Genomic DNA, 133766 nt, shown 5'->3' on the forward strand with positions numbered 1-133766 from the left:
GGGCTTCTTATGGACGGTCCAGATCAGACCGTTGCTATCCTATGGAGGCCTATAGAGATCAACCGCGAACTCTGTTTGCGAACAGAGCTTCCGCGTCCGCGCTGTGATGGATGGCGGCCCACTGATTGATGTCAGGACGAAAATCCATTCCGTACATTGGAATCTACTCAAAAAAACATTTTGGAAGGGATATTTTTGGAGTGAAATTGGAGTGGCCCATACGATATTTTATTCCGCCGTCCATCCTACGTTTAACGGCTAGGATCTTACAATAACTTGCATGGTGGTAAAACGACACCTAGGCGAGGGTCTACCCCAACCTCTCGTCACAATGGACGGTCCAGATCTGTCTTTTGAACAATGCCTAGGCCCCACAAACGCCAGCCGCGAGCTCTGTTTTCGCGCTGGCGAAAATTTGAATTGGAGAGGATGACGTCCCTGTGTTGCCATGCAGTGTTAGTGCAAAAAGTGTACTATATACACTGTATGATGATTATGAGAAATCCACACCATCCATCTTGTTCTTCTCATGATTTAAGGCGTTGAGACCGAAGATGAGGAGTATCCGAAGATCAGGTGGGTCCCAGATCAATAAATTGTGGGCTGATCTGTCCGTTGGGCCCCTTCCACAGCGATCCAATGGATGAAAATTTACGTGTACGGTTAATTTATGACCCTCAGGCCATGTATAAAGTTTTGAGCTGATCGGATGGCGAGAACCCCGTGATCTTGCATTTTGGACGTCTTTTGGGCCACTTAAGCTTCAGTTTCTCGATTTTCGCGGACTCCTAGTGTATAATTCCGTTGCTCTTGGTCTTCTAGAGTCCGTTCCTTGCCTTGGTGCTTCTGGAGCGTCAAATCCATGCATTTACCACCCTTTTTCAGTCCAGGCTCTTAAACACACCCTGCATTACAAACATGATTAAATCAGCCATTAAACGGTATTATGTTTGTAGATCCAAGTAATAACTGGGGTCTAATATGCAATATTTGACCCTCAACACAACCCCCAACCAGCATCTTGTTAGTCCCGAGCAAGGTATGCGAAAAAATAAATTGAGAATTACAGGACAATTTCTACAAACCCAAGAGATTTATGAAAAACAATTCAGATACTCGAATTAAAAAAACTAAGATTCATGAATGTTGGCATTACTTTCTCCTAAAATCAAGCTCACGGTAAACTTCATATTCAAGCTTAAATACTAATCCATTAATTAAAACAATTCTAAATATTGAATTCCATGGATGTATAGTCTAATCTCGACTTGACACCATTTAAATTTCACTCCTCTATTTCAGGATATCATTGGTAACCACAAGAGAATTCATGATAACCAATACCTAAACCAAAGCTTGATCCATTCTTCCAGCTTTTGATGATTTTCACACTATGTCAACTTGCTTAAAAGTACAGCTAAGGAGGAGAATCGAATCTACACCTATAGGGAGCAAACCTATGGTAAAGACCGGTTGCCAAAAAGTTTATGAATGTTAACCTTGGGGAATCAAACCTTCACCTGTAGGGAGCAAACCTATGGTGAAAACCATTCGCCCAATCTTTTCAATTTCTCAAGTTGGTTCCTTTCAAGCTTAGTGATTACCAAATTAATCCTTCAATATCGAATGAAACCTTAATGTGTAAGCGAGATGTAACATGTAAAATTAGGATTCAATCAGTGTTTAAAACTTCTAATCATGGATTAATAGTTCTAACTTAACTGTGAAATCTAACAATAGTTGAATCCAAGAGTCGTCAATTCCAACATCACTTATCTTGTAATTCTAAGTCTAAGATGGCCGTTAAAATCGCTTCGAATTCATACGAAATTCTGAAAAATTAAAAAATTTCACAACTTTTGCTCAAGACCAAGAAACACTGATTAGGAAACCTAATCTCCCACCCCCAACCAAAAATCTACACTGTCCTCAATGTAAAAGATATGAGCGTGCAATGCACTTAGGACACGAAAAGTGAATATGAAGTGATGGGAAGATAGTACCTGGCTGATGAATCGAGAGATACTTTCCAAGAGATCGCAGCATGGGCGTCGGTCAGCACGAGAGAGAAAGTAACACAAAAATGACAAAAATAAAACCCTACCTGTACCACTTTCGCAGGTGCTCTCGATTGCATTTAGCATATGCAACAAGCCTTTAAACCCCTAGGTTACCCCTAGTGGACGAGTTGTAGTCTCGTGAGGGTTTGCAGTAATGTTACCCACAAACATTGAACTAACTAATGATAAAAACGAAATGAAATGAAGAGCTGGGTTGCCTCCCAGGAGCGCTAAGTTTACCGTCTTCAGCCATACAAATAAAGCAACTACTCTAGTCCTAAGAAAGCAAGGAAAAACTACTGAGTCAAGCTGCAAGGTTCCTCTTTCGGCCAGTATCTTGATAAGTTTCTCAGTAAGTTCCTCAACAGGATCATCCAAAAGCCCTTTTTGCAATAGGCTTGGACGCCTTGGAGCATGACCTTCCATAGAAACTTATGTACCTCATTAAAATTTTGTTGTTGATTCGCTTGAGGTATCCAAAGTATATGTGATTCACCTGTGTCAGAAAAAGTTGCAAAGTTACTATCCCATGGTGAATCAGAGACTACAGGTAGATTAAATTGAGAAAAATTTTCAGGAAGTAGTGTAGTCTCAACACATTCCGAAGTAGCAAACTTCAGTTCAATTTTCAGCTCCTCCTCCCCTAATGGTAAATATTCAGGGTCTATGGAAGAAGGGGCTTCAGAGTAAGGGTTCACTCGGTCAGTGATGACTACCGAGATGTCGTCTTGCAAGGCATTCACTATGTCTCTTATCATGGGATCATTTGAATCTGCAAAGTATGCCAAACAATCATCAAAAGAGTTGGGACATTCAGCTGAGGGTGACTCATTTTCCACATTAAAGCTTGTGATGATCTGCCCAAGGAATCCATTGTCCTTAAAGGTAAATGGAGGTGTGCTCTCTTGCTCCAGCCCTACACAGATGGATTGAAAATCAATAGGGGAAGCATCGATGTGATCACTTTGTTCATTGAAACTACTCAATCGAGGTGTTGAATTGTCAAACGTGTACAGCTCAGATGGTGGCCTCAACTTAGTGGTTTCAATTTCCAAGGTCGTAACGAGCAACTCGACCTTCTCCTGAATCACATCATCATTTAATTCAAAAGAGTGGTCCAAACATGTTTCACAAGAGTTAGAAGGGTCGATTGTAAGGGGCTCAGCCTCCACCTTAAAATCAGACATGTCAGGTGAGGGGAGTGGCTCATTATGACCGACCACTTCATGTACATCTTGATCATTGACCTGGACCAAACTTGAGATTGATTCTAGGGGACTTTGGGCTGTATATTCATGATCATCATCCCAATAAGCATCATTGTCTAATTCCGTGCAGTACACACTTGGGATGGGGTCGCTCTCCTCACATTCTACACCTAAGTTCGGTTGAGGTTTGAAAAAACTAACCTCTACGTCATCATTGAGATCCTGTGTGTCATGTGAGGAAAGTGTGTCATCATCACTGTATTTGAAAGATACCCACGCATCTTGACCATTCCTTTGAACAGTCATCGAGATCAACTCATCGGAAAATTGAACCATATGTTCATTGATAGAATCCAACTCCTCATTTGTAATTCCAGAGTTCTTCCAAAGCGAGTTAGGATCACTTTTCTCGCATTGTATTTCTGGAATGAATTGTGGTTGAGATAACCGAGCCTCCTCTATCTTATCAAGGCGCGAATTAAGCGCTTCCAACAATTTTCTCATTTCCGTGAGATAGGCCAGGCTATGCTGAGCTAAATCCTCTTGGATTGTTTCTGGTTGGATATCAATGGTAGGATATCCAAGAGGATAATCATTATAACATATAATTGGTTCATCTTCCAAATTTTGATGTTTCCCCTGGTAGTAATACTGATCATACATGGGAGAATATGATGGTTGATAATAATCCTCGTTTCCATAATTATGATCATATACGGCCCTATTAACAGATGGAACATAACGTTTTAGTCGGTTCTCAATGTCTGTTCTTGATGGAGAAAAATCTTGAGGTATACGTTGAATTCCACAACCCTCAGGCATTCCCCAATATCTCTTATCCATCTCGGCATATGCACGTACCCACGCTTCCATGGTAGAACCCTAACTCTGAGTCTAATTCTAAGAAAAATTGAAGAAAAGATCCTACAGAAGTATGAAAAGTAAGAGGAGAAGAAGTTGTTACCGGACTAGAGATTCTTATATTAAGATCCTGCAAAAGAAAACAACAGAAATTAGTTTCTAAATTTAAAAATTCTAAAATAATGTTAGTTTTTAAACAAAAAGTCTACAAATAGAAATTTCTAAAAATAAATTAGGAAACAAAGTTAGATTCTAAAAGAGTTAGAATTAGAAAGTTAATAAAAATAGAAAGTTAGTTCCTAAAAAGGAAAGTTCCAGAATTAGAAAATTTCTAAAAATAAAGGGAAGATGAGTTAGTTTCTAAAATTAGCAAGAAACTCTAAAAAAAGAAATAACTAACCAAATTTCTAAAAACAAAAGAGGAAAGTTTCTAAAAATAAACTATTTCTAAAAAATAAAAAATAAAATAATAAAATTAAAAAAATTAAAAAAAATAGGAAAATACTAGAATTAGAAAATTTCTAAAATTCAAACCCTAATTCTAAAAATAGAAAAAGTAGAGGAATCAGAAAAGGATTACCAATTTAGAAGTTTATGTCAGGATCCTACAAAACAGGAAACAAGTTAGTTCTAAAAATCAAATAGAAATAAGAATCTAAAACTAAAGTTAGTAAAATCCTAATCTCAAACTAATTCTAAAACTAATTAATCCCAGAAAACGTAACCGTCAGTCCCCGGCAACGGCGCCAAAAACTTGTTCACTCCCCAAGTATAGGGTTGTGATGTAGTAATAAACTCGGTAAGACCGAGGTCGAATCCACAGGGACTGATACCTGTACGTTATCTGAAACTAGGTAGAAATAGAACTAGCCTAAGATGTAATCAAAATCAAATGTAAATTTAAGGAATAATTGTGGAATAATTATCTAAAACTTTAAGGAATTCAGAGGAAGGAAACTAGGGATTCAGAGGATCCACTTGTAGAGATCAGGGAGAAATTATGCCTGCTTCAGAAATCATGGAATTGAACTAGACTTCCTTTGATATAGTTTTCAAGAGGTGAATGGTATATGAATTAGGATGGATTCCATCATCTAACCATGCCCAGGAGACAAAGCAAACAACAGGATTAAACTAATTACCAACCAATCAATGTATGAGGATCGGGAAGTATCGTCATCCTACCATGCCCATGGAGCAATGATGAACAACAGGGCTTCCCGACTTCATAAACATAAAAGGGGAAAGAAATATTGAGCCATTGCAAACCCTTTGTAATTTCAGTTTCAACAGACCATTAAAGACTAAGAAAAATATTCTTTATAATAATCACTAAATCAAATTCAGTTTATGAAATTTAAAGGCACAAAGTAGAATCTCCCATCTTCCTACAAGCTTCACCTCCTAGCCCGAGCTAAGAGGTCTAGCCTAGCATGATCCTGCTAGAACCAAATAAAAAATATGAAAGGAAAGAAATAAAAAGAAAAAGAAAAAGGAAAAAAAAACTCCAGAAACCGGCTTCAAAATTCGCCTCCACGGCTGCACTTCCTGTCCCAGATGATGGCTCCCTTTCTCTCTTCTCTGTCCTTTTATAACCCGATGTAGGTCGGCTGGGCTGTTTGCGCAGCAAGCAAGTCGGTTGTTTCGTAGTTGGAGACGTTTTACGCAACAGAGAAAACCAATAATTTTTCAGTTTTGTTTGCACATGCAACCATGATCGAAGTTGGACAGGAAATCCACTCCGTCCACTGAGCTCACCTAGAAAAACCGGTCGTATATGGATGGTTTTGGATCGGATCTTTAGTGGTACGGAATATCTCTCTCACTGCCGTCTATCTTGCGTTTGAACGGATGAAAATATATCTCTGCTGCCTCTTGAAAATTCGTCACCTAAGTTAGGATGATGGGGAGCGTGGGCTTCTTATGGACGGTCCAGATCAGACCGTTGCTATCCTATGGAGGCCTATAGAGATCAACCGCGAACTCTGTTTGCGAACAGAGCTTCCGCGTCCGCGCTGTGATGGATGGCGGCCCACTGATTGATGTCAGGACGAAAATCCATTCCGTACATTGGAATCTACTCAAAAAAACATTTTGGAAGGGATATTTTTGGAGTGAAATTGGAGTGGCCCATACGATATTTTATTCCGCCGTCCATCCTACGTTTAACGGCTAGGATCTTACAATAACTTGCATGGTGGTAAAACGACACCTAGGCGAGGGTCTACCCCAACCTCTCGTCACAATGGACGGTCCAGATCTGTCTTTTGAACAATGCCTGGGCCCCACAAACGCCAGCCGCAAGCTCTGTTTTCGCGCTGGCGAAAATTTGAATTGGAGAGGATGACGTCCCTGTGTTGCCATGCAGTGTTAGTGCAAAAAGTGTACTATATACACTGTATGATGATTATGAGAAATCCACACCATCCATCTTGTTCTTCTCATGATTTAAGGCGTTGAGACCGAAGATGAGGAGTATCCAGAGATCAGGTGGGTCCCAGATCAGTAAATTGTGGGCTGATCTGTCCGTTGGGCCCCTTCCACAGCGATCCAATGGATGAAAATTTACGTGTACGGTTAATTTATGACCCTCAGGCCATGTATAAAGTTTTGAGCTGATCGGATGGCGAGAACCCCGTGATCTTGCATTTTGGACGTCTTTTGGGCCACTTAAGCTTCAGTTTCTCGATTTTCGCGGACTCCTAGTGTATAATTCCGTTGCTCTTGGTCTTCTAGAGTCCGTTCCTTGCCTTGGTGCTTCTGGAGCGTCAAATCCATGCATTTACCACCCTTTTTCAGTCCAGGCTCTTAAACACACCCAGATCCAAGTAATAACTGGGGTCTAATATGCAATATTTGACCCTCAACAACATGCCACAAATGTAGTACATCATCAGTACCACTAAAACAGCAGCAGCGTACCATCAATATCACCTGGAGTAAAATCAGGATTAATTCTCCAATCACCAGGTGGGCCACACCGACGGAGCGGATTGCCTGTCACCCCGGGCGCAGAGGTATTCCTGTGCCCGGGACTATGTGGGGCCCATAGAGATAGGCGTGACATATCTACTCCGTCCATCTGTTTTGAAAGACCACATTAGGACAGGATCCTGAAATCAAGTAGATACAAAACTCATGTGAGCCATGCCAGACGAAACAGTGGGGATTGAACGCCTGGAATGGCAGAAGCTTTGTATCAGGATTATATTTGTTACTACAGTTTATCTGAGTGGTGGTAACCCTGTGAACGGTTTGGATGGCACGTAAATCATGGTCAGCTCCAGGAGGGTTTCAACCGTGACGTTTCTGTTACCATTGTTTAGTTGGTGTGGTATACCTGAGTTTTGGATCTACATGATTTTTCTAATCCTATCCTATTGTGATCTTTAAAAACAAATGGACGGAGTGGATTTTTCGAACATCTCTGTGGGCCCGTAAAGAAACGCGGGCACAGATATCTCTGTACCCCGCGTACACAGATGGCCCACCTACTGATCAGATCAGCTGATTCTACAGAAGGGCGATCTTGACGGTGACGCCTATCTTTTCCTTTTTACGGATTTCCTACACAAGTGGCATGATGCCAGATGGTACCGTACCAGAAATTGCGGTGCCGCCGCCTGCAAATGATCAGTTCCCTCTTTTACAAATCCCCCACACGTGTACGCTCATGATCTTCATGCGCTGGCACATGTCCACGTAGGACACATTTCAGACGTGGACATTCATCAGATGCAATCAAACCATGAACATGCCTGGCCCGAAATCAATCCGGTCCGTCCATCTGCACGAATACGAGTAGAGTGAATACATGTTACAGAGCCTTGATTGATTTCTTTGACCCGAAATTTCTTTCGTATATGTGTGGTCCACCAAAAAAGGACCCCAACGTGATGCCCGGATCTACGCGGTGGGATCTGCCTGATAAGCGGCCTAAATCCACCGTAGGTAGATACCTGACTATGGGGTCCACCGTGATGTATATGCATTACATCCACGCCGTCCATCCGTTTAGAAAGCTCATTATAGTGAATGATTCCAAAAATGAACCAGATCCAAATCTCATATGGGCCACACTAAAGGAAACATTGGTGATTGAATACCCACCATTACAAACTTCCTGGGGACTGCCGAAATGTTTATTTTGCATCCAAACAGTTGATAAGGTGAAAAAGACCTGGATGTAGGGACCATATAAATATCAGCTGGATCCAAAACCGTTGTGGCACACAAGAATTTTTAATGGTCAATCAACACTGTTTCCTGTGGTGTGGTCCACCTGAGATTTTGATCTGCTTCATCTTTGGAATCGTTCCATAAAATGAGCTTTCAAAACGGATAAACGGCATGGATGCAAGGCACATACATTACGGTGGGCCCCACCAAGCTAAGGACTTCTGATACTCATATCACATTTCACACCACCATCTGCTCACAGAATCGTATACGTGTGGACCAAGTTCTTCCAACCCACACGAAATTGAGAAAAAAGAAATAAAAGCGAAAAAGCCGACAACGACACGTCGTAAAAACCAAAGATCATACGCCACCATCACCATCATGCATGCATTCATGCCCATCGAAACGTTGCATGTGAAATCTCTCTCACTCTCTCTCTCTCTCTGCACAAAAGAAAGCTGAGATTTACAACAGTAGAAACAAAAAAGACCCTTAAAAAAAAAAGCACCAGGATATCGACATTTCACTCCCACATTTTTTTGATAGATACACCCATTCTGTACCTTTTGATTTACAGAAAGCAAAAGGAAAGGACGTATCGATCAAGAAAAAAAAAGAGTGAGCTTAGATAATGGCTTCAAAGTTACAGCTAAAACCACATCACATGCCATCTCATCATCAGCATGCATCATGCATGGACATCATCAAGTCGGTGAGAACCACGTGACAGGCTACGCTCCCACGCGCTGCTCCGTCTCCACCACTCTCTCTTCTTCTGACACCAGCGGCGCACGACAGAGCGGGCAGTTTAAGTTCTGGTGATCGAACCACCCTTCCAAGCAAACCTTGTGAAAAACATGGCAGCATGCTAACCTGCGCACCTGGTCCCCATCCCTCAACCCACACAAGCACACCACACAATCAGACGGCCCAGCATCACCATCCCCATCATCACTTCCCCCTTTCCTAAACGTGTACACGCGGCTGACTTTAAGCTGCTCCGTCAGCACGATCAGACCAGCTAATCCTGAGCCCACGGCGCCAAATAGCCGGTCCCCGCCAACGATCACATCCCCTCTCGAGCCGCGGAGTCTGGAAAAGCCAATCGATTGGAAGAGGCAAAAGATGAGGGATTTGAGATAACATACGCAGTGAGCGGCGAGAGCTACGAGAAGTATGGGGATCGAGTCAGAAGACACGTTGCTCAGATCGCCAGGTAGACCCATCTGGGATTTTTCTTTTCTTTTCTTTTCCTTTTCTTCTCTTTTGAAATGGGATGAGAAAAGAGAGTGTTTGTGGGGATTTTAAAGGGATTTTAGAGAGAGAGAGAGAGAGAGAGAGAGAGAGAGAGAGAGAGAGATTCGAGTCATGTGAGCCGTTGTTTTTATTAGAAGGGTGGGGTATGGCGTGGACGATGGAAAACGTAACAGGACAAGGTTGCTTGTGTAAGAGTGGGGATGGCAACGTGGCAGACGTGGACACGTGGCATGGCCCAGATAAATCCAAGCCGCTCTTCAGGTCGGCTCCACCGCTTGGATGCATTCTCCCAGAAATTAGGACGGGTGGGAGAAACCGATCGAGGGTCCATATTTAACATGCTTGTCCCTTTTACGGATCTGATCAGCCCAGTTTTTTATACGTGGAATCTAGACGGTGTGATCGGGATGATGAACGGTTTAGATCCATCCCACGTGAAAAAGTATTCTCGATCGAGTACGTTTTATCCGTTCGTTGGGTGGGCTTTCTAGGGCTTTCTGTTGGAGTCTTCGTCGGAAGAAAAGCGAGGTGGATTTGTCGTGGTGGGGGCTATGGTTTTATGTGACGCAAGATAGGATTCCAGAGGAGTGCGGATCCTCTTTGTCCTGAGGCAGGAACTCCCAGACTCCAATGAAAACGTTTTCATTGGTCAAAGTCACTCTAAGTGCCACATCATCAAATTTTTCAATATATTAAAAAAAGTACATTCAATGGGAACCATCGCGTAGACGTCAAACGGAAGCGGTTTACGTGCTGTGTAACTCAGTAGGGTAAGCGTAATGAGTAAAGTCTGTGGAGCCCACCGTCATTGCCATTCGTGCATTGTATTAACTCCATCCATCTCTTTTATCATCTAATTTTAGAGTTTTACAGAAAAAATTAATCATATCCAAAGATTAAGTGGACCACAGCACCTGAGAATTGAATTCTACCGTTGAAAAGTTTTTGGGGTCCACAGAAGTTTTATATCAAGATGATATTTGTTTTATCCATTCATCCATGTCTTTGTGATCTTATGAACAGTTTGGATGAAAAATAAACATGATCGAAGGCTTAGAAACACTTTAATAGTGAAAATCAATACTACCACTCTTTCCTTTGGTATGACCTACTTGAGCTTTTGATATACTTCAGTTTTAGGCTTAACTTTTAAAATGATCTGAAAAAATGGATGGGCAGCGTCGATGAACTACATGAATTCACAGTGGGCCCAGTAGAATTTACTCAGTATAATAAGACTGAGTACGCAATTCGATTTCACGTAACTAACGGGAACATGCTGCCAAAGCCTTTTGCACCAAGATCCTGCGCAAGGATTCCGAATGGGCCGCTGCACCGTTTGTGATAAATCCAACTCGTTTATCCATTTTTAGATATTATTTTAGAACATCATACCAAAACTAATGCATATACAAAACTCAAATGGGCCACACGAGAGGAAATAATGGGGATTTAGTGACCACCGTTGAAATATTTACATGGCCACAAAAGTTTTGCATCAGTCTAATATTTTAGTGTTCTCTTCATCCTAGTAAAAATGACCTTATAAGCAGTTTGGATGGCATATAAACATCAAGAGGCCCGGGAATGTTTCAACGATAAGAATTTCTTTCTCCAGTGTTTAATCTTATATGGTGTAGTTGAGTTTTTGATCATCCTAATTTTTAGTTACATGTCTTAAAATGAGCTCTAAAAATGGATGAATGGATTGGAATTCTTATAAACATCACGGTGGACCCCACCATACATCCCAGCGATGAAACTTCATGCAAAAGGCTTTCCCTAGTGAATCCGCGTCCACGATTTCCATTGGAATCGTATTGGCTACTCCCCTGCCACTTGGTGCTATGTGGGTCCACCATGATGTATGTGTTCCATCCATGCCATCCATCTATTTTTCTAGATCATTTTATGATCTGAGACCAAAAATGAGGTATAACCCAATCTCAAGTGGACCACATTACATGAAACAGTGTTGAATGAACGTTTACCATTACAAAATTTTTGGGGACAATAAAAGTTTTTAATCAAGCTGATCTTTGTTTTTTCCCTTCATTAGGGTCTTTATGACCAAACCAACAGATTGGATGTCAAATAAACAGTACAGTGGACCTTAGGAGGACTTTAATGATGGATATCCAATCACCATTGTTTTCCTATGGTGTGGTCCATATGAGATTTATATCCCTCTCATTTTTGGGATCAACCCCTAAAATTATATGTAAAAATAGATTAACAGAATGGATGAAACACATGCATCATGGTGGGGAAGTGATGTCACCCATTTATATGGGTCCCACTATAATGTATGTTTTATATCCACACCATCCATCCATTTGGAGAGATCATTTTAGGGCATGAGCCAAAGAATGAATCAGATCCAAAACTCGAGTGGACCCCACCACAGAAAACAGTGGAGAGAGTTACGCCCACCATTTATTACGACTGAATCCAATCCAAACCTCGTCACTCTGTCTACTAAACCCGTCACTTTGTATTGCAACCCCGTCACTTTGTCTACTAAACCCCGTCACTTTGTACTGCAACATCGTCACTTTGTCTAGTGAACCCCATCACTGTGGTGGCGTCCACTCGAGTTTTGGATCTGATTCATTCTTTGGCTCATGCCCTAAAATGATCTCTCCAAATGGATGGACGGTGTGGATACAAAACATACATCATAGTGGGACCCATATAAATGGGTGACATCACTTCGGTAGCGAGTCTCACTACTCAATGTGGCGCTGAATCCCAAATGGAAATGAAAGCAGATTGGCTACTCCCCCTACCACCAGCCCGGTGGTGGTGGTGGTCGGTGCTCTGTGGGTCCCACCATGATGTATGTGTTTCATCCATTCTGTTAATCTATTTTTACATATAATTTTAGGGGTTGATTCAACGTTCATTCAACACTGTTTCATGTAATGTGGTCCACTTGAGATTGGGTTATATCTCATTTTTGGTCTCAAACCATAAAATGATCTAGAAAAATAAATGGACGGCATAGATGAAACACATGCATCATGGTGGGCCCACATAGAACCAAGTGGCAGGGGAGTAGCCAATACGTTTCTAATGGAAACCGTGGACGCAGATTCGCTGGGGAAATCCTTTTGCATGAAGTTCCATTACAAGGATTTATGGTAGGGTCCACCGTGATGTTTATAAGAATTCCAATCCATTCATCCATTTTTAGAGCTCATTTTAAGAGATGTAACCAAAAATTAGGATGATCAAAAACTCAACTAGGCCATACAAGATGAAATAGTGGAGAAAGAAATTCCTACCGTTGAAACCTTCTTGGGCCTCTTGATGTTTATATGTCATCCAAACTATTTATAAGGTCATTTTTACTAGGATGAAGTGAAAACACCAAAATATTAGACCGATGCAAAACTTTTGTGGCCATATAAATATTTCAACGGTGGACACTAAATCCCCACTATTTCCTCTCGTGTGGCCCATTTGAGTTTTATATATACATTAGTTTTGTTATGATGTCTTAAAATGATATCTAAAAATGGATGGATGGGTTGGATTTATCACAAACGTCGCAGTGGCCCATCCGGAATCCTTGCTCAGGATCTTACTGCAAAAGGCTTTGGCAGAAAATTCGGGTCCCTTTTAGACACGTGAAATCGGATTGCGTACTGAGTAAATTTTACTAGGCCCACTATGAATTCATGTGGTTTATCCACGCCGTCCATCCATTTTTTCATATCATTTTAGGAGTTGAGCCCAAAACTGAAGTATATCAAAAGCTCAAGTAAACCATACCAAAGGAAAGAGTGGAAGTATTGATTTTCACCATTAAAGTGTTTCTAAGCCCCCAATGATGTTTATTTTTCATCCAAACTATTCATAAGATCACAAAGACATGGGTGAATGGAAAAAACAAATATCATCTTGATATAAAACTTCCGTGGACCCCAAAGACTTTTCAACGGTAGAATTCAATTCACACTGTTTCAGGTGGTGTGGTCCACTTGATCTTTGGATATGAGTTGTAAAACCCTAAAATTAGATGATAAAAGAGATGGATGGAATTGATACAATGCAAAAATGACAACGACGGTGGACTCCATAGACTTTACTCATTATGCTTACCATACTGAGTTACTTAGTACGCAAACCGCTTCCGTTTAACGTCTCCTTTATAGTTCTTATTAAATGTACTTTTTTTAATATATTTAAAAAATCGATGACGTGGCACTTATAGTGATGTTGACCAATGAAAACGCTGGAGTCAGGGAGTTCTTGCCTCCAGGACACAGAGGATCGGCACTCATTCTGGAGTATGATGTGAGTTTGATACGTGTTAACGAATGGTGGCCGTTAATGTGGCCTACACGTGGCACACGATTGCGTTGATCCAGAGCTTCCCGTTTTTTTTTTTAACACACGCACATACACCCCCACACACTCACGCCATAGTGGAACTTCACCACCTATGGATACTCGAACCCTTGACCGGGTGTTGAAACTAGAGGTGGACATTGGTCCGGATCGGATCGAATTGTGGCCAACTCGATCAGAACCGTAATTTCAATGCCTTGAACCAAATTCAATCCGATCTGTGACCAGATCTAGGTCACCCGACTTGGGCCGATCCGACGGATGGTTGACCTGACCTGAACCGAGTCTGACTTGGTCAGGAAAACCGAGTCGGATTGGGTGCGATTCGGATTGTATGATTTAATCCAATTGATTCATGTGGTGTGGTCCACTTCAATCTTTAATCTACCCTATTTTTTTTGTTCAAGGCCTAAAATGATATTTCAAAATCGATGAACGGCTTAGATAAAACATATACATCAAGGTGGGCCCCACATGGCTCTGAAAGAACATCTATCTACCGTAAACATGTTTTTACCAAGCCGTTGACGTGCACTGCACGGCAGTGACTTGCTTCTTGCGCAAGCACAGCTACACAGCATGACATTTGTAGGTATCGACGTTAACGTGTTCTGTGGGTCTGATCATGGGGTATGTGTTATATCCAAACCGTTCATTCATTTGGTGAGCTCGTCTTAAGGCTTGAGACGAAAAATAAGATAGATCTAACTATCAAGTGGACCACACAAATTGTTTAATGGTGAAAATCATTCGCTGTTGTTATTTGTGGTGTGGTCCAAATGATCTTTGGATATTATTCATTTTTTTTATGGTATACTGTAATGATCTCTAAAAATATATGAACAGTGTAGATATGATAAATATATCACTGTGGGGCCCAGATAACTCTGCTCTTCTTTGAACCGTTCGTACAACTCGGAGCTCGAGGAGTGCCCGGAGCTCGAGGAGTGCTGGAAACTGGCTACTCCCCCTGCCCCCAGCCATTGGCTGGTGGTCGATGCTCTATGGGCCCCACCATGATGTATGTGCTTCATCCATGCCCTCCATCTATTTTTATACATTATTTTATGTGATGTAAAAAAAAAATGAGGTATATCAAAATCTCAAGTAGACCACATTTTTGGAAATAGTGTTTAATAAACGTTGACCATTAAAAACGTTTTGGAGGCCATAAAAGTTTTTGATCAAGCTGATATTTATTGTTTCCCTTAACCTAGTTCCTTATAACCTAATCAACAGATTATATGTCAAATAAATAATACATTGGGCCTTAAGAGGATTATAATGGTGGATATCCAATCATTATTGTTTTCCTGTGGTGTGGTCCACCTGAGATTTGTATCCCTATCGTTTTTTTTCTAAAGCCCTAAAATGATCTGTAAAATGGATGAACGGAATGGATGACACACATACATCATGGTGGGGCCCATAGAGCACCAACCAAGGGGAGTAGGCAAACCATCTCCGCCAGTCTTCGCACACGACACGTACCTACAACAGCTATATAGCTGGTGTGTGGTACACCAACAAATCTGCCTCTGCTTGGTACTGAGTAAACTCTGTTGGGCCCACCGTGAAAATGCATGTGTTTATCCGCTCCAGACAGGGTCGGATCGGATCGGAACGGATCCAATCGGATCGGATCGGTTCGGGTAAGCATGGATCCATATCCGACCCGAAAAACCTTCGGATCTGAAGTGTCCTACTCGAGCCACACCGATCCAGGCCGTCGGATCGGGTCGGATCCACCAGATCGGGTCAAGATTGCCCAACTCTAGTTGAAACTCCTGAGAGTCTACCACCCGAGCAAGAGTAAGGATCCATCCGGAACGTCCATTTGTGTTCACTAAATCACCATAGTTGGATTGTATGACATCAATTTGATATTCAATAATTTTAACGGTTGGGATCTCCTTATCAGCAGTTAGATTTTGGCTTATCCTTATGCTCGATCCATAAGGTGGGCCACTATAATACACGGTTGGTATCTATTTCCGTTACGGACGTAGAAGACTGAACAGGGAACTCTTTTATTGCTTTAGAGGATACTAATTATAGCGCTTGTACTTCAAGCGCGAAACACGAACGCATGAAAAGTGCATATATTTAATATATATTAGATATCTGGAACGTCCAATTGATGTAATTCACATCCTATACTTGTAATCCCAAAAAGCCATTTGTTGGATATATCAGGTACAAAAAATAGACGGTTTGAAAAATATCACATTCAAATCGCATTTAAAATCATAACATGATTTATGCAGCATAATATTAAGGATTATAAATATTTGATGCTTTTTACACATATTGAACGGTCTGGATCTTTCCTAAATGCTACACGTCAGCATGTAAGACGCATTTGTCATTGGCGATTGACGATGAGGTGTTTTCAATAAAGCAAAGTTGCGGATGATACGATGGACGAGTAGAGAGCAGTGACATACGCACGCAGAAGGCTGAACCGGGAACTCTAATTGCTTGAAAGGAATTCTAATTCTAGCGCATGTATTGTCAAGCGCGAAAGACGCATGCAACACACGTGCGTACGTGTAAAATATAATAGATATCTGGTACATCCAATGTATGGAACTCACATTGTATATTATAAACCCAAAAACTTAACTTTTTATATCTTTCAGGTAGACCATACACATTAAAAAAATTGGACGGTTAAGAAATTATCACAATAGTCGACATTCAACTGGCATGTAATCCTCAAAATATGAGATATACAGTAAAATGTTGTATCTAATAAATATTTTCTTATATATTCATCTATTTAACGGTCTGGATCCTCTATGAACGTGACACGTAAGTACGTGAGATGCATTTGTTTATGTCGCACGACGATGAGATGTATTCAGCGTAAGTAAGTTGGTGTAACGTAAAGTTGCAGGTGGTCCGGATTGCGTTTTTGCTTCTGTCGTGACTCAGAATCGCAGCATGTTTATCCTCATTGGAGCCATATGCTGAGATCGCCCGATGATCTGAACTGTCCGTCCTGTATATTCTATGATACATGGGCATCTTTGGAAACTCACGGTATTCCATATTGTTCTTAAAGAAACTCGGTTGAAAAGGACACCAGTTATAAAAATGAAAAGACGCGAGTAGTTGATAGAAATTCAGAAGTAAGTTAATGGCCGATTAGGAGTTGATAGTCATTCAAAAGTTCAGCTAAGCAATCAATATTTATTCAACAGGCCGATTAAGCTGTAGATAGTCATATAAGAGGCCGATCAAACAACCACTTGTGAACTTATTTATTCAAAAGGTTGACCAAGTGGCTGATAATTATCTAAAAACTTGATTAAGTGGCCGATAATTATTTAGGAGCTCAACTAAGCAGTCAAATAGAATATAATCGAGTGTTTATTAGAACAGGTGGCAAGAAAGTGTTCAAAACATTATGTAATGGTGAAATGATCACAGCAATTATTAAAATATGAAAAACATCTAAAGAATTTGTAATACTAAAAATAACCATCAAAATGTGAGAAGCATTCCGATGATGTGATGCAGCTAAAACTATAAATAACAAAGGAATTTAATAAATCAAATAGTCTTATACCAATTCAATAAAAGTTAATACATTTTTTAATTATTTTTCATTTACATTAGAGAGTATAATCTTTACTCTGTTTTTGCCCTTATATTTCTTATTATAATTCTTTACTTTTGCCGGATAAAGTAAATAGGTGGCTATGGTTATTCCAAACTGGAAATCGAGCACGAATAGAATCTAAGTGTCAATGATTAGAACCTTAAAATGATTAATTTTAAACGTTTAACTATAGAAATGGAAGGTCATGATCATCACTGAAGCGCAACTGTGACATCATGGCTTACTGAAGACGGTTCCGAAAAGATGGACCATTCAAATCATAGGGCCACCTCAGCACGTGGGCCTCTGTGGAGCGGCGTATGATCTCTTTCCTACATCGCGACTGATGCAAAAGAACCCGGTAAAAACTGTGGGCTCCACCACGAAATGTTCTCTGCGGTTTCTCGACCGGTTTAAGAGTTACGAACTTACGATAACCTTTTTTTTTTTTTTAAACACGCGCACACACCCCACACACTTACGATAACCTTATCCCAGTGCAAAAATCCTATGTGGAGCCCACTTGAACGTGCATATGATCACGGTGTACCATTGGATATGTGGCATCCACCATCAATTTCGAAAAATCACCCCGATTGGATGATCAAAACCATCCAATAAGACCAGTAAAATGGACCGTAGAAATTTTTAACTCTTGCTGTTCATCTTGCAAGCCCCTCGATCTGAATGGTTTTGATTCAAAGCAGGGTAACTTTTAAGCCACACGCAATCCACAGTGGACCCTATCTATCCAACGGTCGGTGTAATTATAAGTTAGCTTATTTGGGCCCCACATATGAACTTGCACCACAAATATTCATACAGAATCATGTTTTGTTTCCGGCTCCAATCATTCCATTTCATTAATTTCTTCATTTAGACGATGCTTGCCTAGTGTCAACCTTTAAAAAAGTGTCGCTAATCCAGGCATATGGCAGCTCATTTCCACGCTATCACATGTGCAAGCATGGCATATGTGTGTGAGATCCAAGCCGTCCATCAGGTCGATCTCATAGTATAAAGATACCTGACCGAAAAGGCTCACTCATCACATGGGCTACAATGTTACGGACGAATGGACGGCTTATAAATAACCTACCTGACCAATCGATCGGCTTGATTTTTTGGCAAGGGACCGGTTGGATCACGTGCGGTGGTGCGGAGATGGATGTCTTACACGTGTGGTGGTAGCAACCGGCATCACCAGAGATGACAGTAAAAAATTAAAATTAAAACAATATATTAACGACTCTATCACCATCAATCCAACGGTAAAGCAAAGTGGGGCCCAGATTTGATTGGCTCTTTGTGAAGGAAGCGGATTGGCTGGTGTACCTCACACCAGCTACATAGCTGATGTATTGACGTCAGTAAGTTCCGTAGGTTTGATTATGAGGTATGTGTTATATCCAGACCGTCCATCTATTTGGTGAGCTCGTCTTAAGCTTTGAGATGGAAAATAAGACAGATATAACTATCAAGTGAACCACACTGCAAAAAGCAGTGGGGTATGGAACATCTACCATTGGAACCCTTTTTGGGGTCACAGAAGTTTTGGATCAATATGTAATTAGGTTTTCCTCTTCATTCAAGTCTTTGTGGCCTTATGAACAGATTGGATGAAAAATAGATGTTATGGTGGGCCCTACGAATTGTTTTACAGTGAAAATCATTATCTCCGCTGTTATTTGTGGTGTGGTCCAGATGATCTTTGGATATGGTTCATTTTTTGGATAATGGTCTAAAATGATCTCTAAAAATAGATGAACGGTGCAGGTATGATAAACACATCACTGTGGGGCCATGTAACTTTGATCTCCTTTGAACCGTTCGTACAACTGGAGCTCGAGGAGCATCAGTGCTCGTCTTTGCAGAATTGGATTGGCTACTCCCCCCGCCACCTGCACGGTGACTGGTGCTTGGTGCTCTGTGGGACCCACCATGAGGTATGTGTTTTATGGCCCTCAAAAAGTTCTTAATGGTCGATGTTCATTCAACATTGTTTCCTATAATGCGGTCCACTTGAGATTGGGATATAACTAATTTTTGGCCTCATACCATAAAATGATCTATAAAAATAGATAGACGGCATGGATGAAACACAAACATCACGGTGGGGCCTACAAACAACGGTGGCAGTGGAGTAGCCAATCTGTTTCCCGTCTTCGCACGACACGTACCTACAGCAGCTATATGGCTGGTGTACAATCCGCTTCCCTTCGCGGAGGAAGTGTTTTCTAGTTGAACGATTGGGGCCCACTCATTCTTCAAATGAAATTAAAGGGCAATCTGGGTATTTAAAAAGTATTTCCGTTATCTGTACAGATACATACACGTCTCTATCTATAACAATGTACGAAAGAGAGCTAAAATACTACAATAATTCACCATTATTTTAAAAATACTGATGATTCATTTCCTCATATTCATGATCACGTACGGCTATCCATATCCATTCAAATCGTGGATATAGATAGTGAGCCTAGGAAATTTTTAACGGTGGGCGTTCACCACTGTATCCTGTGGTGTGGTCCACCAGAGTTGGATCTGCCTCATTTTTAGGATCGTACCTTAAAATGAGATGGGAGAATGGATGGACGTGGTGGATAAAACACACGCATCATGGTAGGATCCAAGGAGCTTTTCCAGCACCTTCATTGCTACTCGATGGGTCACTACCGAATCAGAGTCCTCAAATTGTGGGCCACACTTAGATGGCGAACGTCTCTAAAATCACTGGCACTGCAATCAAACACTTCTAACATTGCTACACGAGTTGCCAGACAGACACGCGCGTATCTTTGAGACGTATAGGTTGCTTTTTGGGTAGTGCCCATCATTACTGAGCCATGGCTCATACTTCAGGCGGTTGGAAGTGTCCAATTTTCTGGGCCATGGTCCATCATGATGGCCGCTAATACACCAGAAACTTTACCAGCAGCAAAGTACCAAAACTTGTTGCAGCGTGACATCTTTCTCACCAACGTGACATCTATGTGGGACATCAGTACCATGGAAACGATGGGCCCCACCATGAAGATCACTTGAAATAAGTAGGATGCTGATCCTGTCATTTGATAGGCCATTTCTTTGAAACAATGGACAACGGACAGTCTAAATCAACACCTACGTATGGCCCACCAAGAGATCGAATCACCCTGATTTTCGGCAATGATAATATTTATGGTGGGGGAAAATCTTTTTAACGGTGCTGATTTTTCATATTGGCAGGAAAGATGGCACGTTACCACGATTTACGGCACCATTGCGTGGAGATCAACGGTTCTAATTAAAAGGAGACTTTGCGTAATCTGCGGCTTAAATCTGCTCTCCTTGCGAATACCAAGTGCACTCGCGCAAGTACACTTTTCAAGTGCACTTACCACTGCACGTGCGAAGTACAGAATCCAAACCGTTAGGCTGCTGGGCCCCATGGATCATATTCTCCATAAGAAAAAGTAAGCTGTCCTCTCATCTTCTAATGGGACATAAAAACGTGACAAACACGGACCGTCGGTCAATTATTCTGCACACACGTGGCCCACAAGATGAGTACGTTGGTCCAATCATCGCACCGCGGGTTGTCAAAACCTAGAGTCCCACCTGATGATCGGCTTCGATCTACCACCTTGGCACGTGGGACCCACTTCCTAGTTGCACTCCTAGGTGTGCACCTAGCAAGGGCTCTCTTATGCGGAGGTGGATGTCATCGAGATCTCCGGTATCCACCGACCACCCTTTTTAGTCGTTTTTTACCCTCCGCTGTCTTTGCACTGATCAGCCACCAACGGTTGCGTTTGAACTTTCATATACAGCCATTTCTTTTACATCAACATGTATATCAGATCCGTCCAAAAGGTGGGACACATCATGGTAATTACCAATTTGAAAATCAGAAAAATCCACCCATTGAATGGGACACAATGTCAAGAATCAGTTGATAGCCGATGCTATGACTCAATGTATTGGTGTGGCCTATTCAATTAGCGTGTCAGCCTAATTTTTATACCACGTCAGCATCATTGTGTGTCCCACTTTCTTACTCAAGCTTAAGGCCTGTTTGGATGCATAAAATTAGCTAACTTATGAAATTGAAAGTTCCTTAATTTATATTTTCATGAAATTGTAATTTCATTAATTAGCCAATTCGTTGTTTGGGGTTTAGGTTGTCAAATTCATGATTTTTAAAAAATGGGTTTGTCTCCAAACATTTTAAAATGAACATGTTATGACTTATCATTGATTTGAACAGTTCATTCATTCATACAGCCAGGAGTAAGCTATCGTGCAAGAGTCACACAGATTCGAGTGATCCTAGTTCTTTGAAAGGGGCCAACTTATTACAACCATACGTTTGTTTACAAGCTATAAATTGTACGGTTAAGATCTTCATATTTAAGAAAAAATAAAGTGAGATTCATCTACTAGTTGTTTCAAGATAGCGATTAGGCTTATTTTGTTTTTTTAAGACAATCTTAATTATTCATTTTCATAGCTTAATCTAATTGTATGAATGAATGGTTCAGATTGACATCTGGCCACCGCTTGTGGTGTTTAGAAGGTACTGGGACATTGCTAACATGCCTACAATTACAAAGATGGGAATGTTTGCAAAATCCTTTTAAATTTATTATTGTTGGGCTAATTAAATTTACATTTTAGAAACATAAAACAAGTCCGATGAAATCAAATAGGATTATAAACCATGCAATTAATGGCTGTCCATCTTAAAAGTAACTTTCAACACATGATCTCAACCATCCAATTATTTGCTAAGAAGATGGATGATCTATATATTGATTTTTAGACCATCCATGACATGGGTCTACTGTTGATTTTTCATACATTAGAAAATCATCCGTCACATAATAATCTTAATCATTCAATCAATTGATAATAAATGGATGGTCGATATATATTGTTGGGGAAAAAATATGACAAGTCCAAAGACTCGGTTATGTAATGGACCACCTTTATTAAAGTCGATCGAAAAATTCGAGCCTATAGTTTGGATCAAGCATGATAAAGCCGAAGGAGAGACTTGTTCGGATCTGTAGGAGATAAATCCCGACCGAAGTTGAGAGTCGAGAGCCTTAGGCTGGTAAAGGACGCATCAAGCTGACTCGGTTAATGAGGTAGCAACGTCTAAAAATACCTGTTAAAGGTTCTAAATCAGAAAGCTGCCTGACCGACTATAAAAACAATTCATGTATGGTTGGATGTAGTATCGACTGTCGGATTGAAAGAAAACATCGGCCCTAAACCGACGCAGTTTTGTCCGATACTAGACTAAAAGTCTCCTATGTGAGCCAGCCGAGACTATGGATCTATTGAGGCCAAGTCAAGCAAAGGAGAGGCGGCGTAATCTTAAACGTCATCCCGAGAATTTTGTAGAAGGATCCCCAATCCCGAAAATCTCAGAATCGGGGAGTATCCATAAACGAAATACCAACTAAATCAAATCTCCAAAAGGTTAGGAAAGAATCCCTATACTGCGGGATCCTCTTCCTCTTATAAATAGAAGAGATTCCAATGATGAAAGGTACGCAAAACATTCTCTCCAAAACCTCCTCAATATTATAAGACCCAAATTCCTAGCCTGACTTTGGCATCAGAGAGTCCCCTACTCTAGAAAGGGTCTCCTTTGTCTTCTCCCCGTGTAGGTACTCGAAGGTATCCCAAGGGACGACCAAATATTCGCATCAACATATATTATTCCTAATAAATCTCTTATTTGTGATAAAGACCCTCCATCATGTTGTACCCACCTTTTATTGTCCATACCTTTCAAAAATCACTTTGGATTGAATAATCCTAACCATCATTCAGTCAATGGCAAGGAAATGGATGGTCCATGTTCAACACACTAAAAAATACTCTGATATGATGATGCTCTATACTGATAATACTATTAATGTCATTGATTAATTGTGTAAATATTTATATCTAGGCATACGTGACCCTTCACTTCAAATGATCAAAATACCCAATGGACGGTCCATATCAATCATTGGATGAGGTGCTTTATAAGTTCACATGCACACAAATGCATTGGAGCATTGCTCATGTATAGTACATCGTACCATCTTCATATGTCATCATCATGTAGAGAATTTTATAGTACCATCCATCTTTCCCGTCAACCTGCAACTTGCATAGAGCATCAATGCCATGAAAAGGGTAAGAAAAGTCCATGGAGATCATGTCCTCCACATGTGGCATGTTTGTGGGAAACATGGCAAGGTACCACAGGTTGTGGTACTATTGCCTGCAGGTGATGAGTGATGAGTTCTCTTCTGAATATATTTATGCAAGAAGAACCTTCTAGTCTGTCATTGGACGCGGTTTGTGGGGGCCATCATGATGTATGTTTTTATCCATCCCGTCCATCCTTCTTTCCAGATCATTTTAGTCCATGATCCAAAAAATGAGGCAGATCCAAGTCTCAGGTGGACCACACCACAGTAAAAAAGTGTTGACTGAATGTCCATCATTAAAATTTTCCTAGGGCCCACTGTAATGTTTATTTTCCATCCAACCGGTTGATAAAGTCACAAAAACCTGGATAAAGGGAAAACAGAAATATCAGCTTGATCCAAAACTTCTGTAGGCCCCAAAAGGATTTTCAACCGTAAACATTCAATACCTACTGTTTCCTTTAGTGTGGTCCACTTGAGATTTGGGTCTACCTCATTTTTTGTCTCATTCCATAAAATGAGCTGTAAACATGGATGGACGGCGTAGATAAAACAGATACATCCTGGTGGGCCCCACATAGCTTTAACATCGGCTAGCTGGCTGGCGTTTGGGTCACTAGCCAAACCGCGTCCTCTGTCATTACGTTCCTATCAATGGGTCACCATCATCTATTGGAAGCTTATTCCGGTGGGCCACCCTTTGAAGGGACTTTTAAGCCGTTGATTTTGAATATTTATTTATAATAATCAGTTCAATCTCGGATAATTAGGTACATTCATGTGGTCCTCCTTTAGAGAGAGTGTGGGTGAATGTGGTTGTTGGGAGTGGGCCACAAGATTTGGGTCACACATTAAAGTATGATATCAGTATCACATTAGCATACTGGGTGCGATGCATGGTAGGTCCCACAGACTCTGCCCCAAATGCCTAGTGGGGAATGATCACATGCGAGTATGTGGGGCCCACCTTGATGTGTGACTACCATCTAACCTGTCAATTAGATGAATAGCTATATACCAAAATCCAGCCAGATCCATGAACTCAGATGGGCCACATCAAAGGTAACAATGTGGGGGACAACCGGGAGGGGGGCGCACACTGCACACTGTACGTAGAAACTTCCAGATGTGATGTGAGGTCCACCTTGTTGTGTATACGTCATCAAATCCATTCATCAGGTGGGTCCCACCCGGACGAAGGGACAGATCATAACTTGGGCCATTTAAAGTTAATAGATTGGTTTTAGGATCGATTGCACGTCGCAACTCATAACGGACGGTAACAGCCTTGTAATGGGCTATAGCAAGACAAATAAGTTTTTTTTTTTTTTTAAAAAAAAAAAAGCTACAGGGGCTGTTGCGAGGTTGACGGACTCTCGTTGGGGCCATATATAAATAAGAGGTTTTTTTTCAGGCCTTTGTGCGCAGTCACTAATATGGGACGTTATTTTGCTAAAAAAATGGAGCACTTGATCTTAGTAGGGCGCAATATAGCACAGTCCAGCTTTAAATCCTGCGTGTAAGAAAGGAGAGCGCTCCAGCTGAAAAGGAATGCCAGCGATGGGAATCAAGTACTTTAAAGCCTACGCTTGCAGCTGCACAAGCGCCCTATCGCATTAACCATTACAACAATCATTATCATTATAGAATACTATGATGTGATCTTTCCCCATTCTTACTATGATACAGACAAAATGTGCAACCATATCATGGAAGTCTAGATTGAAAAATGATTGTAATGGGCCGGCCTAGAGGTTGGCTCTATGTGAATTTTCTTGGCATTGGACTTGTGCACTGACAGCTTAGGATCACACATACCACCCATCTTGCTAAGGGCGTGTTTGGCCGGGCGCTGGATGTGGGATAGGTGGGATTAGGAGGGATGGGATCGGCAATATCCTGAGATCGGCATGACGAGCCAAATAAATCCGGTGCACTTGTCCAGGGATATGAGCAATCCCATGGATCTTAAGACAATCCACTGACATCACCATCATTACCTTAACAGTGATCCTATCCATTGGTTGAATGGATTGGAAGGTAAAATCCCAGGATAAGTGGGGCGTGCCAAACAGACCCGGTGAACTTCCGAGGGATATAAGCAATCCCATGGATCATGAGACAATCCACTGGCACCATCATCATTACCTTAAAATTGATCCCATCCCACCAAATCCCATGGGATCGGTCCGGCCAAACACGGCCTAAAGGTTGCAACTGCATCCCCATCAACATGTTGTGCGCTTAGTGTTATTAGATGTATTAAATTTGTTTGCAACTGAGTTTGCCGATGTCATTGACAGCTCACTGAATTTATTCAAGAAAATTTCACTTTTTAGCATTTGCTCATTGGATAGTTTTTTGTTCCAAATCAATTTAATTGGAGTTGACTTCATCTCATTTATGAGTTGTCGATGGCACTTACTATGATTGAAGCTCCCATCGACTAATTTATATAATTTTGCAAAATTGTGAGTTTTGTTTTCTAATTCAGTTTTAATTCTTTTTAAAGGTTTGTAATCAAATATTAAGGTATGGAAAATGTCTTAAAGCTGTTTTAGAGCAAAGGAGAAGAAAAACTAAACTTTTGTAAAGGGTAATTGAGGTTACTTGGATCGGTGAGATCTTCCATCTCTTGTAACCTTGTTTATCATAATGGATTTATTGTCGCTTTGTGCCGTAATTTTTTTCTCATGAGAGTTTTTTCATGTAAAATCTCATGTTCTCTTTATACTTAATTTGTTTAATTTCTTATTGTTTGATTATAACTTAGGCTGCTTTCACACGTCCTCCCAACACCTAGGATATCTGATCCGCAGCAAAAGTAATCACCAGCCATGTAAAGGAAATGTTCATGTTTAATTCTGTTTCATTCCATTTGGATCACTCAAAAGACAATAATAGATTTCAGTCAAGGATTTGGAAACCCCAAAAAATCATAGATGAAAAGTTGAGGTTTAGTATATATTAGATTTAAAATAAGGTTTTAACACTGAGGTCATAAGTCCCTACTTATGGCTTGGTAGTAGACCTTGTCGGTTTCAACAGTAGTGAGGTCATGGATTCAAGTACCCATGTGGTGTGTGTGTGAGCGTGTGTGTAAAAAATTAAAAAATAAAGACTTAAAATAATGTTAGAATTTATCCATGTATAAATAAGGTTCAATTAAAATATTCACCGGCAGCAAGTATATATGTGGTTGAATTGTTCAAACAATCACTTTCTGTGAAAGCTCAAGCCATGGGAGGATGGCATATCAATGTATATCATGGGACTTTAACCGTCTCTACTAAAAAATTTCACCTTCTACTTAGTTCTATGAATGGGTGGTGACCACTAATCTATTTCTAAATTTTTTCAAAATAAAAAACATAAAATAAATAAAATAAAATAAAATAAAATAAAGAAGAAGAAGAAGAAGAAGGAATAAAATGATCTTCTTTTTTGTTCTTTTTCCTTTTTTTTTTTTTTAAAAAAAAGTGTTTAATTCAGTTTCTTAAAAAAAAAAAAAAACAAATCTTTGCCCATCTTCCATAAATATATGGAGTTTTAAAGGCTTAATCAATCATATAAGTTTCTTCGTCAAAAATAGAGTTTGAAATGGAGTTTTGCTAAGCATGATCTGTCCAAAAAAAAAAACAAAAAAAATTGAATTTGGGATGTTTCCCATCCGTCCATGTTAGCAAAATATGTTAATTTGATAAAGAAATCCACCCTGCAAAACAAGCAAGATTGACCGATGGAGCATTTATGGCATAAAAGAAAAAGAAAATTAACAAAAGCAAATGCAAGTGTCCACACAGGGTCTTAGACAAACCAAACAAATTGTCCTATGTTAGTTAAGAATCTGTGTCTATCCAAACAGGGCTTTAGCCATCTTCAAATGCTCAAGAAAGAGCCAATGCCATAAGGGGTCATTTAGATGCCTGTAAATGGAGTCAACCATAAACAATTTACAGGTAAATGATTTAAAGTCCATGTTTGGATGCTGAAAATATCAGTAAATGATTCACAGGCTGTAAATCATTAACAACTTTCAGCCTCATTTGATTTACAACAAAAAAGTTGTAATTTCATTTACAAGATTTCTTATAAATAAAAAGATTGGCTCTCCATTTACAGGATTTAAACAATTTACAGCTTATTAAAACACAAATGATCATTTACAGCTTATAGTCAAACAGGACATGCTGTAAATGTTACACCTGAAAATCATTTACCATTTAAACCATTTACTAGCATCCAAAAGACCTTTAAAATATTCATTTGGTTTGAAACTGTATAATCCCTTGGCATATGCTAACCTAAACCTAACTAGCCCAACCCAAACTTTAGGTTACAATGAGTTCGGTTCGCTTGAGGTCAATTGAGCTTGGTTTGGAAATCCCAAACCTCCCATATTGCATTGGTGATATAAGATAATTAATCACTTTCTCCAAAAGCTTGAACTGATAGAGCATGGCGAATTAAGTCATTTATCTCATAGCTCAGGCCCCACATTGTATGAGTTAGGACCTTGGTCGAACCCTCCTCGTGGGCTCCACTTTACATGAGTTCCGCTTCACACAAATGGAGCCCGCCACCCGCCTCACACAAGCCGCCCACCCTGACTATGCCCCTGCATCCCACAGGAACCCTATTCGAACCAGGTGTGAAAATGCCTCTGCATTAATCGGCGTACCATATCTATATTTGTGAATGTGCAACTCAAGGACTATGAAGACTACAAGATTCTCTTAAAAGTTGTTTTGACATTCAACAAAGATCATCAAAACCACATTAATCAAACTATGATGGGCAGCCCTAATTCAGAAATAAATCATACTTCAAAGATTGTTGTCAAAAGGCAATAAAGAACAGCCACGGAACTGCCCAAGCAAACCAACAAAAGACCCACTTTGAAAAAATTAAAAAGAAGATAATATAAAACCTAACCAACTAAGCTGAATTTCAACTATGTACATAGAAATAGAATATTGAAGCTAAAATCATACATCAACAATGCCACTGGTATGGTTGACTAACTATTTTTTTTCTCTTTGAACAATGCTCCATCCACTTTGAGACGAACAATTTCAATGGGCCGGAAAGGTTTGTAAGTAGCATGAGATGGGTTAACGGCAAGATGAGGAAATGAAAACATTAGGGTGTATTTGGTAGGCAAAATTTCAACATATTGAATTGCATTTTGTGAGAAATAAAATCCATTCAGTGTTTGGAATTGGTGGACAGGATTGAATTACGCCAGGCATTTGACAGTCCAGCAAGAGATATGGCGTGATTTTTGATGGCTTTCAAAGTCCACTACATGTATGTGACTCATGTTGATGTGGATTTTTATCCATGTTGTGGTTCCACATGTGCCCTTTATACATGACACTTGAGTTGCATATGAATATAAGTAACAAGCATCACATATGAAATTTGGTTGTTAATTACTATTCCAGCATCCAACAAACACTAGTTTCACATGATATAGTAGTTTTCTCACATGAAAAATTCAATCCCAAACTGTAGATTTGATAGTCAAAATGTTGATCGAGTGCCTTAAATCCTAGTACTGAGAAAACCTAATTCGGTTTGACCAAGTCCCGTCAGTTCGACTGAATTAGTGGTGAATTCTCTAGTTGTAGGCTGTCCACTTTTACACGTTTTCAATTCGACTAGATATGTGTCAGTCCATTCGGTTCGATCTGACTGACGAAGTGCATAAATCTGAGTAAGTCGGATGTTTTGTTTCTAAATGTGTATGGAGTGTATAAATACCCTCTTAATTACGATTAAGGTTAGCATGATAGGATCTTAACATGATTGCTTAAGGGTTTTGAGAGGAAGGGTAGGATTTCTACTGTAAGTTGTTCCATCTCTTATAACTTTCTTTTAATTATAGTGGATTGATCAGCGCTTTGTGCCATGGTTTTTTTCTTGCAAATATTTTTCACATAAAATCTTATTCGTTAAGTGTTTGTTTGGATTTTTCATTCTCCATTGCTTGTTTGATTTGATCTGAAATTGCTTCAGCGCCCAATATAAAATACCATGATATTTATAAAGGAGTAATTATTGTGTTAATACCATACAATGCAATGCAATGAATCCTTCCAAACATGCCCTAATCATTTCAGCACTTTTTTCCAACAAGAGATTCTAAATTTATGTACTTGACAAGCTATCTTCACTTTTGGGTCATGTATTTCAACATCAAGCTATGAATTTGGACAATTTTTCAAATCCATCAAATGAAAACACAACATGGGATCCATTCTGCGCATTGAGCCTGTGGTTTCATGTCGATATAAAGCAAACAGGAACAACCAATAAAGAGAACTTATCCAATCAAGATTACCAAGTGTTTACATGAACATCTAATCCATCCATCAGGTTAAGCTAACCTAATTCTTGAGTTAGGGCATCCATGTAGTAAGTCGATTGCATATTGAGTAAACTTTTTGTGGCCCACCATGATGTATGTATCTTATCTATGCTCACCATACATTTTACCAAGTCATTTTAAGGCATGAGCTTAGAATTGAACCATATTAAAAGCACAGGTGGACCACACCATAGGAAACAGAGGAAATTGAATGCAAAGTCATTTTAGGGCATGAGCTTAGAATTGAACTATTTCGAAAGCTCAAGTGGACCACACCATAGGAAACAAAGGGAATTAAATGCCAACAATTAGAGTCTTCTTGGGGGCCACAAAAGTCTTGGATCAAGCTGATATTTTATGTTTTCTCTTCATTTATGTCTGTGTGACTTTATAAAGAGGTTGGATGACAAATACATTTCACTAAGAGCATTAAGAAGGTTTCATCGGTGAACTTCACCATTATCTCCACTGTTTCCTGTGGTGTGGTTTACTTGAGCTTTGGATATGGTTGAGTTTTGGGTGTCTTAAAATTATCTGAAAAAATGGATGGACGGCTGTCGATAAGACACATAATCGACAGTGGGCCCCACAGAGTTTACTAAAGCATACTAAGTTACTCAGTACGCAATCCGCTTGGGTCGATGTAGTGGTGTCGTTTCGATGGATGGATTGGACCTTGGACATATGGTGCCATGCTTGCACGTGTGACATGTACATGACCTTTATTGCCCATACGTGTGGACTTAGCAAGGCTCAGAAATTAAATTTAAAAAATGAATTAGATGATACTCGGCCGCATAAAAACTATACCCTATGTAGCCAAGTAAAATCCCAATGATAAATTTATTGGACAACCATAGCCTGGACTCTCTGGATGCCTCTTTATGAAAATAGGACCATTGGTTTTTCTTATCCACACTATCCATCCATTTTACCAGTGCATTTTAGATTATGATTCTAAAATTTAAGCATATCCAAAGTTCAAGTGGACCACACCACAGGAAATAGTGTGAATTGAATGTCTACCGTTGAAATTTTCTTGGGGGCCACAGAAATTTTCGATCAAATTAATATTTGTGCTTTCCCTTCATCCATGTCTGTGTGACCCTATGAAGATGTTGGATGACAATAAACATAACAATGGCCCTAGGAAAGGTTTCAACAGTGGACGCCATTATCCCCACTGTGTCCTCTGGTGAGGTCATATGCTTCAATTTTAGTTTCATTCCCTAAAATGAACTGGAAAAACGGATGGACGGTGTGGATAAGACAAATACATCCACGGAGTTTAGTCAGTAAGCAATCCCGCTTCCACTTTATATGATAGAATTGCGTAAATTTGTCAGCTCAACAGTTTTATTGTGCGTTTTTGGAGCTCATGGATTGATGATCCAAACCGTTTTTATCATAGGCCTCACCATGGATGGATGGCGGAAATTATGACATACTAAAAACTAAAACATCCTGACCGTTTGATATTCCTAACTACATATACACGGTGGATATATACAATTATAGCCATGTCAAAAATTCATGATGGGGTCCATGAGACGGATAGCCCGAAGCCCATTGACACCATTGTTCCATCAATTGTAGGGCCTATTACAGTGGACAGATTGAATAATTAGGGTTATCGTGGTGCATTGTTGGATGAAACATCACTAGGGCCACTGTAGATCTGTGGAGCCGATTCAAAGACCTCAAACCTTCGATGATGGCACCATGGGTCTGAGATCCAATCCTCCCATTAGAAGGCCCCACCATATTGAACCAGATTTTCTTTTTTGAAAAAAAAAGTTCAAGGGCAGACTTACTTAACCTGATGAATGGATTATATGTTGCACGAATGTGCCTTGCCGGCACGTGTGGTGCACGCGTGCTGTGCCAAGCTCTTTATTTCGTAAGCATGCTTTTTTTCAGATAACTAGCAACTGTGAGGAATCTTAAAATTCAACCTTGTATGGCCCACACATGAATTTTCTGAATTTTTTTTATTTTTATTTTGGCAGAATGATGTGCATTATTTCCAACATTAGAAGTGAAAGCTGAGATATTACTCGTGTGTTTCATATTTGCACACGTACCCACGTGGGATGTGTACGGCTCAACACGCATGGAATTAGCAAACCTTCAAAGAGAAATAGAAACTACCTCTCACAAAATCACAAAAATAAATTATTAAAATGCATCAGCTAGAAATAAATAGGGTTTTGCAGATGCTCAAAGCCCAAAATCAAGCTAACCTCCAACTGGGCATGCACTTGCCACCGTTGATTATATGATGTATCAAAAGAGAAACTGATGAGCCAACTTCTAATTTATTAAAAACAATTTTTATTTTTTTAAAAAAAAAAAAACTTTTTTCTTATTACAATAAGGCGTTTGGGTGTAGCAATTGCCAAAAGGGGAAAAACACAACTCAAAAGGTATCCACAGACCATCTCCTCATTCTCTTTAGTATAACAAAGAATCCATCTTTCCATGGGCAATTTAGGGGAAATTAGAGGAAGAAGCAAGCAAAGATGACAAAGGTTACATTATACAGGATAAACGAAAATCAGCAGGTTTTTGCCTTTGCCCATGCTTCGACGATTATATCATCTGCTTGTCCCGGTTGTTTTCACCATGGAAGTTAGACTCAACCTGAAAAGAAGTAATGGCCAAACAAAAGAGTATATACATCGAAGAGAGATATAACCCAAAAGGCTATTCTTGTTAAGAGAATTTCACGTGCTGAAATGTGGCATGACACATGCAAGGACATCTTTCTGGGAGCCCCACCAAGATCACACCCTCTCAAATGCTGATGAGATTGGAATGTCAGTCAAATCGTATTTCAACTGTCCATTTCGCTATGCATGTGTGAGCCATTTATTGTACAGCAGGTGCAACCCACCTGATGAAAAGGCTGGCCTGATTTTATGCCACGGTGTGCTATGAAGTGGCCCCAGGATCTCACACGTGTATACAATACTAGCACAAGGTTTAAAATGGAAGTGCTACATAATGCATCATTCACAAGCGATATTGATATTGTTATGCATTGACCCGCACCAAGCTGTTTTGGGCCAATATACCCATATCGTTCACGGGGCGATACAGGTACATATCAGGCGGTATGTACCAGTTTCGGATGATACTTTAAACCTTGAACTCGCATGGTATGCATTGCAGTCATCTTCACATGGATGTCTTTAGCAAGGCTCTGCATAATACATAAGAAAAATGAGGGATAGTACTTATCAGGCTTTCAGTTTGTCCAAGTGGGAACTCTTGCTGTATTTTCTTTCTGACAGTAATTAAACCTTCTACTGGTTACATGAGAACCCTTGCTATATTTTCTTTCTCAACTATTTATCTGTTGGCCACAAGGTATTCTGTGACGGTAACAGTGTCCGTCACGGCCACCACCATTACCATTACGATACGGGCCGTAAAGGCCGTTACAGTCTTCTTCTTCTTCTTCTATTCTTGAAAGGAAAAATAAAAATAAAAAATGTACCAGCCCCATTACGGGTCGTTTTTTTCTATTACGGCCGTTACAACCCCATAAGGCATAACGGTTGCCACCATTACCTTTACGTAACGGTCGCTATGGCACACCATGTTTGGCCACCCATTTGAAAGGTTTAGGATTTTAACATCTTGGAGATTTTTCCTGCATTGGATTATACCAGTGAGGCCCATAACATCAATGGTTTGAATCTCAGAACAAGGCCAACTTTTACAAACTGAAAGCCGGTACGAGTACTGATGGATTTCTCAGAACAAGCAATGTATAATACCTTATATGAACTATACCCCAATACCGAGTGAGTCATGATTTTACCTGATAAGTGGCTTCCGCTGAGAGACAGAAGCAGGTGGGCCATTAGGTAATGGAACAGGCAGCTCAGGAGGCTTTGTTCAAAAGAGAAACAGACTGTTAGTTCCTTTTCAATATGTACAGTGCCAATGGTTTGAGCATAAAATACTAACTGATGGAAGGAGAATAAAGGCTATGATCATATTCTTTCTTTTAGGATGTAAGGCTATAATCATAATCCAGTCCATCTTTCTTCCAGTCTGAAGCCCCCATCCAAACCACAGGCCCAAGTCCATACAAATGGGACCACGGTTCGATGGGTCCCAGTTTTTGAACAATGCCCTAAAATTCTCCATGATGAGACAATTCTAACCCTTTGATTGGGGCCTGAGAATGGACGGTAAAGGAAAAACATGGCAATGGTCAACATCCAATGAAAAGGGGCCTCTGGGAGATATTGGAGCATTTATCCATCCCAAGGATCCTTACATATTCTTGGATCAATGCAAGTCCTTGTAACAGCATAAAGCAATTAAAGATAACATGATCAGTAAAAGAAAACAAATAAAAATAAATAAATAAAATAAAATTGGTCCTTGGTAAAGAGAGATTATCTATATGAAGATCACAAGGTTTAGAAGCCAAGACCTCGAGTTCCTCTAATCCTGCCCCATTTTGGAAATGACTGGCCTGCAAGCCTACGACCTTCCCTTCAACTGCATTCGCTGTCGAGGATGCAGTGGAGCCCCCATTTGAGTCCCCACCAAAATCTCTAACCTGATAAGCTGATCCATATTCCTCAAGCTCATCAAGTTCCTCAGGGAAAGCGGTGTGGTCGATTGTCTGAGTAGAAGTTAGCTTCTCAATAGCAATCTCTTCCGCTTCTTTAGAGCATGAAATTGCAATGCCAGAGGATCTAATGGGAAGAGGGTTACAGCTTCGATCCCCCTCACCACAAGCAGCTGCAGCATAACACTTTTCATTCGTCGGGTTGCTTTCTGGATTATCGTCAACCCATTTTCTCTTCCTTGTTTCATCTGACCCGTCAATATTCTTAATGCTGCCCTCTGCTTCTTTAGAGCATGAACTGGTTGCACCAGGAGAGCCAATAGGTGGGCCATATCTTTCAGATCCATCAGCTCCAACACTGCCAGAAGCAATTGCGAGAATACTCTTCTCACTCGTGAAGCTACTATCCACGTTAATCCCAACGGGCTCTCTCTTTCTTGCTTCATCTGCTACATCTGCCTCTTTAACGCTGCCCGCTGCTACACATGATTTATATGCTTGAACCGCGTTAGAGACCTTTGGTTTTAAAGCCAATCTGCCATTCAAGTGTGAAACCTTAGTGGGGCGAGATGGCCGGACCCCACTAGGGAAAACAAAATTGGGAATGTTCCTACGTTTTATATGGGACACCTGGATCTCCATCCCAGGTTTCCACAGTGTGTAAGCACCAACGGACTGTTTAAACTCTTCAACCGTTAACCTTATATCGAATTGTTCCCCTTCATTTACAGGTACACCTTGCTTTCGTTGCAGACCCATGAAAAAACAGCAGTGGAATGGCCTCGATTTATCTGAGAAGTCACCTGGGTGCGGGTGACACTGAAGCATGTTGAATGTGTACTTCTCTATCTGGGTCAGATTCAAGACACTTGAATCAGAAATAGAGCTAATGAAATCAACCAAACAAACCAATTGTAGAATGAAGAGGAGAAATATCTCATTGCCACCTAAGGATATCCATAGTATACTGGGATACTTATCTGTTCATCAATTTGAAAAGGGATTTTTATGAAATGCACCCCTTTTTTGTATGCATAATTTAGATAGAACCACCCAAAAAAAAAATCGTTAAATACAGCACACATGTTTCGAGGGATCTCTTTATTTTACCACTTTCCATCAAATCCAAGTCATGTCCATCAGCTATTTCTGAAAATTGACAAAAATACCCTAAGAACTAGTCATATCTTTGCATATATTGCTGGAAGGAATCACTGTCCACCATCTTGGGACAGTCATCACTATCCTCCTACTCTTGAACAGTCTAGATCGCTTTCCTCCATCTTGGAACAATCCTGATCGCTGTCCACGAACTTTAGAAACAGTCAAAAATAGCCATCCGCCTACTTTTGAATGGTCCAAATTGTTAACCACCTAATGTTTAACAGTCTAGATCGCTGTCCACCATTTTGGGACAGTCCGCATCACTCTCCATGTACTTTGAATGATTCATATCAATGTCCACGGTTACCACTTCCTAGGGGCATTTTCATCATTTTCAGGAATGGGCTAACAGCCATTACTTAAATTTGACGAGAAGTGATAAAATAAAGCAACCCCTCAAAACGTGGGTGGTTACATCTAAAGAAAATTTTTGTGGGTGATTGTCTAATTAGGCCAAAAAATGGGTGGCATATGATGAAAATCCCATTTTAAAAATGAAAAAGCACCCTTGGGTTCTCAGTTTCTACAAGCAGGCCCCATAGTTCAGTGAACCAGACCATAAAATTAATGGGCCCCACGGCAGATGGACCATGCCCCAAAATATCTGAGATTTCAATATCTTAACTGCCTATTTGCAGAACCAGCCTAAGGGATAGGATTGTCCCAACAATGAGATGGTTGAAGCAAGGTCCATCAGGGCCTAGCGGTTGGAATGGGCCCAGTGGCCCGGCCCTGTACGGCCAAGGCTTGGGCCCATAAACTTTGAAATCTAGGCCGGCCTTCTGGGTCAGGCTGGGCCAAAGCCACTGATGATTTGCACAGACCGGTCCATTGCCCTAGTCCAATCATCAAGTGGGTCACTGCCATACAAAAGAATGGACAATTTGACAATCACAAGCGGTCCCATTCAACATACGTTGTGTAAAAGCGCTCTCGGATCTGGGGTCACGTTTATATGATCAAAGATTCAAAATAGTTTATAGAGCCTTGCTAAACCCACACATGCGTGCAATAAAGCTCATGTACAAGCCACACCCAAAGTTGCAGGGCTATTTTGCCAAGTTCCTTAGAGAAAGTTGTCTCGCAGCCATAGGCATTCTCTACCTACACACCTGTGTCGGCATGCTAGGTCCCAGATCCAATCCATTTATTAGAACGGGACCGCTCATTAATGAGCTGGACCAAGAACTAGGTTGATCCATTGGTTAGGTGGCTACAGTTTGCAAAACAAATGCATGGCTCAAAACAACTTGGCTGATGTTTTCCAACCCATCCACCTGCTTCCATATGTTGTAAAAATCATCATCGCATCATAAATGGTATTATGGGGTAGAATCGTATCAAATCGCAAATTCTATCATAAATCATAATATTTTTTTGTGATTTTCTTTAAAATTTTGAAAATATATGAAAATATAAATAAATTAGAAAAATAAAAACAAAAACTCATCAATCATCCTTTTGCCATCAATATGCACCAAGTAATACCATGTCATGATAGTGTTAAAGGATTCTTATCTTTCCTTCTTTTTCTTTTTCTTTCCAAGAAATTTCCCTTAAAAAACATTACAAGGATCCTTTAACAATTTATGTTCTTGTTACCTTTCTTGAACCTAGAATCACGTTGGAAAATCAGCATTTGATTTTGTAGACCGACGAAAAAATATCTTGATTTCTAACCATCATTCCACAATACATATAAGTCATCATGATTGTAACCATCCTAAAAGGTACAGGGCCTCAATATCAACAAGTGAAGCCCAAAAAAAGATAAAAGATTATATATATATATATATATATATATATATATATATATATATATATATATATATAATCTCTTATAAATAAAATAAAATACATAATTTACCATTACTAAACGATTCTTTTTTTAATCATTTTTTTATAAACAATTCTCAAAGCTCCCACCAATTTAAAAAATCATAAAATGAAAGGCAAGTGAAGCTTAAAATAGAAGAGAACAAGTATAATTTGAATCAGTAATCAGGATTTGAATTGTAGATCATAGGATTGAAATCATAGAATCATGGGATTCATATAAAAAGGGATTCAAGGTGGAATTCATATCATTTTGTTTAAGATTCTACTCATTGTAAATCGTAGCATTTTGACAACAATGCTGCCTCCAATATTGGGGCCCATGCTGAGGGGACCAGATTTACAATTGGGAAAACATGTATAAGGCAGTACCAACCTGATGGCTGGATTGGATCTTGAACCTATGTGCCATATGCTGGCATATGCACGGTGTGTAACATTAGCTTTATTGCACATGCATGTGCGCTTTGCAAAGCTCCCATCTAATATGATGGGACTCATCATGGATGGAGGGGATAGTGCCCAATGTTAGATCATGTCACTTTTCCTTACAGGGCCAGGGCATAGAGGATTAGGGGCAGAACAGCCAGACAGGGCCAACCCCAGCCCGGCCCTAGCCCACCCATTGCCGCCCCTTGTGGGCCCATCTAATCAACAGCGAGGACACAAATCATTGGCACAACTTACAAAAATTAAGTACTCAAGAATGCTATATATCCATTGATCCAGGATCATATAATTCTTAAATGAGCAGAAAGCCTTTCACCTTCAATGTCAGTTGGCGGAGCCGAGATTCAACCCAGCCTTTCCATTTCCTCAGGTCATCATCGTTTTCTGCAGTGATGTCAATCTCCAGATAGTTCTTGTATGCATCGAAGAAAGGATAGGGCTCGAAAAGGGTATTCCAATCAGCCTTGTTTATCTCCATTGCCTGCAGGAGAAATTAAGAGGTACACATAAATAAAAGAAGGTAAAGGGAAAAGGAAAATGTTAGTAATATTCTAATATCAAAAGCAGAAAAAAAGAAAAGAGTGTGTAAAAAGAAAGGTTAAAATAAAAAGATTTTTCTTTAGTTGAGAAGGACCAGTAGCTGTTTTCATCGCAAGAGAGTGAGAAAGAGTGAAAGAGAGAGTAATGTAAAGTGGGAAATGACAAAAATGACAAAAACCAGACAGTACGTCCACAATGAAACCACTTGGAAGCTATACAAACCCACCTCACATATTTCATTTCCACGCTGGAACTCTTCAGTCATTACACGCAAAGTGCTTGATGAGACGTTGTAGCTAGAGTTCATACAAGGATACGCAGGCGTGATTATAGGCATTTGATGGAGTCTGTCACGAAAATTTCTTCTTGGATCCCAAATAGGAAGTCCCAAGGAGCCCTCTTCAATAGGACATAGCATCACCGGATTTGGCCAGCGCCATTGGGTGAAAACCCGAAAAAAACGAGATACCAACATACTAGGCAATGCATTTGGGTATAGCTGACATATACGAGCAACAAGCAATGCCCAGTTTATACCACCAAGAAAGCCTGAAACCTGATTATGACAGAGAATGTACCAAATAAGTAGAGAGAGAGAGAGAGAGAGAGAGAGAGAGAGAGAGAGACTGTGTGTGTGTGAATGGAAATCCCTAGGAAATCAGTGGCAGCAAGGATCAATTTCCGCAAATTGATATTCAACTTGTGTTCACTGAAAGTTGAAAGAAGCACAATTGTTGTTTTGGCCAGAAAACCTGAAATTGATATTTAGTGCAGTTCAGTTTCATTTCCTTCACTCACCCAAATGCTTGGTGAGTTCAAAGAGAAGCAACCCCAGTGGCACAGCCAAATCAATTTTGAGGACTCCAGAGTGCAACCTGAACTTGATATTTAGAGAAATTCTTACATTTGAATAAACGCCACGCCGTTTTGCCCAAAACCTCATGCATCTCAAGGTTGTGCGGAAATTCTGGGTCAGATGCAAACAAAAACAATCAGGACCTGCAAGTTTAAAGGCACAAAGATGCTTGTGCAGGGATGTTAAGAAGGGAATGTCACAACCTGAATATTTGGGACCAACCGCAAAATTTGATCTGTAACTCTGCAACCATTGAGACTACGGACAGTTTGTTCATCGGCATTCTGAAGTATCGAGTCTTGTGAAATATCCAAATCCTGCAACACCAATAGATACTCTTTGCATGCAAGTTGAGAAGTAATAACAATATCCAGTAATCAATGCAAAAACGATGTTTAAGAATGAAAGCAAAATAGTCGATGGGAGATCATAGTTATGGAATAAGCATAAACGATTCCTACTTCAGAAAGGGATTTATATTCTCTACTTCCATGGGCTTCATGTGTTGATCTGCAAAAGACCAGATGTGGCATGCCAAAGTATGCGTATTACTCCATAACTCTTTCAAGTTATTTTGAATTTTCAGTAACATTCTTCCATATTATCATATAACAAGAAAGGCTTGTTATTTGATTAGTTGCCCTTGGATTTAAGGAGGCTCAGCGTTTGAATCATTTTATGCAAATTATATTTTCCCATGCCATCTCTGAATTCTAATGTGGTATACAACTTATGTTTCAGAGTATCTCCCTGTAGCATTTGCTGGAGGGTACTTGATGCAGTACAATTAATCATTTGCTCTAAAAGCTCGAACTGTTATAGCATAGCGAATTAATTCCTTTATCACATAGCCTAAGCTCCACATCTCATGGGTTAGGACCTCGGCCGAACCCCCCTTGTAGGCCCCAAATCACATGGGTACCGTCTAACACGAGCCACCCACCTCACACAGGTAGGGCCCGCCTCACACGGGCCGCCTACCCCAAGTGTGCCCTCGCATCCCACAGGCGACCCAACTCGAGCCCAGTGTGAAAATGCCCCTGCATTAATCACCCCGATGAGGAGTCTCGAACACAAGACCTCCCGCTCTGATACCAATTTGATGCAGGACAATAAACCACTTGCTCTAAAAGCTCGAACTGTTAAAGCATGGTGAATTAATCTCTTTCATCTCATAGCCCAGGCCCCAAATCTTATGGGTTAGGACCTTAGCCGAACCCCCCTCGTGGGCCCCAAATCACATGGGTACCGCCTCACACGGGCCGCCCACCCCGAGTGTGTCCCCGCATCCCACAGGCAACCCCGGCAAATTAATCTCTTTATCTCATAGCCCATGCCCCACATCTCATGGGTTAGGACCTCAGCCGAACCCCCCTCGTGGACCCCAAATCACATAGGTACCGCCTCACACGAGTGGAGCACGCCTCACATGGGCTACCACCCCGAGTGTGTCCCCGCATCCCACGGGCAACTTCACTCGAGCCCGGTGTGAAAATGCCCCTGCATTAATCACCCCCGGTGAGAAGTCTCGAACACGAGACCTCCCGCTCTGATACCAATTTGATGCAAGACAATTAACCATTTGCTCTAAAAGCTCAAACTATTAGAGCATGGTGAATCGATCCCTTTATCTCATAGCCCTGGCCCCACATCTCATGGGTTAGGACCTCGGCCGAACCCCCTTCGTGGGCCCCAAATCACATGGGTACCGCCTCAAACGAGCCACCCGCCTCACATGCATCCTACAGGCAACCCCACTCGAGCCCGGTGTGAAAATGCCCCTACATTAGTACTCCATATCAAATTCAACTCATTCAAATTTTGTTCCCTCATCCTGTGCTTTGCAGTCTTTAAATTGATCATCTTTAAAGAGAATGACCATCCCTCAAGAATTCAGCCAACACAACGAAAAGCAACCAGCCCTGATATTCAGTCATACAGCCCAAAAGGTCCAATCAGCCAATTCAGGATAGGTTGTTTGTTAAGCCCACATGTGTGAATAGCTCTACTCATACACACCAATGCATGGCCGATATGGCATATTTGTACAAGATCTGAGTTTTCCATGCGATGGGCCACTTCAATCATCCGGTACAAAACCTAGGGGCATTGACTCTCAGCCAGGCCAAAGTATATGAAACAAATAGAAGGTATAGATGATTTTTTTTTTCTAGCTGTGCATTTGTGTTCTATACTGTGGCAGACATTAGGAGTAATCCAGCCCGATTTTTGGGCCAAACGATCTGGACATTGTGCCACATATTGAGGAATATTCAGATCTTGCACACACGTGCTGGCGTGTACATGAGTGGGGCTGTACACAAGGGCCTAGCAAACCTCTTTAGGACAAAATATTTTATTATGCTCTAGTTATACGGTTAATCATCTTCATTGCAACCATAAGACACTGCCCTTTTGCTTTCTTGTCCTTGAGGATAACAATCAACATGTTCTTGGACAACTTGCTTAATTGAATGAAAAGCTCACTTAAGACAAAGCTGTCCATGTCAAAATTTTAAATATTGAACATGTACATCGAGATGTTGTGTATCGGCTTCAGATGAGGCGTGGATGAGAAACTACACTACTGATTTGCAATAAAGGGCCCTCGGCCTCTCTACAGGAGATTCATTCAATATAGAAGCCCACAAAAGAGAATCATTACTTACTTCAGGAATTACCCAAAGTGAGAGCTTTGCATACAAAAGATCTATGGACACCCCACTGAATTTGAACTTCATCACGGGCACATGAGCATCGGGCACCGGGTGCAACTCTGTTACTTCAGGCATCTCAGCCAACATCTGATGAAGTTCAATGAAAAAATCTTCCTGCATTTTGAAAATTTTAGTTCAGCCCAAAAAGTGAATTTGTCAAGTAAATCATACCAATGTCAATGGCCATAGCAGTGAGGAACAAGATTATCTTACCTCTCTTGTGGCATGTCTAGGCCCCACACACAGCGTGTCAATATCTGCACCAGGGCCATGTACCTAGACAATAAATGGAAGAGGTACTTAGTAAATGCCATAAAAATCAATACATAACCCAATAAAATTTGTATTGACTCATTCCACAATCCACATGATAAATAGGGTGGCAATCATAAATAGGTATTAACAGATAATTATGTCCAAAAAATATTACAAAAAGATACAACGGTATCTTTCGAAGAATAAAAAAAGCTGCAGGTGTGTGTAAAGTATCCATCCTGCAAACTACACGTCAGGCATGGATGCAGGGACCTACAGATATGTACCCATTGTAAAGGGCTCTATAGGACTCATGATTTCAACCATAAACACATCCAAAACTTGCTGCTGAATTTCATATAGAAAGCTGTCTTCCACACAAAGGTCTCTATGCAAATTTTGGGGCCCAACATATCTCTCCCCCAAAGGGCATAGACAACCATAGTTTTCAACTTTTATTAAGAGAAGAAAGGAAAAGGAAACATCAAAAAAAAACAAAAAAAACAAAAAAAAAAAAGAACTATACAGCACTCTAGCTCCACAGCTGGCTACCCCTAAAAAAGCCTAAAACTAAGGGGCCCAGTCCCTAAAGAGGCTCAAGACTCTGAGGAAAACCCCAGCCGACTAGATACTCAAGTCACAGAAGCAACAGTTGTCCCTCTCAAGCCAGATTGACCAGAGGGTAGAAAGGAACAAGATGTGCCATTTCTTCCTTCACAGGCTGCCTCCTTCTTCAGCATGCCACGACCGAAAGAAGCCTTCAATATCTTCCCGCATAACCCAGGACAGACCAGCCTTTTGCATCACCTTGTGCCAGATCTCCGCTGAATAGCAGCAATGGATGAACAGATGATTGACTGATTCTTCGTCATGGATACAACGGCTACACATCTTTAGGCAAAACCATACCCCTTTTCCACAGATTATCCATAGTTAGAATTCAATTTCTGCCAAGAAGCCAGGCAAATGCTGCCACCATAAGAGAGGCGGCATAGGACCACGCTATCCCCGTACGGCTATCCACTCCCCCTGATTCAGCAGAGACTAGTTGAAAGTAGGCCTTCACTGTGAATTTGCCAGAGGACGATCAATTCCAACAGAGAGAATCCTCTACAGCAGGACAACCGAGACAGGAGGGATGTAAATGCAAAGAATTCCTCATCAGAAAGATTTCTACTGAGAAGGGGAGCCCATATACCATTCTCAGCAAGCCCCGAAACAAATCCCTCCACTGTGAAATCCCTTTAACAAAGCTCAAGGCAGCTAGGGAAGAGAAGGAGACGTTAAGAGGAGATGGGCCACACTCTTCCCATAATCTAATCATATCTCCCTTCCCTAAAGAAAAAGTAAGCTCTGAGAAAACTTTCAGGAATAATTTGGCAATTCCTTTCCATAGGGAGGAAGAAAATTTAGTTTTCCAACCTCCTACGTCTAGCCCATACTTGGCTACAATAACAGTTCTCCAAAGATTAGAGTTTTCAAGAGCAAATCTCCAAATCCATTTACCTAGGAAAGCCTCATTGAACAAATCCAGACATCTAATGCCAGCCCCACCCACTGAGTAAGAGGAACACACCTCCTAATTCACTAAAGGATACTTGATGCAGGACAATTAACCATTTACTCTAAAAGCTCGAACTGATAAAGCATGGCGAATCAATCCCTTTATCTCATAGCCCAGGCCCTACATCGGATGGGTTAGGACCTCAACCGACCCCCCTCGTAAGCCCCACTTCATATGGGGCCCACCTCACACATGCTGCCCACCCCGAGTGTGCCCCTACATCCCACAGGCCACCCCACTCGAGCCCGATGTGAAAATGCCTCTGCATTAATCACCCCTGGTGAAAAGTCTCAAACACGAAACATCTCGCTCTGATACTACTTTGATGTAGGACAATTAACCACTTACTCTAAAAGCTCGAATTGATAGAGCATGGCAAATCAATCCCTTTATCGCATGGTCCAGGCCCTACATCGCATGGGTTAGGACCTCGGCCGAACCTCCCTCGTAGGCCCCACTTCACATGGGTTCCGCTTCCCACGAGCCACCCGCCTCGCACGAGCCGCCCACCCCGAATGTGCCCCTGCATCCCACAGGTTACCCCACTCAAGCCCGGTGTGAAAATGCCCCTGCATTAATACTTCTCTTCTCATTTTATCTAATTGGGCTAAAACCGATTTGGGGCAAGAGAAAAGAGTCATATAATGTTAAGGCAGGGTGGAAAGAGAAGTTTTGATAAGAGTTATCCTGCCACCCAGGGAAAGGAGCTTGAACTTCCAAGGAAAGAGTTTCCTCTCCATATGCTCTACTATTTTGTCCCAAAGATACAAGGGAGGTTTCCCAACACATAGGGGAAGACCTAAGTATGAAGTAGGAAAGGCCCCAACCTCACATCCAAAGGACTCCATGAGAGCTGCAGTCTCATCATTGGACAAGTTAACACCAACGAATTCACTCTTTGCAATGTTGACTTTGAGACATGAAACAACTTCGAACCAACAAATGGTCATACTTCGAAAATCTACCATGGAGTCCTTAGCTTCACAGAACAAAAGGGTATCATCAACAAATTGGAGATGATTACTCTGGACAGGGAAACAATCTTATGTAAATGCCCAACTCTGATCATCATCCAATATTATTGGATTAAGGCGGTATTCTTTGGTTGCTTCTTGTTTCAAGTCAGAGAAAATGTGGCTCAATGCTCCAGCTTTAGTTCAGCTTGTTGCAAATCGGTGGGCTGTTTGTTTTAAAGGGTGGGCTGATTGTATCCATGAGGAAGCTCCAATATGTTAAAAACAAAATTGCAGTTTTGGGACAAGAGTACTTTTGGCAATTGAGGAAAAGATGGTGAAATTGCTCACCCAAATATCAAATTGTCATGGAGGAAGAAGTCAGGTCCCTTTCTCTTGTCATTGGGAACTAAGGGAAAAGCTCAAGTTGGATTTCATTAATATTCTTAGAAGTGAATAGATAGCATGGAGTCAAAATCTAGACAAACTTGACTCAAAGAGGTAAACAAAAACACCCCGTTCTTCACCACTTTGACAACACACGATGAATGGTAACTGGCATCTCTAAGCTTTAGGTGGATGATACCTTTATTGAAGACAAGTGAAATTGGGCAATGGAAATGTTTCAGGAAAAAAGAAGAAGAAGAAGAAGAAAGAAAGAAAAAAAAAATCGAGCAACCTATTGCTCAATTTTTATTGTTCCCTCTACTCGCAAGAATTCAGAAAGCCAACTGTCGACGGTATCAAATGTGTTCTCTTAGAGAAAGAGGTTTAGTTGGACAGACCAGTCGACATGAAAGGAGTTAAAAGGGGTAGCGCCTGTTGTGGAAGGTTATAACAGCATTGGGGCATGGCGAGTTCATGATGGCTTTCTATCAGAAATGTTGGGAGGTGATTCAAGATGATCTCTATGGTGGTTGTCAGTGAGTTCTACAATAAGGGCCAATCCTCCTTTGATCTCGCGTATCGCCAAGTACAGTGCTATGAGATCACCGACGTCCACCCAATGAGCTTGGGGGTAGCTTTTGTTATGGATGTCAGTAAGACAAATGCCTAATAGAAGACTTTGGTTTAAGTCCGTACAAGTAGACTGAAATAAGTCATGCCCTTTACCATTACCATGTCTCCATTTCGGGGCGCATTTGTAATGGATGGGCAAATTTTGGACAATATCCTCATAGCAACCAAGAGCATAGATTCGCGCCCGGGGGGGGGGGGGAGGGGGGGGAAGGTGAAGAAGAAGAAGAAATGAAGATGCATAGATTTTCGCAGTCGACATGGATAAGATATATCATAGGGTGGATTCGTCTTCCCTTCTTTACCTTCTTAAAGAATGGGGTTTGGTTCCAACTGGAGGACATGGATAAAAACTTGTATCCCAATGGCACGTTTCTATATCTCGATAAATGTCAGGATCCACTATCCCCTTTTTCTCTTCTCAATTGTCATTAGGTGAAATGGGTCCTTTAAATCGCAAGCCATCTCAAAGTTCAGTATAAGTATGAGGATCTGATTCTGGGAAGATATATAGATCAAGGACTCTACTCTAGCCATTAGATTCCCAAGGCTCTACTCCCTTGCTAGGCAAAATTCCTGTGAGTCGGTGGCTGATAAGATCATGTCGTCCTCGCAATTACATGGAAATCTGTGGGACAACTAAATCAAATCACAGGACCTCCTCCTTGATCTTCTCAATCGGAGTGTTTTCCATCAAGGTTCTAAATATCGGTGTCAGGGAGCATTTGGCCAGCCAAAAATTAATACGACACAGCCGTTGCTTATCGGCATTTGCTGATATCAGACTCTGTCGGATCTCAAATGATATTTTTTTAAGCCAGAGGATTACGAAGATGTCAGAAAAATGGGAAATTTTTGAGATATTTAAGAATCTATCTTCTTCTTTTTACTTTGGATGAGTATTTAATAGTGTGTCAGACCATTCTTTGATAAGGATGTTGTCTGTCAACTTCACCTGATGAAAATCTACCTAATTAGCCCTAATTGAATACAAATCAAGTATGATTTAGTGAATTAAGGCCCATCATATTGAAATACAACAAGAAGTTGAAAACATTCAAAAAAAGTGATGTTTACCATTTTTCTTATTTTTCTCATAATGATCCCTTGAAACCCAACCAAATCTTTTGTTTGATCCCCAAAATTGGCCTAGATCTAGTCCAAAATGACTTTCCAAGCTTCCTCTGTGGTTGAAATGAAAAAGGACGAGGAAAATGAAATAATTTTCAAATTTTCAAATTTGGGCCTTTACATTCGTATCGGCCATATCAGTACCGATACACCCATATCAACTGATACAGCCCAAAGTTTTTAGGCCAGGCTGATTCGGCCTCGTATCATGTATCATGTCAACTGATATGAATATGACAAGGCTGTATCGGCTACTACGAAATCAATACTCAAATGTGTGTTCTCCACCCTCATGAGAATAAGTATGTGCAGGCCTTGCTCCAAAGGTTCCTTCACCTCCAAGCTTTTCCTGGAAGCAATTTGGTGTGGATATTTTAGCCTCTTTGAAATTAATAGCGTTTTATCAAGTTTGATCGGGGATCTTCTAGATGGATGGAGCGGTGGGCCTTTCAAGACTAGAGGCAAGGTTTTATGGAGGATTTTTTGCTTGCAGTTATGTGCCGAATATGAAAATGACGGAAAATAGAAGATTTCAACAATCATCCTCCAGAAGGGTGGAGGACGCTTAATATTGATGGGAGCCCTCTAGGTTTGGGGAGTTCTTAATGATGATATGGTAGCATCACACTAACCTTCTTCAGTCCAGTGGGGTCAGGATCCTTGAATAGAGCCAAGCTTTTGGCTACTGAAACCAATGTGGAGATTTCAGGAGCCGACTGTGTAGCCTTTAAATGTGGAAGGTGACTCGTAACCAAGGACTGAATATTAGTTTCAGCGTATCGTATTGTTCAGCACCAATATGGAGCTGTTTTGGGAAGATATGCAGCTGTTAAAGCCTTATCATTCATGGACAAAACCGATACATATTGTGCAATCTGTACAGGTGTCAGAAGATAGTTTAACCATTGCCCATAATGCAATAGCTTGAGCCTCTAGGAAATGCCCTCCTTGGTAGTTTTCTTTCATTTTAAGTGAGAATTGAGAATGTATTCTTGCTCCATTGAAATTATCAATAATCAAATTCATAGAGAACCTAATTATACTGCCAATCACTCACTGTGTGGACCGCTTGCCTCCCTGTAGCAACACAACTGAGAAAACTTGGGCATTGCCAGGTTGCCGGTAGCAACATAGCTAAGACAAAATGACAGCCCAAGCCCCAAGTCCAAATTAGCTTGAAACTTGGACAATATGAGAAAAAAAAAATTAAAACAAAATTAAAAACGACAAGATTTTAAAAAGCTCAGTCCGTCTTGGGTTTGAAGATAATCAAGCAAGTGCTTAATTTGACCATCCTATCAATCAAGTCGTGTTTTCTCACAATTTTTCTACTACTCAAAACAGTTTCTGACTGTGATCAATACAACCAAAGAAGACTGCCACCAAACTAGAAATATAAGGTAATCACTTAAACCTCTAAAGGAATAAAAATACCATTACACGAAAGATAAAAAGAAATATCAGAAGACAATACTTCATGAGAGATGCTCCAATGCTCTCAAAGCACTATAAGTTATATTGCTCTTAGTTGCATCGGGGCACTTTGACACTCCAATTCATTGAACCCGACCGTTCATTACGTCCCACACACATTTATGTGTAACCACGCAAAATCTTGCCAGTCCAACAAATATTAACCATTGATCAATGGCCTTTAATATGGAGGGTCAAGATTGTTTACACAAATAGGTCCAATAACAAATTTGAACCATCTATTGGTTAGGGCTCATCATGGATTGCTTATGATTCTGAAGAATCACTTTCTTTAGGCAATCGCAGCCATCCCATCCATAGCTTGGAAAAGGGATGGTTAAAGAAAATAAGGCCAAATCAAGGATGGATTAGATCATCCGAACGGTGTGATTTTGCATGGTAGTCCATGAATTGCGTTCTGAACGGACAGTTCAGATCCATCAACTGGACTTTCCAAGTGGATGGATTCAAAAGAGTTCTATATCCATACTACATATCTTATAGTGCTTTGAGATAACTGGAGCATTTCTCATACTACATAAAAATATATAAACAACAGAGTACTATATCCATACCCCCAACCGATAAGAACCAAATGTGAATATCTTAGCATTTGCTTCTTGGACAAGCTGCTCATTGAATCCCTTCGCCCGGCCAGCCTTCTTCACCCAAGTCTTCACAATCTGCAGAAATTTTCAAGGACATCAACCATAGAAGAGGGAGGTAGGGGGAAGAGAGATGAAATTAAAGCTAACTTATCCAATGATGACCTGGTCTAATCTCCCAAGCACTTCTTCCCTAGCAACGGCTTCCTCCTGACTTTCATACAATCCCGCGTCCGCAAGAAACTGATTACATAAACAATTTTCTTACGATTAACCGCAAAGTAAGAGTGATTAACCACAAAGTAACGGTGATTTTCAAAACAAAGAAACAAAAGAAGACGGCCCTTTTTTCTTCCTATCCACCGTGACAGTAGCATGGAGAAAAGGTCACATCTCCATATTTTCCAGTGATCTGAACCATTCGTCAGCAGGATTCCACCGTGGACGGGCCTCTGACAAAAAATTGCATGGATTGGGTGGATCATACATGCATCCAGTTGATGGAATTTTTTCAGTCATACTCGCATTTTCCAATATACATTTCTAGCATCCAGTTGCAGGTCACCACTCGAGTTCTCAACATCATCCAATTGCAAAGAGTTTCCTACAGTAGTCCATCCACCGAAAGCCTCACCAGATGAACAGTCAGGATTACCAACTATCGTGCCACATGTCAATTTCCATGCGAGGCATACATGTTAGATTTCCTCAAAGATGAAAACCCAATTTAGAAAAAATAATATTAGATTTTCTAATGATCGAACCTTTTCGAGCTCTTGGGTCTTGATCAAGTCAAACTCCGACGGCCCACCTAATGAAATTGGCTCCGTGACACCAAGGTGGTGCTGCCCGTTACTGCGATTAATCAACCCAGGGCTACCCATTAACAACCCCTTACCGAGCAAACAACAAAATTCAACCTTTCTGGTTTCTCGAGGTATAAGTTATGATCTTGCAGAATTTTTTTCACACAAAACCTAAAATTCTGTTCCCGCTCGCTCCTAATTCAGGAACGATGAATTTCAAAATAAACAAATTAAATAAGGAAAAATAAAGAAAATACAGTAAAATGATAGAAGAGATCAAAGAACCGTAGAGAGAAGACGCGAGTGTCGATCATTCGAATCATAGAAGGAATTCATTCAATTACAATGGATTTGCTGCTACAAGACATTCAAGCAGAAAATCAAAGAAAGAAAGAAACCCTAGAAATTTTCATTATTATGATTATTATCTATTAGAGATTGATATGTAAACGAATACATCTGTATTTGTTATTAGAAGTCCAGGGATTCGCTGCGGTCAGACGCGATGGACGTGAGAGTTCTGGCGTCGCGACTTTGTGTTCGGAGATTTCGGCAGCGGCAGCGGGGAAGGGCGCCTTTGTTGCGTTGATTCTTCGGAGGAGGTGGCGTCCGGCGCGATGTATAGAAGCGCAGCTGAGAGAGGAGAAAAACCCTAGAAAAAGAAGAAATTTCCAGAGAGAGAGGGGGAGGTGGAGGGATGGAAGGATTTTTGTTAGGGAGATTTACTCGGAGTCGCGCGAGGAGAGATTGAGAGAACGCTCGTGAGATCTGGACCATTCATCAGGTGTTTGAAAGCATGTCACGTAGTACAGAAAATCAGGTGGGCCGCACTTGTTTGATATGGACAGTTAGAAGAGAAAAAAGGAAGCGGATTGGCTAGTGTACCTCACACAAGCAATATAGCTGCTGTATTCACGTCAGCAAGTTCCGTGGGTCCGAACACGAGGTATGTGTTATATCCAAACCGTCCATTCATTTGGGGAGCTCTTCTTAAGGCTTGAGACTAAAAATAAAACAGATCTAATTATCAAGTGGACCACACTGCAAAAAGTAATGGGGAAGTGAACGTCTACCATTGAAACCCTTTTTTGGGGTCACAAAAGTTTTCGATCAATATGAAATTTGTTTTTCCTCTTTCTTCAGGTCTTTGGGACCATACGAAAATATTGGATGGAAAATAAATGTTATGGTGAGCATTACAGATTTTTTAACGGTGAAAATCATTATCTCCACTATTATTTATGGTGTTGTCCAATGATCCTCGGATATGATTCCTTTTTCGGATAATGTTGTAAAGTGATCTCTAAAAATAGATGAACCATGTAAATATAATAAATACATTATTGTGGGGCCCATAAAACTTTGATCTCCTTTGAACCGTTGGTACAACTCAGAGCGCAAGGAGCATCAGTGCTTGTGCCCGGCTTTGCATAACACATACCTATAGCAGGCATATAACTGGTGTGTGATAAACCAGCCAATCCTCTTTCGAGAAAGAAGGGGGGGAAATAGTCGACTTCTATGTAGAGCTGCACAGAAACTGACTGATCCAGTGGATTCAAACCGATTTGGCGAATTCGATCCGAACTGAAAAAATGGCTTGGATCGGTGCGGTTCGAATAGGATCAATCAGATCCGATCGTTCATCGGATCGAATTCGAATTGTGGTCAATCCGGACCGATCCGATCCTGATCATCCTTGTCCGAGCAAAGGCTGCAGAACACCCATTCCCGCCCGTCTGAGCCCAACCCTAAATTTTGGCAGAACACGACTCAACTCTAAATCCCAACCATCCATGTCCAAGTCCAACCTTAAATCTCTCTCTCTCTCTCTCTCTCTCTCTCTCTCTCTCTCTCTCTCTCTCTCTCTCTACCCGAACAAGCAATCATCTTGATCCGACTGCTTTCACTTGTCTACCCGAACGAGCACGGCACCCGGCCATCTTGATTCGGCCACTCAACAGCCCGACCCACTCATCATCTCCATTCATCAGGTAGGTATGTAGGTTTTATTTTTATTTTTATATATTTCTAAATTTTAGCATGTATTTTGGACTTTTTTGGAGCGATGGCCCACCATTTTTATTTAAAAATTTTCAAAAAATAAAAAATAAAATCAGGACTGATCCGGACCATACCCAATCCGATCCAACTCAGTTTCCCTAACCGAGTCAGACTCGGATCGGATCAGGCTAGCAGTGGTTTGGATCGGATCGAGTTCGGGTCAGACCATGTAAATTTCGGACCGAGTCGAGTTGCACCCAATCCAATCCAATGCCCACCTCTACTTTTATGTGTGGAGATTGATCTTTGAGTTAGAGGGATTTTACCCATAGTTGTGATATGATGAGTGGTCAAATCCCCACATGTGCCAAATTCGCATGCGTGCGAAATTAAGATAGCCACTGCTTCGGTGGAACCCTAAATGTGGGACCTACCTTAATGTATGTGCCATCCATGTCGTCCTTCTGCCTTGAAAGTTATTGCAGGACATGATCCAAAAAATGAACAAGATCTAAATGTTACATGTACCACACCACACGAAACAGTGGCAATTTAATACCTACCGTTAAAAACTTATCAAGGCAGCCAGAATGTTTATCCGCCATCCAACCTATTGATAAGGTCACAAAGCCCTGGATGAAGGGACCACAAAATTATCAGCTTGATCCAAAACTTTAGTACCTTTCCAAAAAGTTTTTAATGGTCAGTTTCCTGTGGTGTGGCCCACTCGAGATTTGAATCTGTTTTATTTTTAGGATTATATCCTCAAATGGACCGTAAAAACGGATGCACGGTGTGGATGTAAAAAAAAAAAAGGCATCACAGTGGGTCCCACAGTCAAGGATCCACCCGCTTGAGTAGACCCATAGAGAACGATTCGGAGATCTACCCGGCTAACTTCAATCCTGCTGAGCAGGTGTACGAGTGAAGGATTCAAGAACATGGATTTCCTGCGAAAGCCTTTCGCAAAAAGCTCCTGCGCTGTGATGTTGGGTAGGGCTATCGTGATGTTTGTGAGAAATCCACCCATACATCTGTTTTGACCAATCATTTTAAGACACGGGACCAAAAATCAGTTGGATCGAAAGCTTAGGACCTTCGTAAAATTATCTCACAAAATGGTTGTGTTGAATTTTTCACAAACATCACAGTGGGCCTATTTAAGCATCCATCCCGCAACTTCCTCCGAAAATCTTAGGAGTCATTTGGCACCACGAATTTCAAGGATTTGAGGGGATTTCAAATTCCATTGGTTGTTTGGCACCAAAAAGTAACCGGTGGTTTCAAATACAGGAGGTTTCAAATCCCTCAACCAGAGGTTTCGAATCCAAGGTCAGACCTTGGATTACATCTAAAATCATTTCCATAGTTACATATGTAACATGTGTATCACTAGACTATTAATCTGTTGGACACATGGCCCACTAATGATATCCTAAAATAATTAGATTATCAATTGCATCACTATGATTACCTTAATATGATGATCAGCACCGTCCAAACATTGTCCATGTAAATCAATGGCTAAACATCATTGGTTAATCACTCAGACGTGATCTCGTGCTTGTGCCCTATCCGAGACTTGGAATTTCGTCATTTTTTGGCGAAGTATGTATTTAAGCGGGCTTATTACAACCATTGTGAAAAAAAATAGAGATATTAAAATTGATATAGTAATTAAATTCAAACCCCTGTAAATATACTATGAATAACTACCTTTGGATTGAAGTTTATTCTCAATTTAGGGTGCCAAACACAACAAGAGGATTTCAAATGCAGGGGGTTCCGAATCCAGGGAGTTTCAATTTCACGCTCTCAAGCAGGTCCTTATGCAAGAAATCCACGTCCAGTATTTAACGTTTTACAGCGAACATCATGCATGCCTACGTTTGGGCTTTGTAGGGCCGATTGCGATGCTACATGGAATTAAAATCAGGCATATAGTATGCCTTGTCATTCTCATGGTACGGTCTAACAATCATCTTCATCCAAAGCTCACGCGGAATAGGGATGTACATCAAGCCGAAACGAGTCGAGCTGGCCTCAGCCACTAGCTGACCTCAGCTCAAACTCGGCTCAGCTCGATCCTTGAGCTTGACTCGCCAAGATCAGGCTGAGTTCGCCATTGCAGTATTTTCACAAACACCTGGACTACACATTCAAAATCTCACCATATTTGAGACAACAACAGTGGTTTTACAGATATTTTATCCAACACCTTCCAAGCAACAAAAAAAAAGGGTGTTGGTTTCATTTACATACCTTCCTTGCCACCGGTCACACTTCTTTGAGTCATTTCATCAAACACTTGATGAGCAACATCAATATCAAAGTAACTGAGTCACCGAACTAGTTCGATTCGAGCTGGGTTCGATCCGAGTTGAGTTGAGCTAGGGCCAGCTTGAAAATTAGCTCGACTCGGCTCGAACTCAACTTCGAACCAAGTCAAATCGAGCTTTTTCAAGTCAAGTTGAGCGAGCAAACCGAGCTAGCTCGATTTGTCTCCACCTCTATCATGGAACACGTCACAAGAGCAACCTACAGTTACACCTATAACTTTTATAGTCACGGTACAGCCGGCTTCAATTTTGAAATGACTTTATTCTTCGTGTATTCATTAATCATGGTGGGGCTCACGTGATGAAGGGATTGGTACCGGTGTATTTAGTTGAATTAAATACACTATTATTTATTATTATTATATTTTTTTAAGATGAGATTCAAGACTATTTATATATGTGTGTGTGTGTGTGTGTGTCTATGTGCGTGTGTCGGGAAACACCGTAGTCGACACCTGTGCACACATGTAGTTGCCGGGCTTTATAAGCTTATGCCTTCCTTTCTTCCTACTGGAGATGGACGTGAAGAAAGACTGTGGATTTTTGTTAAAAAAAATATATTCTTGGGTTTTTTGGATGTATATGTGATGCATATGAGTGGAATATATATGTAATGAATATGTGCAATGAAAAAGTTACTTTGTGTACAATGGATACTTATATTTGTTGTGATACTATAAATATATATATTTTTAAAAAAATAATAATAAAAATCTCTAAATTTTATAGTTGGGAACCGAGCTCGAGACTTGGCATATGGAAGTCAGGTGCCAAATTTAGAGCTCGACCCATCGCATGTCAGGTCCGGGACTGTGCAATAGTAGTACAGGACGCCGTATTTGGGGCACGACAGAGGAGTCAAGGTGTGACGTGAGTCATTCAGCTTGAAATCAAATTTGCTACCCTAAAATAGTGTCCAATGTATAACAGGTTTCGAAAGCAATTGACCTCCATGATATAATGATTATGATCGGATCTCATCAATGTATTCACTATACGTGGGCTCAAACCACTTGCAGTTTAATCCGAAAAGTGTTGAGTTAACGACGAACTTAGCAACCAAAAACTCATGAAACATAAAAGGTATACCCTTTCAAAATGATTTGGTCCATTGGATTTAAACCATACACACACCTGCACGAGTACACCCACACCCGCACCTAGAGCCCCGACCCGGCCCGTTATGCACACGGACTTGGGCTCGGAGCTCATCTCGACACGTGCGTGTGGTCAATGGCATAAAATAAAGCTATTAGCATAGTCATTGACTAAATTCATGTGCCTGCTGAATGAGATTTAAGCCCTAAGGCAAAAAAACATGTCACATATACAAGAAAACCTCGTTGAGCAAATTCGTTGCGAGATTAAACCCACATCCAAGAGCAACACAATTTAGAATTCAAGAGGGAATCTGAAATAATTGAAATTCTCCCTTTTTTTATTTTTATATTTTGAAACAAAATACAATACTTGAATGGCATGTACACAGTATTTTGAACCCCGTATTCCATCTTGGAAGTGTCTATGGTACGCGTTCCCATTGTTACCTTTGTTGTTGCCCATTGAGTAATTGATCAGGTTGGACTTTTTTATCAAAGCTTTACATGGCAGCATATCTAACTGGAGGGGTTGGATGGTATCCACACATCAAAGCGGGCCTCACGCGACTAGAAGGTATGCGATCATTCTCCATTGGTATACCAATGAACGTGATCACGGGACCGAGCATCAACAAATGGAGTAGGCCTGACATAATTCAATAAACATGGTAGGGTTTGATTGGTCTAGCAAGTAAAAGCCATTTTGTGGTCTATTTCTGTCAACAGCGAATGATTTAATCAAACCGCCACCACGTTAAGTCTTGCTTTACCTAATCCGAAGGAAAGAAGGAAGTTGGCTTCTTTTTTTTTGTGCATTTTCCATTAACCCATGCTAGGAACTTATATAATGAAAATAATCTAATTTGGGAGATTATGATCAATCAAAACTAATACACAACTGCTACATAAATGAGTAGACATATTCCCGGTAACCCACCACAGTACTTATCTCCAAGCTGGGTGGGGCCCACTTGGACAAAATATGTTACGAAAACAACCAACTATATCGACCGATATATTAATTAGTTGTCATTTGAACTAAGGTAATAGATTTGCCATTTGGTAAACTGATTTATAAGAAAGAGACATTTGTTTTCGTTCTTGTTTTTATTTTCTAAACTCTTAACCACCGAGCTTGCGAAGCCATCACCTAGACAAGTGGAGAAAAATGAGAAGAATTGTAAGAAAGAGAAAATACTAAGTTGTAAGATAAATAATAAAAATATAAAAATGGTACACAAGGTAGGTGATCAAACAGGAACTAACTGCAATTTAGATTGTGACTAAATGACAATGAAAGTTGAACTCATTCAAGTTTGCTTTGTAAATATGCTAGGGGCCTGTTTGGTTGGACGGATCCCATGGGATTAGGAGGGATGGGATGGATTTTAAGGTAATGATGGTGGTATCAGTGGATTGGTTTAAGATCCATGGGATTGTTATATCCCGAGACAAGTTCATCGAGTCTGCTTGGCATGCTTGCCATATCCCAGGATTTTACCTTCCAATCCCTTCCAATCCGTCCAACCAAACACACCCCAGGCGCGATTGAACGGGATTAGGAGGGATGGGATCAATTTTAAGATAATGATGGTGATGTCATTGGGTTGGTTTAAGATCCATGGGTTTGCTATATCCCGGGACAAGTTCATCGGGTCTGTTTGGCTCGTTTTGGCACATCCCGGGATTTTACCATCCCATCCCTCCTAATCCCTCTTAATCTGCTTGGCCAAATAGGCCCTAGTTTCATGCATGGAAATGAAGCACACATGGAAGTTCAAAGCCACTAACAACTAACAGAATGCAAATGCTATGTACTGAAAAACTAGCCAATATCATCCTCTGATGCACCCAATGAAACACGCAAGAGGTGAAGAGAAATTTGGTCCAGATTCAGTGTATACTTGGCTCACCCAATAATCAAAATAGGTTGATTATTCATACACAAGTGCACTGGCATTTCTAATTATGCAAGCAAGATATTCAAGCATGGTTAGCGATGGAACACATGGCTAGCGAACCACTACACTCCTAGAGCATGGGAAAATTCTCTCGTTTCGTAGTGTATGGAAACCATTGAAAACGGTTGAAAAGACGGGTCATTTTTTCTCCACCAGCAAATGAGAAAAAATTCCCAAAATGATAAGAAATCCACAGGCTAAAAAAAATCCAATCGATCTATGATTCAAAATATGAGAAAAGAACAAAGTATTACATAAACAAAGAAGGAAGAAACTATTGCTGTTGTTGATCCACCCTAAAAACAACTACTGTATTTGTCGTTGCTTATACACGATTTTTGTGTGTGAGAATGATGCACGAGTGTGCTAGAGTATACTCAATTCAAAGTCCGATCAAGTTGCCAGTGTTTCCCCGCGTTAAGATGGATAGATTAGATATTGGATACATGATCCAATTGTCCTCTCAACCATTAGTTGCACTCAGCGTTCAGGTGATTTGTAAAATGGTACCGGTTAGTTCATTCAAATAAATTCTTTTTGCCTTGTAACAATATACATGAGTTTATAAACATAATGATACTTTTTTTTTACCAGTACTTTCAGCACAATATTTCTCGAATGAACAAGAATATACAAATAAATAAAGGAAAGCTAAACAATGCTAATTTTTATTTATATCTAAATGTATGGCTTGTTACAATCAACAATATATTAATCAACTAAAAAAATAGACCAAAAAAAGAGAGATAAATACCTAATTTATATATCGAAACAGACGATCTAAGCGAGTAATCAACATAATGTGATTGAATTGTGATATGACCAACTAAATCGAAACTTAGTTTATCATAAATCTACAACCTAAGGTTGCAGATATTTAATTTACTCTTAATATACTGTAGTGGAATCTGCTAAGCAGTAGATATTTATGATAGACCTAATCTACACTATATTGATATAAATGGTAAAGTTTAAATATGAAGTAAATATGTGTGTTTGGCGTAGGCCCCTCGCTAGGTTTTCTTACCGACCCTATATTCTTTCATGTATTTAGCCCACATTGGAAACAAAAGACCCTAGTTTAATTCAAAACTGACTCTTCGAATGTTCTTCTCGTAGCCAATTCATTCAATGGGTGATGTTCGTGGCCCACTAATTAGATTTGGCCATTAGGCTTGGAAACATTAAAATTTATATGATGAAGACAACCGAGCCAATATGGGAAAAATTCAAGAGTTGATCCTGTACCTAAAATTGATTGTCACTTTAAGTTGTTAGACAATACAAATCAAATCCCCCTTACATTTAACCCTGTCCTTGAGGGCTTGGATTATTAGAGGGATTTGAAATCTGATATGCTATCAGGCTATATCAAATGCAGTTGGCTCCTTCTCTCAATCTTAATTGAATCACTAGTTGGGATCAAATCATCTCATACATGTGTCTTTCTTGTAGCTTGATATCAGATCGTAACCGTGTTTGATTGAATATTAGTCTATCTTTAAATATTTGGAATATTCTTCATTGCTAGGTATCCTCCAAACATTTGGGCCGTATAGCCATTACGCAACTAGAGCTTTAGGGGGTTTTTTGGCGCATGGTATTGGGAAGGATTAGATGGGATGGGATTCAAAAAACATAATTATTACCATGGGATAAGCTCAATTCCATGCTATGTTTGTAATATGGTGGTACATTGAATGAATATACCCATCATCATTTGAAACTATTGAGAATAACACGTGTTATATCCAAATCGTTCATCTGTTTTGTAACCTCATTTTATGGTATAGGGCCTAAAAATGAGGTAGATCCAAAACTTATGTGGCCCCAAAGAAGTTTTCAACATTAGGTATTCAATCCTCACAGCTTTCTATCATGGGGTCTACTTGAGCTTTAGATCTACCTGATTTGTTGGCCCATCCTCTAAAATGATCTAAAAAAATGAGTGGACGGTGTGGATATAGCCAACGCATCATGGTGGGACCTACAGAACTTGCTAACATTGAGTGGAATTAGCATGGACCCAATGCAATTCCATTTATTCTAATCCCAAGCTTTTCCTGTCTTCCCAAACATTGAGGGCATGTTTGATTTTCCAAATATAATGTAAATACATGGTAAATGAGTAATGATTACTCTTTACAACTGTTTGAAAATTTATGTGTATTTCTGCTTGGAAAACCGGTTCAAATGGACTGGTTTAAATTTGTGGGCCATATTGTGGTATACATGATGTATTTGTGTTGTACATCCATTATAACATAACATTTTGAGGCATGAGCTAAAAATTAAGGCCGATCCAACACTCAAGTGACCCACACCAAAGCAAGCAATGGCCCTAATTTTTTTTTTAAGATAGGTATTTGATATCCTAAATCCTGTGGTGTGGCCCATTTGAGCTTTGGATCTTCATCATCTTTTTGGATAATACCCTAATTTCAGTTGGGATAATAGATGGATAGTGTGGATAAGTCACATATATCATTGTGGGTCCCACATATATTTTACAGCACCATCGATTTTTGTGAAAAAAAAGCTAGCATCAAATTAAGCATTGATACTGCCATTGTAGTTACTCGAAGAAATCATTATTACCCATTTCCTGTGTATTTACCATTAGTTTGGAAATTCAAACAGGCCCGAGTACAATTGTCACTTGACAAATGCAATTCCATCCCACCTAATCACATCTCATACCATCCGCCAAACTATCAAGCTGTGGTAGGGGAAGCTGTACACCAGCTCTAAAACTGTATGAAGAGAAATTTGCGACTGTGGACCCCACCTTTTATCCAACCTTTTTTATGAAGCAATACAAACTTAACTTGGGAACTTAGACCTGCTCGTATGGACAACGAATTTGAGGATGAAAATACCCCTCCCTTCCTTTCGAAGACGAGCGCTGACGCTCCTCCAAGTGAGAGTTGTACGAACGGCTCAAAAGAGATCAAAGTTACATGGCCCCACAACTATGTATTTATTATATCCACAATGTTCATCCATATTTTGAGATCATTTCGGAGCATTATCCAAAAAAAAAAAAAATCATATCCAAAGATCAACTGGACCACACCACAAAGAGCAGTAGGAAAACTGATTTTCACCGTTAAAAAATTTGTAGGGCCCACAATAACATTTATTTTCCATCCAATCTATTCATAAGGTCACAAAGGCATGGATGAAGAGGACAAAAAAATTCATAATGATCCAAAACTTCTGTAACCCCTAAAAGGGTTTCAATGGTAAACATTCAATTCCCCACTGCCTTTTACAGTGTGGTCCACTTGATAGTTAGATCCATCTTATTTTGCATCTCAAGCTTAATATGAGCTCGCCAAATAGATGGACGGTTTGGATATAACACAGACCTCATGATGGGACCCACAAAAGGCGATGGGGATTACAACAGCAAAAAAAAAAAAAAAAAATTTACTACACAGTCTGTCACGGCAGTCTATGCAAATTTTTTTTTTTGACATGGAGAACTTTTTTCACCCTATATTTTTCTCTAATACATATTTATACCATATATGATTTTGGTTGAAAATTACAAGCCTTTTTAAACTAACTTGCTGGACAGTTCCGGATGTTTTCAATAATGCAGAGAGGGTGATTTAACCTATAGCTACGGATTATAACCGTAGCCATAGTTGCAGTCCATGCCAGTCTATAAAAAAAAAAAATTTAATTTTTTGTTAAATTTTTAAATTCTTATTTTTTTACATGGAGAACTTTATTTTGCCTACAATTTTCTCTAATACATATGTATATAAATGTGTATATATAAGCATATTTTTTTTTCTCTCTTTTAGTTCATTTCTTTGTCTATTTATTCAACAAATATATCTCATAAACCAGAATGATTTACTTAACGTACCACATATGATTTTGGGGGTAGCAGAAGCTAATTTAGTCAACAACCCTAGTTATTTTCCAAGATTCCATTGAGTCGATGGTCGAAAATCCATTTCATTCACTCCGTGTTCAATTTCAATCACTTCGCAGTCAAATTGAAAAATGAGCGGGGCAAACTAGAAATTGAGCAGGACAAACATGAAATTGAGCGGGGCAAACATGAAATTGAGAGGGGTGAACATAAAATTGAGCGGGGCCAGCGAGAAATTGAGCATGGCAAACATGACATTGAGTGGGGCAAATATGAAATTGAGCGAGACAAACATGAAATTGAGCAGGGCAAACATGAAACTCAGTGGGGCAAACATGAAATCGAGCGGGGCAAACATGAAATTGAGCGGAGCCAACGAGAAATTGAGCGGGATAAACATGAGGTTTATGTTAGGGACCGAATGCATTTTATATAGGAGAGTGGCTATGTGGGAGAGTTCACCCATTGTAGAACTCGAATCAGCGGTTAAATCTTAATTTACCGAAATGCGTATGCCAACTTAATATTTGTACTCGCACTAAACATGAGCATCCTACGATACAATTATCAGATAGGGTTTACAAACAATATTTGACGACTGCAGATCATATATCTTTAAAAGAATCTTAGTGTATACTCATTTGCATTGCATTACCGATTCAAAGACCCATGAGAAAAATCCTATATTTTTATTTCTTTAAAAATCTTTTCAAACCCTTAATTTTAAATTTTTTTTTTTTTTTTGGGGGGGTGGGTTAGCTTGTTAGTACAATCCATTGTCAGTGCACACTCCACTATTAGCCACCCCCACTAGGGAATCAATATCTAGCAATAACCCTAATATCGATTACACTAGTATATATAATCAAAACTAGGAATATAAACAAATTGCATAAAAATGCTTAAAACTGTGTAACCTATCTATCTATCAAGTCAACCGGTCAAAATGCTTTGATCGATCGGGTTGACATGTTAACTAAAGTTTTCGATATGTTGAAAACTCCAAAAATTGTCCAAATTTTTTGTCAAAAATTTAAATTTCTTTGATAACCTTCAACCTTCATGTTTGCCCTGCTCAATTTCATATTTGCCCTGCTCAATTTTCGGTTCGTCCCGCTGAATTTCTAGTTTGCCCTGCTCAATTTCATGTTTGTCCCGCTAAATTTCTACTTTGCCCTGCTCAATTTCATGTTTGCCCCGCTCAATTTCACGTTTGTCCCGCTGAATTCTAGTTTGCCCTCTCAATTTCTGTTTGACTGTGAAATGAAGGGGATTGACCATGAAATGCACGGAATTGACCACGAAGTGAAGGGAATTGACCATGAAATGCATGGAATTGACCATGAAGTTAAGGAGAATCACTGGGATTGATTGTAAAATGCATGGAATTGATCGCAAAGTAAATGAAATGAATGAATTGATCGTGAACTAATTGAAATTAACCGTGAAATGAATGAAATGGATTTTCGATTATCGACCCGATGGAATCTTGAAAAATAACCAGGTTGGTTGGCTAAAGTAGCTTCTCCTACCCTAAAATCATATAAGGTATGTCAAGTAACTAATTTTGGTTTAGAAGATATTCTTGTTAAATGAATAAAGAAAGAAATGAAAAAAAAAAAAAAAAAAATTTAAATGCTTATATATACATATTTATATTTATATAAAAATATGTATTAGAGAAAAATGTAGGTAGAATAAAGTTCTCCATGCGAAAAACACAAAAAAAGAAAAAAGAAAAAAAGAAAAAAGTGCATAGCACATGGTTATGGCTATGGTTATAATCCGTAGCTATAGGTAAATTTACAGAAAATTTGAGATAAACTCGCTGAACTGTTCTGGACCTGTTTTGATAATATCGACCTTCGATATATATCAAAGGACATGTCGAAAACATATGGGCCACGGTTATAGCTATGGTTATCAATCCATAGCAATAGGAAACCCCAGCTTTCTGAAATTACATTTCTTTTGTGGGTTTCATCATGAGGTTTGTGTTATATCCAAACCATTCATCTATTTGGCGAGCTCATATTAAGCCTTCAGATGAAAAATAAGATCGATCTAACTATCAAGTAGACCACACTGTAAAAGGCAATGGGGAGGGTTATAGAAGTTTTCGATCATCATGAAATTTGTTTTTCCTCTTCATCCAAGTCTTTGTGACCCTATGAATGAACTTAGACGAGGAGGATTTCTCACAAGCATCACAGTGGGCCCCCAAAAAGTTTTTAATGGTCGACGCTCATTCAACACTCTTTCTCGTAATGTGGTATACTTGAGATTTGGATATATATTTTTGGTCTCATATCATAAAATGATGTGGAAAAATATATGGACGACATGGATGAAAAACATACATCATGGTGGGGCCCACAGACCATCGACCATGTACCACATCCATTTCGTGAAAGGAGGGATATTTTCGTCCTCAAACTCATTGTCAATACGAGCAGGTCTAAGTATAAAAACTGCTGAATAAAAGGTGGGGTCCACGGTCGCAAATTTCTCCTGTATGAACGTTAGCGAGATCTGTAGGCTTGATCATGAGTTATGTTTTATATCCAAACCGTCCATCCATTTGGCGGCTCGTCTTAAGGCTTCAGGCCAAAACTAAGGCAGACCTAACTATTAAGTGGACCACACTGCAAAAAGCAGTGGGGATTGAACATCTATCATTGACACCTTTTTAGGGTGGCTGAAGTTTTCGATGCATATGAAATTTATTTTTCCTCGTAATACATGTTCTCGTGATCTCATGAGCAGATTAGGTGGAAAGTAAACGTTATGGTGGGCCCTATGGATTGTTTAACAGTGAAAAGTAGTATCTCCGCTACTATTTATGGTGTGGTCCAAATGATCTCCGGATATGATTCGGTTTTCGGATAATCCTCTAAAGTGATCTCTAAAAATAGATGAACGGTGTAGATCTAATAAATACATAACTGTAGGGCCATGTAACTTTGATCTCCTGTGAACCGTTCGTACAACTCAGAGCTCGAGGAGCGTGAGTGCTCGTCTTCGCACGACCCGTACCTACACTCACATTTTCGGATTCAAGAAACCCTAAAACCCGATCTCCATTTTCGGCGAGATTCCGTTTCTCTCGGCTGCTCGTTTCAGAGGTTTTCGTTTCTCAGATTTCGCATCGGAAGGTATGCGATTCGCCTCGGATTTCTAGAAAATATGTGACAGGGTTGGATTTTTGTTGAATTGGAGTTATTTGTGGAAATTTGTGTATGTGGGGTTTTGGTTCGAAATATAGGGTTTTTCAAGTGATTTGATGTCTTTTGGTAGGGATTTTAGTTTTTCTAGGGTCGGGTGTTGGTGTAATAGGAGGGTTTTGGGAAGACTCCGTTTTTCTTTTTTCTTTTTTTTTTTTTTGCGTTTTTGTTTTTGCTTCCTAGTAGTTTGACAAAGGAGTTTCGTTTACCCGTCCCTACAGACACAGAAAGCTCTTCTTCTTCTCCTTCTAGGGTTCTCTTCCTCCCTCTCTATCTTGCTCTGTGCGCGTGTCGATTCGAAGATCTGCTAGGGTTTCGGTGATTACCTTTAGAAAGACAGTCGATTTTGACGAGAATGACACGATTGGAGCTCGATCTCGTTCGATTACAACCAAACCCTCGCCCTAATCCAGGTTCTCTCTCTCTCTCTCTGTTCTTGATCGAGTGACTGATTCCTGTTTACTCTTTTTTGTTGCTGAAATTCGTTGCCTGGATCTTTCTCTGTTCACTTTTTTATTTTATTTATTTTCGTTATCTAAATGTGGAAAGATTTGGTGTAATTGCGGAAAACAGCGATTTCTTGTGTTGCAGTCACTATGAGTTACTTTTGGGTTTTTAGACCACTTTGTTGTTTGGCTGTTGCATTTGTGGAATTTTTCTGAGAAATGTGTGTTTGAGTTTAGATTTTTTTCTACTGATGGCTAGTATTTTGTAGTACTACAGTATGCACATGTGGGTGGTTATTGAAGAGAGATTGCTTGAGATTTTAGGGGCACGTTTGGATGAACAAGTGAGTTGAATTGCGAATATCGATTCTAATCAAAGAGGAGTTAACAGTGAATAAATGGCAACATGAGGAAGTGGTGAAGATAAATGATGTGTCCCAGTATCTATACTGAGGAAGTATATCACTGATATTTTAGTTTTATATAGTTTAGGTTTAAGTTGAAATTTGAAATTAACATGATTGCAATTTGGATCCCTGACCTCTGTAGAAATGCTAAGGATATTACAGTTTGGTCATTCTGCTTTATTAGACCAATTATGGAAATCCATTATGATAGTGCATCCAAACGTACCCTTAAAGTTACTTGTCATGACAAGAAATAGTCAATATGGGAGTGAGAATTTCTGCCACGGATAACTTTGTCAATGTCAAGCCAACTGAACTTGCTGTGGGAGTTATGGATGTTGTGATTAGAATCTTCTGTTCGTATACTTTGATGGCTTAAAAAACTTTCTGACATCATTTACAATTGAACAGGATGGTGCTGATTAGCAGTTCTGTATCATTGTCAGTTTCTGTTTCACTGTTATCAGTTCAAATAATCAAATAGAGAAATGAATAAGAACAGAGGGATAACAAAATTGGGATACACATCTTACATAGAAACAGGAATAGACTTCTAATACTGGGATGGACATCTTACGTAGAAGCAGGAATAGACTTCTAATACTGGGATGGACATCTTACGTAGAAACAGGAATAAACTTCTAATACTTGGGGGAAGGTGCAATCTCTTGCCAATGCATCTACTGGTCAATTGGCTTCAGTTAGAATGTGGTTTAAAAATGAACTCAAAGATAGGTTTGTGTCAAAAATCTCTCAGGAAATTTGTTAGGTTCCATGGGATCTCATTGATGTTGCGCAATCTAGAGTTTAGAAGAACCTGGTCACTCACAATGGAATAGAAACTGAAAATCAGTGAGAAATTCCAAGTTCTGGCAATTACGATAAATTTTCAACAGCTAAAAAAGGAGGTTCAACTCCTACAACAGATCTTCTAGCACCAAGAATGAGCTTCCAGCTGTAAACTGTGCTGTTCAGCGGATAAAATTAAGATCCATCAATCCCAAAGTGAGGTGTGCAAGGCTGGTTCTGATGCTGGGAGAAAGTTCCACTTGGTTGGCTGATATGAGGTGTGCAAGCCCTATGAAGTAGGCGTGTTGCCGGAATTAACAATCTCAAATTCATAATGTGGCCTTGCTGAATAAATGTCTATAGAGATGTGGGAAGAGGAAGGTTGCTTATGACATCGAGGTATATGTGTCAAATATGGGGTAGAGGTGGTGTAGGACTGATGCATAAACCAAATAACATGTGAGATCAAGTAGTAGAATTAAGACAATTAACAAAAAAACACAAACATTGCCATAATCATCACAAATACCATGAAAACCAAAAGGACATCATGCATAATCATAGCCCAAGTTACCAACACTGTCACAAAAGATCATTAAATAAAATGAAACTAGGATCTAATGGATGTAAGGGCATCCAATTAGCACATGGTATAGTGTTTTTCAAAGTAGAAGGCCTAATACAACCTATAGTAAAATTTGGGTTTTAGGAAATTGGAAAAATCTAGGAAAGTTATGGATATCTAGATTTAGGGTTAGGATTTTGGTAGAGAGGAAATAAGGTTTTGATTTAAGGGTGAAAGGAAGCCAAAAAAGGACAAGGTGTGGCCGTACGACCAACCCGGAAGGTTCACACGTGTGGCTTGGAATGGATGAGTTAGGTCTCTTAGGGTTTGGGATTGTAGATATGTAATTGAAAGATGGGTTTAAGAGGACATGGAGGCTTAGGATGGGAGAATCGAAGAACTCGAAGAAAATACCTTGATGGAGGGGAAAAGAGATGATGATGTGGGGATAGAAGGAGACCTCGCACATTTGTTAAGCCTCACACCAATCTCCCTTCCAAATCACATGAAAGTATCTTCAAATCTCATGAAGATGGAAGAAGAAGAAATCAAGAGCTCTCTCTCTCTCTCTTTATTATCACAAAATCCAATAAGGGAGAGGGTCACACGCCCACCCTCTTTTATAGCTCTTAAGAAAGTTCAAAAATTACAATAAACATTCTGTTTTGTGAATTTTGACGAAAATAGCCATAGTCTAACTAAAATCAACCAGAAACACTTGTAATGGTGTCCAAACATAACATAAACAAAACCAAATCTCATAAGCTGATAAAATCTAAGAAAAAGTAGTGTGGACGATCTACGATCAATGGCCTGATCATGTGATCCAACGGCCTAATCATCACATCCCTCCAATCCAATGGTCTTCTAGATGTGGGGTCTTCTAGATGCTCGCACATGCACATGAGGTCTTCAGCACGATCACGGGTGCTCGCCTAGCCATAGGGAAATCGGTGCGGCCCGCCTCCTCCTCTAATACGCAAGCAAGGGTGTATGTGAAGTGATGTCCTCATCAAGAGGAAGGTGGGTGGTTTTCTATTCTTTGATCATCTATGAAGCTCCAGGGTTGTGGAAAATAATCTTGAAAGTTGTGATTCCTTTTAAGAGGGAATATTCCTTAGGTTGGGAGTGTTCACAACCCCAAGTGTAGGGTCGCGATGTAGTAATAATCTCGGTAAGACCGAGGTTGAATCCATAGGGACTAAAATTTGTACGTTTCTGAAATTAACTAGAAGTAGAACTAGAAGGTGCGAAACTAATTCTGAAGTAATTGAGAGAGTAGTTGTGAATAGAGTAATTAAAACTAGGAATTTAAAGGTGAGAACTACGGTGCCAAGGATCTACTTGTAGTGATCAGGGAGCCCTCTTGCTTGATTCAAGTAACACAATTAGAATTGGAGTCTTATTCTATCAAATTGGAAAATTTATCAATAAAACTAAATTTGAACTTCCATTGGCCTAATTCTCAATGAAGGAGAACTATGATAATTGTTAGGGATTCCATCACCAAACCATGCCCAGGAGACAATGTCAAACAACAGGATTTACCAATCTCATAATTTGAAAGTAGGAGAATTGTGAAGATTAGGAAAGATTCCATCACCCTACCATGCCCAAGGGACGATGGTGAACAATAAGATTTACTAATTTCACAATCTCAAATCAGGAAAAGAAGATACTCAAAGATATTGCAGATCTACTGTAATTTGAGTCACAATAAACTATTAACAACTGAAAGTATTCCTTAAATGTCAAATTAGAATCCATAAAGTTCAACATAAACGTGAATCAAAGCAATAGAAACATCCCATCATGCTACAAGCTTCACCTCTTAGCCCTAACTAAGAGGTTTAGCCAACCATAGACATGATCGGATCTAAAACCCTAGAAGAAAGCATGAAAATAACTAAGGAAGACGAAGAAAAACTCTTGACGATGCCTTGTCCACCCTTTTGCTCCACTCCTTAAACCCTAGAAGATGCTTAGGAACATTCTAGGGAGTCCTATTTATAGCTGTGGAACTCCAACTTTCGCACTTAGTTGGAAAACTCTAGAAACTGCCTCAAATTTACGCAATTTGCTAAAATAGACTTCACTCTGCGTAATTTCACAAAATGACCCTGAGTTTTAGAATATGTTTTTTCAGGACGATTTCAGGATTCCTTTTCTTCACTTCAAATTGTTCATTCTCTTCATTCCTCCCTTGGTTTTCTTCGATTTTTAGCATGTGAATTCTTCAATCTTGGTCTCTTAAGATCCATCCTTTGCCTGGGTGATTCTTGAGCATCAAATTCATGCTTTTAGCACCCTTTTCAATCCAAGCTCTTAAATTCACCTTACAACACAAACATGCGTAAAATAGAACATTAAGCATTATCATGATCATAAAACCAATATATAAATGGGGGATAATATGCAATATTTGACCCTTAACAGAGAGGGAACCGGGGTTTGATTTTTATTAGAAAGATGGTGTTGGGAGTTGCCTTTATGTGAGGAATTTCCCAAACTATTCAGGTTAGCGGCCAAGGGAGGCATTCCCTTCTCTCATGTTGTCTTCAGTGGGTGGGAACGTTGTTTGGTCCTCGAGATTTTGCAGAAATATGAATGATAACGAGATAGAAGATTTGTCGAGTTTCATGACAAAGGCATTCAAAAACCGTTATGTTGGTACAATGGGATCTATTACTCCTTTTGGGGCAGTAATCACCTGTTACGGATCTGATACAATTTTTATATATTTATTTATTAAATGCCGCAACGGTAATGACAGTGGCCATTACTGCCGCTGTTACAGTTATTGATTGATTACCTTGCTCAAGACCCTCGTTTAGCACTTGTGGGGTTGTCCTTTTCAATCGTGATCAGTGGATGTAGTAAATTGACAAATTGGGTTGTTTCTAGATGAAATTCTTCTACTTGGCCGTTGTCGGTTCTCCAATGTTGGTAGCCCAGTTTGCATCTTTTGCATCTGGAGATTCAAAGGCCCTCCTAGGGTCCTTGCTTTCATTTGGTTGGTGGGGCAAAAATGTCTATTGTGGATGCTTGCATCCTTGGTCTTAACTCTTAAGGAGGCAGAATCGGTGAATAACTTGTTTTTCCTTTGCCCTTCACTCAAAAAATTTGTTGGAATCTTCTTTCCCTCTTTATGATGATTGGTTGATGCAACATATTATAGAGGATCATCTAAAGGTTTGGCATCATTTTAGAAGGGGAGATAGGAGGAGGCTAATTGTTTGGTGTTTCTATTAGCTTGATGTGCTATTGGTGGTGTTGTAGGAGAGCAATAATCATACCTTTAGTGATAAATCTAGCCAGGCTAAAGGGTTTTCTCTAGAGCTAAGGATTACGTTGTTGATTTGGCCAAAGTGTCTGATGTTGTTGGGCTTTTTTAGGGATCCTTTTGAAGGGTTTTAGTTGCCCCTCCCCCCTTTATATTTGGGTGATCCCTATCATCCTTTTTCCCTTTTTAATAAAATTGTGTTACCCATCCAAAAAGAAAAGCACAAAAAGAGATGAACAATGCTAGAAGGATTGAAGGATAATAGGAGAGAAGGGCTTTGATTTGTAGGAAATCTAGGAGATAAACCCTTCAAATACCAAAATGCCGCTCATGTTTTTTTTAAAATAAAAAAAGGGAAAAAATGAAAAGAAGAAAACAAGCTGCCATTTCCACAGACCAGCCATATGGTTGACCAACACCATTTTATATGCTTTCTTGAATTTCTCAACCCTATGTCTAATCTAAGCCCTTGGATGAGATGGATCTTAATTATTATAACTATCTAAAATTTCCAAGAAAAGAAGCAAACTTTGACATGGTTACTGTCTAAAGATGCACGTGACTTGGGTTCTTTACACCACATCATGGTATGCAATATTCATGCCAAAAGGCTTGATGTAAGCATGGCATCATCAACACTGACAAACCTGCTGCACAACCTCGCTTCTCTGCTAATTTGAAGGTGTTGTGCTCAAGGTATTCCATAACGATGATGGTGGGCACAACGGCCACTGTGTTATCATTACGATATGGGCTGTAATGGCTGTTTCATTTTTTAAAAATTCTTTTTATTTTATTTTTACGTCGCCCTTGTAACATATTGTTACAAGACCTTTACATGATTGTTACAGGACCGTCACTAGTCAATTTTTCTGAAAGGCCTTTACAACACTGTAACGTGTAACGGTTACCACTATTACAGATGCGTAATGGCTGCTACGTCACCATTTTGGGAATACCTAGGTTGTATTGACTGTTGGCCTCTCTTGGCATAGTTTTGGGCCTACTTTGAGTCTCGGTTTCATCTGGAATCTAACCATGGGCATGTGCCCATGTCTCCACTTTTCCTTCTTCTCACTTCCATTCTCATCCTTTGAACTTGCATTTTAAATGGCGTCAATGAGTTGCCCCCCACAAAAAAGGGGCCGAATAGAAGTGTAGAAATGTTTAGACAATAAGCATGTATAGTTTATAAATACATTTAAGCTTAAAGCAGATGGAAGTTATTTATGTTACCCTAGTGTTATACATATGAACTTGGAATATTCCAACAATATGATAAACTTACTCGAGATATTTTAAAACATAATAAGGTTATATTGAATGGAGATGATAATTTAGAAACTTAATAAATATAAGATGCTAAATCATAATTGTATGGTTAGTGTTGTTGGATGCTAATATTTTATATTTAATAATATCTTTTGATGAGATAAAAACCTTTAGCTTATAGCACATAGAAGGTTGGTGGTTATGAGTGCCCATACTGCATTTTGATATTTTTCTGAACAAGAGTTCTTCATCCTAGTAAAATGGTTAAGCACGAGTGCTATATGGACATCAATATATAATATATCCAAATGTTGCAAAAAGGAATTTGGAATATTTCACCATGACAAAAATGCTTAAATATTTTAAATCATTGTTGCCAATTTTTCTAAATTGTGGTGTGCCATGAACCCATTGCTTCTATACCACATATGGGTTCCTCAGGGAAGGCATTGACATTTATATCATCATCAAAGCCTTATCCTAACTATTTTGATTGGTTACACATAGGGCTCTCAATGGGGGCTGGGAGGTTTTGGCTCTTCTGAGTTTTAACGCCCAAAATGAGGGGTTGGGAACAAGGTGTCCCGTATCCGTTACAATAAGGCCATATCGGCTGATACGTAACGGTAACAGTCGACATCGTTACGCGATACAGGTTCGAAACGGGCACCCCCCCGATTTTACTGTAACAGCCGTTACGGGTCGTAATGGCCGTTACGTTCCCGTAACGGCTGTTACGGGCTAAAGAAAATCGCAAAAAAAAGAAAAAAAAGAAAAAAAAATATTCCTTTTTTTTCTTTCTTTTCTTCTTCTTCTTCTGGACTGCTGTGGTAGCGGGCCTTCTTCTTCCCTCTCTCTCTCTCCCTCTTCTTTCCCTCTTTTTCTTTTCGGTTTCCCTCTCTCTCCTTTCTTTTTCATTTCCGGCAACAAAAATGGAATGGACTGCATGGCTGTAAAACAACCACGCACTTTCTTTCCTTTTCATGCTAAGACGAGCGCTGACACTCCTCGAGCTCCGAGTTGTATGAACGGTTCAAAGGAGAACAAAGTTACATGGGCTCTGCAGTGATGTATTTATTATATCTACACCGTTCATCTATTTTTAGAGATCATTTTACAACATTACCCAAAAAATAAAACATATCCAAAGATCGTCTGGACCACACCAAAAATAGTAGCGGAGATAATGATTTTCACCATTAAACAATCCGTGGGGCCCACCATAACGTTTATTTTCCATCCAATCTGTTCGTAAGGTTAAAAAGACCTGAATGAAGAGGAAAAACAAATTTCATATTGATCCAAAACTTCTGTGATCCCAAAAAGGGTTTCAATGGTAGACTTTCAATCCCCCACTGCTTTTTGCAGTGTGGTCCACTTGATAATTAGATCCGTATTATTTTTCGTGTCAAGCCTTAAGACGAGCTCGTCAAATGAATGGACGGTTTAGATATAACACATACATCATGATCAGACCCATAGGACTTGTTGACATCAAATGAATGGACTGCGTACGTTACGCAGTAGGCTTTTATCGCACAAGTTAATAAAAGTTACACGTGCCACATAGGCCCCACCATGATGTATGTATTTTATCCATGATGTCCATCCATTTTGCCACATCATTTTAGGTCATAATCCAAAAAGTTAGTAAGATCCAAATCTCAGGTGGACCACAACATAGGAAATAGTGGTTATAGAATGCTCACCATTAAAATTTTCTTAGGGTCCACTGTAATGTTTATTTTCCATCTAACTTGTTAATAGGGTCACATTGACGTGGATGAAAGGAAAACGCACATGTCAGCTTGATCTAAAACTTTTGTAGCCCTCAATAAATTTTTAATGGCGGATGTTTAATTATTGTTGTTTCTTATGGTGCGGTCCACCTGAGCTTTGGATCTGCCTCATTTTTGGGCTCATGCCCTAAAATTATTTGGCAAAATGGATAGGCGGTGTGGATATAACACATTCATCAGGGGTGGGGCCCAAAAAACTTTGACACTCGTGTGCTACACTTCACCATCCGAGTCTCACTTAATTCGGGCCCTTAAAAAATTGTACACAAGACATGTATTAACTTAAAATTTACCAATTAAATTAAGGACTGTAATTGCTAACTCACAATGCCAAAATCAAATTGTTTGAATAGTTTTAATTGTTAATTTGTGGACGCGTATTTTTAAAAAAAGTGCCTTTTGATTTTTTCATGATTCACTATCCAATAAATGTCTACTAATTTATAAGTGGGATAATGCCAATAAATTGCATGAATTTGAGGCTGATTTGGGGCATGGATTAGTCCTCCAAGTCAGCCCCAAATTGGCAACGCCATCTACCTAAATTTAATTTCATTTTTTTAAAGAACTATTGGGAGAAATGATATCAAATTGTTAAGTATATAAATTAGATATTTAAAAAACTAAATATATGAATTTTGTAGTCAAATTCAAGCTATCTGGTTCATAAATTTATTAGACAGTCTGATACAACTTCGCACCAAAGAGTGGACCGTTACACCACCATAAACATGTTCTAATTTCTAAATGAATGCATATTTGGAATGTTCAGAATATTCCGGATTTAATTCTTATTTGTTTATATTTTTTTGGCAAAATAAAAATTTGCACCGTTACGCCCCTGTATCGCCGTTACACCCCATCGGAGGGCACCGTTACGCCCCTGTATCGCCGTTACACCCCATCGGAGGGCACCGTTACGCTGACCAATACCGATACGGGATACCTTGGTTGGGAAGTTGGGAGTACGTACCGATCTTTTCTAACATGCACGGGATGCGTGTACGAGTTTCACCGCTGTCAATTGAGGTCTAGGTAGGATGCTAGCCAAAAGTCAAGGGACAATTATCATCTGTGGATTCAAGCCGATTAGGATAAATGCTCCCATCTCCCACCTTCAATTTGCTGATGATACTTGGCTATTCTGTGAAGCAAGTGAATCTATGGTGGACAAGCTTCGATGATTATTCTATGTTTTGAAGTGGTCTTAGATTGAAAGATAAATATAGTTAAAAGTGAAATGTTGGGGGTGCATATGGAAAAAGGAGGAAGTTTAGCAGATGGCATTGATCTTTGGATGTTTGGCGAGGGGTTTACCATCTATGTATCTTGGGCTTCCCCTTTGCATTGGGAAGATGTCTAAGCATTTGTGGGATACAATTGTGGATAGGTTTAAAAAGAAGCTTGTTAATGGAAAATCTTGATACCTTTCTTTGCGTGGATTGGCGCATCACTCTTATTAAAGCAACTTTATCAAATCTCCCATTGTACTTCATGTCCTTATTCAGGTGTTCGAAATCGGTGTAGGAGAGGTTGGAAAAGATGAGGCATAATTTCTTATGGTGGGGAGCAAACAATAAATAGAGATTTCATCCCGTCGGGGTAGAAAGAGGTTTATAGGGTCGTGACTCATATGAGGGAGGGGTTGGTATAAGGCATTGGGAAAAGATGAATCTAGCTCTCTTGGGAAAATAGTTGTGGTGCTTCAAGAAGGAAGATACTCTTTGGCATAGAACTATAGCGGAGAAATGCAGGTGCCAAGAAAGGGGATCTGGGGTGAAAGATTCTTTACCCTATAAAGCCTCACAGATTTGGAAAGGGATATCTAAGATTGAGCATATATTTAGCACAAGGATTGGTTTTGCCAACGGAAATGGGGAGATTACTTGCTTTTGGGAAGATGTATGGATTGGATAATCTCCTCTCCAATATGTGTTCCCTAGATTAGCTCATATCCTTGAAGAGGAATATCATGATATCCAATTGCTTCTCCTTTCTTGGCAATGATGTGATTTGGTCTCCTCCATGCCCTAGAAACTTGACGGACGTGGAGGCGGAGGAGTTTGTGAGACTCCTTGAGCCTCTCAATCATTATGTGCTGTTGAGAGTGGAATCAGACAAATGCTTTGCCTAAAGGATAAATCGGGTCTCTTTTTGGTTCGATCTTTCTACAATTTATTGCGACACTTGGATGTGCCCCCCCCCTAAAAGACACACAAATTGTGGATTTTAGATGGCTTGGTGGTAGTGGAAGGGTTTGTGGCTTTTGGATGGCTTGTTGGTAGTGGAAGGGTTTGTGGCTTTTGGATGGCTTGTTGTTAGAGGAAGAGTTCACACCGTAGACAACCTCCATAAACAATCAATGGTGTTTTCTAATATATGCATAAATCGGGTCTCTTTTTGGTTTGATCTTTCTACGATTTATCGCGACACTTGGATGCTTATATGGCTTGGTGGTAGTGGAAGGGTTTGTGGCTTTTGGATGGCTTGTTGGTAGTGGAAGGGTTCATGGCTTTTGGATGGCTTGTTGGTAGAGGAAGAGTTCACACTGTATACAACCTCCATAAACAATCAATGGTGTTTTCTAATATATGCATAATGTGTATGGGGATGCCGAGATAGTAGGTTATCTCTTCATTCATTGCTCTTTTGCTAGGCAGGCGTGGTGTAGATTTTTCAGAATATTTGACATGTTTTGGGTGATGCCGGGATTGGTGGGAGACCTGTTGATTTGGCACGGGGTAGGGCTAGGAAGAAATTTTAGTCATATGGAGATTGGTTCTTCTAGCTTCCTTAGTCCTTGTGGGCGGTTTTGGGGGAAAGAAGTGGGAGATACTTCTGTAATGGACCCTCAAAGCGGGGGTCTTCTTGAAGGCTCATACTTTGGTGCTTGAGTGGGCTTCTTGTATTAAATCTATGGCAGATTGTAATTTTTCTTTTTCTTTTTTTCTTCGTTTGTAATAGTTTCACCTTCTCGGCATTTCTTTAATAATCTCTTGTTACTCTTCAAAAAAATACTGACCCCTGGTGTGGGCCTACTGTAATTGGAAACTCACATATGTATCATTTATGCATTTCTAACATTGATAAAGTAAGTTATACTGCCAGTCTGCAAGGTTCTTTGGGCAGGTTGTAGATTCCAACCTGCTTACCTATTCACCTACCGAATTGTGCTTGCATTTCTGGCACCTTTTTTCAGATCTAATTACATGAAAGAGAGGGGTTGATGAAAGGAACATAATAAATGCCAAATTCAATATAGTACAAAATGCTTAATTGTGAGGAGTATTTTGGGTGAGGTTCTCAAATGCCTATTTTTACTGTCAATACACTTGATGGGCTATTATGCAGAATAAATGGTGGTGTAGTAGGCATTTTTTCATTATATATATATATATATATATATATATAGGACTTTGTCTGTGTGCTGGTTTGCATGTCAGGGAAGGAAAAAAAAACTATTATGGTAATTTTGGCCTACTCTGCGAGGTTGTTGAGAATGTCCTACCATGTGATGTTTCTGAGAATGTTCTTTTGTGTTTACAGCTTGGCAATTTTGGGATTTTAGCCTATTATGTGAATTTGCTGGGAATGTTCTTTGTATACACAAGTATACAACTACTCATGCATTCTGTCATGGGTGCCCCTGTGTCTGTGAATCCTTTGCAGGCACTTGCTGCATGTTTGTTTCATGGAAGGAAAAAAAAAAACCATTGTTGCAATTTTGGCCTACTAACGTGAGGTTGCTGAGAATGTTCTTTGTATATATACAACTTTTATTCGTGCATTCCGTGATTTTTTGGTGCTAATATGAAGATTTCTTCAGAGGGCATATGCTATCAATTGTGACTATGACCTTTTGGAATAAGCAAACTTGAAACTTTGACTAATATGTTTTCAGTTTCTTGAGTAATCTTCTTATCGGTATGTCATGTTTTCCAGATTAGAAGTTGGTTTCAACAGAGAACAAAACTTCCAAAACTTAGAAGCTACCACCAGGACAAAGAACAGTTGCTTCTGGACCACGAATTGATTTAAATCTATTCAACTTCCTCAAAATGTCTGGGCTGCTTAATGTATATTCTCTTCTTTAGATCCTCTTTTTATATTATAAGCTTTTGTAATATTGGCAGTGCAGTGGTTAGGTTAGAACTGGTAGTTCTCAGTTTGGAATGAGCATTACGATCTAGATTTGTGCATGTCAACTATTGTTGATTGATCCTTATGAGTTTTTTGATCGAATAAATGGTCATATTATGTTTTTGGATATACTAGGTTCAAATTTTTTAATGAAGTATCTTTCAAAAAAAAAATCTTCAAATTTTTTTTTTTTTAACGAGTTATTGATGTAGGCCCAACATCCTCTGAATTTTGGGCTGTTGGTTGCTGGTTTTGGGGATGACTTTCAGTGACTGCCTTTTTATCATATTCAAAGATTGTGGTTGCTGATTTTGAAGATCCTTTGATGATTTTATGATGGTTTGCTGGACGTTTATTATTTTTAGGCTGTTAAGATATGGCCAAATCTTTCGATTGAGTTGTTGCTATTTAGTGTTTTATTAGATTGATTTGTAACAGTCTAAGAGTTGGAAAATCCTAATTAACGATGCATAGGGATTCTAGGGTGTGTCATTTAGGGCCGATAAAAAGGGCTGTTCTAGGAGATATATCGCACTACATGTTTTTGGAGTTTTGTAGGGTACTTATGACCAGTGTTTAAATTATCGGCGATATTATCGAATTATTCCCGATAATTTCAATATCGTTGGAGTTGTGACATCGAAACTCCCTTTTTTCGTTTCTCTTCCTAATATCGTCGATTTTTCAACGATTTTATTATTTATTATTTTTTATTTTTTATTTTTGAAAAAAGTTCAGTTGTCATCGAGAAATCGTTGTATCTACTACCATGTCACGGGATAACTGTAGTCAACAACTCCTTTTCAATGATAAAAGGATTAATAACATTGGGGCGCTGCGTAGATATACAAAATATCCAAAAAAAGGAAAAAGATGTGGAAACTTACGGATTTCCGTACCTGTAGAAGAGGATCGATAATAGGAAATGGCAGTGAGCCAATCGTAGAAGAGGATCGGTGATCAGAAATTACAGTGGGCCAATCGATTGATCTGTGTGCCGTAAGTGCCATCCAATTTCTACTTCCCATTTTTTTTTCTTCGAACACAAATTTCAACCTATAAGATGATATCGGTGAAGAGATTTTCTTTCGGGAAGTTAGGGTTTTGAGGGTCCCCTTCCGGAACCCTCTTCTGTTTCGAAAATGGCTTTCGAAGGGTTTTTACGGGAGTGGATTTGCGTGGTGTGCAGATGCGTGTGGACGTCACCAAGTTCCATAGACTCCACCATGTTGTATGTGTTATATCCACATGGTCCATCCATTTAGCGAGATCATTTTAGGTCATGACCCCAAAAATGAGGCAGATCCAAAGCTCGAGTGGACCACACCACCAAGGCAGTGGGGACAATGATTCCTACCGTTGAAACGTTCCTAGGGTCCACAGTGATGTTTATTTGTCATCCAAGCTGTTCATAAGATCACAAAGAAATGGGTGAAGGTAAAATACAAAAATGACACGGAACTTCTGTGGCCCCTAATGATTTTTCAACGGTAGGCATTCAATTCACACTGTTTCCTGTGGTGTGGTCCATTTGAGCATTGGATATGCTTCATCTTTGGGATCAAGCCCCAAATTTATCTAGTAAAATGGATGGACGAGGTGGATAAAATACATAAATCACAATGGGCCCCACAAAGTTAACTCAGTACGCTTAGCGTATTGATTTACGCGATGCGCAATTCCCTTCCTACAAAGTTGCTGGGCATGCCACCTGTTTGGATCCGTTGGTTGGTGGGTCCATGCTCTGTGGGGCCATCATAATGATAAACATTATATCAATGTTGTCCATTTATTTTGACACATAATTTTAGGGCATGAGCCCAAAACGAGGCAGATCTGCATCTCAGGTGGACCACACCAAGGGAAATAGTGGTGATTAGTTACCCACCATTAAAAACTTACAAGGGCTAGGGCCATTGTAATTTTTTTTTTTTTCTTTTTTCTGCCATCCAACCTCTTGATTAGGCCACATAGACCTTGATGAAGCGAAAACACGGTTTAGATTATGTTAAAATTTGCCACTTGTACCATTTTCAAATGCTAGGTATCAAGTGTCATATGCAGCCAGAGTATTAAATACCTTCCCTTTATGAAATAGAAGCTAATTAGCTGTTACCCAGGTAATAGCTTAGTGGGTGTTACCATTACTATTTGGGGCCTACCTTGATGAATGTTTTCCACATCCATGCTGCCCATCCTTTTTTTCAGCTCATTCAAGGACCTCATGTCCTTATCCAAAAACTTAATTAGATCCAAATCTATGGTGGACCACGCCATTGGAAAAAGTAGCGAATGACTATTAAAAGCTTTTTGTAGGCCACAAAAGTTTTGGACCAAGCTAATATTTGTATATTCATTTCATCTAGTTCTGGTTGACCTTATCAACGGGTTGGATGGCCAAAAAGCATTATGGATCTGCCTTACATTGGGCCTTAGGAAGTTTTTAATGGTTACCCTTCAATCATCACTCTTTTTTGTGGTGTGGTTTGCATGAGATTTGTATATACTTAATTTTTGGATCCATTCTCTAAAATGGGCTGTAAAAACCGATGGACGGAGTGGATATACAATATATCATCAAGGTGGGCCCTACGGTAAGGGTAACATCCACTAAGCTGTTGCCTGGATAACACACCTAATCCGCGCCCTTATGAATCTGGGAGCGGATAGCATGTGACTCGTACGTGGGGCTAGAGAGAAGTACGTCACAAATCCACTCCGTCCATCTGTTTTGAAAGACCACAATAAGACAAGATTCAAAAAATCAAGCAGATCCAAAGCTCATGGGGGCCATACCACATGAAATAGTGGGGATTGAACACCTGGCAGTGGCAAAAGTTTTGTATCAGGATGGTATTTGTTCCTACAATGTATGTGAGTGCTAATAATTGTACTAACGGTTTGGATGGCATATAAACATCATATGGTCAGCTACGGCCTACAAGAAGGTTTCAGCGCGTTGTTGTTCCCACTGTTTTGTTGGTATGGCCCACCACCTGAGTTTTGGATCTGCCTGACTTTTAGAACACTATCCTATTGTGGTCTTTCAAAACAGATGGTAGGAGTGGATTTGTGACATACATCTCTATCATGCAAAAACCACACTGATCTGATAATCCAATCCATCCTTGATTTGGCCTATTTGAGTTCATTTAGTTTTACATGTCTTAATTATTGTATGCTAGCTGCATTTGTAATATATAAACTCATTTTGGTTGCTATTGGAGCGATTTTTTATGGCATCACATGTTTTTTGGTTCCCACTAAATGAAAAGTTATCATGTAATGTATTCTTTTAGGAATTTTTTTATTCCTAAATATGCAAATGTGTATTTAGGCATGTCTTGAAGTTTCACTGAAAAATTCCATCGTTTTCCCCATGTTTCCCTCTTTTTTCCGGCATTTCTGGTTATTGGCGATATTATATCTTTATCTCTGGCAAGCGAAACTTGTAGCGCTACCGACAACTCGAACACTGCTTATGACTACTGAAGAAATTTGAATTTAATAAGTTGTTTATGTTTCTTTATTCAAATACTCTTGCATGGTGTGTGTTTTTCGTCCATTCTCATGATCTAGATTATCTAAATCTCATCAATTTGATGATCTGATTGATTATTTGGTATTGTAGTGGATTGTGGTAATATTTTACTCTACACTCCTAATGGCTTTGAAGGGAGTGATAGAAGAAGGGTCCTACACAAGTAGAGCCCAGCTGAAGTAAGAACTCATGAAGCGGATAGATCAACTTAGGCATATGGTAGACAATGTCAATGCTCATTGATCAAGTGAGGGATCTCCGACATGGAGTTATTCCCAAGACTAAAGTTGGACGACGAGACATGCAGGGGAAGGCCTCCATCATGGTCCCATCCAACGAGTGGTCTTGGTTGGTGAAGATGCCAATGTTATAAAAAATTTGACCGTTGGAATGTGACATAAAACTTGGAATTAAGGTGAAAATTTTGGAATTGCATGGTCGTTTGCTTGCATGTAGAGGGTTTCATTGAATGGGTAAGTATGGTGGAGAAAGTTTCTTAGTATAAGAAAATCACTGACCGTAGGAAGCTTAAAATGGTAGCCGTAGAGTTTTCCAGCCATGCATTAGCATAGTGGGGTGGTGTTCAAGTTGATCCGTCGAGGTCTGGGGAAAGTGATTTTCTTGGAAAAAAAGATGAAGAAACTAGAAAGCAAGTTCTTGCCTGTGACTGGTTTTCGTGGCCTCTAGCAAGCATGTCAAAATCTTCGTCAAGGGGGAAAAAAAATCAGTAATGGATACATCGAGGAATTTCTTACCTTGATATGATGGCCTGGATTTTGCCAGTATGAAGACAAAAGTTTCAAGATATCTTAATGGTCTTAATCCAAACCTCCCAAATCCCCAATTGGAAAGAAACTGGCTTTAGAAGATGCGTGTAAAATTTCTGATGCATATACACTTGCATTGAAAGCTGAAGAGAATCAATTGGAATTTGGGAGATGATTTTGTGCCTCACGAGGACCATCATCCACGATAGGGCAATAAGCGAACTTCCCATATAAAGAAACCACATGACCTATATAGATGGAGGAACAATAGGCCCACATCTAACCATAAAGCAAAACTCGACCTGGGTGTGGTTATAGATGGGGGCTATTGCATCCAAAATGGGGTTGAACAGCACTTCTTTAAATGTTTCATGTGTAAGGCAGTCAGGAGACTGATATTGTTCTTTTGAATATCCTTTACACAAGTTTGCAGTTAAGTGAGTTTGGTTGTGGCCGGAGAACATGTTGAAGATAATCCCAGTAATAGGCAAATGAAGTAGAGAATGGTACATCATTGGATTGTGAAGAACATGCATATATTGATGCTTGCAGCCTGTGCAAGGTATAGCAGATGAATGAAGGTTTTGGGGAGACTTTGGTTATTGAGCGGACGATGTTATCAATGTCTCATGTGATTGATGAGGGGCAATGGTTGCGAGACAAGATCTTTCGCACCACCTGCACTTAGGTGGGAAGATGTGCAAGATTCTGGTAAATGGGGGAATTAATGAGGACAGAATCTCATAAGAAATGTTGGATAAATTAAAACTTAAAGAACATTCAAAAAATCATCTTGCACCTGATGAAGCAGATTCCAACGCCTAATCTGATAAAGATTAGTTCAACATACAAAAGCATGAAAGAGTGAAAGAATTTTCAATAAATATCCTTTTACTGATTAGAAAAGAACTAGAATGTGAAAGGAGAAATAAGCGAAAGGAGAAGATCAAAGAGAGCAATGCCAATTTATGAGAAGCTACAGATGAACATCATTGAGAGAAGATATATAAAGAAGGCGACTAGTTTATGGCTTTCCTATTCAAAGAAAACTTTTCAAGGGGAGCTTGCTGCAAGGTCAAGTCTAAGAAGACTGGTCCATGTCGAGTCAAGAGGAAGTCGTGTAACAATATCAATGAGATCAAGTTTCCAGATGACTTGGATATCTCATCGACTTTCAACGTGACTGATTTGTTCAAATGCCATAGCAAGGCGTCTACCATGCAAGTAAAAATTATTGTTTATATGGACAAATAATTCACTAGGAAAAATAAGAAAGAAGTTTGCAAGTGCTTCACGTAACGATCGACTTTAGACAAGGTCAATACGAGCAGTACTTCGGGAAATGGTACGGGTGACAAATAAAAAAGTTTGATGACCTCTCTACTTGTACAAGGTATCGACCTTGTCAGAGTTGAGTTCTTTCTAAGCCGAGGGGATTATGCATGCCTAAGGGCCCAACATGTGCTCAATTTTGGGTTGTTTGCTGCTAGTTTTGGGGGCTAAATTTCAGATTTCAGAGACAACTTTTCAATTTTTGGAAGATTGCAGTTGTTGGTTTCATTGGTGGTTGCTGATCTTGAAGATTCTCTAAAGATTTTGGGATGATTTGTTGGATTTGCTTTTGTTAAAATTTTAGGCTGTTAGAACATGCCCAAGTGTTTGTAGACAGGGTTTTTGCTATTCGGTATCTTATGAAATTGATTTGTAATCAGTCTAAGAGTTAGAAAAATTGTAATTAAATATTTATAAGGGCCTATAAAATGGGATATGCTAGGAGTTAGAAGGCACTGTATACTTGAGTTTTGTGGAGTTTTACTTGGGAATTGTGAAGAAGTTTCAGGTTTGGTAAGTTGTTGTTCCCACTCTATTTAAAAAAAAACAAACTCTTGCATGGTGTGAGTTCTTCATCCATTCTAGTGATTCAGGTATTGAAAGCTCATTGGTCCATAACTGAATTGCATTAATAATATACCTGGCAGCCTGTTATAACTAATTAGAACCCTTCTGAAATGTCATCTTTGCCTCCTGAAGTGTGCTACAGGAAGATGGCAGCATGGTCTTGATTTTGTGTACCTTAGGTTTCCTGTAAACAGCATCTGAGGTGCTGGCTGGCATAGAAATGTGGTTTCCTGTGAAGAACCAGTGCCTAATGTTTCTATCAAAAGGAAAGAAAAACAACCAGTGCTTGTTGACCCCTTTGGTTAAGAGGCAGACAACTAGCTAATGTTCTCCATCTAATTGATCCTTGGTATTTTTATGTTTATTTTTGAGTTTGTGGGATTGGTACATATCTTTTCGGAATTATAAATGTCCCGAACCTCATCAAATGTTAGTTTGCAGTGGCTCAGGATTCTGTACATGGGTTCCATGCTTATTAATCTAGACCTTTGATCTGATGGCTGCAACTGTTGATTGATGGTACCTAAAGGTTTCCCAGATTAGAAGTTCTGAATGCTTCAGTCGTTGGCCTATTTTCAGAATTCAGATGAATATGGGTGGTTCCCATATTCTGTCTTACCTGTCTATTTATAGGCCACTGATCTAGGGTTCAGTACGCTTTTATCGTACTGAGTAAACTCAGTTGGTCCCACCTTTAATGTATGTGGTTTATCCACACCGTCCATCCATTTTTTCCGCTAGTTTTAGGGGTTGGTCCCAAATTTTAAGTAAATCCAAAGCTTGAGAGGACCATACCACAGGAAACAGTGTGCAATAATGATTTCTACCGTTGAAACCTTCCTGGGACCTACAGTGATGTTTATTTGTCATCCCACCTGTTAGTAAGATCACAAAGACATGGATAAAGAGAAAACATAAACATCAGCTTGATCCAAAACTTCCGTGGCCTCCATGAATTTTTCAATGGTAGAGGTTCAATCACACTGTTTCCCGTGGTGTGGTCCACATGAGGTTTGGATATGCTTCCATTTTATCATTAAAACTTAAAATTATCTGTTAAAATGTATTAACAGAGTGGATAAAATAAATAAATAACCGTGGACCCCACAAAGTTTACTCAGTACGCTAAGGGTACTGAGTTACTCAGTACGCAATCACCTGTCTATTTATAGGCCACTGATCTAGGGTTAGGATATTCCAATTTTGAGGATTTTTCAGGCATTCCCATCCAGGTGGGGCTCATCATATAAAAGGTCTGGATTATTCAACCATGGGTGCCCATGTATGAAGTCCTGCAATGGAGAAAACTATTTGTTTCCCTAGGTCCTGAATTCTCTAATTTCCTTATTCGTTGAGTTCTCATCATTGGAAATAGGCACGGCATGCAGCATTTACTCGTGTTTGTGCATGATCAGCAATGGTTCTCATAGGAATGCAGCATTTGCTTTATATGAATGAAGACAGGCTTCAGTGATAGCAGAATGTCATGTAGGTTGTTTATGCCTACCATAACCTAATGGTCCAGTTTTTCATGAGCCATAGAAGCACCCATCAGATGCGTCCCATCAAGTTAGTCCCAGGGCCCACAATTCATGTCAATATGTGATTTAGGTGGGGTCCACCAAGAGGAACTGTTGGGAGAAAGGATGCTCACCGCCTCACCCTTAATTCTGTCTGGGCCCCAACTTGCTGTGTACATGGAATTTGGACCATCCATTCCCTTGCACCGTCCATTCCCTTCATCTGTCACGGATGAAGGGGCATGGAAAAAAAATCAGGCCATTTTGCAAATCAGGTGGGCTCCAATTAAAATCAAGGGTGGTTGTTCCTTCTCAACTGTTTCCCCTGATGTGGCCCACCTGAATCATGAACTGGCCTGATCTTTTGGCCCTGGCCCTAACATGTTGTGAAGCATCTGATGGTTGGAGTGGATGTGAACAACACATCACAGTGGGGCCCACCCCATCTGCCTAATTTAATTGGCATGAGGTTCTCTTGCGAACCAGTTTTCAGGTGAACATTTTGCTATATATATATATATTTGTAGCTAAAGTTTGCTAAAATATATTTTATGAATGGAAATTTTGCTAAAGATATCAGGGGTGCTTGATCAAGTCAATTGATTTTTTTTTTTTGGGGGATGATTTTACAGCTAAACTAAACCTGATGTATTATGAAATATGAGAGTATGCTCTGTTCCAAAAAAGTAGAAACGGATCTTGTTATGAACAATTAAATAAAACAAGCATGGTACTGTATGCCACACGCTGAATCTGAATAGTGAATGCACCCAAACCCAATACTTTGGAAACAAAGTTCACAAATAACATCTATAAAGGTATTGTTTGTGAAAAACCTGAAATTAGGAGACTAAATTGGCAAATCACAAATGATAAACTAAAAAACTAAATAGTAACATTTTACATAACAAGATTGAAAATTACAATTCACAGGATCAAAGTGTGATTTTGTAATATACATAAAAACTAAAAAAGGGAAAAGTATCATTGCATGATTAGGAGTCATAACTCAAAAGTACGTAAATAACTATTGTTGCGTTTGGCGCATGGAGTTTGTAGATAACTGTGGCACGGAAAATAAATTGTGTTGTTGAAAATTATATATTTTGCAGTGACTTCCCTAAATCTGGAATTCAGGCTCGTGTTTCATTTGAAAGAAAGAGCTCTTCAAATTGACATGAGTATCGTTTCCCGGTTTTGGGAAATTTCCTACAAGTAGAAATCCCAACAATCACTTATTCTTTCTCGTGGCTGAGTCCAAAAACACCTGAAGGGAGACTTTTTTGGAGATTATCCTTGCCACGTTATGATCGATTTGGACCAAGCGCAATGAGAGATGTTTCTAGAATTGCAAATAATCTCATGATGAGGTGTTCCGGAAAGCTAAGCTGGATGTCGTTTCCTGGGCTCTCTCTCGTATGCTTTGCTTCCTTCCCTGTTGCTTCTCTTGATTCCTGTTCGCCTTGCTTGTAATTCTTCATGAGGAATTCTCTTCCTTCCTGAGAGAGGGAGAGGGAGAGAGAATTCGCATAGTAAGTATATGATGGAATAAAATACATTTGTAATTCATTTATTCCAAGTTTCGACTCTTAAATTCAAAGCTTACCCATTTCATCCCTTAAAAACTTGAAAGCCCTACTGAAACCAAGAAAATATTCAGTTTTTGCTTCACAACTTCATAGATTAATGAGATACTCATCAAAGCGACAAGAGCTCATGAAATTTCCAAAGGTTTTCTTAAAGTCCGACTTCCACCCAATATTTGTCTGTTACTGAATTCAGTGTATTTGTAGAGTTTTTGACTACCGTATAATCAATTGATCCTGATATTTTGTGGAGTGTGTTTTATATGGTCCATGCTATGTGTAGTTTTGGTTTGTTCCCAACTTTTGAAACTTCTTTATCACACGAGTACCTATTGTTTTTTTAATTTTTATTTTCTTTCTTTTAAATACCTTTGTGGCTAGATATCTAGGCACTTACCTTCTTGGTTAATATTCCATAAGTGTTATCTATTGTTCCAATTAGTCATTTGGATCTTATTCCACACACTTTTTAAGGCCAACATATGCTATAGCCCATGTTTATTAGTTTTATATGCTTTTGTAGATGGCTGTTTGAATTTTGTCCCTCTAAGAACTAATTTAGTACCAAGGAACTTCCATTGGAAACTTCTGATTGCAAGTTTTCCAATTAATTTATTACAAACACTGATGATTAGGATGTCTAAACACATCTTTATGTTGCAATTGTTTTTCGTTCTTGTAAAATTTATTGAACTTCTGGTTACAGTCAACCCTCAATGGATCAACTTCAAATCTTCCAGACTCCACAGGCCGGCCTTATGCAACGTCGTTTTCTGCTCAATCTGCAACAGCACCCGTTTTTCATCATTCAGGTGGATAGATTGTGCTGGAATTTCCACTTTATTTTACTCATTGGTGTATGGGAGTATCATGGGTGAATGTAATGATTGTTGTTAGGAACCATGCAAGGGCTTCATAACATTCATGGAAGCTTCAATGTCTCAAACATGCCTGGCTCGCTCACATCACGAAACTCAGCAGTGGGTGGTGTCCGTTCAAGTGGGGTACAACAACCCACAGGAAGCCTTTCTAGTGGACGATTTGCGTCAAACAATCTGCCTGTGGCTCTTTCTCAGGTGCCTCTATAATTTTGCGTGTTATATACAGCATACGATAAATTCATCTATAGTGGCAACTCAATTTGTCATTTTTCAGCTTCTTTTCTCTGTTGGGCTTTATAATCTGTGAATGCTTGATTTATGCACATCTTCCTTTTGACATGCAGATCTCTCATGGAAGTTCTCACGGACATTCAGGGGTCCCAAACAGAGATGGTATAAGTGTTGTAGGAAGCCCTGCATATAGTAGTAGCATGAACGGAGTTGGCGGTTCTATTCCTGGGATTCCCCCAACCTCAGCTGCTGTTGGTAACCGGAGTGCTGTTCCTGGATTGGGAGTATCTCCAATTTTGGGAAATGCAGGTCCTCGAATTACAAACTCCATGGGGAACATGGTTGGTGGGGGCAACATTGGAAGGAGCATAGGCTCTGGTGGAGGATTTACTGTGCCTGGTCTTGCATCACGTGTAAATTTAACTGCTAACAGTGGATCGGGAGGTCTCGGTGTACAAGGACCTAGCAGACTGATGAGTGGTGTGCTTCGACAAGGTAGTGGCTTTAATTTCATGAGAGAATCATCTCATTAGGTGTTTACAAAATAAAAATACAATTGCAGTTATTTTTGTCAAATTGCATTTCTTAGTGGCTCTCTTTGGTCTTTGCTATGGATATCTTTTGAAAGAGAGCAGTTAGTGATTCATCTTGTACATTTCTTAGCCAACTTAGCACATCCAAGTCAGTTCTAGCTGTCTGTAGAAGAGGACAAATGCTGCATTTTCATTTATCATGAAGCATTTATAGGGAAGAGTTCACGCGTTTTATTGACATGGCTTTTAGGACCTTGTTGAAACCCAATTTTCTTTTCTATGTAAAAGTGTCAGCATTCTAGGGGCGGTCAAAGGATCTGTCTCTGGTATCTTATTTGATCAATGTAATAAATTTTCTGTTTTATGTCTCATGACATGGAAAACTTGTAAGAGCAGCTATGCATGTAACCATAATTTGCCAGAGACCTCTGGAGCTAGAGAAGAAGCCCGAGGGAAATGCGTTAGCCATGATAGAGAAGGATGCATGGATATGCATTCCTTGATCCTGTCTTTTGCATCAAATAAAGCAAGAAGTCCCGGTCAACGTACTTCTCCACATCCACTTTACACAACAACCCTGCTTATTGATTTGCCCACTAGAATGCAATCAGAATTTGTCCTTTCTTCACAAATGATCCCTATAATGGAGAGATGACCAACTTAAGTGCCTCTCTAAGCCTTGGCTGGCAAAGTTTTAGCAAGGATTTTGTAGACCTGAACCAAACCTATGGATCTAACATGTTTAGTTTCTTAAGTGTCCACGATCTTGGTTATGAGTGTGATAAAAGTGGCACTGAGACACTGGTTATTGGGCGACTGGTAATTGCGATACAAATGACATGTAATTTAGTTTATTGCCAGGAAATTAAGACATGGTTTCTTAGATCATGTGGAGTCATTTAGATATATTCTTCTCATCTTGTTTTTTTCTTCGGTATAAATATTTCTATGGAGACTTATATTTTATCTGATCATTGAATTAGTTGATTGGCTAAACCTTTTCCTTGACTATGGAGCTATAGGGGCTATTGAGATTAATGACACCATGGTGAAGAGGGTATTGCAATGTCCATCCTTTGTACTTGTAATGTGTTCCCCCTAGTGATTTATTTATTTATTTTAGTAGTAGTTTATATATCCAAAAAGAAAAATAAAAAGTGGATGCAGGTGTGAATGTGGATGATTCACTGATTAGGAATGCATAAGATAATACTGGGGCTTACGCTCTCCCATATGTCTGATTTCTGTGAATTCAAGTTCTTTCTGTTTTCAATGTACAGAGCAAGGTCCTTATTTGTTGAATTGATACATCGGGTCCATTTTTATCTGGCAAACATATGTTTGGTTTCATACTGTGTTCGTTTACATCTACTCTTCACCCTAGTTTGGGGTCTGTCTCATCATTGTAGTTATGTTTGTTCTTTGGAAAAATGGACTTGTTAATTTATTCTTTCGAAAGTTGAAGTTGGAATCCGTGATTTGGTTTAGTTGTGCAGTATTTTTTTGGTATGTTTTATCTGACAAAAACAATTTACATGCATTGGGATTTGCAGCACCACAGATGATTTCTATGCTTGGAAATTCTTATTCTACATCTGGAGGGCCGTTATCTCAAAACCAAGTCCAAGCAGGGAATAACCAATTAAGCTCCCTGGGAATGTTAAATGATGTTAACTCTAGTGATAATTCTCCTTTTGACATGAATGATTTCCCTCAGTTGACTGGGCGTCCAAGTTCTGCTGGAGGGCCTCAAGGACAATTGGGTAGTTAATCCAACTTTTCTGGCACTTTCCTCTTAGTGCTCTCTTGCAGCTGAATTTAAACTGATCCATCAATTTGCAGGTTCTCTGCGAAAGCAAGGTGTTGGTGTTAGTTCTATCGTTCAACAAAACCAAGAATTTAGCATCCAAAATGAAGATTTTCCAGCTCTACCTGGATTTAAAGGTGCTTCAGTTATTCTTTTTGACCTATGATCTAATAAAGCTATTGTGGTCAAATTGTGGTTTAGCAATTGTAAAATTGTTTATCTGTTGAAGTTCTGCATATCATTGATGGGCCAATGACTCGTGTATAAGCTTATGCCTTTCCTTCTTGAAAACAATATCACTATCACAAATCGTAGAGTTGCTACTATTCATGACATTATGTATTGCAATTGCTACTATAGTTTTTCTATTTTATTTTTTATTTTTTTCTTTACTTATTCATGAATGCAATCAACACTATAGTTGGAGCTTTAGTCTTTCTTTCTTTCCTTTTTTTTTTCATGGCCAGAGTTCCTCTATTTATTTTATAGCCACAAAGAAAGCATAATGTAACATGAAGGGTAGCAAATGCCACATAACTCCTCTTTAGTCCATGACATCTAGGAATTCATAGATTGAGGAATCACTTTGTTTTGATGAAATGGAAAGTGTTTCAAATAGTGCTTGTAGTGTAGTGGTAGCGTACGCTATGTAGCGTAGCGCTATGTAGTATAGCTAAATAGCGTAAATCTCCTGTAGCATATGCTGCAGTGATCATAGCATATGCTATAGCTATGTAGCGTACGGTACGGCACAATGTATATATATATTTTTAAAAGTTTTCTTCTTTAAAAATGGTTTAAAATTCATATAATAATAAAATTTAAAATGTAATTTAAATCCAATCATTTCTGTGTTTACTTTCATTTAAAATGGTGGTGATCCTTTGTTAAAGTTGGTGTGAAACTTACACTAAAAAATCTTTAAAATTAAAAAGAAAAAGGGTCTTCGAGAGCCCCTCTTAACCTCTGGGATTTTTGTTTCTTTTCATACTTGTGAGTTGTGACTTGTGGTTTCAATTAGACATTATTAATTAAAGTGGTTTGCTTAGAAATTGTTGATGCGATAATTATTTGATTATTGATTTTCTTTATAACTTTATATATGTGGATTAGCTTTTGATAAATAATAATTAATAACCTGTTTGAACATGCTTATATTTGAAAAAAATGAATCATCTGTTAGGCATTTATATATATATATATATATATATATATATATATATATATATATATATATATATATATATATATATATTTCCTTACTAATTATCATATTTTTCTTATTTTTAAATTAAAAAATAGAAGTATCGTGTAGCATAAGCTACGCGCTACAGCGGGCTGAACGCTGCGCAACACACTACTGCTATTTAAAACACTCCATGGAACCAGTGTTTAGTAGAACAACTTTCCTAGAATGCACATGCTAATATGCCACACTTAAAATTGAGGTTTCCATCTGGTGTACTGATTGATTTGATCTTCCACCTAACAGGTAAGGATGTCTCACTCCAGGATCACATACAATGGGACTCTTGGAATTGAGAATCCCACTTTTTGGTAGAACGTAATTAGATTTTGTTGGATGTGTTTAGGGCTGTAAACAGGTCGGATATTGCAATTAGGTCTGGCAATGGGCCGTGCCCTGGCCCAAATTCTGAACTGGTTGGGCTGGGCCTAGTCCAGGCCCATTGCCAGCCTTAATTGCAATATCTGTATCCAATATCCAACCTGGACATCAAATACGGATACAGATTCTGTCGAAATAAGTCGGATATGGATACCATCCAAAGAAGTCAGACAATTGAGTAATAGAATATCTGACTAATATTGAACTAAAAAAAGGTTATATACGTAGTTAAAAAAAAAAAAAACAAAATAAAAATAAAATTCCATAACCTAACAAGATACTATCGAGTTACAAATCCTAAAACATTTAAACAAAAACTTACCCACTTTGACAAAGGATGAGGTCAATAATAGCAACGGTCACCATATCAACCTCGACATCCATGTCAATGTCAAGCAATGTTGTAGAAATTAATATATCATATATTAGTATTTAATATTTTAGTTAAAAATATTATTATTGAGTAAATTATGCAAATGCCTTCGGGTGATCGGGTAAGTGGATTAGGGTATGATTATATCTGTATCCGACCTGCTTAGAAGTCAGCTGATTGCATAATTGGGTAAAGCTTTTTGAATCGAGTAAAATCCGATATGTATCCGATTTTCTTAGGTTGGAAATGTTGGATAATTTGGTAAATGGATATCCATTGCCAGCCCTAGGTTTAAGGGATTTAAAGGGACAAAAATAATTTGTTTTTGGTAAACAAAATCCCTAAGAAAGGTATTCTCTTTTTCATGTTTGGGTATTGGAAATGTAAATTTGTGGAATCCAAATTGTTTATAGTACTGGGAAAGAATTGTCAGGAATTTTACTGTGCACATTCACAGGAATTACACTTTTCTGACACCAGTGACTTGGGATTATGCTTAGATGAATGATATCCACAGGAAAGGGAACTCAGAAATATGACTGTCAGCAGGGAATTAATTACCATGGAATTTGCAAGTAGAGCTCCTCCCAAGGAATTTCAAACTTTGTGGTCCCATAGGAAACCAATTCCAAGTATTTCCAGAGGGCAAAACACAAGAATTTGCATGTACTTATCAATCCATTTCCATAGCGGCTGTTGGAACAGCATATCCAAATGAACCCTTATTAGAATCCACACTTACTGATATGTCACACATTCAACATTAGATGTTTTCATCAGCCGGACCACATTAATTAGATCTTTTGCATAACAGTGAGGCCATTTCACCCAGTCGGCTTAAGAATTGAACGTTGTTATTGATTATATAAGACAAGCTCCGATCATTGATATTGACAGCCCATCATGCAGGTCCCACCCTTATTTTCCTGTCTTTCACTTTTGACTTTGACCAGATGACATAACTATCCATTCATTGTCTAGGGAAATGGATGGTCCATATTGATTATCCTAGAAAAGGCTTGTACATTGATCTAGACCATTGATCTTGTGGTTCCCACTTTGATTTCCAACTTCACAAAGATCGCATTCATTGGATGATCCTACCTATCCAATCAATGGATTGGGAAATGGATGGTCCATATTTATTATGCTAGAAAAGGTCTGATCATTATCTAGACCATCTGTCATGTTTTGTTCCAACTTTGATTGTCCATCCCTCTCAAGAAAAACACTTTGGTAGAATGATACTAACTGTCCTGTCAATGGCTGGGGAAATGGTCTCCATATTTTGTACTAGATAAGATCCGATTTTTTACTGACACCATCTGTCATGTGAGTGCCACCTTTCATTGCCTATTTCCCTTTTCAATTCGCTTTGTTCGGATGATACCTTTCAAAAAAGAAAAGTTTGGATGATCTGATTGTCCAATCATTGGCTATGGAAGATCCATACTGATAAAATAGAATCAGTCTGATCATCGATCCATAAATCATCCATCACGTTGGTTCCACTTTTGGTTGCCCATCCCTCTCAAAAATCATTTTGGACAGATGATCTTAACCATCTTATGCTAGAAATGTTCTGATTATTGATCTAGATTACCCATCACATGGATCTTTTTGATTGCCCATCCTAATCAAAACATCATTTTGGTTGGAAGATCCTAACCGTCCAATCAATAGATAGGGTAAGCTGTATTGATTATAATAGAAAGTCTGATCATTGATCTAGGTCATCATCACTTGAGTCCTGCCTTTGGCCAGACATATCGGCTCATGTGACTGGTTTGATTTTCAGCTATGGATCCATCATGGTCCCACATGATGAGTGGTATGATGTGGTCGATGTATCTTATGGATCATAGTCATGGGGGAGGGATACCTCATTGGATGATGGAGGCGAGGGATGCGAGTTCTTGGAATATTACTCCTTTCCAATAGGGACTGAGGTTCTCTGTTCTATGGGAACTTTTTATTGAGAGGAATATGACGTTCTTGTAATTTTCACACGGAAAACTTTGGATCTTTGGGAATTCCAGGATATTAAGTTCATGGAACCCAAAGGTCTTGTATGCCAGGCAGGGCCCCAGATAAATTGAAGAGATGGAAGTACACACCCAAATTGTTCTCACTATTGAGCAAGAAGAGATGATGCACCGGGTGCATCTCGCTTCTACACATGAAGCATGTGCTTGAGAGTTTATCCTCAGTATGTTCGAGATCATCTATAGCAATGATTTCGTAGGCCATGGCTGTCCACTCAAGAGCTACAACTCTTGGAGGGGCCAAAGAACTACGAACAAGCTTCCTTGAGAGGTCCATTTCCACACTTTAGGATCCTACGCACTCCAAGGATCAAAAGGCATTGATCCACGAACCATAAGCCTGTATGCTTCACCATCTCTTATATTCCTTCTAGAGCAATGTGCTAATTTGTTCTAAAAAACTTCAAAGCTAGAGGTACATCATCCATCCATGTGCTCTCCCAGGGTAATCTGTATACCAAACAAGTGTGAATGTCTTCTGCAAAATGCAGCACTTTTTTTTTTTTTGAACGGTGATGAATTTATTTCAGAGAGGCCAAAAGCCTCAAGAAAACAGAAAAGAAAAAGAAAAAAACAAAAGCTACAAGCTGCCCAATTGTCAAGAAACTGATCTTTTCAATAATAGGGTTCCAAATAGGTGTTTCTTCCAAGGGGAAGCTCAGTAAGTTAAGGGAAGCCCTTAAGTGTTGCAGAACATATTCTGTGCAATTGATCAATATCCCTGCCTTTGATATGCACCATTTTACTCTTTCCAAGATTAACCCAAAGGCAAGATACCTCAAAACACCTTAAGATAGCTTGAGTGTCAAAAGAATCCCTAGCATAAGGGTATAGTCCACAAACTGGAGGTGTGATATGCTATATTGGAAAAATGGCCCCCTCACGAGGATATATAGCTCATGCAAGACACATGCTAATTACTGGATTCCCCACTTTGAAGTCCTTCTGTGACCTATATATTTCCACTATGGAGAAAAACCTATATAAACTTTCGGCTTGATGAACACTTATTACATTCCCCAGGAATTCCATTCCCTGGCATTTCTTTTTTTTTTTTTTAAAAAAAAAAAACAAAAAAAAACACTTGCCTCAGCTGTTAGCTGGGAATTGAAGATATGGGGAATACAAATAGAATTTTAGACTTTTCCTAGGCTTCCCCAGAAATCTCAGTGTATCAACCAAAAAATATTTGATCATCCCCCAGGAAATACTAGGCCAACTCTTAACATTCCCCAGGAAACGTAAAAACCAGGGAATAAATTCCCCAACAACCTAACAGACCCTATGTGTTATGAAAGAAACAGCTGGTGGCACGGAATTGCTTTACTGTATAATCTGTTTGTCCTTCAGTATGTTTTAGGGTTTTTGTAGAACTTATGGCATCTGTATTTTTCTTTGTGATGACATTGAAATATTTGTATTATTTCTGCTTGCAATATTGACCTTCATGTTATTCTTGTGCAGGTGGTAATGCTGATTTTGCAATGGATATGCATCAGAAAGAACAACTTCATGACAATGCCATGTCTATAATTCAATCCCAACACTACCCTGTGAGTCCTAAATTCCTTTCAGAATATTTGATTTTACCTGACTCGCTCGTCATTACATTGTCCAATGCATTATTGTTGAGTCGCTTTTCATGCTTCAATGTACAGATGGGAAGATCTGCTGGGTACAGCTTAGGTGGAACTTACGCATCTCATCGCCAGCAACAACAACAACAACATGCTCCTTCAGTCAGTGGTACTGGGGTTTCCTTTACACCTGCAAACAGTCAAGATCTCCTTCATCTACATGGCTCTGATCTATTCCCATCTTCTCATGGAACATATCATTCACAGGTATTGCCGTTGGCGCCCACTGATTCATTTATTTCACATCATCATCATCTAAGCCCTATCCTGACTAAATGGGGTCAGCTTGAGAACAGCAATGGTAGCACAATAGTCCCAGATGACGAGGCATTTATTGCAGAGGGAATATGCATGAAGCTACATGCCTGTATACGCTTAAATTTTTGTTTTTCTCTTCCTTCTTAGGTTCAGACCAGTGGACCACCTAGCATTGGATTGCGACCTCTCAATTCTCCAAATCAAGTTTCTGGTATAGGAGCATATGATCAACTTATGCAGCAGTATCAACACCACCCTCAGGCCCAATTTCGGCTGCAACAAATGTCAGCTCCTACTCAGTCATATAGAGATCAGAGCCTGAAGTCCATGCAGGGTGCCCAAGCTTCTCCTGATCGATTTGGCCTGTTGGGCTTGTTAAGTGTTATAAGAATGAGCGATCCTGATTTGACTTCTCTTGCTTTGGGGATTGATCTAACTACTTTAGGGTTAAATCTAAACTCAACAGATAACCTTCATAAAACATTTGGGTCTCCATGGTCTGATGAGCCTGCCAAGGGAGAACCTGAGTATGTGGTGCCTGAGTGTTATTATGCCAAGCAACCACCTCCATTGCATGTGAGCTATTCTGAAACTTAGAACTCTTCTGTTTTAAGCTAACTATCATTTTAGTCCTAACTTTGCTATTGTGCATGCAGCCACGGTATTTCTCCAAGTTCCAGCCCGAGACACTGTTCTACATCTTTTACAGGTGCATTGCATTTCTTTTCTTGTGATCTCTTCTCAATTCCTGTTATATTCATATTCCGTTTTTTGATAGTATTATATGTGGTTGTTTTGCAGCATGCCAAAAGATGAGGCTCAGTTGTATGCTGCTAATGAGCTGTACTCTCTCTCTCTCTCTCTCTCTCTGTTTTCTTGGACTTAAATTCATCTACTAATTCTGTTAGAATTAATACCAAACGGGGACAACGTTATATATGTGGAACATCTGGGCTTCAACCAGATGGGCTCCGCCAAGCAGATGCCCTGGACCAAAAATCAAGCTAGTTGACTCATCAGGTGAGCCAATGCAGGAAGAAAATCGCTGAAAAGACTTGGTTTAATATCCATTTTGTTTCATACTGTGGCCTACTAGATGATATGAATCCCTTGATATTTTGGTCTGGAATTGTAGACTGTGGGTTCCACCTGATGGATAGCTTGAATGTTCAACAAATGCCGTTTTGGCACGTGTAGAGGCATGCATGAAACAAATGGGGTCTGGGTTGTATGCATTTGTGGGATCAGCTGACCACGGTTTAACTTGTCTTGACACTAGTGATTCTTGTTTTTATATTGATATTGAAGTTCACCCGCTTGAGTTCATGTCTTATCTTTCCCAGCATGGGAAGCTTAAGAAGAAAAATAAGACTCTCTTGCTACTTGGGAATGGAGGAAACACCACATGTTTGAATCTCGTTCTTTGGAATGCATTCTTCCAATGACCTTCTTTTCTATCGTGCATGATAAGATCCTATAATTTATGCTTTGATTCATGCAACTCGAGAAGAACTCGGAAATAAGGAAGATCCAATGAATCCTCTCTGACAAAAATATTTTTGAAGATCCGTTGACAAATGCAATAAGCTGAAGGATAGATACAGTACAGTTCGCAGATGTATCAGATGGATTGGAAATAAGTAGAATAGAATTGCGAGCAACAAGCTTAGGCTGACATCATTCCAAAATCTGAGCTTCTTCTTCTTCTTTTTTCTGAAAGTTCAATATCTGAACATTTTAGATTATTAATGTTATGAGTTGGCTAAAGGTGAAGTGGATATTTCATTTACAGTGGTGTAGTCTTCAATTTGAATTTTCAGGCACGCTCGAGGGTGGTTCTATCACAGAGAACTCCGTATGTGGCTCATAAGGGTCCCAAGTTCAGAGCTTCTTGCCAAGACAAACACACATGAGAGGGGATCCTACCACTGTTTCGATCCCAACACATGGGAAACAGTCCGCAAGGTTTGCACAAATGCCTTCTGTCCTTCTTTTAACATTGAAATGATGTTTAAAGGTATACTCAAATCTTTTGGATTGCAGGACAATTTCGTCCTCCATTATGACATGTTGGAGAAGAGACCGTCCCTCCCTCAGCATCAGCATGTTGGCCATTGATCTCAACCTAAACGTGTATCACCATCCATTCTCCCTTTGGGAGTCAATTGCATTTCCTGCAATCCAGAGCCTTCTGCTCTTCCGATCGGCGATCTTTGGTTTTTTTTTCGTCCCCTACCGGCTGGGAGCGGCAGCAGATTCTGCAGCAGAGGAAGTTGTAAAGACCCATTCCATTTCTGTTTCTTCTTCTGTATGTCAGGCTCTTTGCATCACATCCTTCAAACATCTTTGAAAAAATGTTGTCCATGTTAGAATAAACAAGTGGAAGAAGAAGCAATCTTTTCCTTTCTTTCTTCCCTATTCTTCTTCCTTTTTTTATGGTTGAAACCAGTAAACCTATTATAAGAAAAGGAGAAAAACCTCTGACCGTACATTAACATGGAGGTTTGCTAGCCCCTACACACACTTCCGTTTGCAGTTGCATGTACAAGTTGTCATGTGTGGGACTCCTGTATGTATCAGGTGGGATCCACTGTGTAGATGATGTGTTCCAAAAAAGATGCCTGGTCAGTAATCAGCCAGACCCTTGCAAAAAACGATGATCTGGTTTTTCGAATACCATACACGGTCAGCTTACTTTTCTGGCCACCTGATTAGGAAGCTTGGACTGGTTTTATGGCCAGCTGGTCGAAGTAGTGGGTTGTACCTGATACACAGCCTGTAGTCCAACATTTGGCAGGTAAGCATGCTACCTGCAGGTAGCTCAATGTGCAGGGTTAGCTGGCCTCTATAACTATGTCTATCTAGAGGAATACGAGTACATAGCAGAGACATAGGGAGTGGAATCTAGAGGAATCTGAATGCACATGCATGTGGGGCTGCACCAACTTTGAGGGTCGGTTTCCTGTTTACAAAATATATGAATCTCTGCATTTTCTCTTGATGTTGCATCAAATGAACAGAAAACAGAGATGATTGTGATATTGGGATACCCGCATGTATGCAGCGTGGCCAAATCACAACTATTGGGGTTTTTGTTTACTCGATAGAGTTATTTTGAATTGCATAGTGCTCATATATGCCACAAGGGATGATGGTTATTACATTTGAGCGTTGTGCATTCAGGCCAGTGTGTTGGATCATGCTCGGCATTCAATCTGTCTGAGAATCTAAGATCGCCTTCCACAAAATCAGCTTATCAATTCAGTAGGTGGGCCTCGCGTCTAACTAATGAGTGGATATGAGTGTCATTCTGGGGTTTACCTTTTAGACAGCTTGGATGTCCTACGTGTGCACAGCTTAGTCGGTTATGTATATTACTCGAATCCTGTAAAGCGAAATATAACTTTTAATTTCCATCTCTAAAGTGGGAAGAGATCCAATGCCTCTAGACGCATCGCCTTTTTTTTTTTTCTTTCGTGCTTTCCATGCATGTGGACTGGCGTTGTTTATTAGTCGCTGTGCAGGTAGCCTGGTCATTCAGTAATCTAGACCATTGGTTTCCAATGCTAGTTTGCCTCAAGACTATCTTTGATTGTACAATCTTTACCTTTTGATCTGTTTGTAACAGATACAAGAAGGTTGACATTCAAGTGGAGGGGGTTATCTTGGCCATTGGGAACAGATGCCTTCAACGCCTTCAAAATGGAGGGGCGGTGTATCTGCAAAATTCAAAAAAAAAGCAGGGTTTGATGTCTAATTGTCATGTAACGGAGTGGACGTAGTTGCAAAAACATGTCCAGGAGGAGGGAGAGGGAGAGGGAGAGGGAGAGATCTTACATAGTTTAAGGAGAGCTATTTGTTACTGAATCTGGGTCTATTTCTGAGTTTTGTATTTGGGTTTCCATTTGTATTGGATTCAGAGCATTTTCCCTCCTCCATGGTTAGCTGTTACGGAGTGGACGTAGTTGCAAAAACATGTCCAGGAGGAGGGAGAGGGAGAGGGAGAGGGAGAGATCTTACATAGTTTAAGGAGAGCTATTTGTTACTGGATCTGGGTCTATTTCTGAGTTTTGTATTTGGGTTTCCATTTGTATTGGATTCAGAGCATTTTCCCTCCTCCATGGTTAGCTGTTAGGTTGTCTGAAAAGGAACCGGCGGATGGTATCGTTTTTCCAACGATCTGTTCTTCTTAGTAGGCAACTCATTTTCATTTGGTCCAAAAGCGGTTTTCAAAGCAACTGTGCCTGACTATATAATATTGAGTCTCAGCCCATGGTCTGAGTTCTCACTGCATGCCCAGTCTAACCTGAGTCAAGCTTAGATCAGGGTGGGCCCACGGTGAAATACTAACTAATCCAAGCTACATGTCTCGGCCCAATCTTAGACCAGGGCGAGCCCACCATGACAAACTAAAATCATCAATGGTAAAAACGTCCGCGCAGCTAGCCCACTTGTTGGGCCTTTGGCAGATGCAAAACGCCCAGATCCAACCCTTAAAATCACCCAAATTTACAGGTAGCTTTACCTGATTGATCAGAACTTTGCAACCGGAGATCAAAAGCAAACTTTTAATTTTTCTTTAAACCAGAAGAACCTCCCTAACTCAGATCCAGCCCAAGCCATTGAGTTCGTGAGGAATATCCCTCCCTATGTTCGTTGGGAGCTATGAGATTGGGCCAAACGGATAGAAATGGGCCTATTCCTCTTGGGATCCTGGGGAGAATATGAAGAATGAGAAGCTCGTCGGCTCGACTTTTTTCTGGACCGTTGATCTAAACTTTTCTTAATTGTACAAAGTGCACCATGCCCGTGGATCGCATGCTTGATCTTTTAGTACAGTGTACTTGTGGGCAGTCTGAAAAATATCACCGTGATTTTGAAAATCTCACGATAATACCCTGAATATTACACCAAAGGAATAAATGCTATAAAAAAAACCTTAAAGAATTTGTTATATTAAACATATTTAAAAATTAAAAATATCTATTAATTTACATTAAATATTTTTAGATATTTTTATTCTCTGCTAGACTGACCGGATGATATCCTGAGAAAAACCTCAAAATATGAAAATCTCCCAAGAAATTTCCAAGCGAGAAATTGCTAGAACGAGATTTGTCATTATGCGAGTAAGAAAAGTTCTCAATCCGGGCCTCCGGAATGGCTCAATAAGTTCAACATCTGGGCCCAAACCAACCTCAGGCCTAACATAGTGTTGTAAACCCTTCCAAACAGCAGGATTTTTGGGACATGCCTAACCCAAGAGATGTAGATTATTCAAACAGCCTGGATCTATTGATAAAGTCCGCAATCAAGACGCTATTTCTAATTTTCTCCCTTTTCTCTATTGTTTTTTTTTTCTTTTTCCCTTGAGTTTTTAACATATGCTACCCTCCCTTTTTACACTACATAAGAAAATCGCTCACTTTTCAGTATTATCAAGTAAACACTTTCTATTTTTTATATGGTCATAGAATACACTGTTAATTTCCTTCAGGATTGGCCGTTAAATTTTTTACTTTATAAAACACAAAAAAAAAGTATTTATTTCGATCCGAGACTGAAACCATTTATCATGTGGGTCCTACCACAGCCGCATGTTGAATCATTCATGACATTTGATCTAAACTGCTCAAAGTGGTGGAAGAAAATCATCTAAACACCATAGATGGCCTTTTCCCATTTGCATATGGGTGAAATAAGAACTCTGTGAAAAGCCAAGAATAAAAGTATCATTTCATACAATGAAAGTCAAGCATATAAGCATGTAGTGCTTTAAGGCGGTATACCTGAGAAGAAGTAAAAAAGAAGAAGAATTATTTAACAACATTGAAAAGATAAGGACCATTGAGCGTACGGCAATATAGGAGGCTGGTATATGTAAAAAAACTCTTTTTTGCTTTCAAGCGGCCTTTCATCGCAATGAATATCATGAAATATCTAATTTAAGGGTTTTTATAAGCCTAAAGGTGTGTACATCTTGGTGGGTCCCACAGAGCACCGACCAGATCATGTCAAAATGGAAACTAAAGTGTTAGTTTGTAGTCGTGGATATAATGTAAAATGGTGGTGATTTGTTCATATCACTTGTGGCAATGATTTAGGGTTATCCAGACCATCTAAATAGTGGTTAGGCTTGTAGATTGTTGATATTGATAATTTTACCCCATAATAAAACCATAAACGACTACTAGGTGGTCCGTTAAATGTACGGATGATAACATATGATGTTATTTAAATGAGGTAAAACACACATCGTGCGGATTTGAAAGAAAATGTCATTTTCGAAGAGGAATTTCTAAAAACCTCTTTCGAATTCCATTTCTCCCTCTCTCGCTCTCATTTTCGGATTCAAGAAACCCTAAAATCCGATCTCCATTGTTGGTGAATCTCTTAGATCTTGAGCATCAAACTCCTATTAGAGAATGAGAAAAACTTTGATGATAGAGTGTGATTGATGATGCGCTGGCCCTTGAGTTGGAATGCAAGTAATTTAATTATTAGATTTTCTATTAATGTTTTTAAGTTTATTCTCAATGTATAAATTGAGTTATTACTGCATATTATAGATTTTTTGAATTCGTGGGCCCACTTTTATAGCCCACTTGATGATTGGTTTAGCTTAATAATTATCTCAAATATTCGTCTCGATGGGCTTAACAAAATAACATATTTGATCCCATGTTTTTTTTATATGATTATAACATTTTAGAACGATTCCCCAATCTAAGCTCTGCTTGACTAGGTGGTCCGTTAAATGTACGGATGATAACATATGATGTTATTTAAATGAGGTAAAACACGCATTGTGCGGATTTGAATGAAAATGTCATTTTCGAAGAGGGATTTCTAAAACCCTCTTTCGAATTCCATTTCCCCCTCTCTTGCTCTCATTTTCGGATTCAGGAAACCCTAAAATCTGATCTCCATTTCGGGCGAGATTCCGTTTCTATCGGCTGCTCGTTTCGGAGGTTTTTGTTTCTCAGATTTCGCATCGGAAGGTATGCGATTCGGCTCTGATTTCTAGAAAATATGTGACAGGGTTTGATTTTGGTTAAATTGGAGTTATTTGTGGAAATTCGTATTTGTGTAGGGTTTTGGTTCGAAATATAGTGTTTTTCGAGTGATTTAATTTCTTTTGGTAGGAATTTTAGTTTTTCTAGGGTTTGGTGTTGGTGTAATCATAGGGTTTTGGGAAGACTCCGTTTATTTTTTAATTTTTTCCTAGTAGTTTATCAGCATTGAATGTATGATTGCTGTGGCAGCATTCAACACGCACGACATTCATGGAACGCCATCATCCCTGCCTACTCTAAGCGTTGCCTCTCCCAAGATGCAAATCATCCATAACATGCGACTCCTCATGTTCTCCTTGGTGCCCAAAAACCAGGATGACTAAAATTCAGATGTGCCACACCACATTATTTTAGAGTTTCTAGGAATGATTTGACCTTTTTTGGCCCACCTTAGTTCTGGATTGGCTGGATTTTTGGGCTCCAATGAGAACATGTGGGGTCTGACACAGACTGATCGATTGTCATGCAAACATCACAGTGGGTGCCACATATCGTGTTGTAGTGGATCAGGACATATGTGAGCTCAGTCATGCAGGTGCAACTATGGGTCTGTGTGGGTCTGTGTATGGCAATGTTGATTCAAATTGAAGGTTATAAAAGGATAAGGGGAAGGCCCAAAATGACACGGGGCAAGTAGTAAGAATATATTGATGAGGGTTTAACTAAGGATATGTTTCTTGATAGAATGGAATGGAGGAATAGGATTCTTGTAGCTGACCCTGAATAGAACAAGATTCATGTAGCTGAACCCAAATATAAGGCGTAGATGATGATGATGATAATGAACCAAATGGATTAAAGGAGATTAAAAAAGCAAAGAAAAGGGAAATCAAAAGAAACATAGCCCAATGAAAAACAATGAAAGCTAAAATGCAAAAAACCCACATAATAATTATCTCTTGTCAATATTCGACGAGACTGAACTTTTAAGGGTAGTCTTGTTTTGGGTTCGCAGGTCAGTTGACTACTTGAACAAAGGATTGAATTGGACCCACCTGGTGAGCCCATCAGCCTGATCTTTTGGTAAGAATATCTTGACAGTCTGACCTTGACAGCTTCTATATTCCATTGCTCTACACATGCAATGCCTTAATAGATGGCATGCCTCATCCATGCGCGCGCCTAACAATCCTCTGAGATAACTTTGTTGATAGGGCTAATGGATTGGGTTTGGGTCGGTTCCTAGTACCCGTACCTGGGCTGAGCCAACCAGCATAGGTTCTTGTTAGGTTCCAGTCTTGACAGTCAGACCTAATTGATGGGCAATTTTTATATTCCACCGGATCCTTTTCAAGGTAAGGTTGGATTATGTGTGGATTTGGGAAGTTCTTGGATTGGCAAGGCAACTCTTTCCTCTCTATTTCCATGTCTCTAGGCCATTTACATCCATGAAGGAGTCAAGGTGAAGGGTTGCATTGAATATGAATTTCAGGAATCTGATGGACAGATATAATATGTTTTTCCAATCTGTTTGTTGTTAAGCAAGGTGTAACTTTTTGAGGAGCAGGATTGTTTTATGAGTCGCGTTGAGTGTGGATTTGGGAAGATATGTGGATTGGCGAGGCAACTCATGCCTCTTTGTTTCCATGACTCTTCCTCATTTACATTCATAAAGGGGTCAACATGAAGGATTGCATTGAATATAATCATATATAGAGACACTAGCATGTGGAATGTTATATTTTGCTTGGAGCTAATGGATGAATAAAATATGTTTTTTCCAAGCTAAGTAGACTTGCTAGATTTTAGCCTAGGTAGTCTACATAGTGTGGTTGGACTGAATGATTGCTTGGATATTTGCACATGCATGCCACATTATTGTGTACTGGTGTGATAGACAGGGCTGTATATGTGTGTGTACTGACGTGCATGCCACATTAATTAAAGCTCAAGTGGACCACACCACAAGAAACAATGAGGATGAATGCCTACCGCTGAAAACTTCTTGTGGACCACAAGTTTTGGATCAACTTGATTTTATGTTTCCCTTCATCCAATTTTATGTGACTTTAGGAACAGGTTGGATGGCAAATAAACATCCACGGTGGGCCCTATGAAGTTTTCAATGGTGGGCATCATTGTCCCATTGCTTCCTGTGGTGTGGTCCACTTGATCGTTGGATCTGCCTCAATTTTTGGCTTATACCTTGGAATTAGCTTGCAACATTAATGGCCAGTGTGGATAAAATGCATACATCATGGTGGGGGCCCAATTTGCTCTGTACGGGAGGTTCTAGGTTTTTAGGTTTAGGGTTTTAGGGTTCAGGGTTTGTGGCTTAATGAGTGTGTGAGAAATGCACATTAATATAGATCAATTGTCTCCTCAATAAGGTTCGTAATCACCCTTGAACTTCTGCCCTACCTAAACCTATTTAACTGTATTACAAAATTAGCCTTAATGACTAGACAAGGTTTGTGGCTAACCATTAACCTGATCTGTTGACCGCCTCTTTGGCATAATAAGAGAGGTAAACACATTTGGGCCAGAGAACTCTCAGTGGTTTCTTTCTGCGAGATGACCTTTACAAAATCTCCAATCTTCAACCTCGGAACATGGATGTTCTCTAAAAGAATAGCATCTTAGCCAGTGCTGAAATCTCTTCATCTCTTAAATTATACAAAACCAGATTTGCCGGCCTCTTAATTTGCTCATGCTTGTGTTTTTCCATCTCATTCTTTTGCTTTCTCCATGTATTTGTAAATTTTTTGTTGCAGGGAATGTTATATTGAGCATTTGTTATTCCCGGTTGTTCTTAATTTGTTTTATAAGAGAGGTAAACACATTTGGGCCAGAGAACTCTCAGTGGTTTCTTTCTGCGAGATGACCTTTACAAAATCTCCAATCTTCAACCTCGGAACATGGATGTTCTCTAAAAGAATAGCATATTAGCCAGTGCTGAAATCTCTTCATCTCTTACATTATACAAAACCAGATTTGCCGGCCTCTTAATTTGCTCATGCTTGTGTTTTTCCATCTCATTCTTTTGCTTTCTCCATGTATTTGTAAATTTTTTGTTGCAGGGAATGTTATATTGAGCATCTGTTATTCCCGGTTGTTCTTAATTTGTTTTCTGCAGCACTTTGTTCTATTTCTATAATGGTTTTGTTTTTGTTGCATACTTGTTTTATATGTTATATCTAGTTCATGTGATTGTATCTTGCCATGCATGCCAACTTCAAGCATAATGACAAATCTCAGGAGATTTTTCAAAATTTGAGGGTTTTCTTGTGATATTATTGGGAAAATCTCCCCAAAAATATCTTTGAAAAAGAAACTCTCCAAAGAAAAATATCTAAAAATATTTATTTTAAACTATTAAATAAATTTGATATAAATATTTATTACATATCAAATTCCTATTTTTTAAACTTTTATTTTTTTGAATTAATGTCAAGATATTATCACGATAAATTTTTAAGATTTTAATATCTGCTGAGATTTTGAAGATCTTGTGATAGTATCATCAAATGTATTTCTTGTGATATTACCACGTATTTTCAAAATCTCGGCAATATTTGTCACACTGACTGCAAGAAGCCTAGAATGTTGTCCTCATGTATCTCACAGAATGCGTATCTCACAGAATGCCAACACAAGAGACTGATGAGTAGGCTATCAAATGTGTACATGGGTCTATAGATATCTGATCTGGTTTAATCATACTCAGGTCCAGATTTTGGGCCTGACTAATAATCAGGTTGGTTTTTGGTCGAGTGACTCGGATCTTATTAGAAATGGGGCTGGCTTGGTTACCTAAATATATGATCTTTAAGTTTTATCATTATATAATTATACTTTTTATATATAACGTACAAAAGATGTGTATGTTATGGACCTGAATCTGGATGCGGGCTTGAACATGAATACCTGATTCCATCACCATCCTAGACCTTATTCGGGATCTGGACCTTGACAAGACCTAATGGATGGCTAAATCATCAGATTTGGAACTAGTACCACGCATGGTATTCCAAATTCTCCAGGAATCAAATCTGATCATCTCAATTGGATCCAATACAATATCCAACCAACCACATTGATTGCCCCATACTTGAAATTTGAACTGTTTTGATAAAAAGTGGGTAAAAAGCTGCAATTCTGTATCCCTTTCCTGTTATGTTTGTTTAATGATTTTGTTTCCTCTTTGGACATTGTTCCTTGTTATGTTTGTTCCTTAGGAGTTTCCTTTCTGTATGTTATGGACCTGAATCTGGATCTTACCCTATTCTGGATATGGACCCTAATACTTGATTTCAACTCCATCTCTGACCTTATTCTATATCTGGACCCTATTCTGAATACTAATTGATGCTTCCGGCAAGACCTAATGGGATGACCAAATCATCAGATTTGGAACTAGTACCACACATGGTACCTTCATCGAAATTTGCCAGGAGTCAAATCTGATAATCTCAGTTGGATCCATTACAATATCCAACCAACCACATTGATTGCCCCATACCTGAAAGTTGAACACCTTTTTTTTTATTTTTTTTATTTTTAATCATATAAAAAGTGGGTAATAAGCTGCAATTCTGTATCCTGTAGGTGATCATATCATCCTTTCCTGTTGTGTTTGTTTAATGGATTTGTTTCCTCTGACATTGTTCCTTGTTATGTTTGTTCTTTAGGAGTTTCTTTTCTGTTTTGCCAATGCAAAATTGTAAGTAGAGCTGTACACGAGTCGAGCCAAGCCGAGTATTGCCCAGCTCATGCTCGGCTCGCACCGCCCAAGTCCTACTCGTACTTGGCTCTGCTCGGGCATCGATCATGGATTCCCTGCTCGTGCTCTACTCGTCAGAGTATGAGCCGAGTACGAGTAGAAATTGAGCCGAGTCAAGTCCGAGTTTTCGAGTCGAGTTTGAGTTCGAGTCCGAATTTGAGCCCAATTTCTATATTAACGCATTAACAATTTATATATATCAACATATATTAGCTACATTAACATATATTAATAATTTTAACATATATTAGCTATATTAACATATATTAACAATTTTAACATATATTAGCTATATTAACATATTAACAATTTCTGACATATATTAGCTATATTAACATATTTACAATTTCTATATTAACATATATTAGCTATATTAACAATTTCTGACATATATTAGTAATATATGATATAAATTTCTGACATATATTAACAAATTATATAAAAATAATAATAATACCCTCGAGTACGAGTCGAGTATTGAGTCGAGTATTGCCCAACTCGTACTCCACTCGTAATCAAAACGAGTATCAAACTCGTGCTCGGCTCAAACTCATGCCGAGTCGAGTCGAATTGAGTAATTCCGAGTCGAGTCGAGCAAGTAACTGAGCTCACTCTGCTCGTGTACAGCTCTAATTGTAAGCATTGCTTTCTTTCAATTGAATTTAGCTTATCTATGAGGAGTACGTCTCCGTTTTTATTGTTTCAACTGTCACTATAAGCTTTGCTTTCTTTCAATTGAATTCACTTTCGAATCCGAATTTTTTGAATATCTACAGGGATTAGCTGATTGGTGATAGTTTTTGCTTACTTTGGTGAACCTAGAAAGCTTCCATGTCCAATTCCCCTTCGTCTTTGTTAAACTTAGAAAGCTTAATGAACGGTAAGTTCTCAAAACCTTGAATTGATCTTGCTTACTTTATATATTTATTATTTCATTTCCATTCTTTCGTAGAAGGCCAACTTGTCACTCCTCCGAACTTGCTTTGCCGTAAGACATTACGGTGTATGATGGTTCCCAGCAGGGCCGCATGTTTAGCTTGGATTTTGACTTGGAGGCGTTCAGTCATAATCCGACACATGGTAGCTTCGTGCCACTGGCTTTTCAACCAAGTGCAATGACCAATTGTGTGAATCAATGATTTCTCTCGTTTTAGGTTGAATTAAATGATGATAATAGTTAGTTGGATGCCGAATGGAAAAAAAACTTCTAATATATATTTATGTATAAGTATATTATATGTCCTCAATGGAGGATACCTTGGTTAGGGGGACATGATTTTTTTGTAACTTATGGTGTGGTGCCCCAATATTGGTTGTATGTTACTAGTATGTAGTAGATAATACTAGGTCAATTACTTTCATTATATTGATGCAATTTTTTGAAATCGTTACTTCACTTTTAATACATTTTGTTATGAATTGGTTGAATGATGAATGTTAGTTGTCATGGGTGATTGATATAGGGGTTGGGGTTTGGTGTAGAATATACTAGGTTAATTACTTTCATTCTACTCCTGCAAGTTTTTAAAACAATCCTTCATTTTTAATACATTTATGGTAAAGGGTTTAGGGTTTAGGGGTTTAGGGTTTTAGGTTTTACGGTTAAGGGTTTAGGGTTTCCGTTTAGGGGTTAAGGGTTTTAGGGTTTTTAGGCGTTTAGGGGTTTTAAAGGTTTTAAAGGTTAGGGGTTTAGGGGTTTTAAAGGTTTTAAAGGTTAGGGTTTTTTTTTTTTTTGAAGATAGGGTGTCCCCACCTCTTTTTTGAAGTGAGACTTAGAATAATCCCTGCGGATACATGCAATCACCCACAACCACGTGTATCGGGTAAAGCCAAGGAGGGGAATCGAGCCCTCACCTATAGGGAGCAAACCTAGGGTTTAGGGTTTATCTAGGGTTTAGGTTTTATTATTACTATTATTATTATTATTATTTTATAATTTTTTATAATTATAATTTTGAAAGGGTTTTTTAGGGTTCGGGGTTTAACGGTTCGGGGGTTTGGGGTTCACAACATCGGGTCTGGGATCATAATTCCACTTTTTCAATTAAGTACGGCGGCAACTTAGCATGTTTACTTGGGTAAAGTGAGAGCCATTTGAATGAAAAAACAATACCTTGTTGTATTAAGAAAAGAGAAACACCGGTTACGGGCACCTCTCTCATTGTACACATGGCAAACACTCATGGTTATTAGATCTATTAATGTAGTGGGCCATCACATAAGTAGGCCATACCATGAAAGTCAAAAGGATTGGATTGTGTAGCCATCTGATGATTGGGATGCAAATGAATGGTTGGAACAGTGGTCCATGATCAACTGACAAGCTCCCAAGTGATTTTTATAGAAAAATCCCCGACTAATCTAAGAGTCCCATTGCTCAATATGGTTATTTTATGATGATTATAGTTGTCATACCAGTGGATGTGAATTTGTAATACAATTCTTTGAATAGAGGGAGGGTAAAATGATCAAGTTGTCCTTCATCTTTTTCATTAAAGAAAAATGTGGTAGAAACAAGCATTGTCGATATCACACCTGTCCGATATGAAACCCCAGTGTAAGTTCATGAGTTTTAAGACATCGGCGATATTATCGCGATATACTGTCTGCCATGTATCAGCTGATACATAGCCATCTATCGCCCGATACCTAGCCATCTATCGCCAATATCAATGCATGGAGATGTATCGTCGATATATGGTGATGTGTCGATGATACCGGTGATGGGAGACCAAAAAAACTCAAAAAAATGGAAAAAGATAACAAAAGAAAACATACCTGTTTTCCTCCTCTTCTTCATCGCCTTCCCCTTCTCCTCTTTTCTTACACGACTCCTGTTCTGCCATTCCATTCTATCAAGGACAAAATCCTATGATAAATCCTGGGCCATCGAATCTTTCTATGTACGCGATAGCGATATTGTTGATATCACACTTGTCCAATACGAAACCCCAGTGTAAGTTCATGAGTTCTAAGACATCGGCAATATTATCGCGATATACTGCCATGTATCGGCTGATACATAGCCATCTATCGCCACTATCGATGCATGGAGATGTATCGTCGATATATGGTGATGTGTCGACGATACCGGTGATGGGAGACCAAAAAAACTCAAAAAAATGGAAAAAGATAACAAAAGAAAACATACCTATTTTCCTTCTCTTCTTCTTGTCCTTCTCCTTCTCCTCTTTTCTCTGGTACGTCTCTCTCTCTCTCTCTCTCTCTCTCTCTCTCTCTCTCTCTCGTTCTCTTATTTTTCCTCTCTCGCATCCTCCCCCTCTCTCTCTCCATTTCGGACTTGGATTGCATGGTGTGGTAGAACACATCGCCGACCTCGGTACTTTGTATACATGGCCAAACTCCGTGGGCCCACCGTCATGTATGTGGTTTATGCATGCCGTCCACTCATTTTGTAAGATCATTTTAGGGTGTGCGCCCAAAAATTAGGCAGTTCCAAAGCTCAGGTGGACCACACCACAAAAAGCAATGGGATGATGGCCTCTACCATTGAAACATTCCAAAGACTCGCAAAGATGTCTGTTCACCATGGAACCTGTTAATAAGGTTAACCCAAAACATCGTTTGCCCGAATAGGTTTTTAAGTGCAAGTGTTTGCACACTCTTTTGGTGCCCGCACATGGACTAACGAAATGTTGTTACGTGTTGGCACTAGTGTTCTTTCTTGGGTGTTATACATTATATTATTAATGCAGAGGCATAAACCTTTATGTTCACCGTTAGGAGAACGAAATAGAAAATGCTATGTAGCTATATTAATCAAGCTAATTAATGAGGTTACATGCCCGACACAACTATTAGAGATCTGTTGAGAGAACAGATCTTATCACGTATCTGGTTATGACACCCTTAGTGAAGTCGTCTCTCACAACTCTTTCAAAATGAGAGATCTTCTCAGAGACATTCGAAGACTATGTAGCGAAGGTTCCGAGTATCAGAAAATCAAACTGATATCTAGGTAAATATGGTTTTGGTTTGGGCCCAAGTTAGGAGAGACAAACAAATCAACCAGATCAGCTCCCAAGCCGTACATTGATCGGAATTAAGAGAATGGGAGAGCTTGAGGACCTGATCCGTGACCATGGTTTGGTTGGGATCGAGAGTTTGGGATATCATGATGTGAAGGTTAATGATCAAATGCAGGAGGTGGTTCAATCGAGACCATCCAACACCTCGAAGTGGAAGAGAGAGAGAGAGAGAGAGAGAGAGAGAGTCCGAAGAGATGTCGACCGAGGTCCTAACCCATGGGATGTGGGGCCTAGGCTATGAGATAAAGGGATTGATTTGACACGCTTTATCAGTTCGAGCTTTTAGAGTATGCAGTTAATTGTCCTGCATCAAAGTGGTATCAGAGCGGGAGGTTTTATGTTCGAGACTCTTCATTGAGGGTGATTAATGCTGTGGCATTTTCACACCAGGCTCGAGTGGGGTGGCCTGTGGGATGCAGGGGCACACTTGGGGTGGGTGGCCCGTGTGAGGCGGGTGGTTCGTGTGAAGCGGAACTCATGTGAAGTGGGGCCCACGAGGGGGGTTCGGCTGAGGTTCTAAGTCCTAACCCGTGAGATAGGGCCTGGGCTATAACATAAAGGGATTGATTAGCCAAGCTCTATCAGTTCGAGCTTTTAGAGCAAGTGGTTAATTGTCCTGCATCAATTAAAGATTTTAGAGCAAGTGGTTAGGTTCATGATTTTGGATGTCGGTATCCGTCGGCGTATCGGCCAGGCGGAAAAATGGTGTTGCGTATCAGTAGCGGGGCTGTATTGGCCCGTATCAGTCAGAATTTTTTAAAGCAAAATAATATGAAAAAATATTAGATTTAATATCCAAGAATCTATCATTTATTTTATTTTATTTAAATTGTGACCATGTATTCAATGGTGTATCAGACCATTCTTTGATGAGAATGATGTCTGTCGATTTGACTTGTTGAAGGTCAACTGAATGGGTTCTAATTAAACATAAATTGAGCATGATTTGGTGAACAATGGCTCATTACATTGAAATACAACAAAAAGAAGATGAAAATATAAAACATAAAGTGAAGGTTTACCGTTCTTTTTTATTTTTCCTACAATGGTCCACTTCGCTTTGATTTGTCAAATCCCATCCAAATAATTTGTTTTGATCCCAAAATAGGTCTAGATCTAGCCTAATATAAGTTTTTAAGCTTCTTCCTTGGTTTTTAAAAAAAGAAGAGAAGACGTGTAGAATTTTGAAAAAAAAAAAATCAAAATTGGCCTTTTATAGGCATATTGGCGGATACGGGCTAATTCGGACCGATACGGGTCAATTTTTTCATATCGGACCGATACGACCTCGTTTTGCGTATCGTCTCGTGCCGATACAGATATGATATGGCCATATTGGCCGATACAATACCAATATTCACATCCATGGTTAGTTCATTGTAAGAAATTTGTGTAATTTCCATAGGGTTTTTGATTCTCTGCCCTGGTAAGTCATGAAGTAAGAGAAACCGTGAACCAGAATGGAAGAGCTTGCCCCACCACCCATGAGTAAATATTTCCTACTTGCTTTATTACACTGTACATCTCTCTCGGTATATCCAGATGACACATTTAGAGCTACAAAAAAAGTTAATGAATCTTTAGCACCACATAGAAGTATTTCTCCTAGTGCCAGCTATTATTATGAAAAAACAGAAACTCTATAATGTATAGTGTGGTGTGCGTGACAGTGTCCTAACAGGATTTGTATACAATTGAGATTTTGAGAGTACATAAGCATGAGAGTTTTTTGGTTAATTTGCTTGGAAATTGTATAGAATTGAGATGTTGACTATATTGAGTCAATATGGAAACTAGCTTAGAACCTTTACTCTTTTCTTCTGTGTATTTGTGCAGTACCCTCATTGGATCAGCCAATCTTCAGCACTTGAAGTATTCTGTTAAAGAGTCCTGGAAGATTGGGAATGGTGAGTCCACTTTTCTTTTTCCTAGAGATAAAACATGGGTTATATATATATATATATATTCCTCTCATTCTCATGCCTCTCTTATGCTATCAATCTTATTTATGTTTTCGTTCCATAAACATTTTACTAATCTTTTTTTATTATTGCATCTTGCCAATATTATGTTTGTTTTTAGGGGACAATGAAGTTCACTCTAGAATATTTCCTCTACACTATTGTGATTGGCTATTAGTAAGTTTTTATTTATGACATTTGTTCTGCTAAAGAACCATGTCTGAACCTTTTGATTTTGTTAAAGAGACATTATTTGTCTTATGGTATTAACAGGAAAGAGAATGTTTTCTAAATTTGTTGGTAACAAAGAGAACTTGTTCAAGATAGAGATGATTGACCAAATCTATTAAGAAAATTGCTTGCAAAGTAAATCTAGTCAAATGACAATTGTATATGTCTTGGGGTTTACAATCCGAGAGGAGGAGAGATTTTGTTGTTTTAGTCCGAATGTTGCTAGAAGCAAGAAACAAATCCAAAAGGGCGAACTTTGGCTTGCTTCGTGAATCGGGGGCCCTAAAATACTTGGGATTAATGCAAGATATAGATGGAGCAGACCAACTACAACTTTTCAACCATTTTGGCATTGGTCTCACCCCAATTGAACAAAAGATCAAATACGTTGTATATTTCCTTAGGGCCTGTTTGGTTCTATGTAATTACATGTATTTTCATGTAATTTCTCTTAAATCAGCATTAAATGCATACATCAAACCACACCACATGTGTTTGAAAGTGAAGATGAGTTGCGCCCGATCAATTTTCATGATAATTTGAAGCCAAAACTTGGTGGGCCCCACCTTGATATATGTGTTATATCCACGCCATCCATTCATTAGTAATATAGTTTGATCCACTTGAGTTTTGGATCTGTCTCATTTTTGGAGGCATACCCTGCAATGATCTGGCCAAATGAATGGATGGTGTGGATAAAAAAATATAATCATGGTGGGACCCACAGAGTCCATCTCGTTTTCCATACCTAAAAGTAGCTGCTGTCAATGTCATACGGCAGCCCTTTCATCCCAAATTCCTCTGGTATGCAATTAATGCTAAAAAACTGTAAAATACACTACAATTCCCATCAAATACATCCCAACCAAACAGGCCCTTAATTTTCCTATAGGAGCATATTCGTAATTTAAAAAATTTATTTTTTTAAGGTTATATGCTGCAGTCTGCATCCCCCTACTGTATTGCATTACTCTATCATTACACTAGAAAATCCCAAAAATGGGTAACGGCTCCCTTTTCATTCATGTGATGGGGTGTGGTCCACCTTGATCCCGTACGTGGAGTGATTAGCCTGTGGGCATCAACTTTGGCCTTCACGAGGCTTGCTTTTCATGACCAGAATTATTACGGGTGGTCAATTTGACAAAGCATATTTTGCAGATCCTGATTGGCTGGCCATTTTCTCACTACTCCCTAGAAGTCTAAGTCAAACTAATCTGTAAAGTGTAAACTAAAGTCTAAACTCTAAAGTAGTAAAGTCTAGGTTATCTAACTCTAAAGCCTCTAAACGAAAATGAATCAAGCTTCTCAACTGCTCAAAATACAAACAGATACATACAGTTATCATATGTATAAATATTGTCAAGATGAAATTTAAAAAAAAAAACAACAATTTTTTCACGTGCTTATTCATAGTCAGTATTTAGATAAAACTATAAAATAAAAAAATTATAAAATCTAAGGCATGATTTTGTACTTGTAGTCATCCTACATATCTTGGAATCATCGACATTAAATTTTAGACACTATATATATATATATATATATATATATAAAAGAGAGAGAGAGGTTGTGGGGGGAGGGAGGAGGGATTTTCCTCATAGTCACTATTCATCTGAAAATCAGCAAAAATTTTAAAAAAAAATCATGACACCTTTGAATCTCTGGAAGGGTTGTCCAGAAAATTGGTCTTGCTGCTTATTGCGTAGTTTCATTTGTCCTGAACTTTAATTGAAGCACTGCAGATCATCAGGTAGCTCAGGAAGTTTTTTAACTGAGAATGCTTTGAATATAGATTTGATGTTGGTTTCTAGTGCTTATAATGGACATATTTGAAAATCTATGACAATTCATTGATGCCTTTTGATTTAGAATTCTTCTTAAAGTTCCTTAAAAAAAAAAAAGAGTTAGATCTTAAAGTTCTGGCTGTTGTTTGATACTTATCAGTGATTCATTCATTATAGAAGAGCTTCGCTATTGTTTCGACTTTCGTTACTGTAAATATTGATTACATGCAGACTGATCTGTACATGCTTAGTATTATTGATTGTCATCGATATTCAATTCTTTCCAGGCTACCCTTGCTGATTCTTTCTTGGCGGACCTTGATGATTTATCTGATAATGAAGCCACTCTTCTTGTGAGTATTTATTTCCTTCTCTTCTTGCAACATTTACATGTTTTCATGCCAAGGAAGCACTCAGTCTTTCCTTGGAATCGTTAGTGTAGTTGAGTTTTTACTCAGGGTTATGAGTCCACTGCTTTTGTCTTCCTCTCATGTTTTCCTGCAGTAAATTATGTCTTTATTGTTCTTGGTTGCTGCATGTTTCTCATAAGAAATTGTTCTCTCAGGATGATGATGGTGAGGATGCAGGAGATGTGGAGGAAGATGCTGACGGCGACATGGCTGACATTGAAACTCTCAATTATGATGATCTGGATAGTGTTTCAAAACTGCAGAAAACACAACGTTATATTGACATCATGCAGGTAAATGAGCTAACCTTGGTCTGATTTAACTTGCAACGTTTTCACTTGAAAATATCCTCTATTTGCTTGTAGGTTTTTTCCCTTTGCCTTATGTATAAACACTTCAGTTATATATATATATATATAAATTTATTATTACTTTTTTCTCCCTCTAATGTATTAAAATATCTTAGGTTTGCTAATTCTTCATGCCGTTCCCTACACGCCCCCCTAAAAGAAAGCCACATGTGCCCCATCCAACCCAGGTGTCAATGTGTGCCACAGCGGGCAGATGAACTGGCCCAAAATCAAACCGGTTCAATCATCAGGTGCGCAGGGCCCACCTGTTGCTCTGTAAGGATGTAGCACACCTGTGCCATGTTGGCATGTGTGGTCAAATGCACTTAGTATCAGTAAATTGATGTCTTGTTTCCTTTTTTACAAGGTTTGTCTTTATTTGAGTAATCAGTGTTTTCTTTCCTTTTGATTCTTTAGTTTCTTTCAAGCTTGTGTCTTCATAAGTTAAATTTTTATTATTTTATTATTTTATTTATAAAGTCTCAAACAAGTTGATGGGGACATCTCGCGCACGCCGTCCACACGTGCACGCACACCACCCCCTACGCTCGTACGCCAGAAGGAGGAGGGCCCCACCGTCGATCTGGATCGATTACGATATCTAGGGAGGGCTTCCTAGCTAGAAGACGGAGTTTTAATTCAAAAGAGTGGGCCCGTTAGTCAAGAAAAGCCCATCATGGGATTTCATGATTATGGCCCACTAGTCAGATTGATTTTATATTTTACATTTTGCTTATTAATGTTATTTAGAACATCATGGACGCTTTAGATTTATTTAATTAGTTTTTATTTTGGTTTACTTCATCGCTAAGTAATAGGTTGCGCACATGGCGCGAGTTTTGAGGTATAGGGTTTTCTTATAAATAGGCACCCCTTGTAGCCTTTTTCATTCATTGAAGATTAATAAAAATTTCACATCTCCGTACTCTCTGAGTTGTGAAGCCTAATTGGGTGCGAAGCCCTCCTTTCATCGAAGGGTTAACTACCGTGGTGCGAAGCCACATCTATCCCGATTCGCCCCCATCCATCGCTATCTCTACTACCCATCTTCTACCATCCATTCTTCTCACCTTACCCCATCATCCACACTTTAAATCAATCATCTATTGCAGCAATTCTCCTCCCTACATCAGAATTTCAGAATCTGGCCCTACAGGAGGGCTGAAACTTCGGCGGAGCACCACGCACAAACCGTACATCGGATCGAGCTGAGATTTGAGGGTTTTGGAGTCCATCCCTGGTCGACTAGGGCCAAAGTGGCATTTTTCTGAATAGTGGGACCCACACACGTGCGGCCTGGATCACACGCACGTGCGTCTGGGCCATTGTTGTTGTTCACGCGTCCGGTACTTCTCTGGTTCATCTCTCTCCTCTCTTTCACTCCGCTTTCACCCAAAATCCCTAAACCTAACCCTAAATTACTCAAATCTCCAATTTTATGCCCCTGTTCTTACCCTAGGGTTCCCCGAATTGGAATTTCTGAATCCCTTGGATTAGGGACTAATTACCATGCATGTGTGGATGATTATTTCTTATCTTTGAGTATTGTTTGGTTCAAAATTTTTATTGATCCAGCCCTATCATGTGTAGGCCTGGACCCGCATAGATTCTCCTTAATTGAATGTTTGGACTTTCATGTGGGATATGGAATTTGTGTAATTGTTTCTGAGCTAACGTGATCTTAAGCCTGAAATCTCGCATATCATATTTAATTTTCATGTCCTGCATCACGAGTTCTACATATGCAAGTCTATTTAGAAACTTTATTTGTCATACGTTACTTTACACATGCTACACTATTCGTTTTGGCTTTGAATTGCAGAAAGTCGAAGATGCACTTCAAAAGGGATCAGATATCTCAAGCCATGGAATGGTTTTGGAGGATGATCCTGAATATCAGCTTATAGTTGATTGCAATGCTTTGTCAGTTGACATTGAGAACGAAATTATTATTATCCACAATTTTATTCGTGACAATTATCGCTTGAAGTTTCCTGAGCTTGAATCCCTCGTACACCACCCAATTGATTATGCCCGAGTTGTGAAGAAAATTGGAAATGAAATGGATCTAACTCTGGTTGATCTGGAAGGCCTTTTACCCTCAGCTATTATTATGGTTGTTTCCGTCACAGCCTCAACTACCAGTGGAAAGCCACTGCCAGAAGAGAACCTTAAAAAGACAATTGATGCATGTGACCGAGCTCTTGCACTTGATTTAGCGAAGAAGAAGGTTCTTGACTTTGTAGAGAGTAGAATGGGATATATTGCACCAAACCTTTCTGCTATTGTTGGGAGTGCAGTCGCAGCAAAGCTAATGGGGACAGCTGGCGGTCTTTCTGCACTGGCTAAGATGCCGGCGTGTAATGTTCAGCTTCTTGGTGCAAAGAAAAAGAACCTGGCTGGGTTCTCTACAGCAACCTCTCAGTTTCGAGTGGGCTATGTTGAGCAAACTGAGATCTTCCAGAGCACGCCTCCTTCTTTGAGGATGCGAGCATGCCGGTTATTAGCTGCAAAATCAACACTTGCAGCACGAGTAGATTCAACAAGAGGAGATCCAACAGGGAAGACTGGGAGAGACTTACGAGAGGAGATCCGGAAAAAGATTGAGAAATGGCAAGAGCCACCTCCCGCAAAGCTTCCAAAACCTCTTCCAGTTCCTGATTCTGAACCTAAAAAGAAGAGAGGAGGTCGTCGGTTGCGGAAGATGAAGGAAAGGTATTACAGTTTCTCTTTAATGGCCTTCTACTCATGCAGGTTTCAATTCTTGGGCTTTCCTGTATTTATTCACCCTACTTTTTCAGGTATGCAATAACAGATATGAGGAAGCTGGCCAATAGGATGCAGTTTGGTGTACTAGAAGAGAGCTCCTTAGGCAAGTATTCATGCACTAATTTGAAATTAAGTTCCAAACCAACTTGTAAATGTGGTTCTCTGGTTGCTGGTGAATGCAATCAATTGAAGATGTTCTTTTTTGAAATATTGAAGTAAGTTTTAGTTGCTTAAATGCATGCTTAAATGCGAGGCTCAGACAGAAAAGCAAAATAGAGGAAACAAAAGAAAACAAATAGAAACCTAGGAAACAACTATACAACTCGAAACAAAGGCTTCTGCAAAGCAGAGAAACCAAAACACAACCAAATTAGCCCAAGATTGGAATGATATATCTGTCTATGAGGTTTAGACTGATAGACCAGTCCTTTAGATTTGAAACCAAAGAAGACATTGAATCTCAAATAGATGGCAGACTAGACTTCAACCACAAAAGGGCAGTGGAGGAATAGGTGGGGGATGGACTCTGCATCATTGAGATGGAGAAGGACACCATTTGGGAGGATCAATCCATGACGCTGCAAGATATCCACTGGCGCGCGCAGGGGGACTTGGTTGAGAAAATTCTCGAGGGGGAGGGCACCCAGGATAAGCAATCGACTGCCCTAGGGGCTGCTGGATCCCTTGCAGAAGATGAAAGGGCTCGAGGGCTTTTGTCTCTAACTCTGGGAGAGTCCTGCTGGATACCATTTTTCCAAAATATCTGATGCTGTTTTGTGGGGTTTATGTATAATTGATATTTTTGTGTAAGTTTCTAGCAACACTCTTGCAGTATCAGCTTCAACAGATATTTTTGTGCGAACTTGCTGGAATAGGATCTATATTGTTGACAATGGATTACATTTTGAACATGTTCGATGGGTGGTAGAATCTATCTACTGCACTTCTAGAGGAAGTTTTCATCTGATTTTAGTTGCTCAAGTTGAAACTTCAATATAATTTTTTTTTGCATTGAGTTATGCATGTTTATATCTATTTGTCTTTTACACATTTGTTGTCTCAGGGGATGGACTGGGCGAAGGGTACGGCATGCTTGGTCAAGCTGGAAATGGGAAGTTGCGTGTATCAGTTGGCCAGGGCAAACTTGCTGCAAAAGTTGCTAAAAAGTAGGCAGTTTCTATGCTTCTCCCATATTATCCTTGAAGATGCTGCAATCTCATCACTTATTCTTGGAGACATGATGATTATTAATTTGATATTTCTAGTCAGAGTTGGGCACTAGTGCCGTTATTGTCGTTTGCGTTTTCTTGTAACCTTCGTGTTCTTCACTTCAATTTCCATCTTTCTCAAGTTACCTGACTTTCCAGTAAAATCTCAATATTTCAGGTTCAAGGAAAAGAACTATGGAAGCAGTGGTGCCACCTCAGGATTGACTTCAAGTCTGGCATTTACACCCGTGCAGGTGTGCATCTGTATAGCCACTGCCATGTTGCTATATTCTATTTTCCCTTGGTACTTTGGCTATGGAAAATTGCTTCTTGGAATTATGTTGTATGTGGCTTTGCATTCGGGTCATATCTATTTGGACACTAATTGGGATTTTTTGTTATCTGGATATTAGGATATGCATACTGACACCTGCATAAAAATGAAGAAGATGAGAATATGCAATATTTTATTGATGCAACCTCCATTGAATGAAAGTAACTAAAGCAATGAACAGTAACATCCTACTCGAGCACTTCAGGAAGTTAGTAGGAATTCTTGCTTTGATTCATTTGCTGTAAAATTCAAAATTCGCAATTGACACTTTGTCAAGGTTTCTACGATCCAGGATAAATCCAACAAATTAACTAGGCATAGTTTTTCTTGAGTTCTGTTTTTGGTGGGCAAATCAGCTCACCATGGCCTCTGTTTGAGTAGACGCACGCAAGTAGTGATACGAGACCAAGTTTTCAGCAAATATGCTTTATACCAACATTGGTTTTGTATGTCGAGTGTCGACAGTTGTTATTGGCACCATTGCATGATGTGTCTTGTAGGCTAGAATGAATTCAATGGCCTTTCCAGGAAGACTCAATGTGTGATCATAAACAAAAATCAAAAGAAAATAATAAACAATGGAGGATGTATCTAGGCATACCTTTAGAGAAGAAGATTCCTTGTGTAGAAGACAATGAAATGCCCAGTTTTTAGCATACATGCTTTAAAGTCACCATTTTGTATGTCTACAGTTGTTATTGGCACCACAACATGATTTGTGTTGTAGTCTAGAAAGAATTCACTAGCCTTTCCATGAAGAGCTCAACATGTGGGATGGTAGACAAAAATAAAAAGAAAATAATCAAACAGCAGAGGATAAATCTAAGCATACCTCTAGAGAAGAAATAGACCCCGTGTAGAATAAGATGAGCCACCAAACTCTATAGTAGATTGACCTCCTTTAGCTCGTGTCCCCAATTTCCCAAGTGCTCAACCTGACGTTGGACAATATGATCTATCTTAGATGTGCGGAATTAGAATTTAAGATAAAACACAAAATAAACAATTAATTTTCAGCATGATTATTCATCATAAACAAGAAAATATCTGAAAGAAAACTCATCAATGATCATGACCATCCATCACAATTACGTAGTACTAAAGATTCAAATATGAAAAGTGGATCTTACGAAAGATAGGACTTTCGTGTCTCACAAAGGTCAATTCAACCATCCAACGTGATGATCTAATCCTTTTTTTTTTTTAAAAATAAAATTATTTAATAAAGCAACAAACTGAAAACTACATTAATCAGAAACGAAAGGGAATACAAAGGAAAAAGAAAAGAAAGAACAGCAAAAGAGAAGGGGAGCAAATCTGCTGAGATAGCAGAAGACCCCTAGCTATCTAAAAAACTAAAATCATAATTTATCAGGTCCTTAACATTAATAGCCCACTCAATCACCATCTTTTCTGCCCTAGAACCCACAGACTTAACGGTGGAAGACTTATCATTGAAACATCTGTCGTTCCTTTCTTCCCAAACAACCCACCAAATGGCAAGGATGGCCATGCGCCAAATGACGGATTTGATCTTCCCAAGCTTGAGGCCATTCCAAGAGGAGAGGAGCTTGGCGGCAGACTCAGGAGCACACCAAGATACCGAAAAACTCTGACAAAAGTTGGTCCAAATTGGAGAAAAGAAAGAGCAATGAACCAGCAGATGGTTCATAGATTCAGCCTCCCGCATACAACACAAACAAATATTAACGATCTGCATGCCTCTCTTAGCCAGGTTGTCTACCGTAAGGATTCTATTGCGACCCATGAGCCATCTGAAGCAAATGAATTTAGGAGGAACCGGGTATTTCCATATGAAGGGATTAACGTCATGAGGAAGATGCGCCGCAGGATATATGAGTGTATACAGGGACTTAACGGAGAAGGAACCTGATTTGTCCAAAAACCACCCGAGTCTGTCGCGCTGAGAAGTGAGGGGCATAGTCTTAGAAATGCAGTCCTGAAGCTCAGTAAATTCCTTTGCTTCTCCATCATTCAGATTTATGATGCATCTAATATCCCAAACAGTTTGCACAGACGAGAGGGAATAGCATCTGTTGATAAAAATCTCTTTGTCGGGAGAAAGCCGGTAGATCTGAGGGAATTGGAATTTGCAGATAGGCCAGCCAAGCACATGGTGGTGAAAGCTGACATTGCTATGACTTGGATTTTGGCTTTGTTACGTGGAGCAATTAGCTCATGCTGTGTATTTTCGAATTTTGCACATCTTGTTGATTTGATCGTTCTCTCTTGTGATTGTCTTTCTATTTTTATGTCAATAACAATGTGGCTATGATTGTATTGCAGGGAATTGAGCTCACAAATCCACAGGCTCACGTGAATCAGCTAGGCAGTGGTACTCAAAGTACCTATTTCTCAGAAATAGGAACGTTCTCAAAGATCAAGAGGACTTGAAATTCCCTTAGCTCTCTCCTTTTCTTACAGTCCAGTTGGTTTTGCAACTATTCTTCTAGTGTTTCGAGGAAACTGCTCCTGAAGTAATGTCGATATGTAAGTGAATTGGGATTCAAATATTAAAAACCTACATACATACCTTCAACTCTACCATGTTTCTGACCTTATTATCTTGGTATATTCGATTTCTGTTGGTGGGAGTTCCTGACTGCAGGGTTTGGGCTATCCAGATGGGTATTGGCGGAGCAGTCCAAAATCGGTTGCTTCAAATATGAGAGGTATTCTCTACCTTGCACACCAAATTACTGCTCCTTACATGCATCTTTGTGTGATTAAAATGGTACGTCATTTGGTCATCATAGAACAAGGAATTATAGGATCCTTGACCTGAAGCTCTGTGCAGTAGTCTCAGGTATTTAGCTCTGAAAGTTGGGGCCCATGGTTCAGTAATCCGTACCATTTGTCTATTGCATCAGAGTGGATGATCTATGCCCTGTAACTCCTTTAAATTGGAAGATTTTATTCAACTAATTTGGGGGCCTCTTTTTGTGTGTGTGTGTGTGTGTGTGTTTGTTTGTTGAATGCAATTGTTGGTCTATTCCTCTTTCCAATCATCTATTAGTGAAGTTTAAGAATATCCTAGCAAGCCATGGTGGGTCCATCAGTCCAATGATCAGGATCACAGAGCTATGGACCTCACTTTTTCAGACCTGAAAACCATAATATACAGTGCAGAACCTCCAGTAAAGGATCCTATAATTCCTCTCACATCCCACAGGCTTCCCCCCTCCTCTACTGGGGTCCGCAGAGTACACCTTGGGATTTTAGTTTGCAGAAATGAACCAGTGACTTTGCACCCTGCCATAGACGGACCACACAAAAGTGGATGATCCTGACCTTTCAGTTTGTGACCTGCAAATAGATAGGTAAGGACAAATACAGCAACAGTATGCAGGCAAAATGGTCCAAGATTGGTGGCTTTTGGATCCCCAATCTAGGAGATTTTCGAGGCAGGGGTTATCCACCATAGGCCGCATGGGGCCGACTAATGGTTAGGTGTACAAACTGAGAACCCCAAGTATACGTGCTTATCCTCAGGCAGCGTCTCATAATTCCTTGCCTTTTTTTTTTGCTTGTGAAATTGCTAACAAACGAGTTTTGCTCATAACATGCTTTCTAACCCCAAGATTTCGCCATGGACCCATCCCATCACTACCACGGTTTTAAGACTTCAATGAACCTGAGGCAACCCGCCTGAGTTGACTCAGACTCAGTAGGACTCAATCCGGTTCGTCACCCTGAGTGACCCTGACTCAGCCAAGTCCCGACTTGACTCATGACTGAATGAGTAAGTCCAAGTCACTAAGCCTTTTAACCATGATCACTTGGCTTGAAAGTCACCGAGGTGGACCCATTTGCAAGGCATCAGAATGTGTCATGATCTTGCAAGTATTTTCTGTACTTCCATGTGTAGAACTATGTTGTGTCCGGTGAATCATTTGAGATTCATATCCTCTCAAGTTGTTGCCGAGTCCTATGCTGATGCTGAGTGTGCTTACACCTGGAGTTCTAACCAGGTTTTGTTGGGGGAAGCGGATTGGGTGGTGACCACAACACCACCCAGATAAGTGGTGTAGGGTGCTGCGAGGCCGACTGTGATGTATGTGTTTTATATCCAGGCTGTCCATCCAATTTTCCAGCTCATTTTAGGGGCATGAGCCTAAAAATGTAGCAGAACCGAAGTTCAAGTGGACCACACCGCAAGAAACACCCACCGTTAAATCCTTCCTAGGGCCCACCGTAATGTTTATTTGCCATCCAACCTGTTGGTAAGGTCGCACAGACCTGGATGAAGGGAAGACAAATATCAGCTTGATCCAAAACTTGTGGCCCCCAAGAAGTTTTTAATGGTGGTTGTTCAATCACCACTGTTTCCTGCGGTGTGGTCCACTTTACCTTGTGATCCGCTTCATTTTTTGGGGTCATGCCCTAAAATGTGCTGGTAAAACGGATGGATGGCATGGATAAAACACTCATCACAGTGGGCCCCACATTGCCTAACACCACCACCCAATCTGCTTCTGTTGTTGGGCCTTCAGCTGAAGGAATTATAGGGTCCTGGTATAGTTTGCTGACACTGCATTCTCTACATGTGGGGTCCATGGTTTGACAATCCAAGCTGCTGATTTTGACGTGCCCCAACATGGACGAGGATGACCTGGCAATCTCCCATACTGCATCTTCCAAGCAGGGAAATTTCCTGGGCATCCTCATTCAATCGTTGGTCCCATCAGATAAACATTTTGGATATTTTGAACCATGGGCTTCATCTGCAGAATCCTGCACAACTGCGAACTGAACCTTTATTAGACAGTGTTCTAGAGTATTGATATGGTTACATGTATCAATGACTAGGGATACGGAAACATGTATCGTCATCGCTGATGCTCGGAAAAATATCCTTGTCTGAGGGAAATGTTGGGAAAAAGGTGGTTTTTTTCAGTAAAACTTCCAGGAGATGTTAAAACAGGTATGTTTACATGTAAGAATTAAAATATTGTAAACAACAACTATATATAATAAGTTTTCATTTTATAGGGGTCTAGCCATGTGTTACAAAAAAAAAAAAAAGAGTATAAAATGAACATACAAAATTTGTAGCCAATAATCCCTACACACATTATTATATAAAATTTTCACATAATTAACAATAAAGAACACATTTTAAATATTAAAAAAGAAACATAAATATTTTACTAATTTCCCCCAATATTTACTTATATGTTAATTTTTTCCCCACAAATCCATATCAATGCATGAGTGTCATGCATGGACATATATTTCCATTGCAATCCATGCTAAACATTAAAAAAAACGTTTCTATGGATTTTGTCACCTTTGAGCTTTTGCCTGTCTTTGTTTCGAGTTGACACTTCTCCTTAAATCCATCCTTTTATGCAATGAAAACGAAGAGTGATCAAAATCACCTAAGGAGTGAAATTATTTAAAAAAAAAAAAAACTAAAAGTATAGATTTTTGTGGTTTATGGATTATTTTTTTTTCCTAATTTGCTGTCAACCTATGCATATTTATGGATTTCTCCTTACGTATCGGGGATATTATCGATAGTATCATAGGGAACTTTTATAAGAGATTCTTATCGTTAATATTGATAAATATCGACAAGTATCGCTGATATTATTGAAAATATTAGTGATATTTGAATTTTTTATATATACTTCTAGTAGTTTCGGTGTCGCTAACTTGGGATAGTGATACTATTGGCGATATTATCGACAATATCACCAATATTTGGAACACTGACTAGATTGCTGTTTCAAAAGACCAACTGAAACTCAATAATATTTGCTCCCTCTTGAGTACAGATTCTCCCTTAAGGACCTATTTGGATGACGCCAAAAAATCACAACTTACCTTTACACAGATGGTTACCAAGCACAACCACAGTCATATCAGTCAATGTTTGTATGGTTTACAATTTTAGCAGAAAGGCGGCTAAGTTTGGATTCGAAGGAATGTGTCCCACACATGAAGACGGGAGGAGCTTAATTTATGCATATGGTATGGTCACAGTAAGACCCATCTAATGGATGGTTTGGATCACTCCCGCTTGCCTTTGGTGGCACTAACGTGAACTGTCAAAATTGCCAAGCGCATCTCCACTCCATTATCCCTGTGAATATGGGTTGTTGGAACGGGAGCTTGTCAGCCATTTCCAGAAATGAGAGTTGTCATCCAAGTGGGCCCTGAATCATATCCAGAAAGTGTATATTCTCCCAATTAACAAGAATATCTAGATCAGCTATGTGTGCATTTGAGATGCCCTGAAATAGCTCGGATTTGTAAAGAGATCAGGTCTTTTGCATCTAGTGCACAAGAAACGTTATTCTTCCCCTTTCTCCAGTTATTTTGAGTATCAAGCATCCTGATGGATCGATCGCAGGTTTGAAAAATAAGCACATCAGTGACTGGAAAGTGTTCATTTGGTGGGCCCCATCAGGGATCATCTATGGTGATAACGTGCCATGAATTGGATGTAATCAACATACCATGTGGGCCCTGCAAGTCTTTTGACTTTTACTAATTTTTAGAGAAAAAAAAAATTGATGAGGCCATTTTTGTAATTTACTCAAGAAGCATCTTCCTGGAATTTTTAATCGTGGAGGCATTATCTGGTAAAATGTTAATTACTGAGGATTTTTGCCCAGTGGATAACTTACCAACATCCTACTTTGTCTGATAGGTTGGCCCCATGATGAAAATCACCTTGTGCAAAAATAAGCTGTATCCGCTCGTCTAGTGGACCACACTTGTATTTTGGCGTTTATCAATGGCTAGACATTATTTTCTACGGTGTGGTCCACCTGATCTGTACATGGAGCTGATTTTTGCAGTAGGTGATCCTCGTAATGGGGCCAACCTATTGGAAGCATTGGATGTCACTTACCTAATATTTTGGGAGTTATCCACCTGGTGGACTGGCGGCTGCGAGCAAAAATGGTTCTGGCTCAAGTTGGCCCAACCGGGAGTTTATGTGAATCCTCTCTAACAATCATGTGCGTTACTGCATCCTAGGCTCAAGGCCCAGAAGCCAGGAAGATCTTTGACTCTGGTGGGCCACATCAAGGGAAACAGCTGGGAGAGGTGTGCCTACCCTTAGTTTTTCATGTGGCACACCATAGTGTGTATGGGAAATCCACTCAGACAATTATACGCTTCTTTCAATTGTAGGCCTGAGGACCAAAAATCAGACTGAACCGTAAATTAAGTGGGCCACAGCAAGATAAACAGTTGGGATGGGGGAATGTGCAAGGATCAGGGCCACCATGATGTATGTGTTTCATCCATTCCGTTCATCCATTTTTAAAGATCATTTTAGGGCTTGATTTAAAAAATGAGAGGAATATAAATCTCAGATGGACCACACCATAGGAAACCAATACTGATTTGATATCCACCGTTAATATCAGCCTAGGCCCCGCTGTACTGTTTATTTGACATCCAATCTGTTGATTAGGTCATACGGACCCATATGAAGGGAAAAACAAAAATCAGCTTGATCCAAAACTTTTATGGCCAACAAAATTTTTTTAATGCTCGATGTCCATTCAACACTGTTTCCTGTAATGTTGTCCACTTGAGATTGGGATATACCCCAGTTTTGGTCTCATACCGTAAAATGATCTGGAAAAACAGATGGATGGCATAGATGAAACACATACATCATGGTGGGGCCCACATAGCATGTGGCCGGGGAGTAGCCAATCCGTTTCCCAATTCCAGACTTCCTGCTAGAGCATTTTCAATGAATATTGCGCTCAAGGATTCTTTGTGGGGCCGTTTTGATGTTTGTGTGAAATTCAACATGTCCATTCATTTTTAGATATCATTTTAGGACATTATACCAAAAATGAGGCATGTGGCCCATTTAAGTTTTGGATCCTCCTCATCTTTGGTCGCATGCCCTAAAATGATTTCGAAAAACGGATGGACGGGTTGGATTTATCACAAACATCATAGTGGGCCCCACTCATAATCCTTGCGCAGGATCTTCCAACGAAAGGCTTTCACATGAAATCCGCTTGCAGTTCTAAGAGTTTCTCCTACACTCACGGAATCTCAACCATGACTGTAGGAGAGTTTTTTTTTTTTTTTTTTTAAGACTCTCTCTCTCTCTCAATGCAACCGAATTTCAGCCGCTCTCCTCATCTTACAACTTATATGAAGGCTCACATATAAATTCCTTGCAGTACTGCTCACAGGAGACCAGCTATATATATATATATATATATATATATATATATATATATATATATATATATATATATATATGATGGTTTTTCTTGTTTGGCTTCCATACTCAAATTTGGATGAGTGCAATGCCACTTTCTTTTCTGCCTATACATGTGTTAGGTACTTTTGTCACTTCTAGCAGGGACTATGGGAAATGGTTCCCCATCTGGAATCGGTTGATGAAAGCACTTCCAAATGCTCTAATTTGTCCAACGTTAGATAACATCTTCCATTGTTTCAATAGTGAAACAGCCAGCAGAATGTGTGGAACAAAATTTAAAATATCTTCTAATTTTGTTTCCTTTTCGCTGCAGCAGCTGTCATGACTGCCGGGTTGCTTACACCATGTATGTATTTGATCAAATTGGCTTTAAAAAAAAGAGAAATCTTTTTTTTGTATTCTATTTTTTTAATCATTCTTAAAAGAGGCAATGAGAAAATAATAAGTGTCATTGCACAGAAAGTATATAGCACACATAAGATATGTGAGAATATTTAGAGCGTGTTACAAAAATAACAGTTGTCACTGGTTGAGTAATATACGTCGTCATTCGAAGATAGAATGTGGTTGAATGATGAGCGGTTATCAGGACAAGTATTAAAGAAGACTCTGAAAGGCTAGAGTAGTGCTAAAGTGGTTCTGTAACCATCGGACCTGGAAACATGTATTCTAATAGTGAAGTCTATAAATAACGAACGAGCTCAACGAAGTAAATTATCTCATACCAACATCATAGTAATCCAAAGTATCGCTATAGACTAAACACTACATCACGCAACTATAACATATGTTCCAGTACACAACGACTCAGGTATTTCATCAAATATATAAGCATCCATAGGGTACTACGCTCACTAAAGCATTAAATCTAACATGTGAGCATCGACAAAGCAAAACAATCCATCACTTAGACATTTCATCAGGCATGTGAGCATCCATATCCAACTAATAACATATATTATAGTAAAAATTAAAAGATAATCATTAACTGAGATCCTCAAGAGTCGATAAAAGATAATCTAGAAATAATGGTCTACACTATTAAGAAGGAATCTCTGATTTTGAGTTTTTAGGATTAAGGATTTGGAAAAAAACGATTCATACACCAATTTCAAAGCAACTAGGTAAGATTCATGCAATTCAACATAGAAAAACCTAGGTTATGAAGTAGAGTTCGCTTCTTACCTCTCGATCGCAAGTGGGATGAATTTAGCAGAGGGGAACAGTCGAGGAAAGGGCTTGATCGAAGAGAATCCATCAAAAATACTCTAAGATCTCCCTCACAAAATTTTTCTCTTTTTTTCTTTTCTCTCTTTCTTTCTACGAAAAAAAATCGTTAGGGAAGAGGGAGTGCCCAAATGAATGCCTTATATAGTTCCAGAAATAGAGCAAATGGCCCTAGGGGTTAGGTTTTCATTATACTAGCTCTATGGGATGGTGTTTCTAACCTTTGGGACTCATAATAGAGTGTGGGGGTTAATATACACCGTAGGATAGTCTTAATGATGATCTACAAATGGATACGATCGGCCCACTATTTAATGCATCGATCAACAGATATGATTAAAAGTTTGTTTGACGGTCATTGATAGTCGATCGGGGCCGCGGCTATACAGATATATGTGGAAAAATATTTTTAATCGATAATCCGACTTTCACCATAAATCGATGGTTCGAAAGTTATAACTTCGTAAAAGAACAAAGTGACTAGTTTCACTTAAGTTCCAAATTTTCATCTAAGGTATTCGCACAACTCAAGCACTCGCCTTGCGAGTCCAAGTTAAGTTATTCGAGATGCGATCTTGGTTTAATGTCCCGTGATGGACATCAAGCCTAGTAAGATGAATGTCTTTTTATTGTCTCAAGTTTTGTGGCCCACTAACAAGCGGTATGGAGTTTATTTGGATAATAAAGGCATTTCTTGAATGGATTGAGTATTGAGATATCTTGTGCACAATGATTAGAGTTCGGATTTACTAAGTTTATAATGTGACTTATTTGTAATTAGAGAAAATGACGATTCGATTTTACTAACCTTAAACTGTTGGTTCTTATTTCAAATGAGTAACTGGATTGATTTGGTTTATTAAGTAAGATCTGACCCCTAATTGTCTCAACTTTTGGTAAGTTTTTATTTAGTTGTCTTGATTAGTCAGTGGTAGGTTAATTAGATTTGGGCCTTAGATGAACAAATCACGATACTAGATTTGAGATTTACGTGATCGGGCGGATTCGTTGGCTTCCTCTGGTTGATTAATCAAATTTGTGTGGTTCTTTACTGGTACCACCCATGTATAGGATAACATCGAGTGTTAATAGTCAATAAGTGAGAACATAAGTTAATTATATTGAAAATTTTCAAGTGTTTTTAGAAATCCAAAATAGCAAAAATTTGAGACATTACATTCAAATATTAGCTCCATTATCTCAAAAGTCGTTAAACGGATCACGTGGCTTATGGCAGCATGTAACAACCCCTCACCAGTGTCTTTTGATCTTGTTCTAGGTCTATCACCCAAAAGTTTAATTTATACAATTAAACAACAGTAAGGGCTCATCGCCTAAAGACGATCACAAATAATGTAAAGGTCGTCGTCCAAATATAAATGTGGTGAAGTTACGACATCAAATCCATCAATAATATGGTTTGCTTGTAGAATTCACTAGTACTCAATGGTCACTATAGGGAGACTCGTCACCAAATATTTTACTAGCACAGCGGATTCGGCACCCACTATTTTGCCATTGTAGCAAGCATGTCACTCCAGTATAAGCCGACAGCTCGGATACGGTGTCACATATCATCATGCTCGACTCATGAGTCTTTGTGACGTAATGCACTAACAGTTATGAATGAACTTAAATCAAAGGTAATAGTGATATGTAAGATACCTTTGAATGTTATATAATCACCAAGCATAAAAACGATCCGGTCGTACATTAGAATAATCTAATCAATAGCGGGGGACCTCGGACAAAACCAATATTAGGTACAAAACATCCCGTGTGGCTCCAACTATAGTCGATTGTTTTTGTTCAACCTCAATCGACCGTATAAGTTTGGTGTAGCTACACAAATTGGGTCATTCACTTATGCGATTTGCCAGGATCGATCCACTATATCAATAATTTAGTTTATTAATATATAATTATAATCACAAAATAACTTAATTCCATATCATGGTATATCAATTAAATACATGTACGAGCCGACATAATCTAATGTATATCAATACAATCCAACGTATATTAACAACACAAATTAATACTACACTCGGGTATATCAATAGAACACATGTATTAATCGGTACAATCCAATATATATTAATGTAAATAAACATGTATTAACAACACTTCTCAAATGACATAAAATGGATTCTAATATTAGGAATTTCATATTGTTCAGCATTTCATAAAACATGTTTGCTAATAACTTTAAGTAACATTAGAGATAAAATAATAAAGCAATCTAAATATAAATAAAATATGAAATCATGTTAATAACAAAAAATCAATATCTAACACTATTTAGAATTGATAAAAAGGAAATCTACAAGAATAGTTCGCACGTTAGGAAGTAAATTCTCAATTTTCAAGCACCTAGGGTTAGGGTTTTGGAGAAAAAATCAATTTCCACACCAAATTCGAAGGAACCAAGTGAAATTCATTGAATTTATAACTAAGGAAGTATATGATATATTCCTTACCTCTGATTGTCAATGGAAATGAGTTTGACAAAGGATTCGGTAGTGAATAGCGTTGGATTGAAGTGATTCGGTGAAGGTGACATCAATCTCTTCCTCACTTGCTTTCACTATTTTCCTCTCTTTCACTTTTTGTCTCTTATTAACGCAAATTTGTATAAAGGGAGAAAGCTCCTTAAAAGATGATATTTATACGATTAAGCTAACTGTAAAGACATAATAATTGCCTAGTGATGACTCCAGTCAAATATAACCCTTATACATATAACATAAAACTCTTTAAAAAAAGGTAACCCGTGGAAAAACATGATCCACTCAAAATCCAATGTCTACACTTGCGAAAGCCTTTTCCATAATGTTTGTAAAAAATCCACCTCATCCATCCATTTTCCACATAGCTAGGTTTATCATTTTTTTAGTTCATCCTAGTGAGAATAACCTTATAAAGGGTTTACAGAGCACATAAACATCAAGGTGGACACAAGAAATGTTTCAAGAGGGGCCATTTCTTTCCCCACGTTTTTCCTCTCTCGCAGTCTCTCTCAAGTTTTGGATCGACCTCACTTCTAGTCTCATGCCCTAAAATGAGCCGGCAAAATGGATGAATGTGATGAATTTCTCAAGAACAACACGGTAGGCCCACCTAACTTCCCAGCACAGGAACTTCTTGAAAAGCTTTGGCATGAGATCTGCGTCCAGTTTGAAAGTGGTTCGGGGGGGTGGCTAATCGACAGACGTCAAGTGAGGCTGGCTGTACTCAACTGATGTCATGCCAAGCTGGCCTAATCAAATCTTCTCGTCTCAGGGGTCAGGGCTTTAAAAGTGTTGGGTGAGACCATCGAACTCGGAGGATACCGGCCATGGAGCCCATTGCAATGTATGTGTTTTATATACATGCTGCTCATCCATTTCGCCGGATTATTTAAGACATAAGCCAAAAATAAAAAAC

The 133766-nt window shown here is 39.3% G+C and overlaps 4 protein-coding genes and 1 non-coding gene across 15 annotated transcripts; 2 read left to right on the forward strand and 3 right to left on the reverse strand.

The window, feature by feature from the left end:
* Window positions 1-8541: 8541 nt before the first annotated feature.
* On the reverse strand, window positions 8542-9621 carry LOC131237801 (E3 ubiquitin-protein ligase RHA2A-like). Its single transcript, XM_058235796.1, has one exon. The coding sequence runs from the start codon at window positions 9535-9537 to the stop codon at window positions 9043-9045; it is 495 nt and encodes a 164-aa protein (XP_058091779.1). The 5' UTR covers window positions 9538-9621; the 3' UTR covers window positions 8542-9042.
* Window positions 9622-32449: 22828 nt separating this feature from the next.
* LOC131237802 (nuclear poly(A) polymerase 1-like) lies at window positions 32450-50903 on the reverse strand. 2 transcript variants are annotated; one of them, XM_058235798.1, is made up of 12 exons: window positions 50021-50902; window positions 49422-49499; window positions 49227-49334; window positions 42472-42534; window positions 42211-42372; window positions 39745-39858; window positions 39590-39652; window positions 38912-39241; window positions 38462-38626; window positions 34555-35544; window positions 33931-34001; window positions 32450-32744 (listed from the first exon to the last, which is right to left on the reverse strand). In XM_058235798.1, the coding sequence occupies exons 1-12, from the start codon at window positions 50138-50140 to the stop codon at window positions 32699-32701; spliced, it is 2310 nt and encodes a 769-aa protein (XP_058091781.1). In that variant the 5' UTR covers window positions 50141-50902; the 3' UTR covers window positions 32450-32698. The 2 variants fall into 2 exon arrangements, with proteins under 2 accessions (XP_058091781.1, XP_058091780.1); XM_058235797.1 differs by lacking the exon at window positions 32450-32744 and adding an exon at window positions 33551-33759 and having other exon boundaries at window positions 50021-50903.
* Window positions 50904-64350: 13447 nt separating this feature from the next.
* LOC131237803 (probable NOT transcription complex subunit VIP2) lies at window positions 64351-98396 on the forward strand. 4 transcript variants are annotated; one of them, XR_009167421.1, is made up of 15 exons: window positions 64351-64510; window positions 64801-64992; window positions 77083-77216; window positions 87300-87405; window positions 87491-87669; window positions 87819-88200; window positions 89792-90001; window positions 90081-90182; window positions 95555-95643; window positions 95749-95934; window positions 96133-96561; window positions 96642-96694; window positions 96787-96828; window positions 97786-97950; window positions 98029-98396. XR_009167421.1 is itself a non-coding variant. In XM_058235799.1 (15 exons), the coding sequence occupies exons 3-15, from the start codon at window positions 77199-77201 to the stop codon at window positions 98101-98103; spliced, it is 2016 nt and encodes a 671-aa protein (XP_058091782.1). In that variant the 5' UTR covers window positions 64351-64510; window positions 64801-64992; window positions 77083-77198; the 3' UTR covers window positions 98104-98396. The 4 variants fall into 4 exon arrangements, 3 of the variants coding, with proteins under 3 accessions (XP_058091782.1, XP_058091783.1, XP_058091784.1); XM_058235799.1 differs by having other exon boundaries at window positions 97806-97950; XM_058235800.1 differs by lacking the exon at window positions 98029-98396 and adding an exon at window positions 96894-97005 and having other exon boundaries at window positions 97806-97938.
* LOC131238450 (small nucleolar RNA snoR35) lies at window positions 87328-87405 on the reverse strand. The gene has a single exon (XR_009167858.1). It is a non-coding gene; the product is annotated as a small nucleolar RNA snoR35 (small nucleolar RNA).
* A 4388-nt stretch (window positions 98397-102784) lies between the features above and the next one.
* Window positions 102785-129367, forward strand: LOC131237804 (U4/U6 small nuclear ribonucleoprotein Prp31 homolog). 7 transcript variants are annotated; one of them, XR_009167426.1, is made up of 12 exons: window positions 102785-102986; window positions 108561-108664; window positions 113670-113740; window positions 116100-116165; window positions 116378-116515; window positions 118395-119287; window positions 119374-119444; window positions 120405-120507; window positions 120728-120803; window positions 123191-123394; window positions 123513-123576; window positions 129255-129367. XR_009167426.1 is itself a non-coding variant. In XM_058235802.1 (10 exons), exons 3-10 carry the CDS (start codon window positions 113738-113740, stop codon window positions 123296-123298), a joined length of 1458 nt encoding a protein of 485 aa, XP_058091785.1. In that variant the 5' UTR covers window positions 102785-102986; window positions 108561-108664; window positions 113670-113737; the 3' UTR covers window positions 123299-123511. The 7 variants fall into 7 exon arrangements, 2 of the variants coding, with proteins under 2 accessions (XP_058091785.1, XP_058091786.1); XR_009167422.1 differs by lacking the exon at window positions 129255-129367 and adding an exon at window positions 126685-127213; XR_009167425.1 differs by lacking the exon at window positions 129255-129367 and adding an exon at window positions 126804-127213.
* The last annotated feature ends 4399 nt before the right edge of the window (window positions 129368-133766 follow it).

The sequence above is a fragment of the Magnolia sinica genome, chromosome 2 (assembly GCF_029962835.1).
Source record: "Magnolia sinica isolate HGM2019 chromosome 2, MsV1, whole genome shotgun sequence".
In the NCBI taxonomy this organism is placed as follows: Eukaryota; Viridiplantae; Streptophyta; class Magnoliopsida; order Magnoliales; family Magnoliaceae; genus Magnolia; species Magnolia sinica.

What these genes read in the sequence shown, in the direction of transcription:
- LOC131237801 (XM_058235796.1), bottom strand. Translation starts at nt 9,537, where the DNA reads ATGGGTCTACCTGGCGATCTGAGCAACGTGTCTTCTGACTCGATCCCC.
- LOC131237802 (XM_058235797.1), bottom strand. Translation starts at nt 50,140, where the DNA reads ATGGGTAGCCCTGGGTTGATTAATCGCAGTAACGGGCAGCACCACCTT. An exon ending in TTGGTTCTTATCGGTTGGGG is followed by an intron (nt 42,535 to 49,226) that starts GTATGGATATAG and finishes TTTATTGTCTAG; the next exon opens with GTACATGGCCCTGGTGCAGA. An exon ending in GGCGTGGCGTTTATTCAAAT is followed by an intron (nt 39,242 to 39,589) that starts GTAAGAATTTCT and finishes TGTCATAATCAG; the next exon opens with GTTTCAGGCTTTCTTGGTGG.
- LOC131237803 (XM_058235799.1), top strand. An exon ending in TGCCTGTGGCTCTTTCTCAG is followed by an intron (nt 87,670 to 87,818) that starts GTGCCTCTATAA and finishes TTTGACATGCAG; the next exon opens with ATCTCTCATGGAAGTTCTCA. An exon ending in TTCAATCCCAACACTACCCT is followed by an intron (nt 95,644 to 95,748) that starts GTGAGTCCTAAA and finishes TTCAATGTACAG; the next exon opens with ATGGGAAGATCTGCTGGGTA.
- LOC131237804 (XM_058235802.1), top strand. An exon ending in TTGCGGAAGATGAAGGAAAG is followed by an intron (nt 119,288 to 119,373) that starts GTATTACAGTTT and finishes CTACTTTTTCAG; the next exon opens with GTATGCAATAACAGATATGA. An exon ending in GCTGCAAAAGTTGCTAAAAA is followed by an intron (nt 120,508 to 120,727) that starts GTAGGCAGTTTC and finishes TCAATATTTCAG; the next exon opens with GTTCAAGGAAAAGAACTATG.